This window comes from Taudactylus pleione, unplaced genomic scaffold, assembly GCF_031769625.1.
Source record: "Taudactylus pleione unplaced genomic scaffold, aTauple2 ptg000205l, whole genome shotgun sequence".
NCBI lineage: Eukaryota > Metazoa > Chordata > Amphibia > Anura > Myobatrachidae > Taudactylus > Taudactylus pleione.
The window spans coordinates 492,013-636,191 of NW_028284607.1; the positions used below are offsets into that span (position 1 = coordinate 492,013).

Genomic DNA, 144,179 nt, shown 5'->3' on the forward strand with positions numbered 1-144,179 from the left:
AGTGGACCTGGTAGGGGCATGTTGTGTCGGGCAGCTGACTGCGCTGCACCCGTTAAGCCTCCCCATACTGGGCATCTGCCAGGGTCCCGTCTGATGCGGCAACTGCTGCTAGGTCTGACTCAGGTTCCTCTTCCAAGAGGGTCCGGCCCAGGTTCCTCTTCCAGGAGGCTACAAACTGCTAGCACACATGTCCCTGTCCCGGTAGGCTTTAAACATATTTACATGATAGACTCTGTATTTTCCTGCCGTTCTCTGGCAATGACATAGTTCACATAATTTATGCTTTGGACTACGGTATACGGGCCTTCCCATGCAGCTTGCAGTTATTTAGCCTCATTGGAATCAGTACAAGCACCTTCTGCCCCACTTCAAATGTGCCCTCCTGATGCTGCGGTCATACCAGATCTTCTGTTTGGTTTGGGCAGCCTTGAGATTGCTCTGGGCCAGCCCCATCAAAGTCTGCATCCTTTCCCTAACCTACATAATGTAGTGTGCAACAGATGTCTCAGGGGTGGCTAGCTTCCCTTCCCAGTCCTCTCAGATTAAATCTAAGGGACCACGCACCTTACGCCCTTATAATAGTTCAAAGGGTGAGAAGCTGGTGGATTCCTGCAGTCCCTCACGGTACGCAAAGAGGTGTGGCAGGAATTGGTCCCAGTCTCTTCCCTGGGACTCCACTAAGGTCCTAAGCATTTGCTTCAGGGTGCCATTGAAACGTTCCACAAGCCCATTCCCAGACGGATGATAGGGCGAGGTGATCAGGTGATCAACTTGCATCCTTTTGCAGAGGCTGGACATGAGGCTGGACATGAACTGTGTGCCCTGGTCTGTCAACATTTATTTTGGGAAACCCACCCTGGAGAAAATGGTAATAAAGGCGTTAGCTACCTTGTCTGCTATAACTGAGGGGAGGACCACAGCCTCTGGGTAACGAGTGGCGTAGTCTACTACTGTCAAGATGTATTCCTTCCCTGAGCTACTGGGAATAGCGAGTGGCCTCACAATATCTACAGCCATCCACTCAAATGGCTCTGAAATTATGGAGAGAGGAATGAGGGGGCTCCTCCCCACATCCTCAGGCCTGACTGACAGTACTTGGTTACATCAGCCAGCATGCCTGGCCAGTGGAAATTTTGTGCCAGGTGCGCCTTGGTTTTTGTAATGCCTAGGTGTTCTCATATGCTACCCTTAGCAGACCCTCCCGATAAGTTTGGGGCACTATCAACTGCCACTCTGTAACCTACCTTGGTGTTTTATTGAGGACAGATCACTCCCTGTACAATCGATCATTCTCCAAGTACACCTTGTGTTTGTCAGTTGTACTAGGGAGCTGATCATCTGTTACCCTGAGGGCTTCCAGGGAGGGGGTCAGTCCTTTGTTCTGCCTGGAAAGCTAAGCTTTCCGCTAAAGACTCAGTGTGTGGGTGGAGTCCCTCCTGTGTGTGTGATCTGATCTCAGGAAGGGATATTGAGGCTGCAGCGTGACTGCTCACATCTCCTTCCTTAACCATCTGAGATCGTGTGGCCACTGACACTGCCTAATTCACAGGCACTACCCCTTTACCATGCATACTGGCAGCATCCCCAAAAGACATGTCATTATTTCATACAGGTCCCATCTGGTCACTTCCAAACATAGATACAGTGTTCCCAGTGGCAGAATTACTGGCTACATTGGCACAAGACAATTCATTATGAACAGTAACATAGTTATCCCCACCTGGTGTATCCTCCCGGATAACAGTAACATAGTTATCCCCACCTGGTGTATCCTCCCTGCAAACCAACATGAGCAATCTCAACAATCCATGGGATCACTTCCTTGTCCTTACACAGACACCTGCATTTTATCTGTATCACACGGTCCCTGGGGAGGAATGGGGTTAGCAGGAGAAGCTGGCACCATTGCATGATTAATTACATCAGGTTCTATTACATACATGGCCCGCATGCGGCACAAGTCAGTACCAAGTAACACATTGGTGGGCAAATGGGGCAACACACCCACCTCCCAGAAACCTCAGCCAAACCCCAGTCCAGGTATATCCGGGCATTGGCTACTTCAGAGTGGGTCCCCCCAACACCGCGTATGGCAATTGTCTTTCCGGGAATCAAGTTGTATGGGCCCACTAACGTGGGATGAGCTAAAGTCAAATCCGCCCCAGAATCAAGTAGCCCCACTGTTAACTGCTCTCCTACGACCACAGCTTGCAGATTTTCTCAGGCACCCTCCTGGGACCTTAATGCATACAAAACTGCGGGCACGGGTTTTGCTGGTGGGGCCCCTGCAAGAAGAGTGCCATCTTCTTCTTCACCGGGCAAGTAGCACTGAGGTGCCCGGGGTCATTAAACACAAAACACTGGTGGCCCGTGGCCCAAACCGGTTTTTCCCCCACCCTCCCGACTTGTGCTGAAACAGGGGTTGTAGCTGCAGGGGGGGGGGGGGGGAATTGTGATGGGACAACTCCTCCAAGCCGCTTCTCTCTCCAAGCTGGATTCCCCGGTGGTAGCCAACATTTCTTCATCGTGGGTGATTTGAGGTCAACAGTCTGAGTGTTTCATGAATGAGGATAATTGATAATATAATTGGTCTAAATAATTCCCTTTGTGACCCTAGGATAGAAAAAATATTATATTTTCGTCATACTCACAATTGTTCTTTTACCAGTGATATGATAAATCAGCAATTTGAGGACAGACACATTTTTTGGGAGAAAGCGCTGTGATTCACCATTGTCTTACACTAATTAAATATGCAATGTAATGTTAATTGCTGCATATTGTGAATATATTAATTAGTGAGATATGTTTTACTTACACTAATTATTTCTTAATTTTCGCCTTTTTAAGTAGAGATGAGCGGTTTGGATTCGGAGGAATCCGAACCACTCCGAACAGGTGGAATCCGAGTACACCAGAGTTCAAGCTCGGGTGTTCCCGTCTGACTCGAATTCCACCTCAAGGCTGAACGTCACCCAGCCGCCGTCGGATTCTCGCGAGACTTGGGTGATGTTCGGCCTCGATAAAAGGCTTGGCGCTCGGCGCCATTTCAAGCTTCACGCTGCGCAGAGCTGAGCTCTGCATGTTACTTAGTTAGGACTTCGGAGGGAGGGAGTTGGGACTGGCGGGGGCTGATCGGAGGCACACACAGCATGCTGATGTATGCTGCACTTACTCTGCTGTATTAGCCTGGCCCTGTACTGTCCAGAGGACTCAGTGGACATTTTTTTTTCGTGCTCTACTTTAATGTGCTTACAAGCACAGTGACTTCTTTGGTATAAGCACTGTGTTTATAGAAGCACCGTAACTAACTGGGCCTTAGCCCACTGTATACAAGCACTGTGACTTCTTGGGCAAAAGCCCTCTGTGTATACAAGCTCCGTGACTGCTTGGGCATTAGCAGATGTATGCAAATCAGCACTGACTTCTTGGGCATAAGCCCTCTGTGTATAAATTTAAAATAAAGTAAAAGCACTGTGACTTCTTGGGCAAAAACCCTCTGTGTATAATAGCACTGTGACTAATTGGGCCTTAGCCCACTGTATACAAGAATTGTGACTTCTTGGGCATAAGCCCTCTGTGTATATGTCAGACTAGTATTTGTTTGTGAACCCAGTGTGTGATATTCGTCTGTGTTGGTATCTGGAGGCGTGTACAGAAAGCTGGCAGGCCTAAGGAGACCTCCTGGCATGTAGTGAAGAACACTTCCCTGTCCGGGAATCTAACCCGGGTCTCGGCGGAGAGATGCCGGATAGTTCCCACTAGACCACCAGGGACGTCGGTGTTGAAGACAAGTTGTTATGTGCAATCAGAGGAGAGTGTGGCAGTAGATTGACCAGGCTGACACTGGATTAATACTGTACATATATAATAAAACACTCTTCTTACTGTAACTGGAATGCTGGAGTGGTAGATCTTGGCAACGTATTCACCAGGCTGAAACTGGGTTGTCGCTGTAGTCCAGGATCCAGGAGCACTCAGATGGTAGCAGGATCGGATGCAGACAAAACACCGGAATGGGTAGTAGGTGATGATACCAGGAACGGCATCAAATAGAGCAGGAACCAGGAACACTCACCATGTAGTGAGAATGGTATACACAGGCAAGTTGTAGGTTCGGATAACTAGAACAGGTAGGTATTCTCTGTGCAACTAGTGGAATAGCTGCTGCAGGCTTAGACAGAACCGGATGTTGACCGGACACCGGAAAGGATAGTGGATGCTGATACCAGGAGCGGCATCAATGGTGCAGGAACAGGAACACTCACCATGCAATGAGAATGGTATACAAAGGTGAGTTGCAGATTTGGAAACACTGAAGCCTGTGCATCTGGGATGTGATAAGAGGACGCTGGCAGAATCGGTAAGTGACCCGGCGACAGGGGAAACAGACCCGGGTTATGACAGTATAAAAGCACCGTGACTAATTGGGCCTTAGTCCACTGTATACAAGCACTGTGACTTCTTGGGCATAAACCCTTTGTGTATAAAAGCACCATGATTAATTGGGCCTTAGCCCACTGTATACAAGCACCGTGACTTCTTGGGCATAAGCCCTCTGTATATAAAAGCACCATGACTAATTGGGCCTTAGCCCACTGTATACAAGCACCGTTGACATCTTGGGCATAAGCCCTCTGTGTATAAAAGCACTGTGACTAATTGGGCCTTAGCCCACTGTATACAAGCACTGTGACTTTTTGGGCATAAGCCCTCTGTGTATACAAGCTCTGCGACTGCCTGGGCCTTAGCCCTCTGTATAGAAGCACCGTGACTTCTTTGGCATAAGCCCTCTGTGTATAAAAGCACCGTAACTAATTGGGCCTTATCCCACTGTATACAAGCACGGTGACTTCTTGGGCATAAGCCCTCTGTGTATAAAAGCACTGTGACTAATTGGGCCTTATCCCACTGTATACAAGCATTGTGACTTTTTGGGCATAAGCCGTATACAAGCTCGGCGACTGCTTGGGCCTTAGCCCTCTGTTTACAAGGTCCATGACTGCTTGGGCCTTAGCCCTCTGTATATAAGCTCCATGACTTCTTCGGCATAAGCCCTCTGTGTATAAAAACACTGTGACTAATTGGGCCTTAGCCCACTGAATTCAAGCACAGTGACTTCTTGGGCATAAGCCCTCTGTGTATACAAGCTCCGTGACTCCTTGTGCTTTAGCCCTCTGTATACAAGCACTGTGACTTCTTGGGCATAAGCCCTCTGTGTATACAAGCTCCGTGGCTGCTTGGGCCTTAGCCCTCTGTATACAAGCACTGTGACTTCTTGGGCATAAGCCCTCTGTGTATAAAAGCACCATGACTAATTGGGCCTTAGAGCACTGTGTACAAGCACTGTGACTTATTGGGCATAAACCCTCTGTGTATAAAAGCACCGTGGCTAATTGGGCAGTAGCCCTCTGTGTGTTTTCATCAATGTGGATCATGACAACCAACCGAGTGTAGGGCAGAAGCAGCAAAGAAAGTGCTAGCAGTGCAGCTTCTGGAACCAGTCACGATGACGATACTAGTCATTCACTATCATCTAAAGCTGATGCTCAAGGGCGTAGAGGCTTTAAAAAATTACAGTATTCGAAATCCAAATATTGAGATTCACACGGGTAAACACAAAAAAACCTCTAAAGGTTGCAGAAAAACAAAAGATTGCCAACAAACTGTTCACCACACGTAGTGGCAAGGAAAGGCTCAGGCCTTAGCCTTTATTTCTTAGTGGTGGTTCTGCACCTGTCAGTGAGGCTCTTCTGTCTCTCATGACAATGAAAGACCTTTTCACAGAAGTGTAAAAAAACTGAAAACCACTAAGGCAGTAGATCAAACTGTGCGTTCAGAGACACAAATGTCAGAAATCCCAGAGGAGAGTCTAAGTGTGTGCATGAGTGCTATGTATAAGCCTGACCTTTCAGAGGAGCCGCCTTCCACAGTTTCTGCTCCCTCTGTATTTGTGGGGATGAGCAGCATAAGTATTGCTGATGACATAGAAATTGAGGATGCAAATGTGGAATTGCAAGAGGATGAGGGGGATATTTCTGTAGCTGACGCTAGCACTAATGAGGATATTGATGAGGATGTTGTTTGTGTAAGTCAGGCACCGGTGGAAGCACCTCTTAGCCATGATAAGAAGGCCATTGTCATGCCTGGGCATAGAACCAACAAATCCACCTCTTATGTCTGGTATTATATTTACCCAAATCCTGACAACACTTGTCAAGCCATTTATAGCCATTGTGGAACCATAGTAAGTAGAGGTAGGAACGTTAAGCATCTAGGAACCTCCACACTATTACGTCATCTGCAGTAAGCTCATCCTGACAAGTATTTTATAACATCAGAATCAGAAACTGGTTCTAAAAATATAACAAGCAGTCCAGCATCAATTAGCTCACTTCTCTCTACTAGATCCAAGCATCTGCAATCTCCACCGCCAACACACTCATCCACAATATCCTCAGTAATGATCAGAGGTAGTCCAGCATCCAATTTGCTAAGCGACTCATCCCCTTTCCAGGACTCCTCAGAAGAATCCTTAAGTGCTAGGCCTGCTGTTGCTGCTGGATCTTCATCCCAGAAGTGGACCAAGAAGACTACTAGTAGTAGCTTAACAAAACAATTGACTGTTAAAGAATCTCTTGCAAGGGGAAGCAAGTATGACAGCTCTCACCAAGTCGCACAGCAGATCACTGACGCCATGACAGCTATGCTGGTATTAGATCTGCATCTAATATTCGCAAGAAATGCAGTTGGTTTTACAAAGTTAATTGAGGTCCTGTGTCCCCGGTACCAAATTCCATCTCGGTTTCATTTTACACGAAAAAACATTCCTCGGCTGTACCAGGACGTTAAAAAGAACCTAATTATTGCCCTACAAAATGCCATTGTAACAACTGTTCACTTAACCACAGAGATGTGGACAAGTGGTAGTGGGCAAACTAAAGATTACATGACTGTGATAGCCTACTGGGTGGGTGAATTGCCTTCAGCAGCAGAAGCAGTATCTAACAAACAACACCAGCTCATTCTGAGGCAGGCTACTCTGTTTATCACAGGATTCATTAAAAGGCATACCACTGACAACCTCTTAGCAAAACTAAGAGATGTAATAGATACATGGCTTACCCCACTTGGACTCTCCTCAGGATGTGTGATTTCTGATAACTCCTCAAATATTGTGAAAGCATTACAGCTGGGTGAATTTCAACACATCCCGTTTTGCTCACAAAATCAACTTAGTGGTGCAGTTTTTTTTTTTTAAAATGACAGGGACGTGCAGGAGATGCTGTCTGTGGCCCTAAAAATTTCGGGACATTTTCGGCATTCAGCAACAGCATGCAGGAGATTGCAGCACCTGCAAGAACAGTTTAATTTGCCCTGCCATCAACTGATGCAAGAGGTGGTAACAAGGTGGAACTCCACCCTTTATATGCTTCAGCGGATGGAGGAACAGCAAAAAGCAATCCATAGCTATACAACAAGCTATGATATTGGGAGAGGAGGGGGAATGTACCTTAGCCCAACACAGTGGAGAGTACTTTCTGTCTTCTGCAAGGTGCTCAAACCATTTGAAGTAGCCACATGTGAAGGGAGTGCTGACACTGCTAGCTTGAGTAAGGTGATTCCCCTAATTAGGCTTTGGAAAATCAGCTGGAGAAATTGAAGGAGATTAAACAAAACGAATCCGCAAAGTTTGCCGGACTTGTATATCAATTCCTTTATTCGCTTCGCCAGGATCCACGGATGGCCATGATCTTGAAATCTGATCACTACATTTTAGCAACCATGCTTGATCCTAGGTTTAAGTTGTATGCTGTGTCTTTCTTTGCAACTGACCCAGATCTTAAAAGATGAAAAGAGCTACTGGTAAGCAAGTTGGCAAGTGTCACAAACACTACGACATCTCCTCCTTCAATTTCTTCAGCAGCAGCCAGAAAAAAAATCGGCTTTCCCAAAAGACCCAGTGGTGATGCAGATAAGTCAACCCAACATTTTAACATCTGGTCGGGTCTAAAAGAATTGCCCAACATTAGTGACACCTCTACCGTAACTCCATCTGATACGATCACCTTCCAAAGAATGGTGGAGGATTATTTTCATGACACCATAAAAATAGACATGTCACAGAGTCCCTTCGAGTACCGGAAGGAAAGAAAAAAAAAAAGCAATTTGGAGGCCCTCGTATGAACTTGCTTTGCATTACTTAAGCTGCCCACCCTCCAGTGTGTACTCAGAAAGAGTTTTCAGCACAGCTGGGAACCTTGTGAGTGAACGGCGTAGGAGGCTACTTCCTCAAAATATTGAAAAGATGATGTTCATCTAAATGAACTGGAAATTCCCACAGGAAGACCTTTCCCAGCAATTACGTCACAGTGAATTAATATTGTGTGAGGATGGCAACGACAATGACATCCTGCCACTGTAGAGCTGTTGCCATAAGCCCAGTGGGCAGTGGGGCGTCTTTATTCCCTACCTCACACACATACACTGATTTTTTTTAGTCAGAATCCAATTAACCTACCAGTATGGTTTTGCATTGTGGGAGGAAACCGGAGTACCCAGGAGAAACCCACACAAAAATGGTGAGAAGATACAAACTCCAAAAATAAAGGCTTTGTGAGAATCAAACCCACTTCCTGAGTGCTGTGAGGCAGTATTGCTAACCATTACACCAACAATGATTCCCAATCAAGTTTCAACATTTCTAATGTAGTTTAGAAGATGAAAGCAAATCTATTTACTATGAGTTAGGGATGGCCATCGACCACCGATTGTTATTGGTCAATGATGGATGGTTCCTCAACAATGGGAGAGATCCTATGCTGCACATCGGCGGCTTAGGTCAAGTGGCAGAGGTGCTCGCATTTGCGGCTCAGGTGTTTGCACCTGTGAGCGCCTACCTTCAACGGTTCAGCCATCGATTACTTTCTGCCAAGGGTAAAACACCATCAGCTATTGATAGCGTGTGCCTAGATGGACAACCCTACTATGGGCTACTGTACACCACCTAGCACCTTTTCATTACAATTTTCTTTACAATGGTTCTCATAAATGTCTCCAAAAGGTTGTATTGTGATGCTTTCCTTCATTTTACATAACTTTCAGCTTTCCCGCTTTATTCTGATGAACAGTATAATCTTGCTGAACAGTCATTCATTTGCTCCAGAAAGCTTCATCTGCCCACTACATAATCACACTTTGGTGTAGATTTATTGAGTTGTGGGTTATCAAAGGAGCCAACAATTGGCGGCTATAAGTTAGTTTTAAAATGGCAATTTAAATAATTGCTAAACCACACTTGTTCAACATTTATTTCCATTGCTGTTTTAAAACTATTAACTAAATGGTTTTGATAACCCACTTATTTATAAAGCTACCCCTTATTGATTAGTCTGGCTATAGAGGGAAGAAAACATCCAGTCTTCAAATGGTTAAAAGAAAGTAAAAAAAATAAAATAAATTTTTTTAAGATTATGTTATTAAAAACTGGAGAATGTTAATATAATCAGAATAATTACTGAGCTTACTATCACTTTATTTAGTTTACACTTATGGGCTTTTCTGTACACACATTCTTTTTTTCCTGCAAGGAATGAATATTTAAGATTTTACTTCCCATAGGAAGGCACTGTATACATGTGATTGTGTGCTATTGTGGTTTTTACTGTTTCCAATGCCACATTAGAGCATGGAATATTATGGCTGCATCAGTTTCCCAGCTCCAACACTGACTTGAAAAAAAACTCTCACATACATGTGGTACCACATTTCGCTTGCATTTTCAAATGAGGCATGGTCTGTGAGATGCCAGGGCTTGGTATTTTCAAAGCACAAACAAAGCAACATCTATCTGTGCATAGTCTAAGGATTTAATAAACACAAGCGTAAGGTATCCGGCCAGAATGTTGATAACACAATGGCAGCAGGTTCTGAATGTGACATGGACTAAAGTTTGTCAAGAAAAATGTCAGCATGGTTAAAATGCCAACATGTTCATAATATTGACATAAGTCGACACCATAATCTCAACAGTACATTTTGTGTGTTATTTTTAGGGTTAGAGTTTGAACAAAATATTAAAAAAATAAACCCCCTGTACATATTGCTTGTCGTCCTAATGTCCATGACGACATCTCTGGTGATGATATTCTAAATGTCAAATTTCATACCTCACCTGCATAGAAAAACAAGGTCTGTTAAAAGCAAGATTTTTTTTCCTGTTTCTTACAGAGCATTTGATGTGTGTTCGCAAAGCCTCCCTGTAGCATCATGTACAGTGCACTTACCAAGTGCTCCAGTAGAACGCCATCATATTATACCACATTATCGTTTTTGTGAAAGCAAACCAAAGAAGAACACTTAACAGATAGTCCATTCAATTATAATGTTGACCACTACTCCCATCTCTGAATCAGACTCTCAGTCTCTTGCTCTGTCATGCTTAAATCTCCATGCTTCATAAAGGATCGTTTCTTTGATGTGTTTGGTTACAGCTTTAGGAGGTAGAATTATGCATCAAGGTATTTCAAGATTGATGTGTTTAGGATTATTCATTTTGAAGATTGATAACTGTACTGAAATGGCCTCCTTTTCTTCGTGGAAATGTTTAAAAAAAATTAAGGAACAGATATTTTCGCTCTGCATTGGGAACATATAAATTAGCTGGAGTAATAGGAGATGATCCCCATACACACGTGAGTATATCAATAATGGCAAAGGTTTAGACCAGTGATTCCCAAACTCGGTCCTCAAGGCACACTACCAGTCCTGGTTTTAGTGATATCCATGCTTAAGCACAGATGGTTAAATCAAAATAACTGAGGTACTAATTAAGTCACCTGTGCTGAACTATGGCTATCCTTAAAACTTGGACTGTTAGTGTGCCTTGGGGACCGTGGTTGGGAACCCCTGGTTTAGACTGTGCAGAAATTGGCTCAGTAAGTTATTAATGTAGGTTGCTGCTGAAAAATGATGTGGGAAACTCTGCCCCCTCAAGATATATTGTACAAACTAGATTTTTTTGAGTGCATCCCTAACACATAATATACTGTATAATCCAGTGATTTTCAACCTTTTCATCACGAGACGCACTACACAAGATTTTAAAATTGCCAAGGCACTCAATCCGGCGATACAGCATGCGTGACCAATGAAAAAACATACATATTGGCTCCCACATAAAAATATACACACACATTGGCCTCCAGAGGACTAAATCACCCTACAGTACAAGTGCGCTGAGCTGACCGCCGCGGCACAGTGGTTGAAAAACGCTGGTATAATCTGTATTTAATTATGTATGTTACTATTCTACAAAATATTTTTTATATGCATCACATACATATATGAGTAATCTGTATTTAAATATGTATATTATCCCTTATATATATATAATCTGTATTTAAATATGTATGTTCTTACATATATGTGTATGTAAACATGTATGTTGTTACATATATATGTAATCTGTATTTAAATATGTATGCTCACTGAGGAAGCCTGCCTCCCACACAAAATATGTAGATTAAGGAGGAATTGATAGTCACGCCGATTGTAAGGCGCCATCACAGTCAGCGCTGGATGTCTACCCTACATTCTACAAACTATCAAGTAAGGAGATATGCACTATAGTACCAATACTCACCCATCCATACAACTCACAAAAGAAGCCACTATATAAGAGGGGGTCCCTATCAGAGGAGTAAGTTTCAGTGAGCGAGTAGAAAAGTGACAACTAGGTGAGTACATTGATCCCCTTTTTCATTAATACCTCTGAAAGCTACTTGGAAATATTCAGTTGTATGCAATTTGAAACAGAGCAAGTGGGATACCTGAAGTTTTGGAAATTCTTCTGTGACTATAGATAAGGGTAAGAGCCATATTGCGAACTACTCTTGCCATATATGTTATTTGTTATATTGTATACCGGCATTAGGAAACACTTCCATGTTTTAGTTATATTAGACATTTTAATATGCTACTAATCTTACTAATATTTCTTTTTGGATTTTTTATATAAATAAAAAGTGTTTTACATTTTATATTAAGCGGTGAGACCATGTTTTTATGAATAGTAACATACATTTTTAAATACAGATTAAATATGTAAGTATATCTGCCTTTATTATCCAGTTATATATAAGGGGATTTTTTGGTCAAGATTACCACTGCTGTCTTTTTGGGTGTTATAACAGTAGAGGGGTATGTTATATTATGTCGACAGTCATAACATTGACATGGTCATAATGTTGACATTCATCATGTAGACATTGATGAAGTGTCGACATATCCTCCCTGGTGGTTGAGCGGTCACTTACCTGCTCCCAATGACTTCAGCGTCATCTGCCGCGTCCAGTTATGTGAGTGACTATTGATGGAGTCATCTGATGGAGTGGCGTTCCAGTGCATATACCCGCCCTATCCTAAACCCATATCTCTAGTGCCTAATCATAACCCTCCTGTCCCACAGCCTAACCCTAATATTGATGTAATGTTTTAAATCACTGTTTTTTTGCTGGATATTTAGGTCTTTAACATTGAAAGCGGTATTACATACTGTCATTATGTTTGGAATCAGGGGGAATCTAAATGAGTTTTGCGACTTTTATTTTGATGGAGATGTCTGAAATCTGATTCTACCAGTATATTTGATGTACATCTGATACAGAGGTTTAAGTGTGTGTGGGGTACATTTACTAAAGTGAGAGTTTTTAGAAGTGGAGATGTTGCCCTTAGCAACCAATCAGATTCTAGCTTTTATCTTCTAGATGGTGCTAGTTAAATGTTAAGTAGAATCTGATTGGTTGCTATGGGCAACATCTCCACTTCTAAAAACTCTTCAGTAAATTTACCCGAGATCTCAGAAAAAGTGTTATTTTGTGGTAACATTTGGGAATGGCACAATTCAGAAATGAATTGCTAGGGTACAGAAGTTTTTAATGAGCTCTCTATAGAGTTTGGCCCAGTTATATAACAGGAGTCAACACCTGCCTTAAGAAAGACACACAGTTGATAAGAGGGTGCTCCTACTGCATATAGTTATCTTTTTAAATATGTAAATTGGCGTTAAATTCTTTAGGTTACCCTATTGCAGGGTTCTCAACTAGTTAAATCTGATTCAACAAAGTAGTCATTAAATGGAATAATACCATAACAATCATACAACCATAATTACCATAACCGCAGGCTTTTCATAGAGTACTATAAAATAGTGTCTGCTCAGATCAACTTAATGGTCTTTTACAAGTGCATGAAAGGGAGGGGTTTAATCTAGACAAGAAAAAAAGGAAAAATGTTCCCTCAGCACACTTCAAAAGACCAGCAATAAGATTTGAATACTACATGATAACAGAAATCCAGAGCTCTTCGGTGCTTATGTTTGCAAAAATATGTTTAAGCCTTCCTGGTCACGTAAATTAGCCTCTGTACCGGTGGTCCCTCACGCTATATGATTATAGCACCCACTTTGGGTCATATAACATACTGTTATGCCACATATCTTTTATTTTTTTCTGCCAAGGGCCATTTTGATATAGGTAACATTATTCACGGGCCTGGTGCAGACCACGCCTCCTCCATGTAACATCACATGGCGCAGGGCCACAATGCCAGTGATTACAGCAATGTCCGGAGCATCCTGAGGATGCTCCGGGGAGCTGTAAGGGCAGCCGTGTGACCGTCTGACGCGTCCTTAGGATGCTCCAGGCGGCACTGCTGCAGGGTGCTATTCTAGGCAGCCTGCTAGCCAGATGATGCTAGAAGAAGAAAAAAGCTCAGAAGGCCAAACCAAATTATTCCGCGGGCCATATATGGTCCCTTGGCCTGAGGTTCCCCATCCCTGCTTTACATGCACCTGTGAAAGACCATTAAGTTGATCTGGGCAGCCACCATTTTATATTACTGTTCTGAGAGGCATGGGGATTTGACCAGCATTTGGAGGGTGTGCAGGTACCTGTAGTACCATTTGGAGGATTTTGGGGTACCTCCAGGTGAGTTGGCTCTCAACTTAGATATATTAATGTGTATGTGCTATTATCATTTAGCCTAACAGTATGCACTTATATGACCCAAAGTGGGTGCTATTATCATGTAGCGTTAGGGACCACCGGTACAGAGACGCCTTGACGCAGCCCGGATGGCTTAATTATATCTTTGCAAATATATGCAACAAAGATCTATTATGTAGTATTCAAATCTTATTGCTGGTCTTTTGCAGTATGCTGGGGGAACATTTTTTTCCTTTTCCGTGAGGACTCCTGATAACTTTGGCTACTCTTATCAGGAAAGATAATTGATTATTTTATGTGAGAGATTTGAGGCAGATCAAGGGCCATAGGATCATGAATAAGGACTTTGGAGCAAAACTAGGATAATTGTGATGATTTCCTGTTTCAGGTGGATTAGACGACCAAGGATATACTCGAAATCAGTATCCTGTCCCTTTTCTTATTCTTGCCAATTCTCTTTCTAGTTCTAGTTGTCTTTCTTGAGATCTAGCATAATCATTCAATATTGTCTGTCTCCATGTCCTGTAAGTGTTTGGGTGATGAACTGGTGACTGGCTGACCCAATCTTTATGAATAAAGTAGTGTGTGACCTCTACTCTACAACTACCTCTGTGTATTAGGCTGGTGAGTAATGCTTAATGAGTTATAATTTCCAGGCATGGATGTTGTTTACAATGCATATTGTACTCCATTCAGGGCCAGTATTATTTCCAATGACAAATGTCGGCCTTCAATTAACCCACAGCAATCACTAATCTACTTCTACCATTAAATCCAAACTTCTACATAATTTCCGACGTTATATACTAATATTTGATCATAAATAATCTGCTTTAAAAAGGTATAGCAGATTGAAGACTTCCTTTCATGACGCCTCTGCCATGTTGCACTCCATGTGCAGGATTAGTTCCTTTCCATGCTCTCCTAAAACTTGTTTTATTTCAGACGTCACAATTACATTTTAAATACCAGATTTGCACATGCAGAAAGATGTGGTGGAAGACAATTATTGGAGGAAACAGGTGATAAACTGCAAACAGCTTTATATTGTACAGGGTGTTTCACTCACTATTGGCCCCAAAGTTTTTCTTATAACTTTTACAGTAGTTGACATAATTTAGTGAAATGTGACAGAGACATAGCAAGTGTTAAAAGTGTTCACCATTAGCATCCAGGTCAGCAGTTCACACATGTGCTAAGTGAAGGGCAGCTGTTCACCAGGGTCAGCTGCGCAGTCTAAATTCAAGCGGTATACAATCGGGAAACCGGCTGCCTTAATACCAACAGCCGGCTTTCCGACTGTCATATCCCGGCGAGGGTGAAATGCCGGGACAGATGTAGACGCCTGACATTTCCCGATCGAAGGGATGCCGCGCGCCGCGAGCGGACAGCCAGGGGGGGGTGTTTAGGGCACCCGGGGGGGGACTTAGGGTTAGGCATCCCCCCGGGAGGGTTAGGCTAGGGGGAGGGAGGGTTAGGCACCTCCGGGGGGGACTTAGGGTTAGGCACCGGGGAAGGGGGGGGTTAGGCACTTAGAGGGGGATTAGGGTTAGTCACATGTGGCCGGCGGTATTTCATTCCGATTCCGTTCAAGATGGCTTGCATACTAATGGCGAACACTTTAAACACTTTCTATGACTTCCTCATGTTTCTCATAGACCAAGGTATGTCTGTGTGGCATTTCACTAAATTACGTCAAATACTTTAAAAGTTTTAAGACAAGCTTTGGAGCCAATAGCGAGTTTAACACCCTGGGGCAGATGTATTACCGTTGAAGCGGCTTCAGCCCACGTCATGTGCAATGATACCGCTTCTCCCCCATGCATGATTGGGGGGCTGGGCGGTAAATGACAGGGGCGCTATGCTGTCTACAAGATCACAGCGCCGATGAGCAGGGCAATGTATGAATGGTCAGTTAGCTGGACTGTTCCGCAAGCTGCAGCCATCGATATCTACAGCTGCAGCTTGGCGATGCCCTATCCCCACAGCAGGGACAGCGCTTTCCCTGCTGCGGTGGCTGCACACGGGATCTTGCAATACTTGCGAGATCCCGTGCATGCTCAGCGGAGCCGCTGGGAGTGAGACACAGTGCATCAGTACTAGGCTGATGTGCTGTGGGCTCTAGCAGGAATCGCCGGAGGGGGGAGTTTTCACTCCCCCGCTCGGGCCGATAACATGTTCATACATCATTAGTGCTTCTTGCTTTGCTTCGGTAAAGAGGCGAAGCAGGAAGCGTTATAGCGGCACAATAAGTGCCGCTATAATACATCTACCCCCCTGAACCATAAAGCTTTCAGCCAGTAGTCAGGGATGGAGCTTCACATTGAACTATTTAGTGCCTATACTCCTGTGACGGCCCCTCTACCCCATTTTCAAGCAGGTGAGGACCCACAGTTGATAGGAGGTTGTGGTGAAACTAGTTAACTAGCTAAATAAATTAATTAGCTTTGCGCAGTACAAAACAACAGCAAGCAAAAAAGTTCAGATATTATATCTTTAAAGGCTGAAATGGCCTACTAAGAGTTTATGAATAAAAAGTGGAACAACAACAAAGAGAAAATTACCACATACAATAGTATAGGGATGTGGTCAAATTGGCAAGGAGGGAAAGATAGAACACAGAAACGTGATAGATTGATATAAGAGAATTGATATTTTCCATTACTAAATACCTCTATTAAATCAGTTACTTGCAGAAGTGATATTGGTATAATTTATTACAATGTATAGTCAAACCATTCCCTGTAAAGGATAAATCCACATTCTACAAAGTGGATTTAAACATTAATATTCTACCACTTAACTGAATGGTGGGGTATATTTCCCTGGAACCACATTTCTCTGTACCAGTTGTTCCCAGATTGTATCTGGCCTCCATAAAGCAGAAACTGGTTTGCAAAGATTGACATAGGAGAAATGTATGCCATTCCCCCATGTTATTCTACTGCTTCAGTCCACTGATGTAATTATCCAATCCTACACTCTGCTGTGTAATATGACTGGGTCCCTTGTGGAGGATCAATTTCATCAGTGATACCTTTGTGGTACAAGGGAATGAGGTACCAGCAGAGCAAATATTGGTGTAAAGGGAAGATTGACGTCTAAAACCACTTTTTAGAAAAGGAAATATCCTTTAAAGGGTAAATCCACTTGAATATATACGTTTGCCTGATTCAAACACTGGTCTACTATTTTTGTCTAACACAAGCCTTTATAAACTCAGACACAATGGGGGCCTCAATTTGCACAAATGCACCTAGATTTCAGTCCAGTCATGATTTTGCAAACAAAATGGCTACTTTGCTGAAGGAGCAGCAGCCTGCCATGGATTTGGAGAAGGGGCACACTTCCTGCTTTATTTTTTTATTTTAAACAGGGCATTGCACATTGGAACTGTTATAAGTGTATTATACTACTGCTGGGAGTGCTCCTGTGCTTGCCAGCCACAAGTAGTCTCATTATACCCACATGACGAGGCTGGACCTGTAATGTAGTAGCACATTTCTAAGTGCATTCTGAGCAATGTTTAAAAAAACACAATTACACACACAAAAATTGCATATAATATAAACAGTCCCGGCAATGCCTCCAACCTAAAAAATGTATTGAAGTCATAAATAAAGCTAAACTGATAAGTATGCAAGGAGAAAACTCAAAGGGGTATATTTACTAAAGTGCGGGTTTTCAAAAATGGAGATGTTGCCCATACCAACCAATCATATTATAGCTATTAGAAGGTACTAGATAAATTTTAAGTAGAATCTGATTGGTTGCTATGGGCAACATCTCCATTTCTAAAAACCCGCACTTTAGTAAATATACCCCAAAATGTTTATTTCATTTAAGGTTGTGTTTTTGCCTGGTTGTACAACTTTTCTCAATGTATCCCCAAAAGACTGTCTTTGGAGAGGTGTGCATCTTGATGTACACTGGTTGGGCATACAATGGGACAAAGCCAAACTGTTTTGTAGTGTGCATTGGAGACACAAATTAATTCTGATGTTGCTGTCATCCGACAGGCAAACTGTGAAAAATATGACTTTTTTTTTACCAAACTAAATGTTAGTCTCATACAATAATACAAAATTAATTTTAAAGGTCTCCATGTGGAAGAATAACTATTTAATTCTATATTGTTCACAGAAGTACCAAGCACAATGAGTGGGTGCCTCGATTATCTCTGAAATAATGATCTATGAGACCAGCATACATGAATAATAACAGTATGTACCTTAAATAACTATGATGTGTTCACTCAAGGAAGGCACAAATTATAATTATTACAGTTATTATTAAACTGTAGATAAGTCAGAATTCTAAGGGCTCAATCCTATTAGGTGCGAATGGCGAGATGTGAGTGGCTATTTTCACTTCAAATTCATTTTGCAATCCAATTAGCAACTCGCACTGAATCAGTCAGACTGAATTCACATCTTTCCAGTCGCACCTCCCCGAGGGTGAGAGATGGAAAGGAAAATCATTATTTTAAGGTTAAAATGTGGGGACATCATGCTGAACCCCTTGGACACCCCCATAATGACTAATTAGGCACTTGGAAGTTTCCAATTAGCTTAATTAGTCCAATAATTACATGTCATTTCTTGGGGTAAAAAAAAAAAATTTCCTCAAATTACTCCAATATCAACTTTTTTGTTAGTTTAGGCACCACAAAGTTAATTACAATAATTTTTTAGTTGAAACATAATTGTTTTTATCATTTTTAAAAAAATGTTTTCAAGGTGCCCTGAAAGTACCCCAATATCACCCTTTTTCCTACTTTATTCTGCACTTTTCTTTTAATTCGCTTGAGATTAAATTAAAAAAGTTAGTTTTTTTTTTAATCATTTTCTTGCATTTAAAAAACCACAGAAATCAGCCATTTGACACCATTTAAAAACCTACAGTACCTTCCTAATGCCCACAAACAGCCTTCTATATGGTCCTGCTAACAAAATTATCCATTTTGGGGGGCCCAGGATGGTCTCCCCATGTTTTCATACATTTCTCGCAAATCTCATTTGGCAGTCAATTTCCACCCCGCCGCTGCGAGTAGTGCGAATAGGCATTTTTAATTGGATTGGAGAATTCTCAGGAGCGCGCTTCGCTGCGAAGTGTGTGAGTTTCAAGAAAAAAACTTGCTACTCGCAATTCGCACCTAATTGAATTGACCACTAAGAGTAGTTTACAATCGTGATATAATGAGCCACTAGCAGCAGACGGTAGAGTATTACCTAATGTTGCAGAGGCCCTTCCACACAGCTGTCAGGAAAGCTGTATTGCAGCATTTGCTGTTTTATTGAACGTACTAAAGATCATGTTACACAAAGTATGCTGCCAGAGCAGCCATTTTGTCCTTTGGCTTTTTAAGGTTACCTCGTCGACCTCTACCTCTCCCTCTTCCCTGTTTTCTTCCTTGTCCACCCCTGTGCATAGGGTGTCTCATAGTGGCATGTTTGAGCTCTACTAGGTCCTGGAAGATATTGTCGCAAAACACACAACCAGTGTGCTGTGTCTGATCTGCAGGCAGGGGACTCTTGGCCTTGTTAAAGTCTACATGCACAAGGGCGGCATCACACACCTCACAGGTATCTGCAGACACTCGCACCCTGTGAGCATTCTCAAAGAAGTGTACAATGACATTACACTTGTTACAGGACATCTTCCATTTAGGGCCAGAGGTTGAGTCCAGGACCATCACCCCATTCTCACATTCCACACACTGGGCAATCCCAAGCATACTCAGTGAATGTTGGCAGGTTGGGTGAGTGCACTCATTGCACCCCATCCCTGAAAAAAAGAGAGAGAGAAAAGACAGAACATTACTGGCTATAAAGGACAGGTCCGTCACACACATTAAAATATATTTATCACAGTACGGAAAAGTGAAATAAGAGGCCAATCATAAAATAGGAAGCGTGTCACCTCCAGAACCAAGTTAAGGGGTCCAAAATTCAGTAAACAATCTGGTTGCTCTTCATATGTCTAATGGACACCACAAGTCTTGAACAATCCCCTAGAGTCTGGTAGATCTGTTTACAACATAAGACATTTTAAGTTTTTTTTCCTCCTATTATAAGCAAGTGTTTAATTGTAATGCCTAATTACCTCTTGTCTAATCACTGAAAAACAAAACTGTATATATTAGGTGTCCAGGACATACTTGAATGTAAGAAATAACGCCCAATGTATTGCTACCTGGCAAAACCTTTTATTAAAAAGGGACAGACATATGATACAGTGTCAATGTTCCATGGTGAAAACAAAACAGAAGATGAAAGTAAATGAATAAGATGGCAGAAGAGATTGTAGCAAGCAAATGAATCATTCAACTGTAGCCATTACCTGCTTACAGTGAAAGTAGCCATTTTTGGTGGCTGAAGCAATATTCAGTGGTCACTGGGTTTTATTACAAAATGCTTCATGCCTTAATGATGCGACTAGTTACTAGCAAATTGATAGGCTGGATCTCATGAACATCGGCTTAGCTCACAGAATGACTGCACCCACTGTGTGTTGGTGATTGGTACACTTGGAAATCAAGAACAAGAAAAAAATACAACTGCACCCAAACCAGGGGTTCCCAAACACGGTCCTCAAGGCACACTAACAGTCCAGGTTTTAAGGATAGCCATGCTTGAGCACAGGTGACTTAATTAGTACTTCAGTTATTTTGATTTAACCACCTGTGCTCAAGCATGGATATCACTAAAATTAGGACTGTTAGTGTGCCTTGAGGACCAAGGTTGGGAATCACTGACCCAAAGGAAAAGCAATCAAGAAAAATAAGTTGCATATCATTAACCCTCGAAATAACAAAAAGAGTACCGGAAAATAAACTTACTTAAAGCTAGTGTCAGTAAACGGCACGTAGTAGGAACAGAGCGCATTTGATATAACATTGGAATCAGTTTGAGCTCAAATGGTGATCTTACCATTAGGAATGTAAAAGATTGTAGATTTTTATATCAGTATAGATGGGAAAAGCAGCTAAAAGCGGTATCCAATTAGCCCCTAACATTGTTCGGGCACTAATTGATCCCCGCGATCGCCGAAAAACGTGGATTTTTCGCTGATTTGACAATGTTTTTTTCACCCTATCCTATTCGAAATAATAGGATAGTTCTCCCGAAAACACATAGGTGCCACGATAAGCTCGCAGATCTGTGTTTTCGTCTTTTTTCAGGTGAAAAAACTGCAATTATCGTGCATTCTTTCTCAGGACACATCAAGTCCCGAAAAAAAACCCCTGATAAGTGCCGGCGTAAGGCCGACTTCGGGGCTAATTGGATAGCCCCAGACTAGGTAATTAGCAGCAGTAATTTAGCGCAGCTAATTGAATACCCCCTTAAGTAGCAAAACAGCAACTTCAATGTTTTTATAGAGCTTCTTCTTCAAAGTAAACCTGAGGGAAGCGCACATCAAGTCTATAAGTATACTATGTTGCAGGGAGGTATGGGCGAGCATGCTTTGAACAGTGGTGCACTCAAGTGCCAAAACCCAACATTTTTTTTCTAGCTGAAGACAGTTCGGTCTACATCTTTACCGGCCGTGGGCCATTTTAGCTGCTGCATCTGAATGGCAGCTCTTCAGACACACAAAGTAGGGTGTGACTGTATCACAATCATGGTTATAGCCTGCCCAGGAATTGTCCAGAGATGCTACCCGAATTGGCTGCGACATACTGTCAGCTTAAAGGGGGCTGTGCCAACACTGCAGAGCACCAACGTAGTGAGTGAGAGAGTAGCAAAGGTGTCAGGAGGACACAGCTGAGCCGATTGCTGCTTGTTACAAAGGTGTGGAGGTCTCAGGGCATGTAGGCAGGCGCGCACGGAGGGGGGTTTCTGAGTATAGTGCGGACCACAGTGAGTGCACTACACACTAACAAACACACCACTGCCAGCACCAGGTAGTACGCTCGTCCTACCCGGCGGCTGTGTATTTATTTAAGCGGCCAATGAGTAAGACAGACTCTCATTGGCTGCTGCGTCCACGGAGGGAGCCGGCTGGAGCTCACTCATGAGCTCCGCCTTCCGGCTCCCGCCACAGCGGGTGATTGGGCCGGGAGGAGCGGACAGCGGCAGTTGCAGCTGGAGCAGGGATTCAGGTAGGTTGTGTATTTTTTTTTTGTGTGTGTACATGTAAGGGGCACGGACACGGACATTGCAAAGGGGGGGCGCTACTGGAAACATTGTATAGAGGGGGGTGGCTGCTACTGGGAACACTGTATAAGGGGGTAGCCCGTTCTGTGGGCACTGAACAGGAGGACTACTACTTGGGACACTATATAATGGGCACTGCATAGCAGGGACTACTACTGGGGGAACTATATAAGGGGCACTACTGGGGGTTCTGCATAGGAGGGACTACTACTGGGGGCACTGCAAAGGGGGGGATACTACTACTGGGGGCACTACATAAGGGGTACTACTGGGAGTACTGCATAGGGAGACTACTACTGGGGGCACTATATAAGGCGTACTACTGGGGCCACTGCATAAGGGGAACTACTACTGGGGAACTGCAAAGGGGGGACCACTACTGGGGGAGGGGGGTCTTTAATAATTCATGCTGGCTGTATTTATTTGCCTGCTGCATTCATGTTTTTTAGTGATAGAGGTGTGTCTGTGTCAGTCAGTCAGTGTGTGTGTGTACCCCATCATAGGCTGAGTGAAATATTTTATTGTAGTGGTCCTATATCCTTTGGAAGTTGTTTCTGTCTGCCTGTCTATTTATTTGTGGCTAGATGTTTTTTCATTGGTTCGGTAACCAAGGATCTGGAACCCCCCCTTTCAAAATCCTGCGTTTGCCACTGTGTAGGGGAGTTTAATGATGGTCATATGAATGACAAGTTGGGAGGTTTGAAAACACGTGGGGATCAGTAGGGCATTAATAAGGACAAGCTAGAAGGTCTGAGGGCATGTGTAGGTCAGATGGGCATACCAATGGTATTTTGGGAAGTCTGAGGGCATGGGGTGGGGGCATTATAAGGGGCATGCAATGAGGTCTGAGGGCCTGTGTATGGTCTGATGGGTTTTAAAAATGGAATGTGGCTTATGGCAGATCTGATATATATATATTAGGGGTGTGCACCGGCCACTTTTCGTGTTTTGTGTTTTGGTTTTGGATCTGGATCTTTCTTCGTGTTTTGGATCTGGATTGGTTTTGCCAAAACCACCCTTCCGTGTTTTGGGTTCTGGGTTTTGTGTTTTGGATCTGTATTTTTTTGAAAAAAAGCATAAAAACAGCTAAAATCACAGAATTTGTAGGTTTTTCTGCTCCTATGCTATTATTAACCTCAATAACCTTAATTTCCACTCATTTCCAGTCTATTCTGAATACCTCACACCTCACAATAGTGTTTTTATGTCCAAAAGGTTGCACCGAGGTAGCTGGATGACTATGCTAAGCGACACGAGTGGGCGGCACAAACACGTGACCCATCTAGGCGTGAAACTGCAGTGGCAGACAGGATGGCATTGAAAAACTAGGCCCCAAACTGTACATAATGCAAAGAAAAAAAAGAGGTGCAAGATGGAATTGTCCTTGGGCCCTCCCACCCACCCTTATGTTGTATAAACAGGACATGCACACTTTAACAAACCAATCATTTCAGCGCCAGGGTCTGCCACACAACTGTGGCTGAAATGATTGGTTCGTTTGGGCCCCCACAAAACAAGCTGGCAATTAATCTGTCCCTGCACAAACTGGCTCTACGGAGGCAAGAAGTCGTCCTCATCCTCCTCATCCACAGATTCCTCACCCTCTTCAGTGTTATGTACATCCTCATCCTCACAGAGTATTAATTCGTCCCTGCTGGAACCACAGGTCCCTCTGTACGTTCTGGAGGCTGGTCTCCCTGGAAGAGTTGATCATTCATTTTATGAACATCATCTTCTCCACATTTTGTGGAAGCAACCTCCTACGCCTTTCGCTAACAAGGTTCCCGGCTGCACTAAACACTCTTTCGGAGTACACACTGGAGGGGGGGCAACTCAGGTAAAATAGAGCCAGTTTGTACAGGGACCTCCAAATTGCTTCTTTTTCCTGCCAGTACAGGTACGGACTGTCTGACATGCCTACTTGGATGCTGTCACCGATGTAATCCTTTAACAGACAGACGCACGCTTGTCGCTGCTGCTTTGAGGATTCAAGTGCGGCTACAGCCCACACAATTCACAAAGACAGAAAAAAAAAAAGAATATTTTTATTGTTTGTGGAGCACACTTTGAGGGTTACACCACCCTCTAACAGACAGACGCACGCTTGTCGCTGCTGCTTTGAGGATGCAAGTGCGGCTACAGCCCACACAATTCACAAAGACAGAAAAAAGAAGAAGAATATTTTTATTCTTTGTGTAGCACACTTTGAGGGTGTCACCACCCTTTAACAGACAGACGCACGCTTGTCGCTGCTGCTTTAAGGATGCAGGTGCGGCTACAGCCCACACATTTCACAAAGACCGAAAAAAAAAGAACAATATTTTAATTGTTTGTGTAGCACACTTTGAGGGTGTCACCACCCTTTAACAGACAGACGCACGCTTGTCGCTGCTGCTTTAAGGATGCAGGTGCGGCTACAGCCCACACAATTCACAAAGACAGAAAAAAGAAGAATATTTTTATTGTTTGTGTAGCACACTTTGAGGGTGTCACCACCCTTTAACAGACAGACGCACCCTTGTCGCTGCTGCTTTGAGGATGCAAGTGCGGCTACATCGCACACAAGTCACAAACACATAAAAAAAATATTTTTTTATTTTTTGGAGCACTTTGAGAGTTACACCACCCTTTAACAGACAGACGCACGCTTGTCGCTGCTGCTTTAAGGATGCAGGTGCGGCTACAGCCCACACATTTCACAAAGACCGAAAAAAAAAGAACAATATTTTAATTGTTTGTGTAGCACACTTTGAGGGTGTCACCACCCTTTAACAGACAGACGCACGCTTGTCGCAGCTGCTTTAAGGATGCAGGTGCGGCTACAGCCCACACAATTCACAAAGACAGAAAAAAGAACAATATTTTAATTGTTTGTGTAGCACACTTTGAGGGTGTCACCACCCTTTAACAGACAGACGCACGCTTGTTGCTGCTGCTTTAAGGATGCAGGTGCGGCTACAGCCCACACAATTCACAAAGACAGAAAAAAGAAGAATATTTTTATTGTTTGTGTAGCACACTTTGAGGGTGTCACCACCCTTTAACAGACAGACGCACGCTTGTCGCTGCTGCTTTGAGGATGCAAGTGCGGCTACATCGCACACAAGTCACAAACACATTAAAAAAATAGTTTTTTATTTTTTGGAGCACTTCGTGAGTTACACCACCCTTTAACAGACAGACGCACGCTTGTCGCTGCTGCTTTAAGGATGCAGGTGCGGCTACAGCCCACACAATTCACAAAGACAGAAAAAAGAAGAATATTTTTATTGTTTGTGTAGCACACTTTGAGGGTGTCACCACCCTTTAACAGACAGACGCACGCTTGTCGCTGCTGCTTTGAGGATGCAAGTGTGGCTACATCGCACACAAGTCACAAACACATTAAAAAAAATGTTTTGATTTTTTGGAGCACTTTGAGAGTTACAACACCCTTTAACAGACAGACGCACGCTTGTCGCTGCTGCTTTGAGGATGCAAGTGCGGCTACAGCCCACACAATTCACAAAGGCAGAAAAAAAAAGAACAATATTTTAATTGTTTGTGTAGCACACTTTGAGGGTGTCACCACCCTTTAACAGACAGACGCACGCTTGTCGCTGCTGCTTTAAGGATGCAGGTGCGGCTACAGCCCACACATTTCACAAAGACAGAAAAAAAAAGAACAATATTTTAATTGTTTGTGTAGCACACTTTGAGGGTGTCACCACCCTTTAACAGACAGACGCACGCTTGTCGCTGCTGCTTTGAGGATGCAGGTGGAATCTAGACGGGATTTGGAACCGAGGACACACTACCTCCATCAATTGTCTAAATCCCACTGCACTAATGTCGGATACCGGACGCACGTCTAACACCAACATAGCAGTCAAGGCCTCAGTTATACGTTTTGCTTCAGGATGACTGCTGTCGTACTTCATCCTCATCGCTAGGGACTGTTGGAGGGTCAATTGTTTAGTAAAAGTAGTGATGTTCCTACTTCCTCTCTGGGATGATGAACAACTCCCAGCAGCAGCAACAGCACTAGTAGGAAGTGGTTCTTGATCTTTCCCTATTTTATTTTTATCAGAGAAAGTTTGGTCCTCCATTTATGTTATATTGATATATATACGTGCGGCTAAAGCGCACACAAACACAGAAAATATATATTTTTTTGGTTTGGAGTGTACTTTGGGGGTTACAGAACCCTTTAACGGTCAAGCCAGCCGGCCCTTTACTTATGACACAGGCGCACACTTGGCACTACTTTGTTGATGCACGTGCGGCTACTGCGCACACAATTCACAAACACAGAAAATAATTTTTTTTCGGTTTGGACTGGAGTGTACTTTGGGGGTTACAGCACCCTTTAACGGTCAAGCCAGCCGGCCCTTTACTTATGACACAGGCGCACGCTTGGCACTACTTTGTTGATGCACGTGCGGCTACTGCGCACACAATTCACAAACACAGAAAATAATTTTTTTTTTGGTTTGGACTGGAGTGTACTTTCGGGGGTTACAGCACCCTTTAACGGTCAAGCCAGCCGGCCCTTTACTTATGACACAGGCGCACGCTTGGCACTACTTTGTTGATGCACGTGCGGCTACTGCGCACACAATTCACAAACACAGAAAATAAATTTTTTTTTGGTTTGGACTGGAGTGTACTTTCGGGGGTTACAGCACCCTTAACGGTCAAGCCAGCCGGCCCTTTACTTATGACACAGGCGCACGCTTGGCACTACTTTGTTGATGCACGTGCGGCTACTGCGCACACAATTCACAAACACAGAAAATAATTTTTTTTTTGGTTTGGACTGGAGTGTACTTTCGGGGGTTACAGCACCCTTAACGGTCAAGCCAGCCGGCCCTTTACTTATGACACAGGCGCACGCTTGGCACTACTTTGTTGATGCACGTGCGGCTACTGCGCACACAATTCACAAACACAGAAAATAATTTTTTTTTTGGTTTGGACTGGAGTGTACTTTCGGGGGTTACAGCACCCTTAACGGTCAAGCCAGCCGGCCCTTTACTTATGACACAGGCGCACGCTTGGCACTACTTTGTTGATGCACGTGCGGCTACTGCGCACACAATTCACAAACACAGAAAATATTTTTTTTTGGTTTGGACTGGAGTGTACTTTCGGGGGTTACAGCACCCTTTAACGGTCAAGCCAGCCGGCCCTTTACTTATGACACAGGCGCACGCTTGGCACTACTTTGTTGATGCACGTGCGGCTACTGCGCACACAATTCACAAACACAGAAAATATATTATATTTTTAGCACTTGGGGGGAGCACCCCTGATGGACAGAGCACCCCCTGGACAACACTACAGCACCTCTTTAGGACTGGGACACTGCACAGGACTTTGGAGTGGACACAGCCCCTATGGAGAACTGACTGCACAACACAGTCCAGCCAGCCCCTATGGACTTTGAAGTAGTGGACACAGCCCCTATTAACAACAGCAGCACAGCACAACACAGCCAGCCCCTATGGACTTTGAAGTAGTGGACAACAGCAGCACTACACTACACTACACTACACAGCCCTAACTCCCACCCTCCCTCTTCACTGTCCACAGCCGAGTGAGAAAATGGCGCCGACGTGGGTACCTTATATAGGATCCAAAACCCGCGAGACTCGGAAGGCGGGAAGATGACGTTTTGCCTCGATTTCAGAATCCGAGTCAGGCGGGAAAAGTCGAGCCTGACTCGGATCGGACTCGGATCGGGGGGGCTCGGATTTCAGAAATCCGAACCCGCTCACCCCTAATATATATATATATATATATTTATTTTTTTTTTTTCTCTTTCTGAAAATGAACCATTTGGAAACATCCATTTAAAAAATTTGAGTTTCCCTCTGTTTAATGCTCTGTTATAAGAAATGACAAACACAGTTATTTGTTTATGCTTTTAGCAGGTATTGGTTTTCAAAGCCTGTACTTTTCTCTCTAATGGTGCGTACACACTGGGCGATTAAAGTGGACGGCTGAACGATAACGATATCGTTATCGTTAAGTCGTCCACTTTATCGTCCATTTTTAACACAAAAACGATGAACGATAACGACGACGCGCGTTCCCACGTCAGGTTGCTGCATGTTGGGGAATGGGGGAAGAGAGCCCGGCGCTGAACGATATCGTTAATGATATCGTTCAGCGGGTGTGCTCAATGTCATGAACGACAAAGAGCACACCCTGCCGGGGACACACTAGACGAAATCGCTCAGGGAGTATATCGTCTAGTGTGTACGCACCTTAAGGGGTCTAGTTACTAAGCAGTGATAAGAGACAAAGTGAAAAGTGATAAGTCTGTGATAAGGTGCCAGCCAATCAGCTCCCAACTGTCATCTCACAGGCTGTGTTTGAAAAATGACAGTTGGGAGCTGATTGGCTGGCACATTATCACAGACTTATCACTTTTCACTCTGTCTCATAACACAGCTTAGTAACTAGACCCCTAATAGTGTGGCTGCTGTGTGGTCACAAGATAAATGTAGCAGAGTAAAAGATAGGGAAGAGCAGGATTAAGCTGCAATAAAGCTGAAGGTTACAATAGACATTTGAACAAACCTTTCTTCATGTCTCTGAAAGGAGTATGGTTGTAACAGTATGGGCACAATGGATAGCTTTTCCCTCTCGACCCTGAAGACCACAGCACAAGTTCAAAGTCATCCAGCGGACAGCGCAACTCTTTGTACAGCTTGATGGTCCCGTTTTGGGGAAGGCTATAGGTCTCATCACAGTGGGAGCAATGCATGCGGCTGGGCTTGGCCTGGAGGTAAAGAACATACACTGGATTGGACTGATGCAGTACTGTAAATACTATATGTGCACTGTGTAAAAAAACAAAACTAGGTTTATGGCCTGTGTGCAAGCTACTTATGTACTTGATGCTTAGAAACTAAATATATGGAGTGACAGTTTAATTTAAGGCAAATGTGGAACCATTGATTTAAAATCATGAATTTGTCGCATGAAACTGTTGCCAAGATTTTGAAGTCATTGGTGAAATCCTTCCTTCGATTATACAGGGGATACAAATGATAATATATGCTCCACTATATAAAATAAAATGTCAGACACTGAGTTAGAAGTTGAGAAAAGGGGGAACTAATCCTCCTACTCTACCCTTTAACTTTCCTGCTCATCTATTCCTCTTCAGTCTACCACTAGCCCATAACATATACAAAACCCACCAGAAACAGAGGCCCAGGATTCATGTATATATTAGACTTTGCCTCCCTGTAGCATGTAGCAGAGGAAAAAGGGTCTGGTTGATTGCGTCTTTACACCAGAATATGAGTTGGTCTGCGGAAATGCTGCTTAAAACCAGAGGGATATCATCTGAGAAGAGGTGATGTATATTCCCCTCTTGCAGGTCATAAAGAGCTAGCAGAACATTACACTAGTTATCTATTATACTTAGTGAGTGAAGCCTGGTAAGGACGATACCACCAACTCGTGATTAATACAAAGAACCTAGTGCTGGCGAAACACTGTCTAGGCTTCTGCTTCAGTTACTGCAAGCAATATAAAGAAGGTAAAACCGAAACAAGGGTTATATTTACTAAAATTCCGGGTTTTTAGAAGTGGCGATTTTGCCCATAGCACCCAATCAGATTTTAGCTATTATCTTCTAGATGCTAGATAAACATTAAGTAGAATCTGATTGGTTGCTATGGGCAACATCTCCACTTCTAAAAACCCGCATTTCAGTAAATTTACTAGTAGGTGCAAAAGTGAGGTGAAAACAAAAAAACTAAGAGGAGCGGTAGAGCTACTGGTTACAAAAGAAGTCAGCAGGTGGAGCATAACCCATTTATTGCAGAAGGAGAAAATAAAACTGCATGGAAACACCAGTGTTCAGAACAAAGAATGCTCGCTTTCAGTAAAGATACACTAACATGTAACAATTGCATTATAAACAAATGCTGGGAAATCATGGACTTCAAAATGGTAAACAAGCATCTGTGCATACAATTACACTGTCACTGCTGTCAAATAAAAATACACTATGGGTGAGGGTCTCCATTTATCTATAATTTCCCACGACAGTCATGATCTTATACTGTTTGATTTTTGGAACTTGGAATAATTATAACTCCAGAATTCAAGCTCTTGATGCGAGTTACTTAACAGAAATAGCAGGAATAGGCAGACAGCGAAGCGCGCTCCCGAGAATTCTCCAATCCAATTAAAAATGCCTATTTGCAGCGGAGGGGTGGAAATTGACCGCCAATGAGATTTGCGAGAAATGCATGAAAATGTGGGGAGACCATCCTGCACCCCCCAAAATGGATCATTTCGTTAGCAGGACCGTATAGACGGCTGTTTTTGGGCATTAGGAAGGTACTGTAGGTTTTTAAATGGTGTCGAATGGCAGATTTGTGTTTTTTTTTTTCTAAAAAGCACGAAAATGATAAAAAAATTTTACTTTTTTTGTTTAATCTCAAGCGAATTCAACGAAAAATGCAAAAAAAAAAGTAGGAAAGGGTGATTTTGGGGTACTTTCAGGACACCTTGAAAAATTACAAATTATAAAAACAATTATTTTTCAACTTAAAAATGATTGTAATTAACTTTGTTTTTTTCCCAAAAAAATTACAAGTAATTATTGGACTAATTAAGCTAATTGGAAGCTTCCAAATGCCTAATTAGTAATGAGGGGGGGTGTCCAAGGGGTTCAGCACAGTGTCCCAACATTTTAACCTTAAAATAAAGATTTTCCTTTCCATCTCTCACCCTCAGAGAGGAGCGAGTGGAAAGTTGCGAATTCAGTCTGACTGATTCAGTGCGAGTTGCTAATTGCTAAGTCTCCTTGTTTTGTGTGATAAACATATGGGAGCCATACAATAATCTTCTAGCGCAGTCAATACTATCCACCCAAATATTTTATCATAAATGCCAAGTTCATACCTGTATATACTTCATAAAGCGGTGACATTTACCACAGCGAGACAGGGGTTTGCCAGTGGCAGCCAAAGGTGAAAAGGATACTTCCATTAACTCGTCCATTCCTTAGGAGTAATGAAAACAAACTCAGGGTGCTTTTGTGACAATAGCCTATTTAATCCTTCTTATCACAGACCATTTTTAAATACTTGCCAGCCTGAAGCAGGTCTATTTTTCATGCGAGTTTTATCTAAGTAATATGTGCAAGTTAAAAACTTGCACTCTATTACATCGGCCGAGTTGTATCCTCACAATGGCAAAACATCTGGATGTGCGTTTTACCATTGCGAGTGTGTGAGAAACATGCGAGTTTGCATGTTCTCGCAACCGTATTAAATAGGGTGAGCTCTATAAATGTGCGGGTATCGCTCTATACTAGCACATTTTCAAAACTCGGATTCTATTACATTTTGTCCTAAAACTCAGACTGTTATGCAATGACAGGTCTCCATAAACAGAATAAATATTTACCTTTGTGACAATTTTAGGCTGTCTTGTGAGACACTGCCAGGAATTAAAGTCTCTACAAGTTAAGATTCTATTCTCATTCTATTTAGTATACCTGTTTTTTTTAAAGTTTAAGAACAGACACTTTAGGCCATTAGTCAGGTTACGCTTATGACTCTACCACAGTGATCTATGAAAACATTAGCTCCCTTCTGATGAGAAATCAGAGAGGACAATATCTAACCTGCAATGGAGTCCACAAAGTAATGAAACTTTCTTTTGAAAATATCCAGAGTGTAATCCAAGACTTGCTGGAAATTTGCTTTCCCCTGAGCGATGAGATTGAGTTGCTTCTCCACCGCACTGCGGATAGTTGGTAGAACCAGCTCTTGGTCTAGTAGACAGAACGGTAAGACAGAAGTCAGTGTTATACTTCCTGGGAAGGAATTTATTATACTGCACAACCAAATGCTTCTGGATCAATTTCATTCCACCCAGCTCCTTTTACATGCCGTCCGGCACTCTGATGGCACCAATAAAATAACTCCCACAGAGTGTGGAGTGTAATCAGCATTGCAGTTATGTGACCGATACAGAGCTTAGCCAATAGTGCCCCATTACTAGTCTAACAATGTGTTATACTCTGCCAATCGCTTGCTTTGGGGGAGCTATCAGATTGTGGTCTGCCTCTTAAAGACGTGGGAGGGATCTCTGATGCGATGGAAACTTGTGACTGTGCCTTTGATCAGTTGCTTATGTTACTGACACAGGTAGAGTCACAGATTTCCTTCCCATCAGAGACCCCTCCCGCAGGTCTCAGTTTAGATGGCGGGAACATTGCAGAGACGGTATACGGAGAGTGCACACTGTGTCTGTTAGCATGCAGCACTGTCTCTCAGCATGAATTGCCGGACACAATTATATCTGTGTGCAGCCAGCAAGTGGGCAATAACATGCAGGGTCTTTAAAAATGATTGAAGTGTCCGGCCTGCAAATGGGCAATAAACTGCTGTCTTTAATAATGTATCTGTATCCCTCCAGCAAGTGGGCAATAACCTTCAGACTCTTTGAGGTATTATTACACTGCCCCAACCGGCAACTTCCTAATGCCACCCAGCTGGCAGAATTTTCTAGGTAGAACACTGCTGTGGTTTGTTTAATCAATTATTCAGTACTGGAAATAATATTTTCTGATTGATGACCTATAAACCTTCTTGCAATGCCCCAGTGTTTGAAGCCTTTTTGTTAGATCTACACATTTTGTCAGCTCACATCTACCATCTGGATGGGTACTAAATAATGGGCAAACATTTTTGGCCAAACATGTACTAAGAACCTCCCTTATTTGTGTATATATTGTACACTTGAAGGCTGAGACTCCTGCTTTGTATTTGCACCCGTCCCATCTGCCCTGTGTGTTTTTAATCAGTACAGGTTCCTACATTGCGGTCTACATATTAGAATGGGCACTATTATAGGTAAGTCCTGGATAAATTGACATAATCTGTTAGCATTATGGATGTTAGGGATCCATCTTATGGGGTTCACCTTTATGCGGTGGATGGGCAAACATTTGCCCAAGCATGTACTAAGAACTTAAGGTGGGTACACACCTGACAGATATATCTACAGATGATGGTCATTCATACACACTGAACGACCATCATCTGCTGCTGCAGCGGGTCGAGCCGGACTTGGGGCGGGTAGGGGGCATGGCCTAATCGTGGGAGGGGTGGCCACGCCAACTTCGGGGGGAAATAACAAAACCATTTCCGATGGGGCACTGTGCGCTGGGGAGGGGGGCCCCTCAGCCCAGCGCACAGCCGAAGGGGGGCACGATCTGCATGATCGCTACCCTCCTTTGGCATAGAAGACTGCTCCGGCTGCTGCTTTAGCAGCCTCGGACAGTCTCCCAGTGCAGCCCAGCACACAGCAGCATGTGCTGGGCTGCTGTGGATGGGGAGCTGTGCTGGACCTGGGAAAGTAGTACCCACTCACGCCCCCCCCCCCTCTCTCGGCGCCCCTGTGTACGGGTGATCGGCCGATCGCCCGTACACACTTAACGATGGAAAGATATGTCTGCAGACATATCTGCTCATTGGCTGTGCAGCACAACCAATGCGATATGTCTGTGAACAACGTCGTTTGCAGACATATCGTCTGCACACACTGGTCGACGGGGGCACGATATATTGGCCAATCAATTGATCAGCAAATATATAGGCCAGTGTGTACCCAGCATTATACTCCATGTTAATTGTTGAGTTTATCAGGATTATTTTGACTATCATTGTTCTTAGAACTTACCTACATTCTTTGTCTCCTGCCTTGTACTACAAACCTTAGCATGGTAGCACCTCTTATTATGTTTAAAATTAGGGTGTGAGCTCCCTCCCCCTTGGTACTAAATCCCTCAGATGTCACAATGATTTGTTAAAACAGGTTAGAAAACAATTTCTTTTATTTTGGTCTTAAAATGTGCAGACTAGGACCCTCTAATTCTACCAGTGTAATAAACAGATTATATATATATATATATATATATATATATATGCACTGCTCAAAAAAAATATGAGATATGGTAAGAACTTACCTTTGTTATCTCTATTTCTACGAAGTCCATAGGGTTCCACAGGATACCTTGGGGTATAGGTGATGACGTCAGGCATCGGGCACCATAGAGTTAAGTTTCAACCTCCCAGGATGCACTAGGGTCCCCCTCCTATACCCCGCCCCCGAGCCAAGGCATCTCAGTTACGTACCAAGCCATAGGTCGGAGGAGGAGAATGAAGAGAGAGAAAAAAGATCTGGACACACACAAGAATCACATTCTCACCAGAGGGAGACGGAAAAAAACTGGTGACCAGAGTAAAGCCCATCTGCAGCACAGGTGCGACAGGGCGGGAGTCCTGTGGAACCCTATGGACTTCGTAGAAATAGAGATAACAAAGGTAAGTTCTTACCATATCTCATATTTTCTACATCAGGGTCCATAGGGTATCCACAGGATACCTTGGGGATGTCCCAAAGCAGTATCCTTCAAGGGTGGGGACGCTCCTGTGCTGAAAGGAGAATCCGCCGCCCTAAGGAAGCATCCTGAGAGGCAAAGGTGTCAAACGCATAATACCTCACAAAGGTATGGACAGAGGACCACGTGGCAGCCTTGCAGATCTGGACTGCCGAGGCACCACGTCGAGCTGCCCACGAAGGACCCACAGACCTAGTGGAATGAGCCCTCACAGAGGAAGGAACCGGAAGGCCTTCATGAAGATATGCTTCTGAAATGGCCATACGAATCCAGCCTGCCAAAGTCTGCTTTGAAGCAGGCCAACCCTTTTTACGGAAGCCATAGAGGACAAACAAGGCGTCCGACTTCCTAAACGAAGAAGTGCGTTCAACATAAATCCTTAAGGCCCGCACAACATCCAAAGTGGCCTCACCCACGGAAAGGTCAGGTGAGTTAAAAGCCGGCATAACTATTTCCTCGTTGATGTGGAAACTCGAAACAACTTTGGGAAGGAAACCAGGACGGGTGCGTAACTCCCGAGGTGCATAACCTCTCGGCCGACACCACTGGAAGAACGTATGCCACACACGATGGTATATTCTTGCAGAAGAAGGCTTCCGAGCTCTTAGCATAGTCCGTACTACAGAGCTGGAAAACCCCCTGGACCTTAACATGGCCGTCTCAACAGCCACGCCGTCAAAGACAGCCGAGTCAGGTCCGGGTGAAGACAAGGACCCTGTGACAGAAGGTCCGGTCGTAGCGGCAACCGTAGAGGACTGTCCACGGACAGACCCTGAAGGTCTGAGAACCAGTGCCGCCTGGGCCACGCGGGAGCTATTAACAGGAGCGTCCCTCCTTCCTGTTTGAATTTCCGGATTACCCGTGGAAGAAGGGAAAACGGAGGAAAGAGATAAGCAAACCGGAACATCCACTGGACGGACAGAGCATCCACCAGAGACACCTTTTCGTCTCTTGTGCGAGACCCGTACACCGGCAACTTGTTGTTGTGCCGTGACGCCATGAGGTCGATCTCTGGAAGACCCCACATGTCCACCAGAAGTTGAAAGACGTCCTGGTGCAAAGACCATTCCCCCGGATGAACGTCCTGGCGACTGAGAAAGTCCGCCTCCCAGTTGAGAACTCCCGGGATGAATACTGCTGATATGGCCGGGAGATTGCGCTCCACCCAGACCAGGAGGCGGGACATCTCTACGAGTGCCGCCCGACATCGGGTTCCTCCTTGCCGATTTATGTAGGCCACGGTGGTGGCGTTGTCCGACTGGACCTGCACGGGGTGACCTTGGAGAACCCGCTGTGCCTGCTGGAGAGCATTGAAAACGGCGCGGAGTTCCAAGATGTTTATCGGAAGCTCCTTTTCCGCCTGCGTCCATCTGCCCTGGAACAAATGCGGACGCGTGACAGCTCCCCAGCCCCGAAGGCTGGCGACCGTTGTCAACAGGACCCAATTCGCCACCCAGAACGGATGACCCCTGTTGAGATGGGTCGTCTGCAACCACCAGGCTAAGGACAGGCGAATCTCCGGAGTGAGCACCATCGTCTGGGTTTTAGACTCTGAGGCAGTCCATTCCATTTGGACAGGATCAATTGCTGCAGAGGTCTGGAGTGAAACTGGGCATATTCCACCATGTCGAAGACCGACACCATGGAGTCCAGTAACCTCATCGCCGAGTGCAGAGACACACGGCGATTCTGCAGACAACTGCGCGCCCTCAACTGCAAGGCAGAGATCTTTTCCCCCCATCACAAAGATCCTTTGCTGTCCGGAGTCCAATAAGGCTCCGAGGTGCGGAATCCTCTGAGACGGGATCAGGGTGGACTTCTGCCAGTTTATCAACCAGCCGTGCCATTGTAGTACCGCAATGGTCAGGTCCAAGTGGCGTAGAAGGAGCTCTGGAGATCCTGCCACCAACAGAAGGTCGTCCAAGTACGGCAACATGCGGACTCCCTGCAGCCGCAGGGAAACTGCCATGACCGCCATCACCTTGGTGAATACACGTGGTGCTGTCGCCAGCCCAAAAGGTAACGCCCAGAACTGAAACTGGTCGTTGCGGACTGCAAACCTGAGGAACTGTTGATGGCGCAAAAGAATAGGGACATGCAGGTAAGCGTCCTGTATGTCCAACGACACCATGTAATCCCCAGGTTCCAGCGCCAGAATGATGGACGGTAGGGTCTCCATCCGAAACCTCAGCACCCGCAAAGACTTATTGAGTGCTTTGAGGTTGAGGATCGGACGATACGACCCACTGGGTTTCTGCACCAAAAACAGATTGGAATAGAAACCCTGGCCCCTCTGGGAGAATGGAACAGGCACTATAACTCCAGCCTGGAGCATAGTGTGCAAAACCTTCCGCAGTTCCATGGCTTTGTTCCAGTCTGATGGAAGACCCATGGTGAAGAATCGAGATGGGGGCCTGTGCCGAAAGGAGAGGGCGTACCCGTGAGAAACCACCTCAAGAACCCAAGTGTCTGTCGTGGTAACCGACCAACACTGGGTGAACTGCAGCAGGCGGCCTCCCACTTTGGAATCCCCCAAAGGGAGGCCCGGACCGTCAGGCCTGTTTCCGGGGCTTGGCCAATTTTTTGGGGCCAGCCTGTCTGGGAAAAGCCTGCGTCTTAGGCCTACCCTGGGCCCTGTAAGGCCGAAAGGACGACGTACCTGAACCGGAAGGAACCACAGCAGACGGAAGACATGCCGATTTGGCTGCCGCCAGCGTGGCTATGATTTTGTCCAGATCCGGACCAAAGAGGACTTCTCCATTGAAAGGCAAAGCTTCCAAGCCCTTCTTGGAATCAGCGTCCGCCTTCCAAGATCGCAACCATAAGGTGCGACGAGCAGCTACAGCCGCCGAAGAAATCCGAGACGCCAGGGTACTGATATCCAAGGCTGCCTCATTCATATAAGTGGCCGAGTCCCGGAGATTGCCTATCAACTCGGTCTGTTCAGCCGAACAGTCGGAATCGAGAGACGCCTCCAAACTATCAGCCCAGCGCTCCATAGCCCTGGCTACCCAACAAATGGCCATAGCCGGCCTAGCTGCCCCCCCCCCGCAAGGGAATAAACGGACTTTAGGCAGATCTCTACCTTACGGTCCGTGGCATCCTTCAAGGAAGACATGGAGGGCATGGGCAATGTGGCACTTCGGACTAGGCGTGTCACTTGAGAATAAACCTGTGGAGGGGATTCCCACTTAGAAAAATAATTACTCGTAAACGTATAAGCCACCGAGGCTGATACCGTTTGCCCGATGTTTCCACGCCTCCTCTAAATGGTCCACTAACTGACCCGAAAGAGGAAACACTGTGGCGTCACCCTTAATATCCTTAAAAAAGGCATATTTAGATTTTGACACCGGAGGATTTTCATCCTCAATCACTAAAGCTGTGCGGACTGCCCAAATAAGTCCAGGAATATAAACCTTGGACCTAGCGTCCGACTCTTTAGTACGGAGAGGTTCCTGGTCCGAAAGATCAAGAATCTCCCCATCATCAGACGTCACGTCGTCATCCTCATAAGGAGCGGACAGAGACGCCACCGACCGCTTATGTGGCCGCAACACAGACTCCCCTTGTAACACATCCGAGAAGTGCTGTACAGAACTTGTCAGAGAATTAACCCACGCAGGCTCCTGAGAAACCTGGGGAGGGGAAATAGGGAGACTGTGTGGTACCATCAATTGTCTCGGGAAACCCTGCATGGGTGACGACACCACTGACTGCTGGGACAAACCCATCTGTGAGAACGCAGGCTGCGGAGCTAACTGGCCCATGAGGGTCGTAAGCACTTTGGCGAAACAAGCCCAGGGCGGCTCCTGTACCGGGGCCGTGACAGTAATTGGCCGCGCCAATAAATTACATAGTTGAATGTGCTGACACCAAAATCACACAAAAATTATGATTGGAAATCAAATTTATTATCTCATGGAGGTCTGGTTTTGGAGCCACACTCAAAATTAAAGTGGAAAAACACACTATAAGCTGCTCCAACTTTGATGTAATGTCCTTAAAACAAGTCAAACTGAGGCTCAGTAGTGTGTGTGGCCTCCACGTGCCTGTATGACCTCCCTACAACGCCTGGGCATGCTCCTGATGAGGTGGCGGATGGACTCCTGAGGGATCTCCTCCCAGACCTGGACTAAAGCATCTGCCAACTCCTGGACAGTGTGTGGTGCAACGTGGCGTTGGTGGATGGAGCGAGACATGACGTCCCAGATGTGCTCAATTGGATTCAGGTCTGGGGAACGGGCGGGCCAGTCCATAGCATCAATGCCTTCGTCTTGCAGGAACTGCTCACACACTCGAGCCACATGAGGTCTAGCATTGTCTTGCATTAGGAGGAACCCAGGGCCAACCGCACCAGCATATGGTCTCACAAGGGGTCTGAGGATCTCATCTCGGTACCTAATGGCATTCAGGCTACCTCTAGCGAGCACATGGAGGGCTGTGCGGCCCCCCAAAGAAATGCCACCCCACACCGTTACTGACCCACTGCTGGAGGATGTTGCAGGCAGCAGACGTTCTCCTTGACATCTCCAGACTCTCACGTCTGTCACATGTGCTCAGTGTGAACCTGCTTTCATCTGTGAAGAGCACAGGGCGCCAGTGGCGAATTTGCCAATCTTGGTGTTCTCTGGCAAATGCCAAACGTCCTGCACAGTGTTGGGCTGTAAGCACAACCCCCACCTGTGGACGTCGGGCCCTCATACCACCCTCATGGAGTCTGTTTCTGACTGTTTGAGCAGACATGCACATTTGTCTGGCCTGCTGGAGGTTATTTTGCAGGGCTCTGGCAGTGCTCCTCCTGTTCCTCCGTGCACAAAGACGGAGGTAGCGGTCCTGCTGCTGGGTTGTTGCCCTCCTACGGCCTCCTCCACGTCTCCTGATGTACTGGCCTGTCTCTTGTTAGCGCCTCCATGCTCTGGACACTATGCTGACAGACACAGCAAACCTTCTTGCCACAGCTCCCATTGATGTGCCATCCTGGATGAGTTGCACTACCTGAGCCACTTGTGTGGGTTGTAGACTCCGTCTCATGCTACCACTAGAGTGAAAGCACCGCCAGCATTCAAAAGTGACCAAAACATCAGCCAAAAAGCATAGGAACTGAGAAGTGGTCTGTGGTTACCACCTGCAGAACCACTCCTTTATTGGGGGTGTCTTGCTAATTGCCTATAATTTCCACCTGTTGTCTATTCCATTTGCACAACAGCATGTGAAATTGATTGTCAATCAATGTTGCCTCCTAAGTGGACAGTTTGATTTCACAGAAGTGTGAATGACTTGGAGTTACATTGTGTTGTTTAAGTGTTCCCTGTATTTTTTGAGCAGTATATATATATATATATATATATATATATATATATACACACACACAACTGGCACATAAATATTGAAGTAGCTCCTGCTGAATGAAATGGATGTCTTCCGTGAATTATCTCAGCCAGATACAACACAGACTGGATAACATGCTTGATTTCCTACACATTGTTGTATAGATTTACATTAACAGAGCTTTGCACACTAGCTTTCTGCAGTCATTCCAGCAGAGTTGTTTGTACTCACCTATCTTGTAATAGCCGTGCACTAGTACAATGCCCAAGCTGGTAGGCTTCAGTCTGCGCCCACTCTCCACTGTTACATAATTACGTTGACAGACATTGTTGATGTGCACAGGGATGCTGGCATCAGTACCTAATGGATACAAGGTGAACTGCATTGTGATTACCCATAGTACAAAGAGGAACAGATACCTCTTGGACTGTGAACCAGAAAGTATATGTTACCATACTGTAGAACTGTACCAAGAATCACAACCATCTTACATACAAAACAACATGATGGTGTTGCAATGCTGTTAGGCCCAGGCTGACATCCCAATAAACTATTGGGGATGCATAGAGGCTGCACATGCATCACTTTGTGTAAGCTCTGGTAAAAGAGACCATTGTCTTTGAAAGAAAACTGAAAGAGGTTATCAGAATGCATGGGAGTGGACCTTTTATCTGTCTTACCTCTCTGCAGCCCTCTACGGTAACCCCTGGCAGTCTGAATCCAAGCCTGGGAAAAAATTTTTTTGAGTTGGAACAGAGTAGGACCTCCCCAGAGTATGGAAGGGACTATGGGCCTGATTCAGCTTTGGGAATAGAGAAAGAAAGAGCAAGTAACTGTGCATCTTGGTAAAACCATACTTGCAGGTGGGGAAGATGTAAAATGTGCAGAGGGATTTAGATTTGGGAGGGGGTGTCAAAACTGAAATCTAAATTGCAGTGTAAAAATAAAGCTGTGCAGCATTTGTGGACTACATGCAAAAGCAGCCAGTATTTACCCCACATGCAAAAAAATGAATGTATTTGCACCCTGTGCATTGCTACATGGTTTGTCCAGGTACAGAATTACTTGCTGTCTTACTCTAGTCCAAAATCTGAATCAGGCCCTATGTGTCCACCTCCCAAGTACGAGTCCACTGTGTGAAATCTAGACCCAAAGACAACTTCCCCACCATACTCAGAGGCCTCACAAATATTTTCCATCAGAAATTGCACAATTTTTCTGACCACCTCCCCATTGCCTTATTGAACCAATCCAAGGCAGGCAGCAGGACATGATACCTGATTTCCCAGGCACCAGACACACTGTGAAGTATCCTGTACAGGGACTGAAATGTGATTTAATCCCTGGCTCCTCTCTTCAGAACGGAGCAAGAAGCCACTTACCTTACTACCAAGCCTCTGATAGGTGGTCCAATGCCAGCCCTGGCCCAGTGACGTTTGGCAGCAAGAAGATCTTAGTCACTACCTGCAACGGCAGTGACCGAGTTCTTCCCAGGGGCCATTGCATGGCTGATGGCAGAAGTAGCCCTGTCCAGGCTCAGGTGTAGCTGAAGTACACCATCAATAAGTGAAGAAAGGCAAATGAAAGTAATATAAAATAAAGCTAAATCAGTGGATGCCAAAGGCAGCTGGAGAAGAAGTGCCCAGTTCCAGCGGACACATAACACAACAGAGTTCTCAGGCAGCCAATTATTATTATTCTTGTGGTATAGAGGGGATGGAGCCTGTCAGTAAATGCCCAACTTTCTGATAGCACAGTCAATGGCCCATAGTACCCAGTGGCCCCCCAAAGGGTTTTATTATCACTGTATTGCTATTTTAAGCAAATCTTTATAACATTTAGGGCCGTATTCAATTAGCGGCGAAAAGTCGTTTTCAGTGATAAAGTATCGTGAGTGACGTCACTTCACCATGCGAAAAGTTTCCTCCATATTCAATTTCGGAAACTTTTCGCCGGTGCAAAAACTCAATGCAATGGAACTGGTGAAAAAGTTTTGCCTATGAATAGGTGTCGAAAAAAGTGCAGAATTGGGGTTTTGGGGTGCAAACTTTGGAAAACCCCCCTGCACCCTTGAGACAGTCCCCCAAAGGTAAACTGTGTCAAATAAAGTTTAAAAAATACTTTAGATCAACCCAAAATAAGTACTTTCATTTTGGGGGTGATAAAGTCCAAAATTGGGGGACAAATTTTAAAACTAGTGAAATAGACTCCAGGTGGGTCCCCAAGGATGCCCCAGGTGTTAAGTTTGCAGGTGCTTGCTGCAGGTGGATTTTTTACGTTTTTTAAAACTTCACTTTAGCAACTTTAAAATATGCTAGCACCCATTTTCATGTACCCCAAATTTGCTGGGACTAGTTATTTTCTGTTAAAAAAAAACAACTGCTAAATGCTATTCTTCACCACTTGTGCAAAGACGCTAATTAGCAACTATTGAGAGCATTTAAGTACCCCAAATAGCTTCAGCAGGCCTATTCAGGGGTATCTATAGTGATCCCCAATGTCAGTGCATCTTTTGGGGGGTGTCAGGCTGATTTCCTGAAAACGGACAGCACCTTTAGCCTGTTTGCGTTTTGCCAGGTACCGTTTTCGCCGATTTCTAATTGAATACGGGGATAAGCTGGGACGAACGCAATACTTTTTTGCATGCAAAACCAGCGATGTCGATGAAAAGTCCGGCATGCGAAAAGTACGGGACTTTTCGCGTCTAATTGAATATGCCCCTTAATGTGAATAACAAGAGATATGGTAAGAACTTACCTTTGTTATCTCTGTTTCTACGAAGTCCATAGGGTCCACAGGGTTGACCTCGGGGTATAGCTCGATCTGGATCCACAAGCACCATGCAGTTAAAGCTTTTGCTGCTCCCAGGATGCACTGTGTCCATCCTCCTCTATACCTCGAGCCACAGGCACCTCAGTTGGTAAGTAGCCAAGGCCGGAGGGCCAGGTGCGTCAGGGTGGGTGCCCTCCTGTGCAGAAAGGAGAATCCTGCGCCCAAAGGATGCATCCTGAGAAGCATAGGTGTCAAACACATAAAACCTCAAAAACGTCTGAATTGAAGACCAAGTGGCTGCCTTGCACAGCTGAACAGCGGAGGCACCACGTCTAGCAGCCCAAGAAGGACCCACAGACCGAGTGGAATGACCTTAACAGAGGCTGGGACATGTAAACCCTCCTGTATATAAGCCTCACGAATAACAGATCAAAGCCAACGGGCAACAGTTTGTTTGTTGGCAAGCCAACCCCTCCTGTGAAAACCAAAGAGGACAAACAAAGAATAGGACCTTCTAACAGAAGCAGTCCGGTCCACATAAATTCTGAGAGCACGGACAACGTCCAACGAAGCCTCACCAGCTGTAAGATCAGGTTGACTGAAAAGCTGGCACCACAAGTTCCTGATTGATGTGGAACTTAAGAGACTACTTTAGGCAAAAACTCAGGACGAGTGCGAAGCACCGCTCTGTCCTGGTGAAAAATTAAGAAGAGGGGACTACAGGAAAGCGCCCCCAACTCAGAAACCCTCCTGGCTGAAGCAATTGCCAGGAGAAAAACAGTCTTAAGTGTTAACCACTTGAGGTCAACTGACTCAAGAGGCTCAAATGGAGGTTCCTGCAGGACCCGAAGAACTACCGCCAAGTCCCAAGGAGCCACAGGAGGCACGAAGGGAGGCTGGATTCTGAGAACACCCTGGAAAAAAGTGTGAACATCAGGCAGTGTAGCGATCCTACGTTGGAACAACACAGACAGAGCCGACACATGAACCTTCAGGGAAGCCAGACATAAGCCCAGGTCAAGACCTGATTGAAGAAATGCCAAAATCCTAGAAACCCTGAACACCTGAGGATCAAAGTTTCTGGACTCACACCACTGAAAGTGTGCCACACCCTGTGGTAAATCCGTGCGGAGGAAGGTTTATGCGCCCTCAGCATGGTACTGATGACAGATCTTGAAAATCCCCGGGACCTTAAGACGGCTGTCTCAAGAGCCACGCTGTCAAAGACAGTCGACCCAGATCCGAGTAAAGGCAGGGCCCCTGAGACAGCAGGTCCCGACGCTGAGGCAGAAGGTACGGAACGTCGATGAACAAGCTCCTGAGATCGGAGTACCAAGGACGTCTGGGCCACGCTGGAGCCACCAGCAGAAACGTGCCTCCGTCCTGTTTGATTCTTCGTAGTGCCCGAGGCAGCAGGGAGATCGAAGGAAACAGGTACGCTAGGTGAAATGTCCATTTCAACGACAGCGCGTCCACCAGACTTGCGCCTACGTCCTTTGTCCTTGAGCCGTAAACGGGCAACTTGTAGTTGTGACGGGAGGCCATCAGGTCCAACTCCGGCAGTCCCCATTTGTCCACGAGAAGTTGAAACACCTTCGGGTGAAGCGACCATTCCCCTGGGTGCACGTCGTGACGGTTGAGGAAGTCCACCTCAAAGTTGAGGACTCCCGGGATGAAGACTGCCGAGATTGCCGGAAGGTAGCACTCCACCCAAGCCAGGATGCGAAACACCTCCAACATCGCCGCTCGATTGCGAGTTCCTCCCTGGTGATTTATGTACGCCACCGTGGTGGCGTTGTCGGATTGCACCTGTACCGCCCTTCTAGTGAAGAGCGGTGCCTGACGACAGCAAAGCCCTGTACACGGCCCGCAGTTCCAGAACGTTTATGGGAAGAACTGCTTCCTCCGCAGACCAACGGCCCTGAAGAGACAACAAGCCGGTCACTGCCCCCCAACCCCGGAGACTGGCATCTGTTGTGAGCAGAACCCAGTTCGGGATCCAAAAGGGGCGACCCTCGATGAGATGAGCTGTCTGAAGCCACCAAGCTAGAGACTGGCGCACTTCCGGGGACAAGACCAGCATCTGGGATCGGATCCGGTGAGGTAACCCGTTCCATTCGGACAGAATCTGCCCCTGCAGGGGCCTGAAATGGAACTGGACAAATTCTACCATGTCGAATGCCGACACCATGGACCCCAGGACTCTAATGGACGAGTGGACCGACACCCTGCAACTGCTCAGGCAACTGTGTATCCTCAGTTGTAGGGAGAACACCTTTTCTGGAGTCAGGAAAATCCTTTGTTGACGAGAATCCAGAAGGGCTCCCAAATGGACCATACGTTGTGATGGGATCAGAGATGACTTATTCCAATTTATCAACCACCCGTGTGCTTGAAGACAAGCAATGGTCAGGTGGAGATGTCGAAGAAGTACCTCCGGGAGCTCGCCAGCAGAAGAAGATCGTCCAGATACGGCAGCAGCCGTATACCCTGGCCCCGAAGGTGGGCGGCCATAATAGCCATCACCTTGGTGAACACCCTCGGAGCCGTGGAAAGGCCAAAAGGCAACGCCCGAAACTGGTAGTGATGTTGTAGGATAGCAAACCTCAGATACCGCTGGTGTGCAGGTGCTATGGGCACGTGAAGATATGTGTCCTGGATATCCAGGGAAACCATGTAATTCCCTGGTTCCATCGCCAGAATGATGGAACGTAACATTTCCATCCTGAACTTGGGAACCCTGAGGTATTTGTTCAGAGACTTCAAATTCAGGATAGGGCGATGAGAACCATTGGGCTTCTGTACCAGAAACAGAGTAGAATAGTACCCCGTCCCGCGCTGAGACTGCGGAACGGGAACAATGACCCCTGCTTGTAGTAAGGACTCTATAGCTACCTGAATCTGGGAAGCTTTGGTCTTGAAGGACTCGTGCAAAAAAACTGGTGGGGCGGCCTGAGCCGAAAAGACAGGACGTACCCCTGGGAAACTACTTCTCGAACCCAGGCATCCGTGGTGGTATCGTGACAGCACTGGGCGAATTGGAGAAGTCGGCCCCCCACTCTGAGGTCCCCCAGAGGAAGGCCCGTCCCATCAGGCAGCAGGTTTATCCTCTTGCTTGGAAGAAGGCCACCGAGCACTCCATGCCTGCTTCTTGAGCTTGGGTGCGGCCTTGGTCGCCGAATGTCTCGGGAAGGACTGACCCTTGGCCTTACCTTGAACCCGAAAAGCAGAGCTCCTCACTTAAGCCGGTGCAGAGGCCGAAGGAAGGTAAGCCGACTTGGATTTAGCCAAGGTATCTGCTATTTTGTCCAAATCTGGACCAAATAGCAACTCACCATTAAAGGGCAAGGCCTCCAGACCCTTTTTAGAATCCGCATCTGCTCGCCAAGACCTCAGCCACAAAGACCGACGAGCAGACACAGCAGCCGCCGATACCCTAGAGGTCAGCAGACTAGCATCCAACAACACTTCCCCGATATAGGAAGCAGCATCCCTCATTTGTCCAATTAATGCTCTCTGGATATCCAGAGCATCCTCAGGGAAAGTATCCTCCAGAGCGTTAGCCACCCACGAGATGGCCATGGACGGGCGAGCCACCGCCCCCGAGAGGGAGTAAATGGACTTTAAACAGATCTCTACCTTCCTATCCGTGGGGTCTTTTAAAGAGGAGATTGACGGCAATGGTAGCGTAGCGTTCTTAATCAATCGGGTGACATGGGAGTCCACCGCTGAAGGGGTTTCCCACTTCCTGCAATGAGCCTCAGGAAAAGGATAATCAGACGCCAGCCTCTTTTGTGGCTGGAATCTTTTACTGGGCAACTGCCAGGCCCCCGCCATATGATCCGTCAACTGGTCAGACAAGGGAAAGACACTCGAGGTTACCTTAGCCTTTTTAAAATTAGGGTACTTAGACTTAGGGACTGGTTCATCCTCCTCGATATGAAGGATAGCCCGCACCGTCCTAACCAATGCCGGCACATTTATGGAGGACTTAGTCTCCATCTCCTGGACCATGGCATCAGAGTTAGTGTCCTCATGGACTTCTCCGTCATCTGAAGACACTTCAGAGCCCGACAGCTGTGCCATCAGAGAGCTCACCACATGACGCTTGGACGCCTTATGGGGCAAGTCACTAAGCAACATCGACTGAAAAGCCGAAGATGAGGCGGCCAGACTCTGCACAGAGCTGGACAGTACATCCACCCAGGGTGGAGGAGCCGCCTGAGGAAACCCCGGAAAAAGCATCACAGACTGTTGCGCCACAAGAGGAGAATGGACATACATAGGCAACACTGCATAAGGCCCCACAGTCTGAGACCCCGAGGGAGACTGCAATAACTGCGGAATACCCAGAGAATAGGGGATGTTCTGCTGGGGCAACGCCCTAGAAGGGACCGATGTCAGAACTGCTAAACGGTCCGCAATTGACGCCAGCACTTGGGAAAACATCGCCCATGGAGGATCCTGCGACATAGGGGGTTTAGAGGTGCCAGGTACAAGCTGGCACTGCCCGCACAGACCATCCTGAGATAAGTTCTCCCTATCCACTCCCACAGAACAGCGTCTGCAGGAAAACAGCACAGGAGCCACGGAGCGCTCAATCGCCTCATCAGACATGATACAGCAAACCTCAAGGAATACGTATCACCAGAGGAATTATGGTGTCAATACCTGCGCTCTCACCAGTATGCAACACAAACAGCCCACAATATGGTACTGTGTAGCATACAACTGTATGTGACTGGCCTCATAAATAGTTAATTTATATAAGTGAGGTCCACAGAAAAAGCCCTTCCCCCACACACCTGCCGGGCCGTAGGAGAAGGAAAGGAATAGGTATAAGCTGACAGTAACTTACAAATAAGTCACAGACAGCAGCACTAGCAATAGTCACATACAATGCAATTAGATCATTTACTCACTGCACCATCCGCTACAATCAACCTCCCAAATTCAGTGTCTAGGAGGGCTATATCACTGCGTACACTGTCCGTTTGCAGAGGAGAGGTACACAGGGGGACCGGTCCACGCACCGCCTGGGAGTCTGCGTTGTTAGCCAGCAAAAGATGGCCGCCGGAGAGCTCTGATGAGGAGTGGCCGCAGGAGGAACAGCTCAGCGACGCCAGCACACGTGAGAGAAGGTGCGCTGAGCTGAGGGGAGGAGCCGCTAAACCAGGGAAGGCTGCCTATCCCTGGCTAGCAATTAACCCCAGGGACGCTGGTTCCCCGCCAGCAATTATTCCCTGGTGGTCCAGCGGACGCGCGGGGTATTCCTGAAGAGGGGGAGCCCGCCGCCGCTACTAGCGCCGCCGGTCTGTCTCCAGAGACTGGCGGCTGAAGACTGCATTTATCCCCGCGAGCAGTGCTGATAGCGCTGCTCGCGGCTTACCATGATCCTCGTGAGCCCGACAGCAGTCTGTGGGAGGTCCCGGAGCCACACTAGTACTGACTCCGGGGTCCCGCTGCGATCCCCAGATCAGTACTGGCGTCGCAGCGCCAGCGGGGGTGTTGGAGCGGCAGCGTAGACGTCCAGATGGACAGTCTGATGCTGCCACTCAGAAGATAGTAAAAATAAATAAATAAAATCTTCTTTAAAAATTTTTTAAAATAAGCTTAGGGGCTGCTAATGCACCCCCAATGCGCCAGGGTGACGGACTCCGGCCGGGCACCAACTAAAACTGAGGTGCCTGTGGCTCGGGGGCGGGGTATAGAGGAGGACGGGCCCAAGTGCATCCTGGGAGCAGCTAAAGCTTTAACTATAGCTTTAACTTTAGCTATACCCCAAGGTCAACCCTGTGGATCCCCTATGGACCCTGAAGTAGAAATAGCTTTACGTGGAATGATATGCAGTGCAGAGCATCATTTGTAAAAACAAGGTGTCATTGCATTCTTTTTATCTTGTGATAGAATTAAAAAAGTACTAATAGAAGTAAACAGCAATGTGTAACATGTATAATTTAACATATTTAATTCTATTTTCATTTCATTCACTTTATTTATTAACCCTGGAAGCTAATTTTTGCAGAACATAATGATTCTGGTTAAAGAGAACAGTTGTTACAGACACATATTTTGTATCACCCACCAATGCCATGCTTTTCCATAAGGGTGATAAGTTCTGCCTCAGTCAGGTAATCCGGAGGGCAAGTCTGTTTCTCTAGCAGCTTCACCTCATCCACGCTAAACTTGTCCCCACTCTCACAAGGCTGAAAACTCTCTTCTATCGGAATACCCTGCCAAGGCATGATTTCAGTGAACCCTGAAATCCAAGAAAACAGTCAGCATCACAGACCTTTACCTGAATGGAACATTTATGATATACTATAATGGAGTGTAAACAACATTAGATGCTGCAATATTGCAGAGAAAGGCTGAGCATATGCAGTATGTTACCACGTTCTGTGTGTGAGAGGTTATCATGGCAGCTAAAAATGGATAATATTTTTTATTGTGCTTAATACATATGTTCTTAATACACATTAGGGGTTTCTATTTTTAATACTGGCCACTCCCATCTTCTTTGGAATACATTGTACTGCTCTTTACTCAGTCTAGATGGAAGGTTCATTTATTTACAGTATGTGACCTTCATCAGCCAAGATAAAAGGCTACTGCACACCAAAATGAGAAACGAGGTTTAAGGGAGCAAGTTCTTAACAACCAACTTTTCCTTGGTGGCACATTTGTAAGAAGCGTAGATGAAACATTTTCTCCAGTTAGAGCAAAAGGCATTATATAAAGATTGCGTAAGATCATACATTAGACAGCAAACAAATTTTAAGAATGGCCTACATACTATGTAATCCTATATATATATATATATACAGCCTCAGGGGCAGAACTATGGGAGACAACGGAGGCGCCTGCCGCCGGGCTCCAGCTCTGAAGGGGCACACCTCCTCCATTGTCCACAACATATTCACCCCACTGTAACTATGTACCCGGATTGTACCGTCACGGCCGCCCAATACATGCACCACTTCCCGGCACCTGAGAAGCCACTATATACTAGTGGAGAGCTCCATGTCAGACCATCAGCTGCTGCCTTCCTATATCTATAACCTGTCTGCATGCAAATTGCTACATTACAGTGTCAGCGGCTGTGATGGGGGGCACCAAATTATAACTTACCTCCGGGCGTCTGGGATGAATTTACGCCACTGTACAGCCTATATCCATGTATACTTTTCTACTGTAGTGTGACCTGTAGAAAGTAACGATTTTGGGCCGTATTAAATTAGAGACGAAAAGCCTTTTTTGCCTGTTTTTTGGCGAAAATATCGCCTAATAACTTTTCGCCTAATTCAATCCCATGATGATTTCGCCAAAGCGGAAACTCAATGCACTGAATTCTCCAAAAAAGTTTCTCCAATGAGTATCAAGTGAAAAGAAGTGCAAAATCTTTATTTTGGGGTGCAAACGTGGTGAGACGACTCAGAACCCTTGGGACAGCCCCCCAAAGGACAAATCTGCAAAAAAAAACTTAAACAAAAACCTAAGAACACCCCAAAAAATATATGTAATTTTTTGAGTGAAAATGTAAAAAGTGTGCGGACAAGCATACAAACTAACCAAATAGGCTCCTTGGGGGACTGTAAGTATGGGTCAGGTGTTTTTGGGATTGCAGGTGCATGCAGCAGGTGGATTTTTCACGTTTTTAAAAACTTCACTTTAGAGACATAAAAACATGCTAGCACCCATTTTCATGTACAAATTTGACAGGACTACTTATTTGCACCAAAAAATACAGCTTTATGCCATTCTTCACCACTTATACAAAGACGCTAATAGCAAGCAATTTACACAACTAAAGTACCCAAAATAGCTTTATTAGGGCTGTTAGTCAACATCTATATTGATTTCCTATGTTAGTACATCTCTTTCTGGGGTACAGAGTGATTTCCCCAATTCTTTCAGTACTTTTCGCCTGTTCCGCATTCGCCTATTTCCGTTTTCACCTGTTTTGCAATTGAATTAGGCGAAAAGTGGGGACGCGCACGGAATGAATTCGCCTATGAAACAGGCGAATGAGGCGAAAAACAGGCCAGGCGAAAACTTCCGACTTTTCACCTGTAATTGAATATGGCTCATAGTTGCCTAGTTCCAATATTAGGGCTACTCACAACAGAACACACATATTCATGCAGCTAACTCACCAGCAGATATCACCTCCTTGCAGGTGGTTGTGAACCGTTCACGGCCCACACTGAAAGCAATACTTGTTTGAAGATATTTGCAGTCATGACTTATTGTAGCAATGAAATGTCGAGTTATATATTCATACAGCCGCCATGCATCACCACCTTGGGAGAAAATAAACAGTATTAGATAAATAGACCGAAAAAGTGACTCGGAGAAGACGACAAAGGCTAATCTTTGAATTTCTCTACATTGTATGCTAAATGAAATATACATATATGTGTAATACAATTTCTAGGCAGGGTGACCATATTTCTGAGAGTACAAGATTGAAGAGCAGCTACAAAGCATGGGAATGTGACATTATGCAAAATAAGAAATGGAAGCATACAAAAATGTAAAAAATGCAGCGCTAGTTTGACTCAGGATGGGTGTAAAATCAGGAAAATATGGGACATACCCAGCAAATACAAGATATAAATGGTCACCCTGCTTATAGGCTCCTAAACAGTAGAGTTCAAGGAAGTCAAAACTGTAATTTATGGGGGCTTTTAACTGTTCATTTAAAGTTTCCCAAAACTACAATTTAAGGGGATCTATTCATGTAGAAACTGAAATGGCTACCGGTAATTGCAACTATGTATTGCATTAGATCGATGCAATATATAGTAGTGTTATGTAGCTATTCACTAAAACGTACCTGTCCTCTGGAAAATGGCCCCTCTACGATCATGGGAAGCACTGCGAAGAAAGACATTTTGGGAGACTGGTGCCGTTGGCAGTCTGTTGTGACCTGAGTCCCATTTATATAGTGCAGTGGTGTCAAACTCGTGGCCATCCAGCTGCAGTGGAACCACACATCCCAGCATGCACTGCCACAGATTTGCTATTAGGGCATGCTAAAACTGTGGCAGGGCATGCTGGGATATGTAGTCCTACAGCAGTTCGAGGGCCATGAGTTTGACACCCTAGGGGAAGAAGGAAGATAGACATCACTGCTTCTCTGTGCGGAGTAGCCCAGGCACCTCTGATTGGCCAGTGTCCCAGAAGGGAGCGGAGAGAACAGGGGAAAAGGCACGAAGACAGCAGTCTTTACTTCCATCAGGAGGCTCGTTACGCCATCCTCTTTTGGAAAAATTTTTATTGAGAAGAGAAATGGAAAGCATTCTGTGCTTCTCTGAATCACTCTCCCCATATTACTGTATAGGGAAGAAATGTGTACACTAATCAGGGGCACAGCTGGGGAATTCTGAGATTTCTCCACACTAAGGGGTCTATTTACTAAGAAGTGTTAGGAGGCAGAGTGAAAAGTGATAAGTCTGTGATAAGGTGCCAGCCAATCAGCTCCCAACTGTCATCTCACAGGCTGTGTTTGAAAAATGACAGTTAGGAGCTGATTGGCTGGCACCTTATCACTTTTCACTCTGTCTCCTAACACTGCTTAGTAAATAGACCCCTAACCCCTTCTCTGAATAGGGTGAAGCAGTGAAAAGTCCTGTTGTCACTGAAAAAGGGATTTTCACTGCGACATGAATAGACCCCCAAGGGATGAAAAACTTAAAAAAAAAAATAGAAAAGTACGAGGAAGAAACAAAAGAAATAGTAAAAACAGGTATAATTTATGATGTAGCGTTGCCAGTAAAAACATTCATCAACAAAAAGCAATTCAATCTCTACATTGCAATCATATCTAAAAGGGATACAAGTTAAAAGTAAAATAAAAAATTAGGCCAGACAATTTTACCGAGTCTACTTAGCAGCTTGGTGTCAGTTACCATACAGTTAAAAGTTTGTAGGACAGCAGTGCGTATTAAGACATGCCTTTGGGGTTTCGAAAAAAAATGTATTCACATTCCAGAGAAAGGAGCTAGAATGTCACTCCTGACAGGTGTGAGGACACCAATAATATAGCACTTCTTCCCCTGGGCAACAACTCACAAAGACTTTACATTTTATTTTTTTGTGAACAAGGGAGGATCAATGAGGATGTAAGGAAGTGCTTTGTATGGAAATATAAAATATTCAAGGTCAGGAGTTTATCTAATAAACTTAAAAGCTCAATAGAAGGTAAGTTAATGTCTAGGCATAGCTAAGCATACTCTATAAATCTTTGGATTTTATTAAATATTCTACTGATTTATGCTAGAGAAAAGCGTCCACTGTTAGCTGAAAGATCTGGGTCCGATATGAAGGGTGACAACTTGAGAATAACCTAGGTCCATCACCCAGGTGTGAAAGGGGGTAAGTACTGAAATCCTGGGCTTCAACCCATGTTCAGTTTCCAGGTTTCCAAGCCGGGTTAAAGCTGGGGTTCTTGTGTGAAAGGGGTAATGCTTGGTCTTAGTGGAAGTAGCTAAGTGAATACTATCAACAGGTTTACAAAGTCAGTATGTCATGCCCCTTGAACAATTAGAAGAGCTCTAACCCCTCTTTGTCAAACCTTTCTGAGCACTCTTGGATGAAGTGGAAATTGAGGGAGAAGATACACCAACAAACTACAAATTCCAAATACATGTAAGTGCATCTGTCAGATACCCTGGATTACAGGTCCTGGAGTAAAACAGGGGAAATTTGTGATTCAGCATCAAAGCCTAAGACCCACTTCAGGAGTTCCACAGACTTGTAAATGTTATTGACAAACTTCCAAGTTAAAAGTAGACTCGCCCATACACTGTCTCCTTCTAAATTCCCCACCATTGGCATAAAAACATCTGACAGACCTGGGACACTTCTCTCTGTCTATTTCATGATTACAATGATCTCTTCCATGGCATGTTGACTGCTGGCTCACACTTTGAGCACTTACATATGCCACAGACTTGACAGTGAGAATGACATAGATGAGGAAAACATACTGCTCTCTATCCCAATCCTCTAACACAACCTGCCACTTTACCATCAAACAGGGCTTTATGGTTGTCATGCAAGTCATCTTCAGCCACCCATGTGGCAAAAGAATCGTCCATGGGGACAGAGAGTGAAGGCCTTCTACCACCATTTTTATACATTGTATTGTTGAATTAAAGTGGGAGGATGCAGTTATGGAGAATACCAGCATTCTCTTCTATCAGAAACACCTGTTGTATCGAGCTTTTTGCACAAGCAATGAGAGAGCAACAGTAAAGCTTTCTCCAACTTATCCCAGAACTATGCAGCAAGAGTTGCTAAGTTTCACCCTTCACTATTCACCTGGTGCTAAAACAATCAGGAATACCTGAGTGCTCAAGTGGCTCGAAGGCTAGAATATCTCAATATTGTGCCATGAAGCCACGCGCCCTTGTCACAATACCAACCCCCCTTTTTCTGGCACGCGTAAGGCAGTCTATTGACGACATTTGGGTGCCACCGACCCCAGTGACGCCACGCACTGGAGGGTGTAGTACGCCATTTCCGACTACAGTAGACACTATTTTGTCAATGTGACAACTTACCAAGCTCTGCCTCCGTTGCTGAATGCATGGGGGTAATCGGTGGGTGATCTCCAGAATCTGTTCCTTTTCTGGGACGGTTAATACCTTCAGCAAGTAAAGCTTTAACCTGAAATAAATGCAAATAATGCAGTATTCAAGATCTGTGAATACAGGATCATTCAGGTGACATGAAATAGGGGAGTCTTGTGCATTAGATGTTTCTGCAAATCATTCTGACATCAGCTTCATTTGTAACTCCCAAAAAAAACCTTTACACATAACATCCCAATATTATCCCACTCGTATACATACATAAATCAAACATATTGTATGGGACTATATAATTGGCTTCATACAAATTCCATCCTATACAAAACTGATATACTGTAATATCATCTGCTTTATAACGCAATGCACCTACAGTATATTGGGATTCAGTATGATTGACCGCCGGATGCATGGTCGGCGGTTCAAATCCTGTCAGCGGCATCCCGGCAGCAGTGAAAATCCCTATCGTCCCAAGGTAAGTATTTCCTACCTTATTCTGCCCCCTAACCCTCCCGTGGGGGTGCCTAACCCTAAACTCCCCCCCCAAGTGCCTAACCCTAAGTCCCCCGAGGGGTGCCTAACCCTAACCTCCCCCCGGGGGTGTCTAACCCTAATCCCCCCTTCCCCGCCGCCGAAACCTAAGTCCCCCAAGGGGTGCCTAAACCCCCCTTCCCCTAGCCTAAACCTAGTCTCCCGGGGGGGGTGCCTAACCCTCCTTTCCCCTAGCCTAACCCTACACCCCCGGGGAGGTACCTAACACTAAGGGGTTTATTTATCAAGCAGTGAAAAACTTAGTGAAGTAGACCCGTGGAGAAGTTGCCCATGGCAACCAATCAGCTCCTACCAATTATTTTATAGACTGTACTTAATAAATGTTACTTCAAAGCTGATTGGTTGCCATGGGTAACTTCTCCACTGGTCCGCTTCACTAAGTTTTTCACTGCTTGATAAATAAACCCCTAAGTCCCCACAGGGAACCCTAAAGCTAACCCCCCCCCCCCCCCCGTGGCTGTCCGCGCCCGGCTTACCTTTGATCGGTAAGCCGGGTGTCAGGCTCTTGGCGTAGGTAAACTGACAGGCGTCGGGATTTCAACGCCTGTCATTTAACCCCTTGCCGGGATTAGACAGTCGGGAAGCCGACGGTCGGGATTCCGTTCGTCGGCTTCCCATATGGTGATGACAACAACAGCCTTAAATATTGTATAGTGCTCTGCTACAATATTACAGTAAGGTGTCAAATAGAAACAAGCAATGCTGCTCCAATATCCATGTGAAGCAACAACTAGAGCTCCTTCACTCACTGTCTCAGCCCAGAATGGATTGTTGGCCTGCTGCCTCAGGGTCCCCTTCAGGTCAAAATTCTCAGGGTAGTGAGTGGTCTCTGTGCGGGGATAACTGATGTAACCCTGGGTGTATAGTCGTTCTGCAATCTGCATAGTATGCTGAGGGCCCATTCCTGAAATAAAATGATAGTGTGATAAGCAGAGGCTCCACATTCTACAATCCTTTCCCAAATGTACTAAGCAATGTGAGACAGACTACTATAGACCATTAAAAAAACAAAAGGATATGGAGGGGCAGTACAGACGGTGTCATGGTTAGCATTACTGCCTCACAGCGCTATGGTCGTGGGTTCGATTCTAGCTACGGCCCTAGCTGTGTGTGGAGTTTGTATATTTTGCGTGGGTTTCCTACGGGTACTCCGGTTTCCTCCCACACTCCAAAAATATACTGGTAGGTTAATTGGTTCCCAACAAAATTACCCCTAGTGTGTATGTATGTAGGGAATATAGAATGTAAGCTCCACTGGGGCAGGGACAGATGTGAATGGCCAAATATTCTCTGTAAAGCGCTGCGGAATATGTGTGCGCTATATAAATAACTGATAATAAAAGATAATAAATATGGTAAGGTTTGTTATGGTTTGGGATATTTATGGGATTCAATACTACTACATAATTTTACAATTGCACCAACTATTGTTTAGGTGTTATGACCTGGTACTTGACCTCCCTAATCCACTTCTTCACTAATAAGCAGAAATGTGGTTCCAAGCATCTGACATATGTAACCACATCTTCCAATGCGTGAACTCTTATTTTGTACTAGAACACACAAAATAAGCTTTGTCATTGCTGCTATGACACACATTTATAGAACATACCCAAAGCCGAACTGGCTACACGCAACATTTCCACTGTATTTAATGCCTGGGGTCTCTGCTTGGCCTTCTCCTTCTTGCTGACAGATTCCACCTGTAGGCAAGATACTCATTATGAAGCATAAGTGCGCAATACCTACACAAGATAAAAACATGTTTTTGAGAAGTACAGGTTTAGCAGTGTGCAGATGTTGGAGCAGGTTATAAATGGTTTCACTGCACAGAGCAAAATACAAACTACATAGTAGCCCATTAAGTAGTAAACTAATCTGTAAACTAATAGATATTTATTTTTTAATTTTGTTTGAGCTTATATAATGACAGAGTAAGTAGCACAAAAGTGAACAACCCAAGAAATGAAAACAGAAACAAGATTAAACAGCCACACGGCGTTAGACGAACCTAATAAAAATAATAAAATGAGTCTGAACGGCAAGGCCACACATGCTTTTTTCTTTCTAAAAGTGACCAAGAAGTAGTAGCTACACCCATTGAGTATGTACCAAATGATATAATAGATATTTAAGTCTGCAATTCCTATGCATTTGGGTATATGATCTAACCACCGTAGGAAAGTTAACTCAAATGGAAATCAGATCTGTGTTTGAATACAAAGTGGACATTTTACTTTGCACGTTGTCTTTATAACATATTTGTTTACCTATGTCCATTGAAAATAAAATGTAAAACCAGGGTCAAAAGGTCAACACACTAAACGTCGACAGGTACAAATGGTCGACGGGATCAAAAGGTCAACATGAAAATAGTCGACACAAAATTGGTCGACATGATTTTTTCAAGTTTTTTAGGTTTAGGGTTAGGCACTTACCCCGACGGTTATGGTTAGGCACCAGAAGGGAGGGTTAGGCACTAGAAGGGACAGTTGGGGTCTTGCTCCTACCACAACGGTTATGGTTAGGCAGCAGGAGCAAGGGTTAGGGTGAAGATTAGGGCTAAAAAATAATATTAATAAAAATCATGTATCGAACCAATTTTGTGTTGACCATTTTCATATCGACCAGTTGTACCTGTCGACCTTTAGTGTGTCGACATTTTGTCCCTGTCGATCTATTGACTGTCTAACATCTGGGGCCAAATGTAATAGGGTGAGAGTTTAGAAAATATGAAGGTTTAGGAGTAAAACTCTCAAATACATTGATCGAGTTTTATTTCCAATACAGGAAACATCTGGATGAGAGTTTAAATCTTGAGAGTTTTTGAGTCTGAAAAACAAGCAAGTGTGCATGTTCTGTGACTTTATTACATTGGCTGAGTTTAAAAATGTGAGAGTTTTCTCTCACATTTTCTAACCTCTCACCCTATTACATTTGGCCACTGGTGTCTACCTAGACACTGTCAACCTTTTTACTGGCTATCTGTTAATCCACACCCCACCTGGGCAATGGAAACAAGTTGTAATTGAAATATAAATGCAGAACTACATAGTTTAACAAATGACTTCACAAAAAAATCTGGCTAATAACTGAACAATTGATATTGTTGTAGTTTGTAAATAAAGTTTAAGAACAGGCACATTTCACTGTTAACACCGGCTCCAAGGAGGTATGTGCAGAAGAGGAGCAAAAGATATAGGCAAAGCTGCCGTTTGATTTTCTGGCAGGGCTGTGCGGGAGTCACTCGCTCCACTGTAGCGTAGAGCCGTGGATGAAACCACAGGGAAGCACGTCAGGTGATTGCTGTAGAGGCTGTGGCAATCACCTGACATGCTTCCCTGTGGCTCCACTCATGGCGTAGATGCCACAGGGGAGCACAAGGTCACTTCCTCCTAGTTGACTCTGCAGTACTGCAGCTAGGTGAGCTACCAAAATTAAGACCGCAAGCTACCGGTAAGCTCGCGAGCTACAGGTTGGAGACCACTGATCTACAGTATAACAAGATCCTTCCACAGCATATTGTGACTTTCTCCAAAAACGTTAATGATAAGAAGCCATGAAAATGGCGGCAAAAGGGGGTGAAAGTTGTTCTATTTTGTAAAAAAGCATGGAATACACTCAATCATATGCATGAAAAACAAATGTATGTAATACACATTGTATGAATTTAAATTAAAGTTTCCCTTATCCAGGCCAATTTGTAAGCAAGCCTGTGTGGAATGCATAAATGGGTAAAAAGCATAGGGTAGATTACACATTGCAATCTGTCATATTTATGTTTTATGGAAAATAGTTGGGAATTGGTAATGTTACCTTAGCCTCCCTGCTTGTCTTTGTGATGTTTAGGAACATCTGAGCTATTTCTCTGTCAAATACCCGCACACGATCCCAATCCAGATTAAGAGGATGCTCTTGGTTGCGACTCACCTAAACAAGAGAAAATATATAACTTGGAGAATTGTAAATATAAAACACAGAAACTAATCCCAGCAAGAAGCAGGAAATTACATTTATAACTTAGGAACATTCATCAGAGAGACTAGCACTAATCATAATATTGCAATGATACCATAATTCATACAAAAAATAAATGATCTAGCTGATATAATTCACTGACATTTGTTAATTACAGACCTTGACTTGAAGGACCCAGTAGGTTTCAGGCTTGAAGGACTGGATCTTATCATGCCTCTCCACACAGAATCCCAATGTGGGTGTCTGGCAGGGGCCAAATGATATTAGTGAACTGTCCAGGTTGCCATATTTGCCTTGAAAATACTTTGTCTGAAACCTATGTAAAATAAACAAACATCAGGATGAAGATATTTTCAAATTATAGTGGTGATTCAGGTTAGCAGCTGCCATAGCACTAATATGGTGATGCAGCAGCTGTCCTGCCTTCTGCATGCATTACTGATCTGAGCTGCATCCGTGGACGCAGCATCGGATCATCTATGTGATCCTCTGCCGGCTGAGTGACCATGGGGTCACTCAAGCCGGCAATCACAGTTGCTCAAAAGAAGTCAGGAAATTTCAGTCAACCGACAGAGATCCTGGCCTCTAAACCCTCCCCAACGGTGGTAATACGCCTCCGTTTTGGGAAACGGAGGCCATCGCCGTCCCCTCCCTGCCCAGAAACAGCAGCAAACTGTCAGTCACTGGCAGAGCAGCTACAATGGGAGATATGCACTAACCATTGGCATACATCTCTGAATCAGCCCCTATGTACAATACATATTAAGATTATTTTGCTGTTACACAGAGGAGGAAGATTATTTAATGCAACCATTTTGGAGAAGTACATTCGAGAGGCTCCCTTAAAGTAGAAGTAGCCATAAATCATTATTATTATTACCTGGTGAAGGCACAGCCAATCCTGAGGTCCAGCTCCTGTCTGGCATCCACAGACAGTGCTTCATTCTTGTTGGGCTCCCCCAGCCTGTTCATAGCATTCATAATATCTGTATCTGTGATGGAGCTGAACTTGGTGCGGAAAATAGTACGATCGCCTCCATGTGTTCTATTCATCACTGGCAGTACTGCATCCAGTACCTAAAGTATAACACAGGACAGGAAATTATAGGAAAGAGCTTTGGTTTCATCTAATAACATTTGTTTGAGCATAATAAAAGTTACTGGCTTTTTTTACCTTCTTATTAAGACATGATATACATCTTTCCTCTACTCATCCTAAAACATTCCTTTGTCCAACAGCAAGGGCTAAGCACATGGCTAGTACTAACCTCAAAACAGATATTTTCTCCTTCCTTGTCACAGTCCAGCCACAAGACGACATAGTCACATCCACGCCCTTCCACCTGGTAAAGCAGGAGAAACAAATAATAAACAGTTCTACCTCTACTGATAATACAAACCAAGAGGTTGAAGTATCAAGCAGTGAAAAGAGTGGGGAAGAGGACCAGTGGAGGAGTTGCCCAGAGCAACCAATCAACTTCTACCTATCATTGTATGGAATGTACTTTATAAATGCTTTCTCAAAGCCTATTGGTTGCTAAAGGTAACTTCTCCACTGGTCCATTTTACCACTCTTTTCACTGCTTGATACATCAACATCTTAGCACTCAATAGTTTTATAACACTTTGTCTACAGGATTTTATAGGAGAAATTCAATTGTATAAGTATTTAATCATGAATGTCCTTAGAATGGACTATCATGTCTATTAGGGAGCCATTCGGCTTTGTATTCTTTTACACAGTCGGCCAGCAGATTGGTGGCATTATAATCTGTACATTTAAAAACATAAATACAAAAATTAAGTGATAAACCGTTCACCCTACAGAATATATTATTAAAAAAGACCCCCAATGAAACAGCATTATTTGGGACATATTTCACTTAAAACTTTCTTACTGTGATGAGTACACTGCATATGATGGGTCTCACTGTATGATGATGACCACAAATAAAAGAAAATTAAGACCACAATTATCGGGTAACCGTAAATTAAATATCAAAGAGAAGTAGCCTGTATCTTTTGCACAAAAGACAGTAGAGGGATGTGCTAAATACCAGTCATGTAAGCAGAAGCTGTAAGCTCCTGTGTAACAGCGACACACTACATACAACACACTTCAACTGCTGTTACAGAAGTGCTTAATGATAAACCATTTTTAAATCAGACTGTGACTAGACTTACTAGCACATAATCCTGTGTCTCTGACCGGATAAAAGCAGTATGTGGCTATCGCACATGGGCATCAGAGTCACCCACCTGTAAGAACTTCACCATGCTGAGTTTAGGGTTGGCCTCTTTCTTCTCTGTAGGAGCTTTGCTGAACAATTCTGCTGGGTCCACTTTATCCCAGTTGTTATATTTTCCTGAAACGGGCATTGGTGAGATGTAACAATAGGGGAGTATGATAATACTTCAAGCCTTAAACCAGTTAACATGATAGTACAGGAAATGAAAGTTGGGCAGTGCTGTCTCTTGACCTGCTGAAAAATATAACCATGCACAACACAGTGCTATCTAGTCAGGCAGCATAAAAATGTCCAAGCAGAAATCAAAAGTGGACCTTTTCATTCCCAGGCAAAATAAAACACTGCTATTCTTAAAACCTCAATAAATATCTGATTTGTTTGTCACAGGCTAACCAAATCTAAATTATTCTAACAATTGTCTCTTCATGACTCTTATAAAATCCATTTTAAACTAAAAGAATGCCTGTTAAATGTATCCATACCTCTGCATTGCAGAATGTGGACTGACTGAGAGCATTCATTCCCATGGGCCTACGAATAGGATCAAACAGGATGAATGAGTGATGAAACTTAAACAAAACATGAAAACAAAGGAAAGAACGGTCAGCACGGAGTCCAACCTAGCAAAAACAATAACTTGGAGAAACATGACCTTCCAGGTAAGAAAACACAGTGGAAGAAAATGAAGGATCTCAAGGTAATAGTCTGCACAATAGGGAGAGAGAGACAAATATGGCTCCTGCTTCATAACACCTGCAAGCCAACGACAGATACAAAACACCTTTAGTGGAAAAAGTGACTCTAGGTCAGATAGGATTTCCAAACTGTATGAGAGACATGGGTAAGAGAGGCTATTTCACTTAGGAATCATCACAATTGTAAAGCACAACAGTATATACTGGTGCTATGTTAATAATCATGTTATTTCTGTTAAGCCCTGTCGAAAGAAGGCACATTCACACAGAAGATGCCAAACTTGATTGATCTAAAAGGTAGAATATAAAGGGACCATCTGAGCTAATTGGGGACAATGAACTATTCAGGTATCCTTTAAATGGTTACAGGTATAGCCATAACACTACAATGTGCTTGTGGTTGATCATGGGTCCTATGGATAGAGTTGTAAGTAGGCGTACCGGTTTCCAGTGGGGGTGTTAACCACTAGAAAAAGAGAACCCAGCTCTCCTTAACCCTCTGTCTCAACACCACCTCACAGCTCATGCATCTTCTAGTGACCTTCCAAGGAATAAGAGGAGTTGTAGAGAAAAACACGTTGAGACACAATTTTTTGATCCACAGAAGGTGGAAGGAGGTCACAAAGTTGTTTTGTAAACTTGTGATGTATTCCATAGAAGATACAAAGTGGATACAAGCTCGGAGGGCTGTCAGTGAGGGTGTTGTTTGAGACTTCCAATTATTGACTATTAGTGATTTTGCTGCATTTCAGATATGTATCAATAGTTTACCCTGATGCTTTCCAACTGACTGGATGGGGGCATTTAGGAGAATCTCGTGGTGTATTCGAACCGATCACCATGGAGATTAGGTCCTACACATGGTCCCAATATGGGCCAGTGATAGGGCAGGACTACCATGTGTAATAAACCATACCCTGATGGGAATATAGCGTGAAGCTTGGATGGTACCAAGTATCATTTGGTATAGACTTTTTTTCATCAGTTGGTATAGACTTCGTAACATGTTTCCCATATGGCAACACTAATGGAAACCTTGGCACTTCGTAATCTAATGGTGGACCATCCCTCGTCATCAATCTGAGAGGACAAATCAGCTTCCCAAGCCACCTCATAGGGTTCCCGATCAGGTGGATCTGGGTCTAAAATGGAGTGGTACAGCACCAAGATGTTTCCCTTGCATCCAACTGAGTAGACACACAAGTGTTCAGATGGGGACAACAATCTTGGGGTTCAAGTTTATGTCCTTTTTGAAGGACAAATGCTTTCAAGATAATAGGGGCAAGCGGCATCAGCTCTGATTGGGAATGCCATTTTGTTACGCCTCCACGAGCTGTTCCACCGATATAACAAACCCTTCTGCCATGCAAACAGCGTCAAGGGTTTGACTAATTGCTGACTAACCTCTTCTCCAAGTGGTCATTAAAGGACGCCATGTCCAGAAAAGGGATTAAGGTCTGGGGAGCAACCCTGAAGCATCCTGAGATCATTTAAGTGTGGTGTTGCTTCTCAGCCAAGGGAGTGGGCTCACTCACAATTTTGCCTAAGAACACAGCCATGAATAAAGAATGGTACCAAAACATCCTCCAAGAGCAACTTCTCCCAACCATCTAAGAACAGTTTGGTGACGACCAATGCCTTTTCCAGCATGATGGATCACCTAGCCATAAGGCAAAAGTGATAACTATGTGGCTCGGGTAACAAAACATTGAAATTTTTGGTCCATGGCCAGGAAACTCCCCAGACCTTAATCCCATTGAGAACTTGTGGTTAATCCTCAAGAGGCGAGTGGACAAACAAAAACCCACAAATTCTGACAAACTCCAAGCATTGATTAGGCACGAATGGGCAGCCATCAGTCAGTATGTGGCCCAGAATTTGATTGACCGCTTGCCAGGGCGAATTGCAGAGGTCTTGAAAAAGAAGGGTCAACCCTGCAAATATTGATTCTCTGCATAAACTTAATGTAATTGTCAATAAAAACCTTTGACACTTATGAATGCTTGTAATTTTACTTCAGTATACCATAGTAACATCTGACAAAAAGGTCTAAAAACACTGAAGCAGCAAACTTTGTAAATACCAATACATGTGTCATTCTCAAAACTATTGGCAATGGTTGTAAATTACCAATGTTGGGGGACAAACAACCCCTTGTTATGGACATAGATTTCTGAAAAGAGGACAACCCAAGCACACCAAGGGAATGAAAATCTAGACTTTTACTACCCTTCTGCGCTCTAAAGTGAAGATGAGCCTTACATGACAAGATCTAGTCTGACCAGAAAAGAAAAGAAAAACCAAAAACACTATCTAGAAAAAGGGGGTTCAAAGGGGTGAAGAAGATGTTTCCTCCCAGCTGATACCAGTGTGTGACCTGGGAAGGCTGGACGAAATGGTCACTGTATAAGCTCCTTTGGCAGTCAATATCAAGTCTGGAGACTGGTAGCACTATGGAGGAAGGCAATAGCAGGTATAGAAGCACTGAAGATATGCTGACCACACAGGATACGATTTTATCTCAGTGTTCCTAATTGCCAGTGCATGGGCTCTATTCATTATCACTTAATTTCTACAAAAGCAGGTGGTGTCCTGTCTCTTAGGGGTTAACCATAACCCATCAGGAGTTTCCCGCTGCTAATGGAGAAATATCAATGACCAATAACAGGTAATATGCCTTCGTCTTTCCATTATTTATGCATGACCTTGTGTTTTTCAGAAAACTAAAGAATGGTGCACAATTATGCGGTAGTGCAACAGAAGTAATCAGAAGATTTTAAAATAAAATAGTAATTAAATCAATACTTGTTTTAAATGCACAATTACATGGAAATAATTTCTGCATACAGGTCATTAAACAAAGTTTTTCATTATCCAATTATCTGAAGCAACAGCAAAAACCAGAAAATATTAATATACTATACATAGTGGCTAACGGTCAGTAGTTTCCAGAGACAGTTGCAGCTTTAAAAAGATTTGGTCTGTTTTGCAATATTGAACAACTATAATTCCCAACCACACTCTGTTGTTATAATCTGGGACTTATTTGTTAATTTGTATTGAAGAGAATTGTTACAGAATATAAAGAAGTACATTCTAACACCAAGTTCAGTTAATATATAATAGGGGCTGTACTACAGAAGGGTGTGGTATGACTTGTTGACATTCAGAATATCGATATGGACAATAAGTTGACAACCAAATATGTTGACATACAATTAGGTCAACATGGTTAAAATGTCAACACGCTCAGAATGTAGACATTTAACATGTTGCCATGTTGGGGTTTTTTTTGCTTATTTTAGCCTTACCCTAACTCAGAGGTTCCCAAACACTGTCCTCAAGGCTCCCCAACAGTTCAGGTTTCAGAGATATCCATGGTTGAGCACAGGTGACTTAATTAGTACCTCAGTCAATTTGATTTAACCAGCTGTACTCAGCCATGGATATCTGTAACACCTGAACTATTGGGGAGCCTTGAGGACCGTGTTTGGGAACCTCTGCCCTAACTCATAACCCTAAACAACGACAAAAAAAACATTCTGAACATGACAACATTTTAACCATGTCAAACTAATTGTATATCAACATATTGGTTGTCGACCTATTGTCCATGTCAACATTAAGAACCTGTCGACCTTCTGAATGTCGACTACCTGATCAGATACCCTACAGAAAGGTCCAGCTATACACTATTACAACAGATGTGCATAGATTCAACTGCTCAGCATACACTTGTCCCTGGAAATGAAATAAGTACATTGGCAACTATGAATGTAAATATAAAAAATATATCCGAGCAATACATAAAGACACATTTATGAAACAAATATTATGCAAACAACCAAATTCTTAAAAGCACTAATTAAAAAAAAGCTCAGTTTGGAAACAAAACACTTTGCATTATTCCATTATTCCACCAAAGTGATGATGTAGAAGTATGAACTAGCGTCTAGCTAACCTAGAGGTGCCAGCAGAGGGCACTCCCATCCATTAGATCTTTGCCCTGCACTAATTCTTACTTGCTGCCTCCTTTTCTCTGCAGACACGCAACACGTGGCTGAAAAAATCTGCCCCTTCCTTTTTTATTAAGACCTTATGTAGGGCCCTGCTACATGCTGAGCGACCTCATTAAACCTCTTCCTGTGCTTCCTGCACTTAGAGTACCGAGAGGTGTATGGGAAGCAAGGCAGTGAAGACATTACCTTGGAACCGTGCTTTAATTCTAACATACTGCTAAATTAGACAAATAATAGCTATCTGTGGTTACTCTGTCATCTATACAGGGAAAGTGCTGAGCTCAATAAGTTATATAAAGAGTTGCATATGCACAAACTAACGAAATTAATGAACGTTGTGTTTGATATAATTTCTTTCAGCTAGGACAAGGAAAGGGAAACATCATTTACTAATGACTCTGACTGTGATCAGATTTTATATCACAGTGTGAAAAATATGACATGTAAGTCAACCAGTGTCAAATATTGTAATTAGAAGTCAAACTGTGAGCTCTCACTGACTGCTGTCCCTCGTAAAACCTGGCATTGTGTATGCAGTGAGGAACCAGGACATTCAAATAGGCCCTTGTTTTTAATGAATCATTTACTTTTAATGAAGAAAAAACTGTATTTATAAACATGGCTCACTTCTACACATAAAAACCTACTGATTAAATGGGACTCGTGCATCACATCTTAAACTCCCTTCCTTCTCTCCCTGGTACTGACATGAGAGACATTTAAGTGGATTTCCCTGTGTAATGCCAGTGATTCTATCATATGAGAGAAAAGCCGATGCAGCAGTTATTATAGGGCCGGATTCAATTAGCCGCAGTATTTAACCACGGGCTAATGGAGGAGCCGGTGTTATTCAATTACACCATGCAGGATGCACTTAACGCGGATTTCTGTTCGAGCCTGACAGAGGATCGAATAGAAATCTGCGGTAAGTGCCCTTACCGCAGGTACCGCAAACACGTTAACCCACAGCTCTGGGTACTTATCCTGGACCTAAATGTTTGCATTAGCTGCAATTTTGCTGCACAAGGAAAAGGAGTTGTAATTGGATGGCCTCAAGCACAAAAGCCAGAGGCTACCACCCTTTTCCTCACGCTGCAAATTACCACGGCTAATTGAATCCGGCCCATAGTAATCTAGAGTGGCAGCTAGTGTACACCTGAAGGGGTAATAAGTAACAGCAGATTTTCCTGTTTTTAACATACTGACAAATTCTGATTAAAGGCATCAACATGATTGTAGGCGAGTATGACAAGCTGATCACTATCAATGGAGCCAAAGGTGTGTGCAGCAGTGTGTAAAGGAGAATGATTAGAAAATGAAATATATTTTTAGTGTTGCTAAACAGTAACTTAGACATTTTTTTGACAGGTTTGTCTCCATTTTCGGAGCCTATAGTTCACGAATGTCGCTATTAATGTTGATTGATGATTGGTAAGTGCATTTTAAGTGATCTTATTGTATTTCAGAATTCTGCATTCCAGGTAAACATGAGTCAGCAATACCTATGAAGTCCAAGCTCATTACATGGCCACAGACGGATGTCATCTTGTATCGCACACCCTGTCCCATGAAGGATCCGGTATATTCATGTACAGAACAAGCACCATTTAAACCTTTTCGAGAGGTAGCAGAACCTAGAAGAGAAAACTACAATGAAAGATGAACACACATAATTGCTGAAATACACCCAAGCATTAATAATATATCAAATTTTCTGTTTCCCTAGGTTGCTATAGCAAGGCACTGCACTTGTACAGGCAAAGAGAATATATCTTGACTCCTTCCAGAGCGCCATGCTGACGGTATCATTTATTTGATGGAGGGATTGGAGCAGGTTTGTGCTGGCCACCTCCTGTACTGTTAAGATCCCCAGCATATAACTCCCTGACGTGGCACAGAGGGAGAGAGCTTGAAGCCAGGTCTAGGTTGCACAGTCCGAGTGGTGTGCTTTTTGAGTCTCCTCCGGCAGTCTGGTAATGTGGTTTGGTGGATCTAGGAAACAGGTATGTGTGCAAACACATTTCCGGCTCTTTGGGTTTGTTCCACAAGATAGCAGAAACAACAGATACAGCGCCTGGAGGTACACACACATCATAAATGTCCTGTGACATTAGGACACTTCTATAGGGTATATTAGGAACTGTTGGCGCTAATATGTGGAGAACAATAATTACATTTAACTAGTATTTATGAATGTAAATGATGCTTATAACATTAACATACAAGTCCTTTTGGTTGTGCCTGTAGTTTTGACCAGAATGTACTGTAACTAAATGTAGTTCTTACAAAAAAAAAAAATAATCAAACTATTTTCTAGAGTAGCCTAAATCTTATGTTGCCTAGCTAGGGAAAACTGCTTCCAATACAAACATATTCTTTATTGACGTGTCATAGCATTTTATGTGAAAAACACAATCATACAGTGATAAGTAAATACACAAAGAAAAAGTTAAATGGAAGAGTTTAAATATTAAATATGATAACTGAGCAGTATGCAGTCAGGATGCCAACGGTCCGAATGCCGACCATAGGCATCCTGACTGTCTAATCCCGGCAAGGGTCTAATGACAGGCGTCGAAATCCTGATGCCTGTCATTTTACCTACGACGGGTGCCCGACATCCCAATGGAAGGTAAGCCGGGTGACAGGCGTGAACAGCTGCGGTTGGGGGGTTGGGTTAGGGGCTCCCGGGGGGGGGGAGGACTTAGGCTCAGGCAGCCCGTAGGAGGGTTAGGCTAGGGGATGGGGGGTTAGGCATCCCCGAGGGGAGGTTAGGGTTAGGCATCCCCCAGGGAGACTTAGGGTTAGGCTGCGGGGAAGGGGGGGTTAGATTTAGGCACTTAGAGGGGAGGTTAGGGTTAGGGGGAGGAAGGTTAGCGATACTTACCCTGATTAACGATCAGGATTTTCACCATTGCCGGGCTGCCGCTGTCGGGATTTGAACCGCTGGCCAACTGAGCTATATCTAGTGCCAGGCAAAATATACTGAGCCATATCTGGTGCCGATGTAGGAAGGTGAGCAATAAGCGATGCACAGAATACTATGATCATTTATGGTGCCCACTACAGAAATTGATCCATATCTGAAGGTAATTTGATCTAATGTGACCATGTAATTCGATGAGTGCCAGTTCTGATGGTGAGAACGCCTTGTTAATGAGAGGTCAGAGGAGAAAATCCAGACACTGGAGGCCCGCATGGTGCAGAATCCCTCCCTTGCTGGTGCCTAACCTCCCCAGGGGTGCCTAACCCTAGCCTCCCCCCCGGTGGTGCCTAACCCTAACCCCCCCTTCCCGCACCCTAAACCTAACCCTCCCGGTGGGAGGGGGTGCCTAACCCTAACCTCCCCCCAGTGGTGCCTAACCCTAACCACCCCTTCCCTAGCCTAACCCTAGCCCTCCCCGGGGGTGTGCCTATCCCTAATCGCCCCCTGGGGGTGGCTAAAGCTAACCCCCCTTCCCCGGGGACAGAGCAGTTACTTACCCATCCGGACGATCAGGATTCCAGCGGCTCCAGATACCGACGTTAGTATCCTGTTCTTCTTCGGGATATCGGCGTCGACATATTGCCGAGTGGCGGGATTCGTGCAGCGGTACATTGACGCCTGGCATCCCGTCCGCCGGCAATATGACTGCATCCCATTACAACACTGGTATGCAGAAGAGCTTCTCTGAATAAACAGCACAAAACTTTAAGTGGATGGGCCTATGGCAGCAAAAGATCACATTGGATTCTACTCATGTCAGTTAACTGAGGTTACAGTGGGCACAGGGCAGTGAAGACTGGAAAAACTTTGCTTGGCCTAACAAATTTCATTTCTGCTGCAGCAAAGATATTAGAGCTTGAATTTGGCATCAACGGTTTGGGCTGTAGGTGGTTGTGGCATAATGGTAGTGAATGCATTGTTGGTTCCCAAATTGTGCGCCGCGGCACCCTGGGGTGCCTCGGGACACTTGCAGGAGTGCCTCAAGTTGGTGGTCCAGCACCAAATCAAATTATTTATGGTCAATGTAATGTAAATATGTGGACAAACAGAAGCGCAAACCTGTCACCCACTACATAAATGAACCTAAGGATGACAGGTAAACACAATTTACTTCACTTTACTACTTCAGTACATTGTTCAATAACAAACTTGTGTCTTAGTGGTGCCGTGAAAACAATTCTGATGCACTAGGCCGCCACGATTCAAAAAATGTGCAGGCATATTTATAGTTGGGAGGGGGGGTGTTCTAAATTTGACTGCACATTTGCATGGACTGTTGACAACAGGCAGTTCTGATTTCCTTAGGAGCGTGATCAAGGTTGCTTAAATACAGGTTGAGTCTCCCATATCCAAATGATCCGAAATACGGAATATTTTTAGCATGACTGAGAAAGTGAAACCTTTGCTTTCTGATAGTTCAATGTACACAAACTTTGTTTAAAGTAGGGATGTGCAGGCTCGGATAGGTTCGAGTTTGCACGCCGAGTTCGGATTTTTCCCTCCAAAAAACGGGACTCAGAAAGAGGCAAAACGTCATCTTGCATGGACAATCATCATCATTCCTGGACAAAAGTTCAGGAATGATGATGTTTGTCCATGCAAGATGACGTTTTGCCTCTTTCCGAGTCCCGTTTTTTGGAGTGAAAAATCCGAACTCGGCGTGCAAACTCGAACCTATCCGAGCCTGCACATCCCTAGTTTAAAGCACAAATTATTAAAAATATAGTATAAAATAACCTTCAGGCTGTGTGTATAAGGTGTATATGAAACAAATGAAATTCATGTATGTACACAAACTTTTTTTGATGCACAATATTATAAAAAATATAGTATAAAATGACCTTCAGGCTATGTGTATAAGGTGTATATAAAACAAATGCATTCTGTGTGTATATTTGGGTCCCATTCCCAAGATATTTCATCATTTTATGTAAATATTCCGATATCCAAAATACCTCTGGTCCCAAGCATTTTGGATATGGGAGACTCAACCTGTATAACAGACTGCAGCTACAGTGCCTATAGAAAATCGTCATACCCTGTCAAAATCCTTGCCTTTGTCACTTTACAAATTGGAAAAAAATAAATCAAACTCTTCCTTGCTTTATTAACACATTATAACCCTCACATGAAAGTGAAAATACATTTCTGCGATTAATTACTAAAATATCTGGTTTGGATAATTGATGATAATACCCTTAAGCTGCATACACACGTAAAGATTTTCTGTCCAACCATCCAACTAGTTGATTGGTTGGAATGAAAATCTGGTAACGTATGGGAGTAAATGATGATCAGCAATTTGCTCTTAAATGCCAGAAAACAGATGAAAATAGATGTTCAGACAAGTTTGTTAAATGTTTGATCTAAACAATTTGTTCAAACAACAGTTTTTGTCCATTTTCCGGCGTTTGGGAGCAAATTGCTGATTGTCATTTGCTTTCATACCTTACCAGATTTTCTTTCCTCCAATCAACTAGATAGATGGTTGGACAGAAAATCTTTACGTGTGTATGCAGCTCTAGAGTACCCATTAGAAACTTTCTCAGGTACAACCAATAACCTTCCAGATCACAAAACCAGCCCACCAGCTGACATCAATTGTAGGATTCAGTATGATTGACCGCCGACAGCGGCATCCCGGCAGCAGTGAAAATCCCAATCGTCCCAAGGTAAGTATTTCCTACCCTATTCTACCCCCTAACCCTCCCTTAGGGGTGCCCAACCACCCCCAGAAGTGCCTAACCCTAATCCCCCCCCTCTTATAGGGGAATTCAATATGGAGCGATAAGTCCGTTTTTTGCGTTAATATCGCACCTATGACATCATTATCGCAGGTTTTAGTTTTACACTGTATTCAATTTCAAAGACTTTTCGCAGGTTCGAAAAGTCTTTGAAAAAAAACGGGGATAACTTTTCACCACTGAATAGGTGGCGAAAAAATGTGCAGAATTGGGGTTTAGAGGTGCAGGCTTAAAAAAAATAGCCTGCACTCCTGGGAATGACATTTTAAGAAAGTGTGTCAAAAAAATATAAAATAAAATAGGGACACCCCAAAAAATTAATTTAAAAATTGGGGTGAAAAAAAAAAAATGGGAAAAAATTGTTTAACAATATGGAAATAGGTTCAGGGCTATTCTGCAAATATGCGGCAGGTGTATTCTAGAATAGATTAATAGCGGCAGGTGCACAGTTGCAGAATTTTTTAAAAATTACATTAGGGACAAATATGCTAGTTCCCATTTTCATGTACCCCAAATTTGATGGGACCACTTAAAAAAATGAAAAAAATAACCTAAGTGCTCTTCTGCAACACTTCTTCAATGTCGTAAAAAAAACACCTGCTGCGGCTATTTAAATCCCCGACTTTCATTTGCAGGCTAAAAACAGGGGTACCCATAGTGATCCCCCATGTTTTTACAGTTTTAGGGGGTCCTACAATTTTTTTAAGGAAAAGTTCGTAATTTAACGCAAATCCCACTTCGCAGGCTCCCATTTTCGTAGGTTTCATATTGAATACGGGGATAAGCGGGCGCGCGCCCGATACTTTATCCCAAGTAAAAGCTCCACGAAGTAAACAGCGAACTTTACATTTCATATTGAATACCCCTCTAAGTACCTAAGTCTAACCTCCCCTTCCCCACTGCCTAAACCTAAGTCCCCCGGGGGGGGTGCCTAACCCAAACCTTTCCCCTGGGGTGCCTAACCCTCCCTTCCCCTAGCCTAACCCTAAACTCCCGGGGAGGGGTGCCTAACCCTATGTCCCCCCCCGGGAACCCTAAACCTAAAGGTGCTTTCAAAAGGCCTCTGGGATAAAGTTGTGGAAAAGCACAAGTTATGAGAAAGATACAAAAAGATTTCAATGGCTTTTGCTCTCCCTCTGAGTCAAAGCATTATTAAGAAGTCGAAGTGTATTGGCACCACCAACACCTTGTCTAGATCAGGCCGTCCCTACAAACTGCATGCTAGAACAAGGAGGATATTGAGCAGGGAAGCTACCAAGTGGCCAATGGCAACTTTAAATGAATTACAAATCTTTATGGCTGAGATTGGGCGTCTCTGCATGTGATAACCATCTCACAACTTTACAAAAAGGTGGCCTGTATGGCAGGGTGGCAAGAAAAAAGCCTCTTCTTGAAGTGGCAAACAAAAACACTTGGAAGATTCTGATGCCATGTGGCAAAAGGTAGTATGATCACCTGAGACCAAGATAAAACTTTTTGGACTGAACTTCAAGCGCTATGTATGGTGAAAATCAAACACCATGCCTACTGTGAAGCATGGTGTGACATTAGCATTCCCGCTAGGCTGTTTTAGCGGGGAGCCGCGCCCTGCCAGATTTCCTTTTGAAGGCGCCCCGCTAAAACAGTCTGTGGGTGCCATCCCGCAGGTGGGGAAAATTGCGGTGTAGCGATCACCGCCGGTGAATAGATGCCATGCGCATCTATTCACAGATAAGGGAGAGCTTGAGCACGCCCCCAAGAGTGATGAAAAGGAGGCTTGTCTTAAAGACTTGCCCCCTTTTTGGGCGAGGTTTGTTCTTGAATAATTCCCCAATCTAGGTGCTCAAAGCTTGTAGACACAATCCAAACAGACTGATGGCTATAATTGCAGCAAAGGACGGCTCTATAAAGTATTACATCAGGGGACTGATCACTTTTCCAACCCTGTTATTCCAGTTTTAATTATTTTATTATATATCAGAACTGTTGCCTTTTTTTAATTCGTTGAATTTTGCAAGGTGAAATGTGTAAATAAAGCTGGACAAATTTATTTTCCAGGGTGTCTGTGACAAAAGGTAAGGATTTTGACAGGGTATGATTATTTTCTATAGGCACTGTTTATGGGAAACAGCCATAAAGTTCTAAGTGTTTAATAGTCTAAACACAAATAAAACTATGTCTACTGAAAACCTTCCCTGTACTACTGTAGGTACAATTTGTCACAAGCTTAGTTTCAGCTTAGATGCCTTTATGTATTAACTACGGCTCCATTTTTTCTTCCAAAGACTGCAATAGTTATATAGCTGCTGTGTAATAAATACTGTTGTAAAAAGTTTGATATTCCTTACCTTTAGAAAGGATTTTGGCAATAGACTGAGCCAATGAAGGCTTCTCTGCTACCATAAACACGGTCTTCATATTCGGAGACAGACAGTGTCCACTTATCACAAAACACGTCGGTCCAATCTAAGGTGCTAATGAAAAACACACAATTATAAGAGGATACTGATTATTATTATTATCCTTTATTTATATGGCGCCACAAGGGTTCCGCAGAACCTTACATAGTACATAGACATAGTACATAAACAGTTGAGCAGAACAAGAAAACAGTGTCATACAGTTTAAGACAATGCAATACAAGTACATGGTATATAAACACTGCTGCAACAGAAGCAGGATGGCAAAAGTCACGGGTTAGGTGCTTTTAAGTATAGAGCAGATAATATAAGTAAAGAAAGGATAAGCACAAGAGAAAAGAGGGCCCTGCTCGTGAGAGCTTACATTCTAGAGGGGATGGGCAAACAGACAGGAGTGACACGGATGGGGTAGAAGTGAGCATGGGACAGAGGGTGATTCCTATTTTACAGTATGTGTGGAAGTCATTTGAATTAAGATTTACGCCACTGACATTCTACTTTAAAAGGCAGTTTTTGTAGGTGTCTGTGGAAAGCCATGGCTGTTATGTCAGTTTACGTGAAGTCTGACGGGTAGCTGAAGCCACATCATGAAGGGCTATTTAGAGAGTTTGGTTAACGTATAAACCAGCAGTCTCAGGTAAATGTAGAAATTGGTGAAAGTAGTTATTGTAAAGAGATGTTCAGATGTAAAATAATAAGTTGTGATCAAGTGTGAATTCTATAAGGCAAATTTATTGATTTGGAGGGTGATGGGAGACATGTGAGGTTTGCAGAATTTTTTTTATTCCATAGTAAAACCGCTGTGTGTGTGTGTGGGGACTGGATTTGGTGATATGTCACCAGATAATAAAAGCAGAAGGATGGAGAAGTAGATATAGTTGTAGGTGTGTAAAAGTTTTTTATAGTGACACAATGAGGCTGTAATAGTCAATTTTTGATGAAAAGAACGCTCATTAGTTTTTAGAGGAGGTGAGTGACTCAATAGGGCGGCAGTGTGCCCAGAGAGGGGAGATGCAGGGAGAGTTAGGGATGTTATATCCTTAGAGAAAATACAAAGGAGGGAGTTGATAAAAAGAAATGTGTAGTACATGGTGAGTTTTAGCTTTGTTATTTTTAGACAAATTTTAAAGCAATTAGTGAACACAATACATTCAAAACCAAATTAAATGAAAAATGCTGTCTCCACTACTTTAACCTCCTGTATTAATACTTCCATAGCTTCCAAATTCTCTTTGATTCCCAGGTTTATTTATTTATTTATTATATAGCAGATAAAAAAAAATTCCAAATAAGCTACTGGGTCTTTTAAGACCATGAGCGGTATCCAATTAGCCACGAACATTGTTCAGGCACTAATTGATCCCCGCGATCGGTGAAAAACGGGGATTTTTGGCATTGTTTTTTTTCACCCTATCCTATTATTTTGGTCGAAATAATAGCATAGTTCTCCCGAAAACACATAGGAGCCGCTATAAGCTCGCAGACCTATGTGTTTTCGCCTTTTTTGGGTGAAAAAAACTGCACTTATCGTGGATTATTTTTCGGGACACATCAGGTCCCTAAAAAATACCCACGATAAGTGCCGGCGTAGGGCCAAATTTCGGGCTAATTCGATAGCCCCGGGCGAGGTAATTAGCATGTACTGATATATATATATTCCTGTTTTATCCTCCTCCCATTAGAAATCTGACTTCCACGGTCTGTGAAATCATTAGAGCGTGAACCATTTATTGAAGTGGTTCCAAGTCATAGTTTTCAGTTACACTCTGACTCTGCGTCATTAACTTATGTCTTTTAACCAGGGCTGTGCAGTCAATAACCCCCAACTCGGACTTCTCCATTTTACTAACAGAGGCTTTCCAACTCCACAGTCCTGCTTTTAATACAACAGAAAGCAGGATGAACTCACACAGTAATACCCCTTACACACTGCCATCAACTAACCCGGGTTACTGCACATGAAAGCGCAGCAACCCAGGTTACTGCGCAGTGTGAAAGGGCCCAGTTGAAATAATCCGGGTCGAGCGACCCGGCATTTCAACCTGGGTAACGAGCAGGGTTGAACACAAGTTCAACTAGGCTCGCAGTGCGGTGTGAACGGGTGACCCAGGTCCCGTTCACTGCCTAGGGAGAACCGATGCTTGGAGATGATCTCATCTCAGCGCGTCATCTCAGCAACGATGTCCAAAAGGGGTCTCAAGCAGGGGGCACACGGGATCAACGAGTGTACAAATCCAGGGTGCGACCTGCCAATAGCGATGTGAAAGGGGTATAACTCGCCTTCACTTACTGTACATCAAGGGGAAGGGCTCAACCAATCACAATCAAACTAGTCTTCCCAGGTTTGGTACAATATAAAGTAAGCTCATGAAGGAGAGATCATCACTGTAACTGTTGTAGTACCTTTGATGCAGGGAAAGGAGAGGTACTGTATGAGCAGGCCAAACTCTATGACTGGGAAAAGCAGAATAAGTAGTACCTTTGATGCAGGGAAAGGAGAGGTACTGTATGAGCAGGCCAAACTCTATGACTGGGAAAAGCAGAATAAGACCATGACTGACAGCTCTGACACATACTTATGGAGTGTCAGCATGCTAGTGAGGAAGAGACTGAAAGAGGAAGTCAGCAGGGATTCCTATAAATGGACGCTCTTCAATATTTTTTAGTAGAACAGTTCTTCCTGCCTAGTTTTGGGTGACGTTCACACTATTCGTTTTTATGCTGCAAGTTAATACTGTATTTACAAACCATAAATAGACATATATATAATTTTCTTTTACTAGAACAAAATTGCTATAGTGGCCCATATGTCTGCCTTAAGTGTAATATAATGGCATTATCATTATATCCTATTAAACCTGTGGATTATGTTATGTTGGGTAGGAGTAGTGCCCTCTGTCTATAGTGAGTATAAAAAAAGTGTATTATGATCATGTCACATTGGATAATTCTAGTATATGTAGAGAGCGTAATAGAATTGTGTTATGATTATATCTGTAGTCATGTCATGTTGGGAAGTTGTACTATCCTATGACTATATGCAGAGTGAAACTGAACTATATTATGATACGTTTGGGACTTGGGTTTTTGTAGTGTTCTATGGGGTCAATCTAATTAGCTGCGATGAACTCATGGGTGTAAGTCACCGTGGTAACAGACGCACTTTAAGGCAGCCAAAACGCGCACAACAGTGCACGCTGCCCCATAGGGCTGCAAGCAAAATTGTACAAATTCGGGCTTAGAGTGTACCACGGGGGGTGCGAGATGAGGTGCCTGCGTTTTAATGCCGTGGCAATGACAACTTGCACCCTTTGCAGCTAATTGGATTGACCCCTATGTCTGTAGAAAATGTATTAAAATGACATGATCTGTGTTTCAGCAGAGCATATTTTGTTTTATTGTTTATTAACCTTTATTCATAGAGCACCAACATATAATGCAGCACTTTACATATAAATCATTAATTTCGATCCCTGCCCCAGTGGAGCTTACAAACTAACTTTTGTACCACACAAATATACATTGTAGAGTCAATTTTGTCAGAGGCCAATTAACCTGCCAGTATATTTTCATACTATCAAAGGACACCCTGGCATGTTATCTTGTTGGGATTTTGACCATAGCCCAACAATGCTGACCACTGTGCACCAGTGGTGCTATTGTATAGTGATAATTTCCCCTGGTCTGGTCATGTTAGGTAAGTGCAGTGACCTAGGACCATATAGAGTGTAATAGAACTGTATTATGATCATGTTTGGTAATAAATTCATGTTGTGTAATGTCCTATGTTTATACAGAGGTAAAATAACAGTATGAAAATGCCAATGGCTCAGGTCACTTTGGACAGATGCAGTGTCCTATACATGTATATAGAATACATAGAACTATATTATCACATTAGAACTGGGTAGGCAATCTGTGGCACTCCAGGTGCTGTGGTACTACACAGAGCCGGCCCTAGGCATAGGCATAATAAGCTTATGCCTAAGGGCGACTTGAATGCCTAGGGGCATTCAAGGCTCTGCCGCTGCCGCGATCGGAGCTCCGCTCCGACCTGGCAGCGTACCTGTCAGCCGGTCAGAATGAGCTTCTGCACAGAAGCTCATTCCGACCCGGTCCCCATTATTTAAATAGTTGAAGTCGGAGCGGACCCGCTTCGGCTCCACCAACATAACAGCCACCCCCCGCCACGGCCCCTTGTTATGACACGGCACGCGTGACGTCATGTGCGCCGTGTCATAACAAGGGGCCGGGCTGCTGGAAGGAGAGGATCCGCGGAAAAGAAGCAGCCAAGGTAAGTGGCGGCTCTGGGGTTGAGACGCACTGGGGCTGGGGGGGGAGGCTGAGACATGCACTGGGGCTGGGGGGGGGTGGGAGGCTGAGACATGCACTGGGGCTGGGGGGTGGAAAGCTGAGACGCACTGGAGCTGGGGGGGGGGGGAAGGCTGAGACACGCAGTGGGGATGGGCTGAGACACGCACTGGGACTGGGGGAAGAAGGCTGAGACACACACTGGGGATGGGGAGGCAGGCTGAGACATGCACTGGGGCTGGGGGGGGTGAGGCTGAGACATGCACTGGGGCTGGGAGGCTGAGACATGCCCTGGGGCTTGAGGCTGAGACATGCACTGGGGCTGGGGGAGGGGAAAGCTGAGACATGCACTGGGCCTGGGAGGCTGAGACACGCACTGGGACTGGGGGGAGAAGGCTGAGACACACACTGGGGATGGGGAGGCAGGCTGAGACATGCACTGGGGCTGGTGGGGGTGAGGCTGAGACATGCACTGGGGCTGGGGGAGGGGAAAGCTGAGACATGCACTGGAGCTGGGGGGGAAAGGCTGAGACACGCACTGGGACTGGGGGGAGAAGGCTGTGACACACACTGGGGATGGGGAGGCAGGCTGAGACATGCACTGGGGCTGGGTGGGGTGAGGCTGAGACATGCCCTGGGGCTGGGGGGAAGGCTGAGACATGCACTGGGGCTGGGGGGGGGGAGGCTGAGACATGCACTGGGGCTGGAAGGCTGAGACATGCCCTGGGGCTGGGGGGAAGGCTGAGACATGCACTGGGGCTGGGGGAGGGGAAAGCTGAGACATGCACTGGAGCTGGGGGGGAAGGCTGAGACATGCATTGGGGCTGGGGGGGAAGGCTGAGACATGCACTGGGGCTGGAGGGGGAGGCTGAGACACGCACTGGGGCTGGGGGGGGGAGGCTGAGACATGCACTGGGGCTGGGGGGGGGGAGGCTGAGACACGCACTGGGGATGGGGGGGGGAGGCTGAGACACGCACTGGGGATGGGGGGGAAGGCTGAGACACGCACTGGGGATGGGGGGGGAAGGCTGAGACACGCACTGGGGATGGGGGGGAAGGCTGAGACACGCACTGGGGATGGGGGGGGAAGGCTGAGACACGCACTGGGGATGGGGGGGAAGGCTGAGACACGCACTGGGGATGGGGGGGAAGGCTGAGACACGCACTGGGGATGGGGGGGGAGGCTGAGACACGCACTGGGGCTGGGGGGGGGAGGCTGAGACACGCACTGGGGCTGGGGGGGGGGAGGCTGAGACACGCACTGGGGCTGGGGGGGGAGGCTGAGACACGCACTGGGGCTGGGGGGGGAGGCTGAGACACGCACTGGGGCTGGGGAGGCTGAGACACGCACTGGGGATGGGGGGGGAAGCTGAGACACGCACTGGGGATGGGGGGGGAGGCTGAGACACGCACTGGGGATGGGGGGGGGAGGCTGAGACACGCACTGGGGATGGGGGGGGAGGCTGAGACACGCACTGGGGATGGGGGGGGAAGGCTGAGACACGCACTGGGGATGGGGGGGAAGGCTGAGACACACTGGGGATGGGGGGGAAGGCTGAGACATGCACTGGGGCTGGGGGGGGGGCTGAGACACGCACTGGGGCTGGGGGGGGGGGAGACTGAGATACACTGGGGCTGGAGGGGGAAGGCAAGGCTGAGACACACCCTGGGGCTTGGGGGGAGAAAGAGGCAGACACGCTGGGGGTGGGGGGAAAGAGGCTGACACACTGGGGCTGGGAAACATGCTGGAGGGTAGAATGATGCTGACACACCCTGGGGCTGAGGGGAGAATGAGGCTGACACAGTGGGGAAATGGCGCCGAGAGACACACTGGGTCTAAGGGAATGGGGCCGAGACACACACTAGGTCTGGGGGAATGGGGCTGGTGGAACTGCAAGGTGGGGTACCGGCCTTTTATTACGTGTGTGTGTGTGTGTGTGTGTGTGTGTGTGTGTGTGTGTGTGTGTGTGTGTATATATATGCTAGGGGGCATCAGCTAAAATTTTGCCTAGGGCACCGAATTGGCTAGGGCGGGCTCTGGTACTACACATCCCAGCATATTCTGCAACAGTTTTAGCATGGGTTGGGTATGGGATGGCAGCAGTCAGAATCCCGACAGGGATAGCTGGGATTTAAACTATATCCCTTTAACATGACCCACCAGTTAAACAGTGCAGGGAATGCTGGGATGTGTAGTTCCGCAGAAGCTGGAGTGCCACCACAAGATGCCTGCCTCCGCATTAGAAAATGTAGTGTTCCGCACATCTAGACTTGTGATTCATCTTCTTAGGAAAGATCTTCTGGATATTAACTATTATTATTATTGTAAGGGCAGCAGCCATCCCATTATCCCCTTAGACACGCTGGTCACGGTTTCAACTCCCTCTGCACACTCTTCTTGACCATCATCCCTGTATTTCCGCTGACATGTAATACTCTCTATCTTACTCATGTGCTAGCTTCACTGCTGCGTCCTCTTCGCCATCATACGCCGCTTCCCACAACTACCGCGGCCGTACTTTCACGCCGCACATCGCTACTTGTCCAGTGGCCCGGGCGCCGCCATGTTTTGGTGACGTCATTTCCTGAGCCATCCACATGATCTGAGTAGGAGTGGCTTCAGCTCGGCTTACTACACGCGCGCACACAGGTGTCTTACTGACGGTCACATACAGTATATATTACTACTAGTCTAGTACAGTAGTATTGTGTGTCAGCAGCACAGGCCGGCGCCGGCAGTAGGGAAACACACTGCTGTTCCTGGCACACAGCGCTGATGTCCATGCCTCTGCAGCTCCCCCATTCCAGCGCTAAGCAATCGCGTACTCTCAGGGACACAACACAATGTAGGGTTGTTAAAGTCGGTACAGGTCCTTATTGGAAGCTTGTAAGGTATAAAACACAGGATTCTCATGACACTACTTTGAGTCAGTGGGGCGTTTACCTTGCATTATAGATATGGTTAGTCTCAGTGACATGTCCACCTGAAGTGGTTTATTAGGTTGAGATTCACTCTAGATATGTGAAGGTGGCTTGGTTAAGGTTTTGATTTATGATTTGATGTAGCTGAAAAACAAACAAACAAAAAAACCCATCCATTATTCAAAGTAATGGAGCGTACACACGGTCAGATTTGTCAGACTTGTCAGATTTGTCAGATGAACGACTGAACGATTAAACGATTTGGACGATTTGACCAAAGTTTTGAACGATTGAATGATTTTTGACTGCATTAAAATGAATGGAATCGTCCAAGTCTGACTGCAAACCCATCAGATGTCAGATATCGTTATCTGACAAACGGGAACGCGCATCGTTGATCGTCCATCGTTCAGGCATGTCAGATATGAACGCTTTTCCTTCAGATATGAACGACTGAACGATTTTTAAATCGTTATCGTCCATATCTGAAGAAAAAATCTGATCGTGTGTATGCACCATAATGGAGCGTACACACGGTCAGATTTGTCAGACTTGTCAGATTTGTCAGATGAACGATTTGAACGATTTTACCAAAGTTTTGAACGATTTTTGACTGCATTAAAATGAATGGAATCGTCCAAGTCTGACTGCAAACACATCAGATATCAGAAATCGTTATCTGACCATCGGGAACGCGCATCGTTGATCGTCCATCGTTCAGGCATGTCAGATATGAACGATTTTCCTTCAGATATGAACGACTGAACGATTTTTAAATCGTTATCGTTCATATCTGAAGGAAAAATCTGATCGTGTGTATGCACCATAACCATTGATGCATCCAGCCCATATATAAATGTAAAACTTTGAGAACCTCGCAACCGGGTCGATGGTGGCCCAGAGCGCATGTGTACGATGGAGCTGGCTCCGTCGTGCGCATGCGCGAGACCCGGATAGCGACGGGCGCTCCGGGTCTCACACCAAAGGGGGCGAGCTGTCGATGTTGAGTGACAGCTCGCCCCCTTTGGTGGGCGGGCCGGGGGCGTGGCTGCCCAAACGGAGGCGTTCCCATGAGAACGCCTGTTGTTTGGGGGCGGCCCTGTCAGTGGAGATATTCCGGCTCTGTTAGAGCCAAGATCTCTCCGGGGCTTTTGGCCACGAGACCCTACCACAAGTGTCTCGTCGCAAGCCCGATGGTCTTGACCATCATCATGGCCGCTCCCTGTAGCTGTGGGTGGTCACTGTAGCTGTGCTGTGGGTGGTCACCCACAGCTATGCAAGCGGCCAGGAGGCCGTTCTAAAAAAAAAAAAAACCCGGCCCTGATTCAGAGCAAGCGCTCTGTCAGAGCGTCCAGCTCTGAATCAGGGCCTCAGTGCACATCTGTCAGAATACCAACAGCGGCATCCCGACACCTGTAGGTAAGTACCATAACCCACATTCCCGCAGCCTTACCCTCACCCATAGTGCTTAACCCCAAGCCTATTACCATCAGGATGTCAGCGGTTGGGATTCTGGAGCCAGGATTCTGACTGCTGACGTGATTCTGATCGCCAGCATTCCGACCACCGGGATTCCAACTACATCCCGTGCACACATCCTATGTATGAATGACCTGATCTGTAAACAAAAAAAGAAAGAAATGCAGGTGCACACTCTAAGCACTTATTCTGGGTACACATTAAACAACCCGGTATTCATGCAGATAGTCGGGGTGATTACCCTTTGCTCGGACCATGCAAGAATGCCAGTACACACTAAAAGGTTTAATGAATGACAGAATTATTACTCGTTCCATCCTTCGTTAATATGCACTGTACCGCATGCGATATCATGTGATTGACCGTGCAGTACATCCAATCACACAACGTCGCTGGCGACATGTGGGACCATGCAATAGTGCGTACACACTAGACGATGTGGACGATTTGTCGTTCCAATTAATATAAAATCGTCCACTTTATTGTTTAGTGTGTACCCACCTTAAGAGTACTGATAATCGAAACAATTATAATAAACTCTAAGGGGTATATTTACTAGAGTGAGAGTTTTTAGAAGTGGAGATGTTGCCCATAGCAACCAATCAGATTCCTGCTATTTTCTTCTAGAAGTTGCTAAATGTTAAGTAGAATCTGATTGATTGCTATGGGCAACATCTACACTTCTAAAAACTCTCACTTTAGTAAATATACCCCTAACAACATAAAGTATAAATAAGGTTCTTAGCACATGTTTAGCCAAAATGTATTCCCACTGACCACGTCGAGGTAAACCTCAGGTGGGTCCCTAACATCCTTAATACTGACACAGTATATAAATTTATGCAGGACTATAATACCTCTTTTCCACCAAAAACCCTGGTCCGACCTGGGTTTTCAGACATGGTTCCAACACAGGTCAGATCCAGGTCAGACACCGTTTACACAGCACCATCGATCTGGGTTATTCTCAGGTCAGCCCCATTCACAACTTTTGAGGTCATAAAAACTGGGAGGTGACTGCTCCACAACCACCAATCAGCTAATTTTAGGCATGACCCAGGTCGGATAACATGGGGGGCGCCGTTTACACTGCACCATTACCCAGGTCCATCCTGGTTTCGACCCTAGTAGCTACCAGGGTTGGATTGTCAGGTCAATTGACCCGGGTTATTTTTCAGGGACCCTTTTACACTGAGCTGCGACCTGGGTAGACCTAGCAAAAACCCAGGTTTTTGCTCTGGTGTAAAAGGGGTGTTGTAGTGCCCATGTAGACCATAATGCAGGATCTATACTAATTAAAAACCATACTTACCGACATCTGAGATTCCCTTCCCGGGAGAAGCCCAGGGAGGAGAAGCAGGTGGGTGGTGTTGGGGTGGGGCCGGAGGGGTTGCGTCCTTAAGCCACGCCCCTTGTGGGAATTTGTCGCAAATGCAGCATATTTAATTAGGGGGCATGGCTAAATGACGCGATTCTCATAGAATCGCGTCATAAGAACCCACCGCGTATGCACGAACCCGCCGATCCCCGGGAATATTCTGCCCACTTCATTAGGAAATTGACGGAATGCGGGAGAAGTGCAAACACTTCCGGGGGTGCGGTGAGTTTCCCGAAAAATCGGGAGCCTAACGCAGGTCACAGGAGGGTAGGAAATTATGTTAAAAACCCCTAAGGTCAGATGGGATGGGTGCTAGTCCAAGTAGAAAGAGTCTCACCTTAAATTGTACATTATATATTGTTATTATTAAATGCATATATTTATATGTATTTATTTAACTTTAATGCAGATTCTATATTATCACTTTATTAGGGGTTTTAGCATGATATAAATGTTGTTTCTATGAGCTCATAGGGTATGTGAAGTGCCACGTATTATGTAGTTATGCATATTAAGTTATTGATGGATTATATATGTCAGTTAAACAAAGTGGTGCTTATGTAATAGCCACCGAGATTCTGGCTAGTCTGCCCATATTTTTAAGGTGGCAGTCATTTAACAGACAAAACCAGGTTGGTTTTACCTTTTAAAGGTTTTCATTTTTAAAATTATGTGCAGACCCTCCTGCATCTTGCAGGCTATTACATAAGCCCCACTGTTTCTAGCCTGACCGTAATTCATGGCAGCCTAGTAAGTTAGTCTTCATATGACTTTATAACATGAATATACAGTTTGATTTTCTCAAGCACTCACAATATCATTTACAGCTGTATTCACCTTCATCCTGTTTTTATCGATCATGCTAAATGCAATGTTCCCTCTAAGGTGGGCTACCATTTTGACCCTATCTGGTGACACGCAGATAACAGGTGCACTTGCCATAATTGAAGTCAGAGATCAGCAACCCCTAGCACGTGTGCCAGGCATGGAACAATTTTAAGAGGTTTACTGAGGATTCTGAAGATTTACCAGCTAGGACGCCAAAGGTTTGGATGATTTACCAGCTAGGACCAATATGTAAGTTCCAAACTTAAATTTAGGCCTCATTATTGTATAATAAAGATTAAGCCTACCAATAAGCCTAAACCCACCAATTTACCTATAAACTTGGTTGGTGTATTGGTCTTGCCGGCTGTTACCAACACATTGATCCTACCACTCTCACTACTTCCTCCACTCTTGCTTGTTCTAATCTCAGCACCGTAGCAGTCAAGGGGGTATATTTACTAAAGTGCGGGATTTTAGAAGTGGAGTTGTTGACCGTAGCAACCAGTCAGATTCTACTTATCATTTATCTAGCACCTTCTAGAAGGTAATAGAAATAATCTGATTGGTTGTTATGGGCAACAACTCCACTTCTAAAAACCCGCACTTTAGTAAATAAACCCCAAAGTGTCCAACACTGCTAAGTGACATTGGAAAGGAGTGATCAGCTCCACTTCAGGTTTATAGGTCTGATGTCAATGTCTGCTGCCGCGATGAGAATAAGGGGTATATTTACTAAAGTGCAGGTTTTTAGAAGTGGAGATGTTGCCCAGTGCAACCAATCAGCTTCTATGTAACATTTATCTTGCACCTTCTAGAAGATAATAGCGAGAATCTGATTGGTTGTTAAGGGTAACATCTCCACTCCTAAAAACCTGCAGTTTAGTAAATATACCCCTAAGAGAGGAGTCAAGAAGCACTCAAAAGTGGAACTGTAGCAGGAGGGAATTATTCTCTTGGCCGCAAGTGGACCTTTACTACACCCACTTTTGAATTTTTTTTCCCACAAAAAGAATAATGCTCATACATATTATTATTACACCAAATGTAGTTTATTACTTTTTTTTTATTTTTTTTGCAATTTTTGTCAATAAAACAATTAGAGTGTCATACTACGAGGGCTGATTGAAAAGTAATGAGACTGCCTCTGTTTTTCAGTCCCATAGGTAGACGTGGCAACGCTATGCTGGTTATTGGGAAGCTCATACATTGATGTGTCTGAACCTGCGGTTGCACTGCCGTAGTCTTTTTTGTTTGGTCACAGCGAGTGGAAGATCTTTGTACGTTTCGTCATGGCAGATGAGGAAGTCGTGTCTGTGAGATTACATCAGAGATGTGTGATTGAATTTTGTGTTAAATGAAGACTACGGCAGTCCAACCGCAGGTTCAGACACTTCGATGTATGAGCTTCAAAATAACCAGCATATCGTTGCCACACCTACCTATGGGACAGAAAAACATAGGTAGTCTCATTACTTTTCAATCAGCCCTCGTAGTTGTAGAACATTTCTGGGGAGCTGAGTCACACATAAACCTAAAAAATGACTGCTGGAGCCAACATTTTGAAATTCAGACATTCTATAATATTCATAAGAAATAGTACTTCATTAATGTGTCAGGCTTCATGAATATTAGATAGGCAGTGTCTTAGTGATGTCATTGGTTCCTAGAAAATTAATAGTGATCATATGGATTCAGCCCATAAACTGTAGAGATGGGCTACAGGCTATTCTCCAAGCCCTGACGTGCGGCCCCCTGGGGTGCTGAGAAAGGGGGGGAGCAGGTACTAATTGCCTGGGATTGTTGGAGTTGCCCGGGACAGCACAAGGGGGACAAACAGAGGAGGCACCTAGGAAAACCTTTTTTTTTTCCTTTTGAGGGGGGATCCCCTATAATTTGGCCACTTATTAGTGAGGTTAAGGGTAATGTTTGAACCTTTTGAAGTTACAGGGATGTCCATGTGGCCCCTGAAGTGTATCAGGTTACCAATCACTGCTTTACATTGTGCAGGTGTTAGTTACACTTCAAAATATCCTATTAACATAGATTACATGATTTTGTCCACCCCGGTATACTGCGCTGATCATGAAAGTGGGGGACATTAAAAAAAAAAAAAAAATTCAATTTCTCTGTACCAGATGTGGATTTAGATTTCCACCTTGATCTCTGAATAATTTGCTGCGTATTACAGTGTACATATGTGTTATGGTTTTGGGAGAGCTGTCTAGTTCAACCACTTCATGATCAGAGAGTTTTCCCTCCTCTGTAACCACATCGATTTTCAGTTATTGGGATGCATTTCTGTCTTTTTGTTTCTCTAAGAGACAGTAGGCTAATATATTTTCTATGATTTTTGCGCTGATTGCTTTAATGTAATTAACATTGCCCCTTAAATGGGTGCCGATAGTTTGAATTCAGCAGGGCCGTCCAAACTATGGCCATGGGGCCAAAAGCTGCCCTCCATCTGTAGATGCGACCCACTGACCATGCTGCAGTTTGGACACTAGAGTGGCCTGTCCTGCTTAGTGCACAACTGAGAAATGCGCTGTGGTGACCGGATTATGGTTGCTATAACAACAAGAGCACAAGCTAGTGACTGGCATATCTGGGAGCAACTAAAAACTAGGCTGTGAAATGGGTGGCAGTGGTGACAGACAGGGGCTGCCCTCAGCAATGTCCTCTGCACATAGAGGAGAGCAAGAAAACAGCAGCAGAGCGTAATGGGCTGGACCGGTGCAAGAGTCAGGCAGAGGAGGAAGGAGATGACCATGAGGAAGAGAAGGATGGAGAGGAGGCAGGACAACCTCCAAGACCTGGACATTCAGGTATGTCATCATCGGTGTAGGTGGGCTGCATATGCCATGGATCATCATATTATTCCCCGTACATGCTGTATTACATCAGGAAGCCTGCTCAGTGAGTGACATTACCTAATTACATCTACAGATGGATGTTCATAAACTGTACCTGGTAGATTGTCCAGCATGGAGTCTAGTGTTCAAAATAATTCCATGTGTATAGAATTGAAACATGTTTTGGCCCTCAATTTTAAATATTTTCTTTAATGTGGTACTTCAAGAAAAAAGTTAGGACGCCCCTGTAATACAGCAATACCAAATATGTGAGCTTTAGTCAAGGCATGTAGGTCCAAGAACTAAAGCACATGTTTTAGCATTGAACTGATTTTTTATTTACATTTTTTTAATAGTTGTGTTGCACATTTGTCCATGTTGTTCAGCCTTTAGTAACCGGACAGTTATGTAAGAGGGTTGCTTTCCATAGCAACTGCTAATAATCACACAATATCTCAAATCATTGCTAAACCAAATTAGCATTAGATATGTAGATTGCTGCTGAATTCTGGGCCTGATTCAGACGCGCTCGCAAACAGGTCGATGGTGCTCTAGTGCGCATGCGCACGACGGAAGGATCTCCGTCGTGCGCATGCGCGAGACCAGAATAGCGACGGCTAAGCCGTCGCTATGGGTCTCGCACCAAAGGGTGCGTGCTGTCGATGGTGTGTGCCCCTTTGGTGGCCGTGCCGGGGGTGTTGCTGCCCAGATGGAGGCGTTCCCATGGGAACACCTACCGTCTGGGGCCGGCCCCACTGACATCACTAGTGATGTCAGTGGGAGTGCTTTTGGCTCTGATAGAGCCAAAAGCACTCCTGGGCTTGCGGCAGCGAAACCCTACCGCAGGGTCTCGTCGCAAGCCCGATGGTCTTGACCATCGCGACCATCTTTTTTGTCGCTCGCATAAGCTGTGGGTTGTCACCCACAGCTATGCGAGCGGCCAGGAGGCCACTCCAATTTTAGATAGGAGGGCCCTGATTCAGAGCGAGCGCTGTTGTCAGAGCGTCCGGCTCTGAATCAGGCCCTCTGTACATTGCTGGTAATTAAACTACTGTATACCAGCAGTGAGCAGAGATGAGTAACTATAATGGGTTCTTCCATCTATTAGTAAGATATGGGGCTTATGTAGACTGACACAGATGCTTTTTCTGCCTTTTTTTTTATTAGCCATGTTGACTGAGATGTAATTTTCACTTATTACGCCTTGTGCCAAGGGGACCAAGAGAGGGGTGGGAGGAGGCGTGGAGGTGCAGCCAAAGTATACTGGGGGCATGTACATGCAAATTGTATCTCGCGCTGACCACAAAACAGACACATATGTGCCTGTATGGATGCTTATCATTTGCAGTTGTCCAAACGGCAAACAGTAACGATTATGGTGACGATCATCAGCTGCTTCTAATAGTCATGAATGCATATAAATTCTTAAAAATGGTCCTAATAGTACAGTAATGTTAGTGCAGCAATCTGTTCGCAAAATTTATATTGAAATTACCATCCGGTCTTCTGTCACTCCCAGGTACCTGTCCAGAGGGCCGCGACCTGCTCACTTGGTGCAGCGAAACCCAAATCCCGTTTGGAGGGGTCACTGGAGAAAACCACCAAGTGAGTTAGACTCCGCGCCTCTGGACAGGTCTAGCCAAACCTGGGTTTGGCCGCAATTTGAAGACTTTGTCATTGTCTTCCATCATTTGCCTCATACGATATCCTAACCCCCCCCCAGTTCTCGACCTCAACAGAGGTCTTCCTAGTGCCCGTGTGTGACATACAGAATATGCTGGCCCTATACGTTAATATTAATAATACATGGTAATTCTGCTTCTGTAAGTCCTAGTTTCAGCATGCACGGTGTAAATCATGGCCTTTGTGTTATACACAGCTAAAAACTTAGAGATACTCTTCTGTATATTTATGAGAGCCTGTCACAGAACTGGTACTGGCAGCACATTCGTTTTTACTGCTACAGTTCTTCCAATCCAGAAATTTTTTTTTCCAGCTCAACAGATTTGTCATTATTAACAAAGCTTTCTGAAATTTTTATAATACTTTTGTGGTTGTACCCACAAACCCTCTCTACCTTTGTGTAGTAAAATAAAGTTTGCCAGTTGTAGCCAAACAGACACATGGGAGGTCCTGTTCCAAACAGCTCAGCACCAGTCTTACAGTCCAGCAGGTGGAGGAGCCATAGCAAAGGTGCAGGGGGACGAGTCGAACTGGAAGGTCTCCGATGAGCTGGAGCTTCCAGAAACCATCCTGTGGATCATGACAGTGTGAGTGACTGAGGGGCCCATTTAACAATAATCATATACCTCAATGATATCTGGGAGTGATATTAGCCCCCATGATCTCATTGCAGTATGCGATAATAACACCCGAATGTATGAAATAGCACATGCATGGATGAGGGCTCTGAAAGGAGCCGGTCCTTGCGATGTGCTTAGAGTGAAGTGACCACAGCAGTGGTTTCTTAGCTTCTCTATCTGGACTGCTGCACATGCACTGTCTACAGACCACACGTGCAACAGCAATTGCTAGGGAGGGTTCCTACAGCAGCATAACGCCATAGCTGCGGGGGCCAAACTCACTTCACATTCCAAAGCTTGGTAAATTTGACAGCATTGCACCCCCCCAATAGAAACCTTTGGGGGCTGCTATCGGAAATGGAGGGGGACTGCAGCAGACATTGGAGATATCTGCTGCAATCCCTCCATAGTACATCTGATGGATACTTAATATTTATGGATATTTAATTATAAATAGGCCCCTGAGTGTGGCTACAACACATTCTACTATTACTTAGCCCATTAGTAATATAAAATTCAGGGTAATGAATATAAGAACAGAAGTTCAATAGATGTAGGCATTTGTAAGTATATCCTTGCAATATGTAACACTTGTATCTATATGAGCAGCTTATAGTGCCTTTAAAAAAGCAAAAATAATGGAAGGAATGGACAGCTACCGCTTGTAAAATTAAAATGCTTTAATCCTCTTATAGTATAAATTGAACCTGTGGATGTTTTGTATCATAAAATTAACTTGTAGAAAAATAGAAGTCCAGGCAATCTGTCACCAAAAATATATAATGCCTAATAATTCCTGATAGTAAAGTCCAAGGGGCCTATTCATCATCGAAGGCCGTGTGGCCTCCGATGATGAAGTTTTGAACTCGTTGCGAGGGATACTTTAGTATCCAATTAGTAGCGGGGGAAGTCTGACACAGGAGCAATTTATCATTGCTCCCGTGAGGGGACAACTGCTCCGAAAAGCAGTTGTCCCCGTGGAAAGTATCGCAGCTACTTCTGTAGCTTTGTTACTTACCTGCTCCCTGTCGTGCTGGCAACGCATGCGTGACCTCGGGTCACGCATGCGCAAAGTCGCCGGGTGGGAGTGAGGAGGCGTCTTCCCATCCCCGGAACTCCTTCCCATAGGAAGGAGCGGAGATCCGAGAACAAGTGCTGTCTGAAGATGGCGCTTGTTCTCGGCAGCAAACTCTGAAAACTTTCAGTTTTCGGAGTTTGCTGAATACCGGGGGGGTCCTTTCAGACCCCTAATGATGAATGACCCGGTAACTTAAAAATGCGGAAACTAGCATGGTTACTGGGCCATTTATCGGTCGATGAATATGCCCCCAAATAACTGGAGCTGAAAGATAAAGTGTGAGTAGGAAGTATAAAATTCTCATCACCAAGGTGACAAACCATGATGGGGTAACAACATGACAACCTCTCAAATTGGCAGGGGTATAGTTATTCAAATCCCAACAGAAGTGCCTAGATGCAAATTCTCCAGATGGGAAAAAAGACAAACTCTAAATTTGCGAGTTTCCTGGGGCAGATCACCTACAGTATAAACATTTGACAGTCTAAAGGTACCTATCCATTAACAGACTTAGAAACTACAGCACGATTACGACATTGTAATAGTGCTGTCGTTTCTATGTCTGTGATGTGCCTGCACTGAACATTCATTCGTTCTTTCAGTGTAGGTACATCCATCATCCCTGTACATGCTGAACCTGACGTGATAGTCAGGTTGACCAGCATGTACGGGCGATGATAGATGTCGGAAACAACCAGCAGGTGCATCGCTGGTCGTTTCCGATCTAAATGTGCGCGATTTAATTATCATGCAATCGCCTGCAAATATTGCTAAATGGATACCTCCCCTTAAGGCAGAGTTCCCCAAACTGCGCCATTACAGTCCAGGTTTTAAGTTTGTTCTTGAGTTGGATGGTTAAAACATAACTGACTAAAGTAATAATTAAGTTACCTGTGCTCAAGCATTGATATCCTTAAAACTTGGACTGTAATGGCAGAGTTTGGAAAACTCTGGTCTAATGTATGGAGCTAAGCCACTGCCTTCCATCCAGCTCAGGACTTTGCCTGTGCACCACCAGGGTAGATTTCTTTTTATTGATTAATATATGTATAGCGTTACTATTATCATTGTATATAAATGCTTAATTTGCACTTATTCCTAGAAACCAATCCGAAACCTGCTGTAATCAGTCGTTGTGGCTCAAAGTTTGGACATAAGCACAATGTTAGTAAATAAACCCTAGTTACTAGGATGTGGGGTAAATGTGCAATGTGCTTTCGCAGGAATGTTATAAAAATATAGAGAATGTAAACCATTTGATAAATGGCAGTCACATCGCACTCACATACCTTGTCGTAGGATATATTCTGTCACGGCCAGGGTATTTCAGCATGGCGCTAGGTGAGTGTTACCTGTGAGGTCATTGTGGCGCAGGCTGTCTGGTGGCGGAGCTGGTGTCTGGCGGGGGGCTTTGGCTGCACGCGTTGTTGTGTGGGCCTGTTGTCACTCTGCGCTGGTAAGGCCTGGCGGCGTCTCCATTCCGTTTGGCATGGGCGCTGCCATCTTGCCTTCTGGCCATGTGATGCGGCTGGCCAATCCTGGTGAGTCACATGTTCCCTCCGGCCAGTAACAGCACGGCATGGGGTATTTAGGAAGGGTCAGTGCCTTCCTTCTTTGCCAGTGCAACGTGTATCTCAGCCTAGCTGAGAGGGAGTTCTCTGTGCTTTCCTGTTCCTGTGAATCCGCTGTCTGCCAGTCTGCCTGTCAGCTCCTAGTTCCCACTGGACTACCCCGCTACCTCCATCACCCTTGCCCATACCTGAGTGCCTGAGCCTGCTGACATCCTGCACTTCAGTTCACTATCTGCAAACCTGGCTTGTTTATTTTCAGTTTCACTACCTGCACACCTGGACTGCTCTAATTGTTTGTACCTGGACATTAACCCTTTTGCTCCCACCACAGAACTCTTGTGCACATTTATATTTTCCTGGACTTTTATTTACTGCCACATTATATGTCCACTCGAGCACTTATTAAAAATCCTAGTTTTATTTACAAATCTGCTTCTGTGATCGCTCCTGCTACCACCCCGGGTCCACAAATAACCCAGAACGTAACAGTTTGCACTGGCCCCATGGAGCCGGCCACGGATCAGGAGTCAGGAGTGGATTTGTTCAGGTGCATTTCTGGTCGATTAGAAAATCTGGAAAACATGCAGCATCAGATGGCTAAATTTCTGCAAGAGATGTCCAAGCGACAGGATAGTTTGCAAACTTCCTTTTCTACCCCTGAAATACCAGCAACTACATCCGCATCAGCGTCTGGGAATACAGGAGGCAGATCATCTCCCCGCTTACGTCTTCCTTTACCAAATAAATTTGACGGCAATCCTAAACTCTGCCGAGGATTCCTAAATCAGTGTGACATACATTTTACCCTGCAGCCTGACAACTTTCCAACTGCAAGAACTAAAGTGGCTTATATAGTCTCTCTGTTATCCGGCCAGGCCTTGGAATGGGCTTCCCCACTCTGGGAGCGCTCAGATCCACTGCTGGATAATTACGCAGGCTTTGTGTCATCCTTCAGGAGGATTTTCGATGAACCTGGGCGTACTGTATCAGCATCATCAAACATCATGACACTGAGGCAAGGGGTCCGTCCTGTCAGTCAATATGCCGTGCAATTTAAAATTTTAGCATCAGAGCTCAAATTGAATGAGGAAGCCCTCACCTCGGCCTTCTGGCATGGGTTGTCAGACCGACTAAAGGATGATCTAGTCACTCGAGAGCTTCCTACTAATCTGAACGACATGATTTCATTGTGTATCAAAGTTGACCTACGCTTCAGGGAACGTCAGGCTGAAAAAAACAGAACTGACCAGCAAAGGTCATTTCCCCCTTCATTTCTACCCGTCCCATTCCTTCTCCCACTGAAGAGGAGCCTATGCAGGTGAATCATACACACCTCTCCAAAGAAGAACGACAGAGAAGAATGCAAAAGAACCTCTGTCTGTACTGCGGAGAGTCTGGTCACCTGCTGATCTCCTGTCCCCGTAAACCGGGAAATGCCAAATCCTAACTGACCCTGGAGACATCAAGTTAGGAGTTATGAACCCGTCTCCAAAAATTAAAGATTTCACGATTACCCTAGCCTTGGATCTTAAACCCAAACCTGTCTTTGCTACTGCTCTAATCGACTCAGGAGCAGCCGGAAATTTCATAACGTCTAGTTTCATTGATAAATTTCAGATACCTTGTTTGACTCTCAACCATGCTATCTCCCTGACCTCGATAGACGGACGCCCTCTGACTAACGGGATAGTCACCAAAGAGACTCAACCTGTATTGGTCCGAATTGGGGCACTTCATTCTGAGTCCTTAAAATTCCTGGTGATATCAGAGGCCTCTCAAGAAATTGTTCTTGGTCTACCCTGGTTACGTAAACATAATCCCAGGATTGATTGGAGTTCTATGCAGATTCTGTCATGGGGTATGGACTGTCAGAAATCCTGTCTTCCAAAAATTCGACCTGTGAGAAAGACAGTTTCATTAGTTTCTTCTGCCATTCCCAAGGAATATCAGATGTTTGCCGACGTTTTTTCTGAACAAGCAAATATCTTACCCCCTCATAGGGAGTGGGACTGTCCAATTGAAGTGATACCTGATAAGATGCCACCTCGTGGTCGTACCTATCCGCTGTCCTTGCCTGAGACTCAAGCCATGACCGAGTACATCCCGGACAACCTGGCAAAGGGGTTCATCCGCCCCTCTACTTCACCTGCCGGAGCTGGGTTTTTCTTCGTTGGCAAGAAGGACGGTGGTCTAAGACCATGTATCGATTATCGAGGCCTTAATGACATTACTGTAAAAAATCGATACCCTCTTCCCCTGATTACTGAGTTGTTTGATAAGGTCAAGGGCTCTGTCATTTTTTCTAAATTAGATCTAAGAGGGGCTTACAACCTCATTCGTATCCGAGCTGGCGATCAATGGAAGACCGCTTTTAATACCAGAGATGGACATTTTGAGTATTTAGTAATGCCTTTTGGATTATGTAACGCCCCTGCTGTCTTTCAAAGTTTCGTTAATGAGATTTTCCGGGATCTGTTATATGTTTCGGTTGTTGTCTATCTGGATGACATACTGATTTTTTTCACCCTCTGTGGCTAAACATCAAGAACATGTTAAGGAGTTCCTGACCCGTTTGAGAGAAAACCACCTTTACTGCAAACTGGAGAAGTGCATCTTCGGAGTGCCCAGTGTACCTTTTCTCGGCTATGTAATATCTGGCTCCAGTTTAGAAATGGACCCCAAGAAGGTACAAGCAATTCTGGATTGGACCCGACCTCAGACACTGAAGGCCATCCAGAGATTGTTGGGCTTCGCCAATTATTATAGACGCTTCATTAAGGGATTTTCTACACTGCTGGCTCCCATTACAGCCTTGACCCGCAAAGGTGCTAATCCTGCCCAGTGGTCACCTGAGGCAGAGTCTGCCTTTCATCTTCTAAAACAGGCCTTCATCTCAGCACCAGTCCTTCGACAACCAGATCTGGACAGGCCTTTTTTGTTGGAAGTAGATGCATCATCTGAAGCTGTGGGAGCAGTCTTGTCTCAACGTTATGAGGACAACCGAGTCCATCCATGTGGGTTCTTTTCTAAAAAATTCTCTCCTGCCGAAAGGAACTACGCCATAGGTGAGCAAGAACTACTAGCTGTAAAGTTGGCGTTGAAAGAATGGAGATATTTGCTAGAAGGCGCCAAGTTTCCATTTACTGTATTTACGGACCATAGAAATCTCCTATTTCTCAAAAACCTCCAATGTGTGAGTCCTCGTTTGGCCCGCTGGGCAATATTCTTTGCCAGGTTTCAGTTCACCCTGACCTTTCGGTCTGGAGCACTTAATCAGAAGGCTGATGCCCTATCGAGATCTCTCCTCTGTGATGATCAATCTGAAAATCAAAGCAATACCCCTGTCTTGGAATCAAGAGTTTTCGCCGCATTACAACTTCAGCCTCCTACGGGAAAATCATTTGTGGCCCCGGAATTAAGGAAGCAGCTTCTCACTTGGGCACATTCCTCTCGCTTTGCAGGGCACTCAGGCACTCGGAAGACCTTGGAGTTCCTGAAAAGACACTATTGGTGGCCTTCTATGAAGGCAGACATAATGGAGTTTATCTCTTCCTGCTCCTCCTGTGCCCAGCATAAATCATCACGACAAGCTCCAGCTGGGGAATTGCTTCCATTACCTACTCCATCACGTCCATGGACGCATCTCTCCATGGATTTCGTCACAGACCTGCCAGTGTCTCAAGGTTTCAACACTATCTGGGTTGTAATAGACCGATATTCTAAGATGGTCCACTATATACCGTTGAAGAAGTTACCTTCTGCCCCTGACCTGGCACAGTTGTTTGTCCAACACATATTTCGTCTACACGGCCTTCCTGCTGAAATTGTCTCTGACCGTGGTGTGCAGTTTACTGCAAAATTCTGGAGGGCTTTGTGTTCTGTTCTTCAAGTGAAGTTAAACTTTTCCACGGCCTACCATCCGCAAAGCAACGGCTCCACCGAGAGAGTTAATCAAGATCTAGAGACTTTCTTAAGAATTTTTATGTCATCTTCCCAGGACAATTGGGCTGTCTTGCTGCCGTGGGCTGAGTTTGCACATAATGCTTCCTACCACTCGTCAACTAACCAAACGCCATTTCAGGTTGTATATGGCCTTCATCCTCGTGTTCCCGAATTCCGAAGCCTGCCTGTTTTCGATGTTCCGGCCGTGGAGGACACGGTGCGGAATTTTGCTGCCATCTGGACTCAAGTACGGTCTGATTTGTTGAAGGCATCCTCTCGTTATAAGACCCAGGCCGATAAGAAGCGTAGAATAGTTCCACGCATGCAAGTTGGAAGCCAGGTCTGGTTATCCACCCAGAATCTTCGTCTGAGGGTTCCTTCTATGAAATTTGCACCACGCTTCATCGGTCCCTTCTCCATAACAGAAGTCATTAATCCAGTGGCCTATCGTCTACAGTTACCCCCATACCTAAAAATCCCTAATTCCTTCCATATTTCCTTATTGAAGCCCCTGGTCCTGAATAAATTCCATAGTGCTCTACCTGCTTCTCCTCGAGTCCAGACGGAGAGAGGAGTTGAGTTTGAGGTCGCCCAGATCTTGGACTCTCGTCTACGCAGAGGTCATCTACAGTATTTGCTGGACTGGAAAGGTTACGGTCCAGAGGAACGTTGCTGGACCGATGCTCGTGATGTCCACGCTCCCACGCTCATCAGGAGATTCCATTCTGCCCATCCGGAGAAGCCTGGTGAGTGTCCTGAGGCCACCCCAAAAGGGGGGGGTACTGTCACGGCCAGGGTATTTCAGCATGGCGCTAGGCGAGTGTTACCTGTGAGGTCATTGTGGCGCGGGCTGTCTGGTGGCGGAGCTGGTGTCTGGCGGGGGGCTTTGGCTGCACGCGTTGTTGTGCGGGCCTGTTGTCACTCTGCGCTGGTAAGGCCTGGCGGCGTCTCCATTCCGTTTGGCATGGGCGCTGCCATCTTGCCTTCTGGCCATGTGATGCGGCTGGCCAATCCTGGTGAGTCACATGTTCCCTCCGGCCAGTAACAGCACGGCATGGGGTATTTAGGAAGGGTCAGTGCCTTCCTTCTTTGCCAGTGCAACGTGTATCTCAGCCTAGCTGAGAGGGAGTTCTCTGTGCTTTCCTGTTCCTGTGAATCCGCTGTCTGCCAGTCTGCCTGTCAGCTCCTAGTTCCCACTGGACTACCCCGCTACCTCCATCACCCTTGCCCATACCTGAGTGCCTGAGCCTGCTGACATCCTGCACTTCAGTTCACTATCTGCAAACCTGGCTTGTTTATTTTCAGTTTCACTACCTGCACACCTGGACTGCTCTAATTGTTTGTACCTGGACATTAACCCTTTTGCTCCCACCACAGAACTCTTGTGCACATTTATATTTTCCTGGACTTTTATTTACTGCCACATTATATGTCCACTCGAGCACTTATTAAAAATCCTAGTTTTATTTACAAATCTGCTTCTGTGATCGCTCCTGCTACCACCCCGGGTCCACAAATAACCCAGAACGTAACAATATTCTATAAACACACCTAAAAGAAAAAGATTTGCTCTTATATAACTTTTTGTCCTGTAAAATGTAATGTGGGTCTCCATTGTATGGTACTCCAGATGTGCTATCAGTTGTTCTGTTCTATGTATGATGCCACTAACTAGTGTCTAGCACAGTTCACTGTTGAACTCCCAACAGTGGACTAACTTCCTTCTTGTTTTACGGTGTATTTATCTACTGCTTCCTCTGGGGATATAGAGGTTAAAATAGTGTGTAGTGGCATGCATGATGGTTTATTCATTGTTTAAATTCAGTGACTGTGAATACATTTCCTTCTCCACCACAACATATCAAAATAAGTTTCTCTATTTTAAATCCATAGTAATTGTGAGTACAACATTACCCTGGTTTTATTTTAGTCTTTTCTATGATAAATTAGATGTACAGATCCACCATATTACATAGCATTGTCCAAAGAAAATATAACAATTCATATAATTTCCTGTTTCCTGTGAATGACGGATCAGACATACACACAATATATCATTCTGATCCGCGTCTGGGGGATATATTGTACGATATATTGTATGGTGTGTACCCAGCTTTAGTCTACATTCTGTACCACACACAAACACACTAACATTTTTAGGATTGTACACCAGGGGAACGGAATTATCATAAAGTCATAGGCACAACAATCACAAAAGTGGTCGCAGCAGAGTCCACCGTAGAATCAGGCCCCTTGTCCCTTCTGGAATTTTTTACCCAAAAACCTGAAAAGCTATATAGTCTATTATTTGTTCCCCAACATAATAGCCAGACTGCTGATTGCACAGCAATTTGCCACTCTTCAAATATCACTACTGGGAGAATATCTTTCAGAATTCTGCAGCACCTCAAGGCTATGAGCATAGAAACCGTGGTGCTACTATTTCTTACTGGATGGGTATGAAATTCCGACCCTGGAAGCTTGACTCTTCAGAATCGACTCTGGCTGGTAAGTAGGCTAATCCCTAACCCTAGCCCTCCCTTTGTGGTGCCTAACTCTAAAATTCCCAGAGTTCCCACACCCTAAACCTAACCCTCCCGCGGGAGTGCCTAACCTTAACCTCCACCTGGTGGTGCCTAACCCCAAGTCCCCCTCGGGGGTGCCTAAATCTAACTCCCGCACTACGGAGCTAACACCTGGCTCCGGTGTCTTACGATCGGGATGCCGGCTGCCGTGATCCTGATCGTAAGGGGGATAGCGGCGTTTGCATTTTGCCCGGCGGCGGTATAACGACGGCTGGCGTCTCATCCGCCCGGATATACACTACATCCCATTTCTTACATTTCTGTGACCTTACTACCTGACTATTCTGCTGCCAGAGTTTTGTGCCTCCAACTGTTATGTCAAGTGGGCATGTGATAGGGGTATTCGGTAGTGGCGGCACATGCAGTAGTCCTATGTTAGTGTGAATTTGGCTTATCATTATTCCATGCTGAGACTGCAGTCACCATCACACATTCAAAGAACAGGAAAGTGCCTGCAGGAGCCTATTTTTAGAATCAGTAAGAATCCCCAAAGAATTTCCATTATTAAAAACCTTTAATTCAATATTAGCTAAAAGGACAAATTACAAGATGTTATTGTTTCAAATTGGGTTACTTAGAGCATAATGAATAACTTTATACATGCTTGGAGAAAGCACATTGCATTAGCAACTGTACTGGGTACAAGAAGGTTAAATACATTTTAAGAAAAAATAAAAAGGTATGATATGATGGCATGACATTAAAACATTAGAAGGTACTTGTTAATGTGATGCACTGGTGCTATTCAAACCACTGTGTTTCGCTGTTTCAAATCAGTGAACCTCAAAGCTGTTTTCAAATCTCCTGCTGCCTGGCTGACGTGTCATTTATTTTACTATTTGTACACAGCTGACTGGTGAGCTCGTAAAACTCCCTGGTTTCTCCAATAAATGGTATCATGCTGGGTTGTACTTTACATTAAAATTTGCATGCGTAAAAAGTGCCCAGGAAAAATAAGGCACCCAGCTTGGCAAGGGTAGCATATGCACTGGCTTTACTCCTGGCGACACCAGTAGTATATACATCTGCTTTACACCAGGAAATATGCTGCAGCTTCACAGTGGTAATAGTACATTCTAAACAGGGCTGCCATCAGAAATTGAAGGGTCCAGTACAAATGGCGCAGACAGGCCCTTTCCCCCAGCCTCCGACCCATTGGATGCAGATGCCCAACAAGTCCTGGTGCCCAAAGCAAATTTGTGCTATAAATGTGTGCCTGTGTGTAATAGATATACCACGTTGCTGTGCGGTCACGTTGTGATATACACATGCCTTGGTGCAATTTGTGATGCACATATTCGTGCGTATATCAGAGCGAGACCGCATAGCCAAGAGTGGTATCTTATAAATTGGTCCCTGTTGTGACAAAATAGTTTTTCGTGGAGATGACAAGGTGAAACAGATACAGAATAGGTGTATAGTTCAGAATAGGTAATTATCTTTAACAAATAAACATTTAACTAGATAACAGTAATACCCCTTTTCCACTGGCCAAATATCTGGGTTTTTGCCGTGTCAACCCAGGTAGCAGCTCAGTGGAAAGGGTCCTAGGAATAAATCCCGGGTCAATTGAAAAAAAAACCCCTGACCCGTTTCCAGCACAGTAATTGCGTGTCATTCAGAAGCTGTCTGTGACAGCTGTCGCTGGGGAGGAAGAGATTACAGCCTCCCCGTATGGTCTGGATTGTTCTGAGTTTTACCCCATCCCGGCTTCATACGGGGAGGCTGTAACCTCTCCCTTCCCGGTGACAGCTGTCGCAGACAACCTCCAAAATGCCCTTGGGAAGGACCCCCTCCCCAGGTCTGGTCCAGTCTCGCGTTCACTGGGAGAGATGGAGTTTCTAGCGCTTGGTGATGACAGCATTGCCAAATGCCGGCACTGCACCCAGGTGCAGTGTGAACGGCGTTGACCTGGGATATTCCTGGGTCAACGCCGCAGTGGAAATTGGGTAAATCCCAGGTCTGACCCGGCTTGGAACTATAGGCCTGATTCAGCTTTGGGAATAGAGTAAGATATAGCATGTAACTGATTATCTTGGTAAAACCATGCTGCACTGCAGGTGGGGCAGATTTAAAATGCGCAGAGAGATTTAGATTTGGGAGGAGGGCGTCCAAAACTGACATCTAATTTGCAGTGTTAAAATAAAGCTGTGCAGTATTTGTGGGCTACATGCAAAGCAGCCAGTATTTACCCTACATGCAAAATAAAATGTATGTATTTGTACCCCTTGCATTGCAACATGGTTGTCCTCCTGCTTCACAGTTACTTGCTATATCTTACTCTATTCCCGAAGCTGAATCAGGCCCTGTGTTCCTAATCCCTGTTCAGACCTGGGATTTTTGGTGGAAAAGGGGTATAAAAGTGAATAAAACAGTTGATCATTAATTACTACTGTCACTGTAAATTTGGTTCATTTTGGAAAGAAAACGTGTTGTACAGTGAACTGTACTGGCAGGAAGTGATTAATGCTTCTTTAGGGTCAACGCTGGCATGTCTGCTCACTGTTTGCTGTGCTGGATTCTAAAGTGTCTGCTCAGGTAAGTCCTGTTCAAGTTTTTTGGTGATAACTAATATCAGGTCCATTGAGTTATGAAGTAATTTGGATTTTTTTTTTTTTTCTGTCAGAAATGTGTATGTCAGTGAGGCAGTGATAGGCTGAATTACTGTGAGCAGTGTCTCTGAGAGATATTTATTGTTTACACTTGTGGCTTTGTGATGAGGTTCAGATTACAGTAGGAAGTAGACCAGGCCTGAGGTGTGCATTCGTTGGGAAATAATGCATAGTCATGTGATCTCCTGTGTCCAATCATGTTGGTGGGATCTGTCTAAATATATCACACCATTTTTTTTTTTTTTTCAAGTATTCTAGCTGATGTACCTGGTTTTACCTAGGTAGACCTTAGATATTTACTGTTTCCATTTCCATCTCACCACTCCAGTAACACACTAATCCTTCACCTCTATAGTAATGCATCACTGCTATAGTAAGACATTACCCTCCCTCACCTGTGTACTAACATACCACTCCCTCACCTCTGTAGTAATATATTATCCTCACTCACCTCTGTAGTAACACATTCCCCTCCCTCACCTGTTTAGAAACACAATCCCTCCCTCACACCTGTAGTAACACATTACCTTCACTTACACCTGTAGTAACACATTCCCCTCTCTCCACCATGTTGTAATACATACCCTTCCTTCACCCCATAGTAAACACATTTGACATTCCCCTTCCTCCTGTGTAGTAACACATTCCCCAGAAGGGAAATCAGGTACTAATGCAACAGTAAAAAAGGAGGTATATGCCAACCTCACTAGAAACAGCAAAAACACAATAGAACTGCGCTTAAATACCCTTGCTGGGACATAGATTAAACCAATGTGAAATAAAAAAGGATTTTAATCACAACATTTCATCAGTAAACAATCAAGGCACAGTGATATTGCAAATTGTACCAAATATTTCATATGAAGAAATACAAATTCTTCAAAAATATATAGAAAAAATATATATTATCACATCTCATATACATAAACAGATCTTTGGAAAAAGATACATACAATTTACTTCTTAGAACAAATGATAATACACATCATAAAAGGAATTGATCAGACTCCAAAAAATTGTTTAAAAATTAGAGCAAAAATCGGATATCCAGCTAGAATTTCTCAAATGAGCCAGGAAAGGGCACAACAGTTGTTGTTAAGTATCCTAATTGGCAAGCTTGGATTTAGTATGTTGAAAATGCCTAGTATTTGTTCAGTTCACTTGGGGTTTCCATTATAATATATCCACATAGTGTAGTGTATTCAGTTGGATCAGCTGTAAGTACTGCATGTAAATAAATGTATAGTTCAAAATAAAGGCCCGTCAAATCGCTTATTATGCCTCAGCGGCAGAGTGACTTCGTAAATTCACCTTATTCTCCTTTCGCGTGTGCACACAGTGATGGCTCAACTTCTAGCAGCGGCCGACGCCCGCAAGCTCCGAGTGATGTCAGTCGGACTGTCCAGGTGCAGCATGATATCGTGACGGATGCAGTCTCTGGTTTCTGCGGTTATTTAGCGGTGGAGGCCTTTAGCAATACAGCACAGATCTCTGCGTGTAGTACGTAGCGGGCAGCTGACCAAGCGGAACCCCAGTGAAGAGCGCAGCAACGCATTTCAGCTACCACTGTAGCCTTTTTCAAGCTGAGTACACATTCCCCACCCATACCTGTGTAGTAACACATTCCCTTCTCTCGCTATTCAAATATGGGAGCCACACAATTGCCAGTGATGTTTGGCAGTACTTGGGGTGACAGTTGGTGTTTGACTCATCGTGGCTGCAGCACAGTTTAGTATTCAGTCAGTTAGGATGTTGCACAGGGGGAGGAAAGATTTTAGCCTTTTTGACAGGAGTTGAATTTTGAAACATCCCTGCTTAGTGGGCACCTACGTCATGGAAGGCATATATTTCTCGATTTTAATGTTTCTAGGTCCAGCGGTTTGGGCGTTGATGATTAGTGAGTCAATCAAGACATTTGATTTTATATGTAGATATATTTATAGAACAATCCAAATACCGGCACTCTTCAGTAGGCAATGAATCCTTTGAGGGGTGCCTGCCAAGTTACCGGAACCATCACCGGAATATGCAATGTAAATACAAGCGACACTCCACTCCAGATAAATAGACTACTACAATAATATTATATATATATATATATATATATATATATATATATATATATATATACACACACACACTTTTTTATTTATTTATTTGCAAGATCAGGTTAGGATTGCCATATCCTAGTGTAAACGGCCGCATCTTGCACGCAGCACCCACTTAGTAGCACACCAGTCCAGGGCCTTGGTACAAAACAAAATTAAATCCTAGCCTGTTCGCCTCTAACTGACATACAATTTCCTTTCTCAGGGTGGAAGTACCTAGGGTCTCATTCAAACCCACTCGCAAGCGGGTCGATGGTTGTGCATTGCGCCCGCGCGGCGCGCGCAAGCCCCGTAGTGATTGAAAAATTCACTTGCTCCGGGTCTCGCTACAAACGGGGCGGCTGTCGATTTTAATCGACATCTCGCCCCGTTTTGTAGGCGGGGTGGGGGGTGGCTGGACAAACGGAGGCGTTTCTGAAGGAACGCCTGCCGTTTGTGGGCGGCCCTACTGACATCACCAGTGAATGTCAGTAGTGAGCTTCTATTAGAGCTGAAAGCTCACTGGGGCTTGCGGCAGACGAGACCCTACCACAAGGGTCTCGTCGCAAGCCCGATGGTCGCGACCATCGCAACCATCACCTGGCCGCTCGCAAAAGCTGTGGGTGGTCACCCACAGATTAGCGAGCGGTCAGGAAGCCGGCTTTTTAAAAAAAAATGCGGCCGCCCTCATTCAGAGCAGGCGTTACATACATCTACACACACAGACATTTATAGCATATGCAGTGGCCCGGGGGACAGGGTGGCAGGGTGCCATGTGCCCCCTGGGCCGGGGGGCAGGGTGCCATGTGCCCCCTGGGCCACAGCGTCATGCCGGCCGCAGGCAGTCTGTGTCACTGTGACACAGACTGCACCGCGTGTGTAGCGCTAACCGTACGGAGTTCGGTCAGCGCTACACAGCACAAACACACAGCCGCCGGAGCCGGCAGCTGTGTGTTTGCTTTAGCAGCTGATGAGAGTCAGACAGACTCTCATCGGCTGCTGCTCCCACTGCCAGAGCCGGACATCTTCCGGCTCCCGCAGTGGGTAATGGGAGTGATGCGTCACTCCCATGAAGGGTCACTCCCATAATGCAAAGCGGTGGACGGAGGAGCTGATCTCGGCGGCGGGACCAGGAGCAGGAGCGGGTGTCAGGCAAGTGTTTTTTTTTTTTTATATTATGTGTGTCTACTGCGGGGGGTCTGGCACTATAAGGAGGAGACCACTACTACTGGGGCGCTACAAGGGGGGGGACTACTACAACTGGGGGCACTACAAGGGGGGGACTACTACTACTGGGGGCACTACAAGGGGGGGACTACTACTGGGGGGGACTACTACTAGGGGCACTACAAGGGGACTACTACTAGGGGCATTGCATAGGGGGAGGGGACTACCACTGGGGGCACTGCATCGAGGGACCACTGCTTGGGGCTCTATATAAAGGGCAATAGTGGGGGTACTGCATAGGGGGAAGACTACAACTGGGGCCACTATTTAAGGGGCACTGCATAAGGGTTACCACTCCTGGGGGCACAAGGGGCACTGCATAGGGGGATCACTACTGGGGCACTACTCAAGGCCTGCATAAGGGTGTCCTCTCCTGAGGGGGGGGGGGGCGCCGTAGCACGCACGTTCTTTCGGGCACCCTGGCTACACGCTACTCCTCTGCCAGGGCCGCCTGCATGCATTTGCCCCCCAGGCTAAAAGTTGCCAGCCAGCCCCGAGCATATGTACACTGACTTTCAGAACACTAAGAAAAGGGATTTGAACACCAATCCTATACCATATTCATGCACTTGAGAGCACCTTGTCATTTAGTGACATTCTCTTTTATTTTAAGTCTCACTTTTCTCAGCAGTCATACCCGGAATTCACATTGCAGTCAGACACCTTACACAGCACCATCTAGGTCGGAATGCAACAATGTAGTGCTACATTAATAATACAAGCAAAACATAATGGCAATATCAAATTGATGTCCACACCTAATAGAAAGGCAATGCGTATTACAAACTAGGTGCATCACTGTATCCAACATGTATGTAATAAAAATGGTAGTAAAGTAGCAAAGTAGTAGAGGATTAGAACCTCCAGTAGTGTCTTTGGGGGGGAGCTGCTGTACACTATGTGCTAATAAGTAGTGAATAATGTGTTAGAGTACCCTTCCTTCCACCTAGAGATCTAAGTATCTGCTGTTGAACCTCTAGTAGTATAGATCCCGATTAAACCAGTGCAGGATTACATAAAAGATGTCGGGGTAAATTTTCTAAGTGTCAGATTTGCCGTTGATTTGAAACTAATGGGCATCGACGATGGATTGTAGTTTGTAAAGAACTAGTATATCTTCGGGGTCCATAGGGATAATGTGGTTGGAGAGATCCAGACACCAAACAGTTAAAGCTTTCAGCTCCCAGGATGGCTCGGGTCCTCCTCCATATATAACCCGCCCCTAGCCACAGGCCTTCAGTTGTTCATTTGGTGCGGCAGGATTAAGACGCACCTTTGTAACAGGGGACTGCTCAGGCAGTCCTAAGCTTTTATTTTTATTTCTATATAATGGAAATGTGCTGCGCTTATGCTAACTCAGTGGTTCCCAAACTTTTTTGAACCAAGGCACCCTAGTGTATCATCATTGTTGTCACGGCACCCCTAAGCCAAAAGTTTATGATTGAGAAATTCAGAAAACAATGTATGAAGTAGTACAGTGAAGTAAATTGTGCTTCCTGTCATCCTTAGGGTCAGTTATGTGGTGGTGGACAGGTTTGTGCTTCTGTTTGTTCACATATTTACATTACATTGATCATAAATAATGTGACTTGGTGCTGGACCACCAAGAGGCACCCCTGCAAGTGTCCTGAGGCACTCCAGGGTGCCACGGCACACAGTTTGGGAACCACTGGGCTAACTTATTGGGGCGATGGACCGGGACCTGCTAAATTTAGGAGATTATCACCTCCATTTTCAAAAATAAAGTCATATAGCGCTCACCTTATTGTGTATACCGTAATATGTTGGAACTATATCTGATAGACAGACTCAATTATATGGATATGATAATAAAACCAGCTCACACTCACCTTATGAAGTTGGTGTGTTTAAATGATAATTGTAAGCTTAATCAAATATTGACAATTATACTTTAGTAGAGGTTTAAACAAATTTTATTCTAGCTCATATGAATATATTGGGACAGACAGACCAACATAAGGAGGGGTGGCGAAGGAGGGGAAGGGTTAAGTGTAAAAAGTTAATATAAAATAGTTACAAATAAGAAATATGAGGAAGAAAGAAAATATAATCCATGAGGATGTGCAAATACCAGTCCAATGTAGATAAAAACAGATTTAAATAAAAAAATAAATTATTAAGAATCAACTTGTCATATAATAGCCAGGGAAATAGATGATATAGGAACAATGTATCAGATGAGGTTAATGTATTCAAACAGTTGAAAGATACTATCCATGAGCAGGGCTGCCATCAGAAATGATGGGGCCCGGGACTGCCCAGTTAGGCAGGGCCCATCCCCCCTCACAATCCCAGACACTTACCTTAGTTACCACACTATTCTTATTTCGTTCTAACTGCTCTCCAGTCCTCACACGCCGAGTCTCCTCTCTTATTCAGTGACGCGGCGTGACGTTATGACAGCCCTCCCTGAGCAGACGGTGTCTTCAGTCGGTATTCACTATTCATGTAGGAAATCCCATTGAACGGAAGATACCTGTTTGTGTAGGAATATAATTAATGTCATTATCATACAACACAGGTTCAACCAGACACACCACCTGTGTCCCTCCTACCCATGTGTCACTCCTGCCTCCTGCTCAATGTCCCATCTATCCCCTTGTAATTCCAGCTACATACCCCATGTCATCTGCAGCTTCCTGCTCCCTATGTCACCTCCAGATCCCTGTAACATTCCAACTTCCTGCCCCATCTCCACTCCAGTACCCTGCGTCATTCCACCCTCCTGCCCTGTGTCACCTCCACATCCCTGCACCATTCCAACTTCCAGCCCCATGTTTCCTGCAGCCTCCTACTCCCTATGTCACCTCCAGCAACATTCCAGCTTCTTGCCCTGTATCTCTTCCAGCCTCCTGCTCCCTATGTCACCTCGTGTCTCCTGCCCCATGTCCCTTTTAGTCTCCTGTATTCCTGCCCTCTGCCCTGTGTCACCTTCAGTTCTATTTCACCTCCAGCTTGCTGTGTCATTCACTCCATATCATCCTAGTCTCCTGATCCCTGTGTCACCTCCTGTCCCATGTCACCTGAGCTTCCTACCTTATGGCACTCCAGCCTTCTGCCCCCCTTGTCCTTCCAGCCTTTAACCTCTTGTCTTTCCAGCCTTTTGCCCCTTGTCTTTCCAGCCCCTTGTCTTTCCAGCCTCCTGCCCCATTTCAGTCCCCTTGTCTTTCAAGCAACGGGAGTTATGGCGAGTCGGCCTTTTTCAAGGACGTGCTGTTAACTTGGTGGTGTCCTTGGGATATAGGCCCTGATTCAGACCCGCTCGCAGGGTCTGTGGGCGTTTTTTTTTTTGTCTCCAGGCCGCTCGCAAAGCTGTGGGTGTCTACCCACAGCTTGTGCGAGTGGGCTGGAGACCATCATGATTATCGCAACCATCAGGCTTGCGACGAGACCCTGGGGTACGGTCTTGGCTGCCACAAGCCTGAGTGGACTCCCTGCTCTAATAGTTCATGAAGTCCACTACTGACATCAGTAGTGATGTCAGTAGGTCCTCCCACAAAGTCCAGGCGTTCCTAAGGAATCACCTGCGTTTGTGAAGCCACCCCCCTACAAAACGGATCGAGCTGTCACTCACCATCGACAGCCACCCTGTCTTGTAGTGAGCCCCATACTACTGAAGTTCAGTCGCTCGGCGGGGCTCGCGCATGCGCATGCTGGACACGGTGCATGCGCAGTGGCCAAACATTGAGCTGCTTGCAAGCGGCACTGAATCAGGCCCATAGTGAGCAAAGCCAGGGCCCTCAATTCCTATAGGCTGGGATTCCTTTGGTTGTGATTGGGACCAATGTCAGACAGAGGGATGTCAATCAACATTAATGATCAGAACATGAAGGAGTGTAAGGAAAGTTACTAAGGGGAAATAAAACATAAAATACATGTGAATTGCGAAGATGATTACATTATGAGCATGGTTTTATGCTCATAAAGTAATCATCTCTGCAATTCACATGTATTTTCCAAATCACAGGCATCCTCCCCAGAAGTTTTTCTTGCACAGATCTTCTATCAGATGCTGTCAAGGCCTTGTCCCTTCAGGAAGCCATTCACTCCCTGCTGCTGTGGGGGTAATCCGGTTCCTGTGTCTCAACAAGGAAGGGGTTATTATTCAATCTATTCTTGTTTCAGAAACCGAATGGGGCTCATCGCCCTATTCTAAATCTAAAAACTCTCCGGTCAATTATTTTGGCAATGGAGCCTGGGGATTATATGGTTTTCCTGGACATTCAGGATGCTTATATGCATGATCCTATTATGCCATCCCCCCAACAATTTTTACGGTTTGCTGTCTTTCAGCAACATGACCAATTTCAGGCACTACCTATTGACCTATCTACGGTCCCCTGGGTATTTACCAAAATAATGGCGGTCATGACGGCTTCTCAGGCGTCAGAATACTACCATATCTGGATGACCTTCTGATATTGGCATAGACTCCAGTTGTTTTACAAAACCATCTTCAACTGACCATAGACTGCCTACAAAAACACAGCTGGATCATCAATTAGATGGAATCATCGCTTTCCCCAAAACACAGCAGGTGGTACATCTGGGAGCTCTTCTAGTTTCACAGGCACAAAGGGTGTTTCTGCCAGAGAACAAGATTGCAGCCCTATCATTGCAAATACGCAACCTGCTACACAAGCAAAGGGTATCCATTCTGTTACTGATGCAAGTCCTGAAATCAATGGTATATACCTTCGACATGGTGGGGTATGCTCAGTTCCATACCAGGCCTCTGCAAAAATTAATTCTCTCCAGGTGGAATGGACAGTATCATCTAATAAAGTCTGAGGATCCTTCTCACTCCAGAGGTTTATCACTCCCTCCTGTGGTGGCTGAAAAAGGATCATCTGAACAAAGGGCACCCATTCTGGATTCCAAATTGGGTGCTTCTCACCATGGATGCCAGTCTTCCCGGTTGGGGGGCAGTGACAGGTCATCACACCTTTCAGGGAAGATGGACAAATAAAGAAAGTCATCTGCCCATAAACATTCTGGAACTGCGAGCAGTATACAAAGCACTTGTCAGGGCACAGGACCTGCTCGGGGGCAGACAAGTCCAGATCCAGTCCTACAACGTCACTACAGTGGCCAACCTGTTATGAATTCCAGTGATCACCCCAAGTAAGCCAACTAGAATTCAGGCTACGAGGTTTTCCGCCACTAACAACCCACCGATATTAACTTAAGCTGGGTACACGTAAAGATTTTCTGTTCAACCATCAACTAGTTGATTGGTTGGAATGAAAATCTGGTAACATATGGGAGTAACTGATGATCAGAAATTTTCTCCTAAATGCCAGAAAACAGATGAAAATGGTTGTTCAAACAAGTTTTTAAAAAATGTTTGATGTAAACAATTTGTTCAAACAGTTTTTGTCCATTTTCTGGCGTTTGGGAGCAAATTGCCAATTGTAATTTGCTTTCATACCTTACCAGATTTTCATTCCAACCAATCAACTAGTTGGATGATTGGACAGAAAATCTTTATGTGTGTACCCAGCCTTAGAGATAAATTGCTCACCGGTACTTAGGTGGTCGCCTGGACTTACTACACGGAGTAGTAGCAGCAGCTTACAGGGGTTTCAGCTGGAATCCTGTGATGAGGGAAAGAGTTTTGAACAGAAGGAATTAGTGGTGTAGTTAAGAGATTGTATGCTGATGGTGCGGCTAATGTGCCGATGTTGCTGCAAATGAGCCGATGATACAGTTAAGATGCTGTGGCTTTGGGAGCTGATGGTGCGGCAAATGTGCCGATGGTAGTAGATGCTGTGGCTTTGAAAGCCGATGGCAGCACCGTTGTATTGATGCGGCTAAGAAGCCGTAGAAGTAGCTGGAGAGCCGGGAACAGCATAGAAGCTGCTGGCGGCTAAAGTGTGAAAGGTGCGGCAAAAGCCGATGGTAGCGAGTTGATAGTTGGTGCTGCGGCTTGGAGAGCTGATGGCAGCACGGTGGTAGTGGTGCAGCTAGGAAGCTGGAGAGCCGGGGACAGCACGGAAGCCACCACGAGAAAGACAGAATCTTCTCCACAAGGAGGAACAGAACGCTGACCATGCAGCCGAGCTGAGGGAATCCACAGATATGCTATAGTCGGCGAGGCGGAAAAAGTCCAGTATGTACAAATGGGAGGAACCAGCAATCACACTATAGTGTGGATGACACATCACTTCCTAGGGTATGCCGATCGCCGAGCAACAGGAGAAACTGGAGTAACCCCATCCTGACTGGGTAAACTGCTCGAGGGAGACAAGTAGTGACCACGACTTGTAACACTAGCTCAATCATCAGGAAGGCACAGGAAGTTATGCAGCCCTGAAAGTAGTGACAAAGATTCTCATTTGGGCAGAACGTCATCTTCCAGCCATCTCGGATCTAGATGCAGACGCCCGCCTTTCCCCGGCGCCGGGAGACCGGCGCCCGGCATCCCGATCGTAGTGATGCCGGGCACCGCGAGCGGACAGCCGCGGGGGGGGGAGGGTTAGGTTTAGGGCTCCCGGGGGGGACTTAGGGTTAGGCACCCCCCCCGGGAGGGCTGGGTTAGGCTAGGGGGAGGGAGGGTTAGGATTAGGCACCCCCGGGGGGGACTTAGGGTTAGGCACCCCCCCGGGGGACTTAGGTTTAGGCAGCGGGGAAGGAGGTGGTTAGGGTTAGGCACTTAGAGGGGGGATTAGGGTTAGGCACTTGGGGGGGAAGTTAGGGTTAGGCACCCCTAAGAAGGGTTAGGGGGGTTAGGTTAGTAGATACTTACCTATCCACGATCGGAATTTCCAGCGCTGTCGGGCTTCCGCTGCTTCTAACTCTGGGCCTGATTCAGACCCGGACGCAAGTGAAGTGGCCGAACGTACGTTCGGCGTACGTGCCGAAATATGTAAATTTAAGCGCTCGCGCGTAATTTTCGAACGCACCTAAAATTCCACCCCAAAGTCTACTGACCCCTCCTCTAGCTAACGAGCGAGCCAAATAGCGAGCGTACATCCCCAATGTGGCTTGCAGGGAACGCACGCACAAGTACAAACCGGAAGTGGGCCTGTCAGATTCCGATTACCTGCTCGTTTATTCTGCCTACCTCCTTCAATCGTATCATGCCAATCAATATATCAATTAGCTTAATTGCTCTTCACATGTGGTTTTTTTTTTTTTTTGAATTGCAATAAACTTTACTCTTGTCCGTGTTTGTGTTTACCCGCAGAATACGTACGGTTTAAACACTAGCTTTCTTTTGCCAAAATACATGTTTGAGCCAATTATCCATTTGTTTTCCGTGTTTTTACCCACGCATATTTTACTGGGTTCATTTCTTTATTTAAATTAGCTTACGCATGTCACTGCATCAAGCCTATCATAACTCTCAATAGATTTTTGGCCCTGTCGAACACATGACTCATACACTAACCAATAGAATGTTTCCTGTTAATTTCCCAACTACATTAGCCAATCAAAATTATTTTCTGGTCTTTATTAAAATTGTTTTTTTCAAAATACACCATTGCCATCATGAGAGCCTCTGCATTCACCAAGCGAGAGCTCCTGGTTTTAACTGAGGTGATGGACAGGCGGATCACCAGCCAGCCTCCCCCCATCACCAATCGTGAAAAGCGTGCCGCCTATGCGGAGGTTCGCGGACGCCTGCGTTCCTTCGGCTCACGCCGCCAGATCGGCCAGCTGGAGCGCAGGTGGTCCGACCTTCAACGGCGGACGCCCCGCTTGCTGGCATGCTTTCGCATGCGGATAGCGGAGAGTAAGTTTCTTTATCTTTGGTTTTCATGTTTATCTTTGTGGCCCTATCTGCGTGTGCATGTTTTCTTGTATGGCCTGTTTATTCTTTGCACTCATATCTGCGTGTGCATGTTTTCTGGTTTGGCCTGTTTATTCTTTGCACTCATATCTGCGTGTGCATGTTTTCTGGTTTGGCCTGTTTATTCTTTGCACTCATATCTGCGTGTGCATGTTTTCTGGTTTGGCCTGTTTATTCTTTGCACTCATATCTGCGTGTGCATGTTTTCTGGTTTGGCCTGTTTATTCTTTGTACTCATATCTGCATGTGCATGTTTTCAATTTTTTGGGTTAAACAATTAGTGTTTAACAAGGTGATGTTATAAACTAACCTCAATTTGTTTTCCATCATTTAGGGGCCGAGCGAAGACTATGGCGTCATTGCCGGCAAAGACGGCGCTCTCGTCCCCTCTCCCCAACCCCCAGCCAAACCTCCTCTCCCCAAAATACCCAAAATTCCCCCTCCTCCCCAGCCTGCCCAGACCCTGTCGCCCATCCCTCTTTGCTAGTTCCCCATCCCCTCAACCCACCCCTCTCTTGACCACCCCATCTCCGGAATCGGTGATCACCCCTCCCACCTCCTTGGGAAATTTGACCACCTCCGAGGAGGACGAGGGAGTTGTTTCGGGGCCAGCCGTCATTCATAACGGTATGTTTCCCTTTTATCCTTTTTTGCTTTTGAAAATGTGTTGAGCTAATCCTTTGTCTGTCCCTTTTCCTTTTTTTGGTTTTCCAAAAGTTTTGTTATATATCTGTTTGTATTTACATTTCACAGCTGATTTCCCCATACACATATCCCACATGGCAAAACAGTCAAACTTGTATGTCTGGCTTACGGTTGCTATTTTTTAATGGTTTTTTGTTGGTCCATTTTTTTGGGCATCTGGGTTTTTGTTAAAATGTGTTTTTTGCAACACTATTGTCACTTTTTGATAACCCTCTTTTGCTTGTTTTTTTTTGTTGATTCATAAATTATGGATTCATTGTAGTAAGCACCACAATTTTCTAACCCACAGAGGACCAGAGGCATTTGGCGGACCTAGCCGGGTGCGTCCAAGTTATGCGGGGGCACGTGATCGGCCTGCTGGTGGTCCTGGATCGTATGGCAGGGATCCTGCGACCCTAATTTTTTTTGTTTTAAGCCTCAAATTATTTCTCAAAAATAAAAAGTTAAATTTTGAGTTCAGTCTCATTCCTTGTCTCAAAATCTTAGATTGTTTAAACTTACATAAGTAGACTCTTGCAGCAAGTATTTGCAACTAATGTCACTAAGATTGTATTATGTTGTTTTTTTAAAGCAGGCACATGAAACAGCTAACACTAGGTTTTGCTAGTTTACAGTTTTATTTTTTTTTACTTTAAAAAATTTACATGTTACAATTTTGTGGGAAACCTGCTTAGGCCGAGATTCCAAAGCATACTGATTCTACATAATACCTTTTGGTGTTGGTTTGGACCCACAAAGCATAGTTAAATAATGTGCAAATTGCCACATTACAGGATTAACCCTTAAGCAAATTTAACGTGGGTGAACCTGCTTACACTTGCTTGTAATGTACAATAAAATTTTTGGGATTACAAAATCAAAAAATGTATTCACCACATAAAATAAATAACAAAGTGTTGGTTCACAAACAATACACACAGTGATAACAAAATGTAAAAACCAGCAAACACCATAAGAAAAATGTCAAAAAAATTCAAGAACTGGTTGACGAATGAGCATGCCAACATGATTCAACAAATGTTGAGTTTCAAAATTGGGTCCAGAATATATATCCAATGTGTCCCCATGAAGTCATTTTTTGGGAGCAGGAAGTAGTCATCGTTTCAGTCCAAAGATTATGAAATAAAACACAAGATGGGAAATCAAAAACCAATTAATTTTATGGTCTAAAAAATTCCTTACAACTTTGTGTCAAATAACTTCTTTTGTGCCAATAATTACCTAAAATATCTGGCCACCACATCATCGCGTATGGCCCCCCCACATACTGACCTCCAACCAACCTCGGGGGGGCCATCCTCAGACAAGGCATCCTCTGGCTGCATTGGGACACCACTCCTTATGGCGATGTTGTGAAATATCCCACACAGGACCACAATTTTTGAAACCATATCCGGCAAATACATGAGTTCGCCACCAGAGCGGTGGAGGCATCTGAATCGCCCTTTTAAAAGGCCGATACAGTGCTCCACCACTTGCCTGGTGGCTGTAAGTGTGGAATTAAAATTACTTTGTGGCCCTGGTGTGGGAGCCAAATAAGGAGTGAGCAGCCAGGGCGTGCAAGGGTAGCCACTGTCTCCTGTGAAAAAGTAGTGACAACATCAGGAACACTGTGTATCAAGCTTAGCATTGGTATGTACTAAAGGTCTCCACTTACCCAGAAGCCACGCATCACCAGCTTGTAGGTTGTCTAATTTTTGCCATATCCCTGATTGCCGGATGACGAATGAGTCGTGCACTCCCGGGTAATTTTGCATTCAGGGACAGGATCTGGAGGGAGGCATCACATACCACCATTACATTCAGTGAGTGATAGTGTTTGCGGTTCCTAAAAATGGCCTCCAGCCGTGCTGGAGGCTGAAGTGGTATGTGAGTACCATCCACAAACCCTATGATGTGTGGGAAGCCAGCTATTTGGTAAAAATTGGCCTTGGCCACACTAAGGGCACCCATATCCAAAGGCATTTGAATAAAATGATGGAGGTGCTTGAAAAGGGCCTCCATCACTGCCCTCAGGATCCTGGAAAAGGAGGATTGGGATATTCCCGCAACTATTCCCACCGTGGTTTGAAAGGATCCAGAGGCACAGAAATGTAACATCGCCATAAATTGCGTAAGTGGTGGTATTGCTGTAGGACTGTCAATTTGCCGCTCAAGATCACTCTCTATTAATGAGAGAGTGTCTATGATGATTTGGGGCGGAAGACGGTAGCGTCTTAACACCTCATCATCGGGCATTCCAAAAAGGGTGACACGTGTTCCACGTGTTCTATATATCTGGGGCCTTGCACGCTTACGATGCCTACGCCTGGGACAAGATTGGTCGGCTTCCGGGAGCATGGCCACAACAATCCGACCAAGATCAACCTGAAATGGCAAGAATTGAATTTAAGGTTTGTTTGCCCCAAAAAATAACGAAAAAAAACTTATCTTTACGATACAATCCAATGATGCTTACATGCCGGGGTATTGTCATGATTTACAAAGCCTAAAAAACAAAATACCAGAACAAGGAAAACATTTTTGGTGGCCATTTAGGATTCTTAATTTGGAAAAAGACAAAACATAAAAGGGGATAAACACACATTTCTCCAAAGAGCAAACCGACAGTGCGCAGACTTCCACAATTTGGGGCCCAAACAACAACCAAGATTGGGAACGGTAAATATCACCCAATTTAACTACCGAAAATAAGCAGACAAAAATGCGCTAATTAGTTCGCAATTTAACTACCGAAAATAAGCAGACAAAAATGCGCTAATTAGTTCGCAATTTAACTTCAGAAAATAAGCAGACAAAAATGCGCTAATTAGTTCAGACATTTAGGAAACAAAAAAACAAAGGTAAAAACTGTAAGGTGCACAAAAGATGCGTAAAAAAAGACATGAACATTTAACAAACAAGCGAAAATCCCAACTTACCAATACAGGATATAGAAGTCACCGAACAAAAAGGTCGTTGGGGCAGAGCCAAAAGAGACCTACAAAAGGAGATTTTTGAAAAATTTAGGGAGCAAAAACTAAATAAAAGGATAGCCAAATTGAACAAAAGGAAGACGGGCAAAAAACTTACCAAAAAAATACACCACAAGTAAAAGAACCACACCAAAAAAAGTGAACGGAAAGATAAACTAAAAAAAAACGCACTGAAAAAAATCGCCAAACACCGCCAAATACAATTCCCGCCAACAATCCACTCCGACCAACGTAACCTCCAACAACCAACACCCGCCACCTAGACTCGAGACGGCCAAAGCCATAAATAGTGTTTATTTTCCCGCTCAAATTAAGGAGGGATCATAGGAACGCACAATCAGTGATGCGGACGAATAATAAGGACGCATGTATAAATACGTCACGACCAAAAAAGAACGGTCTGGTGTATTTCTTGTTTTGGTATGAGAAATGGCTACAGACCAGCCAAACAATGGCCAAGAGGCGGCCGGTAAGTTTTTCTGGCATTTCCAAACAAGGATTATTTTGAGGCAGAATATAGTGAAATTTGCCCAGCTAAAATTGCACAATTTTATTGAAAATAGGTGTGGAGGATGACATGGAAGAGGCTGCTGGGCCCAGTATTCCGGGCAAAGCAGGGAAAAAGAAAAGGCAGCCACAACTCACAAGAAAGGAGATGGAGGTTTTGGTTCAGAAGTGTGTGGACATCCTGCCACAGGCAGACAGGAATATGGGTGCAAGCCAGAAGTGGAGAATGTGGGAGGAGATAGCCAGTGCTGTCAATAGGGTGGGTGATTATGTCCGTCTAGCCCGGGATGTCAAACGGCGGTAAGTAAAAACTTGACCACACAAAAAAAAACAGGGTGAAATAATGCAGGAATAATGGCTACTTTTTCACCCACAGATGGCAAGACTTCAAATATCGCCTGAAACAAAAAATGGCTGACAGGGCTAGGCATGCAAGGGGGACAGGTGGGGGTCCCACCCCTGTGTCATTGGAGTTTAATGATTTGGAAGAGCTGGCACAGGGGTGTGTGCAGGATGTGGTGGTGTTTGGTGTGTCCAACATGGATACGGACATGCCAGACTTTGCAGCTCCTCATGTTGTCCCAGGTAAATGTTGTGATGTAACCAACTCTGAAATGTTAATGTGACAATATGTAGATTGTAATGTTCCTCTTTTCTCTTTTTTCTCACAGAGACACAGGCGGATGAGTCTGCTCCAGAGGGGAGCCTTGGCCGCAGAATTTCTGCTGGCTCTGCAGGGGAGGAACCAGTACATCCGGCTGAGGACTCTGCAGAAGCCAGTCCTGGGCAATCCCCCTTGCAGGCAGTGGCACTCCTCACAGAACTCAATTTTAAATCGGATTCCCATACGGAGATTCTGCAGAGGATGGACGCCAGTCTGCTACGGGTGGCTGAGGCCCTGGAGCAAAACGTGGCGGCCAACGTGACCATTGGTCAGGCCCTGGCTGAAAATACCAGGGCCAACATCCAAATCGCCAATGCCCTGGAGCAGCTCGTTCGCCAGCACATGGTGGAGCCGACCTCCCTGCCGGAACATCAGGATCCTCCACCTCTGGCACAACAACAGCCATTCTTCCAAATGTGCCTAGCCCTGTGCCTAGTCCAGAGGCCACAACATCTGCCTCTGGACAGGCCAGCCAGAGGACATCCCGGAGCCGGTCTGGTGCCCACCCTACCCCAGCCAAACGGGGAAAGAAACGATGACAGCACTGGCTACTTTGCCCACACTCCTTCTGTGCTTGCCCCATATTCCTTTCTGGCCAAAACTTCCCTCTCCTTTCTTGTGAATTGTTTTTTTTAATTTTGTCGTTTTTGTGCCAAAAATATAATTTTATCAAAAAAAATGTGCCAAATATTAGTGGTTAACAATGACCCCAAAAATGTACGTGACAATGCACATGATTTGTTTTAAAATGTGTTTTGCAAATAAAACCTACAAATTGTTCTCAACTGTATTGTGACATTAATTGAAAATTGGTTTATAGTTAATTCTGTCCCACAAGGGAAAAAACGAAATATGAGTTTGGGACTTTCCCAGAATCAAGGGTTAAAAGAAAATGTTACTTTAAGGAACACTTTGGAATAAAAACAAAAAAAAAAAACCAGCCCAATGCAAAAGGTTACAATACACACAAACATGATTACAATATTGTTACAAAATGCAAAAATACTAACCAAATTGTAAAATACATTCCAACAAAAAAACGCTAATTGATTGTGTAATCCTGAAATTAGCAGCCGAGATTTTCAGCTGCGTACGGTTTTGTGCTATTACAAAGGGAAAAAAAAACAAAAACATTACAAGCTGGTTTTCAATCCAAAGTTGATTGTTTATCTGACAAGCCGTGATAAATCGATGAAACATCGAGGAGGCCCGGGCAAAAGGACAAGGCCATCGCCATTGTGGTCGAGTAATCCAGACCCTAAACTGTGCGAGCAGTTTGAACGGAAAGAGGGTCAGCCAGTGACGTATGAGTTGGTACGAACACATTGGACGTTCGCATGAGCTAATTTATGTACGCCCCAAAAACGCCTCGCCTTTTCCATCTCCACCCCCGTCAACGCCCAAAAACAGCCTGTTTTGTCAATCACATTTGACATGTCACTTCCTGTTCGCAATTTGCCGAACGAGTGAAAAAAAGCTCGCAATCTGCCGTACGCACATACGCAGTGTTACACCGACACATGCGCGGTTTCTCAACATCGGAACACAACGAGCGTACTGCTGTTAACGAGCGGCTCTGAATGAGGGCCTCTGCTCTTGTCGGTCTGCCGCTGACGGGAATCGAACCCCGATACCCCAATTTCATACCCATTCCATCCATAGACAGTCTCTATCCTCTTCATCTGTGGCAGGATCTACTAACGCAGGGTCCCTGCTGGCATCCAGATTTACCTAGTCTGGTTTTGATGGTGTGGCTCTTGAATCTTCCATCTAAAGATCAAAAGGTTTTTCCAGTTCTGTAATTCTGACGATGCTTAGGGCATGAAAGCCTGCCTCTGCCCACATCTATTACAGGGTTTGGCATTCTTTCGGCCTGTGGTGTTCCCACAGAAAGTATGATACCAAAGTGTTTAGGATTTCCAGGGCACTGGCTTTTCTCCAGGCAGGTTTAGACCGTGGTCTCCGCCTGGCCACTTTGAAAGTGTATGTTTCTGCACTGTTAGTCTGGTTCCAGAGGAAGATTGCCTTATTACCAGATATTTGAACTCTCAGAACTCCCTGGAAAAAAAATTGTCTCCTTTTGTTCCACCGGTAGCACTGTGGGATTTGTCTTTGGTACTTAAGGGGCTACAAGCTCCCCCATTTGAACTCTGGATTTGAAATTGTTGATAGTGAGGAGAAAAAGCATCTTCGCTATCTCTAATTTGGCAGCACTCTTGTTGCTCCCTATTTTTGATTTTTCACCAGGATAAAGCTGTTCTTCATACAAGGGAAGGTTACCTTCCAAAGGTAGTGTTCAGTTTTCATGTGAATTAAGAAATTGTTCCAGATCTTTCTGTAGGTGAAGCTTCCCTGGATGTAGTTCGTGCTCTCCGTATTTATGTGGAGCGTACAAACTCTGAAAATCATAAATACAAAAAGAGCATCTGACTTTCTAACAAATGAGGATGGCCAGCTAACAAACAGACTCTGGCGAGATGGTTACGCATGACTCTCTCTGGTGTACACACAGGCTGATCTCCCTGTCCCAAGCACAGTGACAGCACATTCTACTCAGTCTGTAGGGCCATCGTGGGCGTTTAGTCATGGTGCCTCTGCTGAACAGTTGTGTAAAGCAGCCACCTGGTCTTCTGTCCACAGTTTTCTTAGGTTCTATGCCTTTGATAATTTTGCCTCTCAGGACGCTTCCTTTGGGTGATGAGATCTCCTATCTTCTCAGGAGCATCCCCCACCCTAGGGGAACTGCTTTAGGACATCCCCACGGTATCCCTGTGGATCCCTATGTACACTGAAGAAGCTAGAGTTATGGTAGACTTATCTTGATAATTCCTTTTCCTCGAGATCCACAGGGCACCCACCCTGACAGACCTGGCTGCATTGGGTAATTGTTTTCTTTCAGTCACAGATTCCCTCATCTTGTGTAAGTGTTTCTGGTGTATGATTGCTCTTCCTTCTCCTGCCTTGAGGCTTGTTAACAATACTGAAGGCCTATGGCTAGGGGCGGGGTATATATGGAGGAGTACCTGAAGCATCCTGGGAGCTGAAAGCTTTAACTGTTTGGTGCTTGGATATCTGCAACCACATTATCCCCATGGTATCTCTGTGGACCCTATGGACTTGAAGAAAAGGAGTTATCAAAGTAAGTCTACCATAACTCTAATTTTACTATGCATCGGATTTGGACTGTCAATTTTCATCCTCCAACAATACCAGTCAGATTTCAAGCCTCTATTCAGGTGCAAATCCAACAAGATTGCAGGAATTGCCACAAACTGACCAATCAGCGCGGCCCCCTTCATCCCTATGGAAAGTGTCCTCTAGTAACCTCTCATTTGCGTCGGAGCTCTCGGAGGAGCCTCAACTGCATTTTTTTGGGATCAGGATGCTACAGGGACCAAAGAGGATGTAAACCCCTTCATTTTGTGAGTACTTAATGGGTAAACAAGGGTTGGGTTGCAGTGTGTTTATTGTGAGTCCTGTCTTTTGTTTAATGTTTTTTTGCAGGTGGAGTACAGGTGCCAGCTGGCCATTGTTTTATGTGGTCGATAAGTGCCATCATGCTCGGGATGGCTTGCTGGGATTTGTAGTTCTCCTGTGAGGAACAATATATTTTCACCTTTATTATGACTATTATCTCAAAGCTCCAGGTTGTCCTTGGGGAGGGAGGGCCCCATTTTAGGGGGGCCCACACTTGCCTAGGAATTCTAAGCCTGGACTAACCAGATGAGGGTTGGTTGCCATTATGGCATAGTGACCCCACGCTGTGTGTCCCCCTGCTTTATTATCAGCTGCACTGGCTAGTTCAAACTTCATGCTGGTTATTGGAAGATATGGCAACCCAACACCATTTTCCCCCCCAATTCCAGCTTAGCCTCAGAGGCCATGAACTTATCATTTTCGGGGAGATGGACCATACACCATTTTTTTTTCAATTTTACTTTTTTAAACAGTTTTTACACAAAGCCTGCACAGATCATAGTGATCTGTGCAGTGCTTCAGATCAACTTGCCTGCCAAAGACAGGTCTATTTGGGTGGGTTTCCAGTCGGATTTTGTTCGGTTTCTAAAGCTGATGCTTAGTAAATCCGGGGTTTGTATTATATGTATATATATATATATATATATATATAAAAAAAAAAAAACATTGATGTTCTATTGTGTTCTAAAGTCAGTGTTCCTGGTGGATTTGCCTTTAGTAAATCTGTGGATTGCTATCCTGCCAGGAATCCACCCAAAACCCCCAACCAGCACTTAGTAATTTATTTTAATGCATGAAATGCATATGCCAGAGGTCAGTCATTCATAATTAGCATAGTTAGCCAATGAGTGGGTGTCCCAGCCAGCCAATAGGGTGTCTAATCTTGTCATTATGGAAAAAATCTTAATATGAAGAATGCACCAATCAGAATCGTCTGTGAGTGATTGATAGCCAATGAAGAGGGCCCTAGTAGTAATCAGTGGATGTTCCAGACCGCGAATGGACTGTCTTCCAGTGTTTCCCTTTCCTGGTTTGTACTGGTTTGCAGCAGTTTCCACTTATGGGATCTTTTTCCAGGTGTTCCTGACCTTATATAATTACTTTTTCAGTTTAGAATTTTTGTTTTCTGTAGATAGTTTAGCTAGCTATCCTTACCACAGAATTATAAGTACAACATTTGACAGTGAATTTGACCAGGGGAAAAAAAAGAGAGACCAGGAAATATGACCGTTTGAAAGGTGCAACCACTGGTCTATTTCCATTAGTATGGAAGTGCTAGATATATCAGCCGAAGATATATCAGCAGAAGGCCAAATAACAAGGCTGCCAGTACAATAGGGCCACATAAGCAGATACCTGGCTGGACAAAGGGGTATCTGCTCCTGTGGCTATGGATATCTGTTTTATAGATGGTAAATGGACTTGTAAGATGGGCAAATGCATCTGTCAATCACAGATGCTAAATATTAGTACTTATCAAAAATGGCTAAATATAGTAACATAGAAGGACAGCATGTCCTATGGGAAGAGGCATGTCAGGTGATTGATATGGGAGCTGACTGATCGCTGATGCAAGAGAGATAAACAACACGCAAAACTAGGGTTTATATATTTTGAGTTGCATATATATTATAGCACATAAAAAGTGACATCAGATAATGAAGGTGTAAAATAGTGAGGATGTGCAAATGGTGGGGGAAGTAATGCAAGGAAGACTAAATGAAGAATGGTGCTAGAGACTGGTGGGGGGTAAAATATTGAAAATGAAGCAGAATGCGTGCTGAAGGTAGATCCAAGAAGGTTAGCAAAGTGTGAAAGTTTATCAAAGTGAGATCCCCAGCTTGTGCTGACTAGCTTAGTGTGTTAATGCTGTGGCCGGGGAGACCCGGTGAAAGGGTCCCCTGGCTGTGGCATTACACCCCGGCTAGATTTTAGTCCGGTGCTGGTTTTGAAAATAGGGGAAACCCAACATTTTTTCCCCTATTTTTAAAACCAGGATTGGCTCTGGGAGCCCAGTGCTGCTTCATAAAATACGGGGAACTATACACTTTTTTTCCTGAACTGGCTCAAGAGCCTGGGGCTGGTTATGCTTTTGGTGGGGAACCCTACATGTTTTTTTTTTTTTTTTTAACATTAACCTTTTAGACAGTAATTACAGGCAGAAACATACATAGATCACACTGATCTGTGTATGTTTCTGCCAAACTTGTAGCTCAGGGAGTAGTCTGAGCAAATGCTGTCCTAAATAAAAGTTTTAAATAAAGTACACCTGTGATTATAATCATGATTCTTGGTAAATTCCAGAGTTGTATATTTTCTATGGAAAGTACTGTACTTGCGAGTTTGGCCAACGGTGTATTGAATCGAGATTGCATTCTCACCCGAGATTTTCTTTCTAAATAGAGAAATCTCTCCCAAGTTTGCCTTTAGTAAATTTCCGAGTTGGTGAAAATTGTTAAACTCACCCGAGATTGCAATCTCGACCAAACACGATTCTTAGTAACTTTACCCCTAAGACTGATGATCTGTGTCCTCTGCACAATACAGGAGGTCACACAGCAAAACCAGAGGTGGTGAAGGGTGTGCATTCTGCACGCAAGCAGCTTTGCAATTCTGCTCTTGCAATTATGTTAATGCAGCTGGAAGCATCATGCCTCCTGCATGCATTACTTATCTGAGCTGCATCCAATAATCTGCGATCACATTGGCCGGCTGAGTGACCGTGCGGAGATCCTGGTCTGTTCCCTCCCCCCATCGGCATTGACATGTCTCCGCCCTCACCGCCCACTCCTACCCACAAACAGCAACAGACTATCAATAACTGACAGTCTGCTGCCCGACTGCATGCGAACACGCAGGACTCGTACTGCACATTCGCAGTACAGGTCCGGCGCCTGCAAAGATTCCCAACCATCAAGAATCTGCATTCAGCAGTGCAGTAGCGTGCACTGCTGAATAAGGCCCAGTGAGTGGTGGGAGCAGCAGGGAGATAAAGGAGGAGGAACAAATGGGATGGGATGGCCAAAGGAAAGTATACACACAATGGGGAGGAAAGAGTACTGCATTGGGCGACAGAGAGACATAGTACACCTACAGCTTGAAGACAGATGCAGGTTGAATACAAAGTTGGTGACAGACACAGGGCCTGATTCAGAGATGGATTGTCAGGATGCGGCCTGGGATCATCCGCTACTCACCTACGCGACGGTATCCTTGGGCTTAGGTGTTCAGTCGCCGGGAGTGGAGGCTGAGTATTTTCCCCAGGGTCTGCTAGGGCTTTCGTGTGTGCGTTCTGGTTCCCGTGTTGGCGGGCATGGGCGCAGCCATGTTGGTCCATATCACCTGACTAGTGATGGTAGTCCTGCGGTCACTCAGCTGATCTTCTGATCCAATGACCAACTACCTAAGGGTATTTAGTCTGACTCCAGGAACAGGAAGCTGCTGTTCAACTTCGCTTTTCCAGTGACTCAGAGGCCAGTATTTGTTCCAGGCCTCTAGGTTACTTTCATAGTGTAACCCACAGCTAAGTCCACGTCTAGCTCTTTAGTACTATTGGAGCCAGCTCGCGTTTCCATCACATGTGCTATTCCAAGCATATCCGCGTCTTGATTCCTAGTGACTTACTTTTGTTTAACTTCAAGTTTTGCTTCAGTTATTCCTCTCATGTTTACCCAGCTCTGGTTCATTTACCAGTTTCCTGTGTCTCATCCTGTACCATTCCCAAGCACTAGTTTCAGTAGCTTTCCCTGCATCTGGATTCACAAAGCACTTTCCGTTATCCCCACGACTGGATCTACAGTGTATCAAATTCACTAACCCGCGTCTGAGTTCCCTGCACAGTTAATTGTATTCCGTGACTGGATCTACAGAGTGTCTTTACACTACCCTGTGTCTGGGTTCTCTGCACAGTTACTTTTTATTCCATGACTGGATCTACAGAGTGTCTTTACACTACCCTGCGTCTGAGTTACCTGCACAGTTATCTCCATTCCGCGACTGGATCTACAGAGTGTTTACACTACTCCGTGTGTGGGTTCATTGTACACCCAGAGTCTCTCGGTGTCTGGATTACTGAGCTTCCTTTACACTACCCTGCGTCCACATCTTCTGAGTTACCCAAAGCATCCAGGATCTGACCTTCCGTTATTCCTAGTCACTTCCAACTAGTCTGTGCCTGGATCTCCTGTGTCACTTCCTGGTGTATCCTGCCTCTGAGTCCTGCAATGTTTCATAGTGCATACCAGTGCATCATTCCACTCATTGTATTAGTGTAATTCCCTAGTCTCCTAGTCATTCCCAGGTACCTAACCAGAGGGCCGCGACCTGCTCACTCGGTGCGGCAAATCCCAATAGGAGGGGTCACTGGTGAAGAGCACCGAGTGGGTTAGACTCCGCACCTCTGGTCATGTCTAGCCAACACCTGAGTTTAACCTTTGAGGACACTAGTACTGTCACTCCTCTAGCTGTCTCCTAGCCATCCTAACCCCCCGACTCCCTGTCCTCAACAGAGAAATTCCTTGTACCGGATTGTGACATTGATGCAGGGTTAATGCCACATGCAGCTTGCCGATATGTCTTCACATGTGTCCCAGTGGCACTGTGCATGCGTCCCCATGGTTACCGCGCATTATGCAGAACCACTCAAAATCACAGACGGTGTAATGGTTAGCGCTACTGCCTCACAGCACTGAGGTCATGGGTTCGATTCCCACTACGGTCCTAACTGTGCGGTTTGTATATTCTCCCTGTGCTTGCGTGGGTTTCCTCCGGGTACTCTGGTTTCCTCCCACACTCCAAAAATATACTGGTAGGTTAATTGGCTCCCCACAAAATTGACCATAATGTGTATGTTTTTGAGCATGTGGTAGGGAATAGAGATTGTAAGCTCCACTGGGGCAGGGAAAGATGTGACTGGTAAGATTCTCTGTAAAGCGCTGCGGAATATGTGTGCGCTATATTATTAACTGGTAATAAATAGATAATAAATAAAAGGATACCATATTCCTGACAGAAACAGTGAGCAGAGAGGAACACGGAGAATGGGAGAACAATTAGGGTGATGGAGGAATGGAATAAGGAGTAGGCAGGAAAGGAGAGGGGACCCTACTTGTATTGAGGTCTGCCTACTTCCGGGCCTCTGTGTGTATTGGAAGTCATACAGAAGGAGAAGGAGAATGGAGCAGAATATGGGGATGCACAAGCATACAGTAAGATATTTAGCCTGTGTAAATGGCCATACACTCCCTCTCTACTACTTCAGGCAGTGTGCGGTCCAACCTACAAAGATTTTGGCGATTTGGGACCAGACCTGTGGCATCCCTGCAAGTGCCCTGCACACAGTTTGTGAACCACTGTCCCAGGGTCATTTGCTAAATAATTTTTTTTTTTGTGCAAACTGCATTGCAAATCTAAAGTGCCATCTGCACAACCAATTGTAATTTGCACACCCACTACACATGCTTTATGGTAATTTGCAAGGCACACACTAAACTGTAATTTACAGCACTGAGTATTTTTGTAATAATTATCAAAATGCAGTTCTATTTGCACAGACCCCACTGTATGACAATATGAAAAGAAAAAGGAGAGTTTTTTTGTCAGCATTTATATCAGACAGTATCCGGAATATACAAACCATTCATTAAATCAATATGCAAATATAAGGAAGAGAAAATGCCTGCAGTAATCAATATTAACGATTGCTATAAAATAGATGCCTTAGTTAGAGTGGAATTTTCCTTTTGTCCACACCCTCATACATATACAGCAATGTGCATTCCTGCTGCCAGCCAAACAGGGTCAGGGCAGGGCTAAGTGCTATCTGCAAAACCAAAACATTATTATTGCGTCTCTGCCAACGATGGTGGAGAACCATTGGGCCCCTGTTATCTATGGCAAAAACATTGACCATTGGTGGTAAATGATAGCCATCCCTACTTTACTCTGACACTAATGTCTTTAGTTTAGATAGGAATGCTGCATGGATCAGGGAGCTGGATCCTGAGAATCACAGTTCAGGCTTTTGTTGCTCTCTGCCTGGAAACCATGAAGGTGCTGCCCTGTAACACCATTTGTATAACTGGGAGGTTTTTTCTGGGATGAATGCCGGGTGACTATGGCACTCTCTTGGCTGCTGCACCAACCTAGTTACAGCCCTGGTAGACTCCTGGCATATCATGCCATCTAATGATGGCTCAAGCCAGTGTCTTTTTAAGAGATAACACTAGTGGCGGAACTAGAAAGTGGTGGGCCCTGGTGCAAGAATATGCTTTGGGCCCCCCTATGCAGTGCCCCATATACAGTGCTCCCAGTAGTGGTCCCCCCCTATGCAATGCCCCCAGTAGTAGTCCCCCTATGCATTGCCCCCAGTAGTAGTCCCCCTATTCAGTGCCCCAGTAGCAGCCACCCCCTCTATACAGTGCTCCCAGTAGCGGCCACCCCCATACAGTGCCCCTAGTAGCGGCCACCCCCATACAGTGTCCCCAGTAGCGCCCCCCTATGCAGTTTCAGTGCCCCTTACACACAAAAGAAAACCCAACTTAACTGAATCCCCGCTCCTGCCATGACTGCTCCTCCTTACCCACTCTGCCCTGCGGGGGGAGCCGGAGGTGGAGCTCATGAGTGAGCTCCAGGTAGCTCCCTCCGTGGACTCAGCAGCCAATGAGAGTCTGTCTGACTCATTGACTGCTATAACACACAGCCGCTACTGGTGGCAGCGTATTTGTAAGTGTGTAGTGCGGACCGCTCTCACTGTGGTCTCTGCACTACACCTCAATACTGTGGGGTCTGGGGGACACTGGCGGCAGGTGCAGCGACTATGGGCCCCTGAACCACAGCGGGCCACCAGCTGCACCCCCGCTAGTTCCGCCACTGGATAACACTGGTTTGTGATAATACAGAATATCCACCTGCACAAAGCCTACTTCATTGATGTTGGGACTTTGCATAAGATTTTTAGGACAATGTCTGAAGCTCCAATTAGATGGCTTCACTGAAGCAACGGGAAGCTTGTAGGGGAGAGCTTTAACCAATGTTTACATTCAGAAAACATCTGTCTGGGTTGTGTTGTAACAAAATCAATACTGTATGACCAAACAAATAAGATAGGAAAAGGTAAAAGGGATGAAATCATAACAGCAGTTTAAGTGGTTTTTACCTTTTCAGAACACCTTCAGGTTATCATTGTGCATCATAGGGCATAGTATATACTTTCAGTGGGAACCCTTTTGAACCTTCTAGACACATTTTACATGTGGAAAGTAATTTTATATTAATTTGTACCAATGTTAGGAAAACATTGAGATGTACATGGAATGAAGACTGCACCAATCCCCGTTACCTCACTCTCATGATGAATTTAAGACATAAGGCCAGTCTTGATACATTTCTCATTTAGAGAATGAAACCCAACAATGAGGAGAGCAGATTTTATTATACCTACTATAGGATCATTGAGCAGGCAGAATTAATCTACTCAGTAGTGCTGGTAGGAATGTTGTTTGGGGTGTGTTTCCCAGACTGGGACATTCTGATCAAAGTACCTTCACTTAAACAGAGTCTGTGATCATGAGTACACTTGCACTTGTATGTGATCTTGGATTGCACATTATTCAGAAATGGACGCTGGACCGCTTCTGTCACATCTATACGATTTTTGTTCAACTGTGCTAGAGCCGAAGTGCACATGTACCGTGATACTGCTGCGGCTCCGGAAACAGTGTGGGAGAAGCCGCTGCCTGATTGACAGGCTGCAGCCATTTGGGAGAGATGGGGACCGTTGCACAAAATGGAGGCATTGTCTCCGTTTTGTGGGAGTGCCGAGGCCAGTGACTGTCTTCCAACAGATCCGCTGGCCTCGGCAGCGGAGATGTGTTGGCCATTCTGAGTAACTTTAGGGCTACTCAGGTGGGCGATGCCTGCCCAATGGTTGCAATGGTGATCCGATGCTGCATGTTCGGATGCAGCTGCAGACCATGGAAGCCTGCAGTGGGCATCTTTTTACACAAGACTCCTCCTGTGGCTTTTGCATATTTTCGCACAGCCGCTGCATGCAAAGACACAGCAGCACTGCCAATAGCGTCCATCTCTGAATCGGACCCATTGCCAGTTATTTGGGGATTATCCTAAGCAATAATTTCCTTTTTGACTTCCAGTTGACCGGTGGATATATTGGGCACGAATCTGCTTTATCAATTTACGCCGCATAATGCAGCATACAAGCCTGCCTATTACATAATCTTTGCTGTTATTAGTAATAGTATATAGTTACTTATTTTACATGTAACATTTGTGCGCAATACTGATGGTTTCCGAAGTGTAGCGATTTTTTGCCACTGTGCATGCGTCTAAGTCACACTTGCATGTGTCAAGGTACATTACCGTGCGTTTGGGGGGAGGCAATGGGGCTGCTAAAACAAAGGCGTGTCTTGAACATTTCGGAGGAGTCACATCATGTGTCTGCGATCCCGTATTCAGTTATCATGGCTCCAACTTCTCAGTTATGGCTGCCATTCTGTCAGACTTGTATTAGTTTGTGAACCTGGTGTCTGAAGAAAGTCTGTATGGGTGTCTTGAGGTGTGTATAGGAAGCTGGCAGATCTAAGGAGACCTCCTGACATGAGATAGAGAATACCTACCTCCCTGACCGGGAATCGAAACCGGGTCTCGGCAGAGAGATGACGGATCGTACCTACTAGACCACCAGGGACTTCAGTGTTGGAGACAGGTTGGTATGTGTTGCAGGGAAGAGTGGAACAGTACTTTAACCAGGCTGGTACTGGATTATTACTGAAGATATTATATAATGACACTCTTCTTACTTGAGACTGTAACCGGAGATGCTGGAGTGGTAGATCCTAGCAACAGATTAACCAGGCTGGAACTGGGTTGTCGCTGTAGTCCAGGATCCGGGATCACTCAGACGATAGCAGGACCGGAAGCAGACAAACACCGGAATGGGTAGTGGAAACTGGTACCAGGAACAGAACAGATGGAGAGGAATCAGCAGGCTCACTGGCAGCAGGCAGGTTCCTGGTTGGGGTAACTGGAACCGGCAGAGATTACCTGTGCTGTGCAGCCAGTGGGATAGCTGACACAGGTGTAGAACATTCACAGAGATCCGTGCAGCAATCTGGAACAAAACTGCACAAACAGGAATGCAATAGGCACACAATATAGCTTACTCAGCAAGGACTGAGGATAGACATTGTACTGGCAATTAGGTAGAGTCAGCTGCTGGGATTTATACCCCTGGGTTCCCCAGGATAGGCTGAACCGAGTCAGGTGGTACAGGGAGGTTCAGGCTGTCACTCAATTGGACGGTGCAGTCAGCTGATCGGGACTTGTCATCACAGCACTTTAGCACAGGCTTTGATGTTGTCTGAGGCCTAGCAGGCCGGGAAATACTGCAGCCTGGATGACCAGGATGTGACAGAAAGCGCTGGCAAAATATTTATTATTTATTTATTTATTAACAGTTTCTTATATAGCGCAGCATATTCCGTTGCGCTTTACAATTGGAAACATTGATAGAACAAAACAGGGTAATAACAGACAGACATAGAGGTAAGAGGGCCCTGCTTGCAAGCTTACAATCTATAGGGAAACAGGCATTGATACACAAGGATAGGTGCTATATATATTGCAATTTGGTCTGGCCAGAATGCAGAGTTTCTTGGTGGGCTGCATGATCCAGTCACACAGGAATGTCGGCAAAATGTCAGGAGTATGTGAAAGAAAGACAATATGTGAGGTTATGTGTGGACTGTGAGAGGGGATGTGATAAGACATGGAAGCTATGAAGGTTATGTGGTCGGTTCTGGAATCTGATAAGCTTGTCTGAAGAGGTGAGTTTTCAGGGAACGCTTGAAGGATTGAAGAGTAGAGGTAAGTCTTATTGTGTGTGGTAAGGCATTCCATAGAGTGGGTGCAGCCCGAAGAAAGTCCTGTAACCGTAAATGGGAGCAAGTAATGCGTGGGGATGAGAGACACAGTTCTTGTGCTGAGCGGAGAGGTCGGGTTGGGAGATATTTTGAGATGAGTGAAGAGATGTATGTTGGTGTAATTCGGTTAATGGCCTTATGTGTAAGTAACAGTATTTTGTATTGAATACGGTAGAAAACCGGCAACCAATGGAGGGACTGACAGAGCGGGGCAGCAGACGATGAACGTTTGGCAAGGAAGATAAGCCTCGCAGCTGCATTCATAATGGATTGTAATGGCGATAGCCTGTTTTTGGGAAGACCAGTAAGGAGACTATTGCAATAGTCAATGCGGGAAATAATGAGTGCATGGATTAGAGTTTTTGCAGTGTCTTGTGTGAGATATGGTCGAATTTTGTATATGTTTTTTAGATGTATGTAACATGATTTTGAGACAGATTGAATGTGGGGAACAAAGGACAATTCAGAATCAAGGATGACACCAAGGCAGCGAGCTTGTGGGGTGGGGTGGATTGTTGAGTTATCGACAGTGATAAAGAGATCAGATTGGTAACTGTTATTGGCCGGTGGAAATATAATTAATTCTGTTTTAGAAATATTAAGTTTCAGGTAGCGAGATGACATCCAAGATGAAATGGCAGAAATACATTCAGTGACATGGACCAATACAGATGGTGATAAATCTGGAGAGGATAGGTAGATTTGAGTATCATCCGCATACAGATGGTACTGAAATCCAAAAGAGCGGATTAGTTTGCCAAGAGAGGTGGTATAGATTGAGAATAGCAAAGGATCTAAGACAGAGCCTTGCGGTACTCCAACTGATAGAGGTAGCGAAGAGGAGGCAGAATCAGAAAAACGAACAGAAAAAGAGCGATCAGATAGGTAGGAAGAGAACCAAGAAAGGGCTGTGTCCTTAAGACCTAGGGATTGTAATGTTTGTACGAGAAGAGAGTGGTCAACAGTGTCAAAAGCAGCAGAGAGATCTAGAAGAATTAGAAGTGAGTAATGGCCTTTAGCCTTGGCAGTGACCAAATCATTTACTACCTTAGTCAGTGCTGTCTCTGTGGAGTGCTGGGAACGGAAGCCAGACTGAAGTGGGTCCAATAAGTTGTGGGTGTTAAGAAAGTGTGTGAGGCGGGTGTAGACAAGTCTCTCCAGTAGCTTGGAGGGGCATGGGAGCTGGGAGATAGGACGGTAATTAGAGAGAGTGTTAGGGTCAGAATTTTGTTTTTTCAGAATGGGAGTAATCACTGCATGCTTGAACAGTGATGGAAAGATGCCAGTAGAAAGAGAGAGATTACAGATTTTAGTTAGGGTTGGGATGAGCACAGGAGACAGAGCTTTACTATGTCTAAAATATGTAAGTGACTCGATGGCAATCAAAACAGACCTGGGTTGTGACACATTCTGAGTGACCATAGACTCAAGCAGTCGATGTTTGCCAGATCTGCGTCTGATACATATGTGTGCGGTGTTGCTGACAGCTGAAAAGGCTCAAGGGAAAATCCCGGCCACTGTTGCATTAGCATATTTTCGCACAGTCACAGCTGTGGCAGCATTACCGTACAACTCTGACTCAGGCCCATAATTAGGTTGTTGATTTTATACATGTTACAATGTTAAGTGAATAGATATATTTTTATTGAGACCAGTACATATTAATTCAAATGAAACAGCAGATGGGAATTAAACCAGCATAGTAGATTATAATTTTGGTTATTATATTTGTATATTCTTTAGGACGTTAGCAAGCGCTCATTTATCTGTTAGCAACAGGTTTAATATTCCTACGGGATATGCTACCCATTTAAGTCAGGCAATAGCCTGGTTTGCATCTTCCCAGCCCCCCGGTGGCTGGAAGTTGAAACTAATGCGTGCAATGCCTCCTTCATGTCTACTATTGTAGGCTTGGTTACACCTGATAGGCCTCAATCTGCTCGCTCACACCTGGTTATCTCCTTTACATGCTCTATATGGGATTACTGTAAATCTCATTTTAACATTACCTCCTATCCATCCCCCATTACTCCAATATGGTCGAATCCAGCATTTACCCCAGGCTTCAACCTTGCTCGCTTTTCTTCATGGATTAAGGGTAGGGTTAGAGTGGTATCTGATGTTTTTGAGTCAGGTGAATGTGCCTCTCTGGATTCCTTACAGAATAAATATGATGTATCTTCTGTCAACACTTTTGCTTATATTCAAATACGACACTTCATTAACTCTCTTCCCATTAATTCAATTGATAGATCTCTAACACCTATGAGTTTTTGTATCTCCGCAACCCTCTCATGAAAGGTATTATATCTGTCATTTATAATCTTTTACTGTATGTTAATTTACCAGATACACCTGGCCATGAACTTCAGTGGGAAAAGGATCTGGGGAGTCCACCTGATGAGGGCACATGGTCTGTGGTGCGGGAGAGGGTATCCAAATCTTCTATTTCCACCTTAATAAAGGAAAATGCCTACAAGGTATATCATAGATGGTGCCTGGTACCTGCCCATCTGCACAGAATGTATCATCTAGCCTCTGACCGATGTTGGAGAGGTTGTGGCGAGATTGGCACCTACATACACATATGGTGGTCATGCCCTAAAATAGCCAATTAATGGGATGAGGTTACCATCCTCCTTTAGGAAATTCTTAAAGTACCACTGACTAAATCTCCCTGGTCTTTCCTCCTTGGCTGTCTACTCGAAGGCCTTAACCCGCATGCTGATAAGCTTTCTTCACATATTTTAAATGCAGCTCGATGCCTAATTGCAGGGCACTGGAAAGATATTGACCCTCCTCCTCGCCAACAACTCACAATTTGGCACGTGGCGGCCATGGAGAAAATATCAGCTTATCTCCACCACACCTCCCATAAGTTTCTCATAGTTTGGGATGACTGGTTCCTATATAATAACACCACACCACATGTAACCCTGCCCTCAGGCTTTTCGAACCTACTACTTTAATGGTCATAATTTACTTATTATTTATTCAATTTTTATTCTTACTCTGCAGTGGCGATTTTTTAAACAGGCTCTCCCAATCTACAATATAAATCTGAACTCGGTCTCCTCCTTACTTCGCCTGTCCCCCCCAACATATTCTTCCCCTTCTTTCTCCTCTTTCCTTTTCTCTCTTTTTCGCTCCATCTCCTAAGTGGTTCTGTTTTCCACTTATATTTTCTCAATGTTTTATATTCTGTATTATTCTATACGATTTATTCTACTTAGATTAGTTTGTTGATATATGTGTCAATATGATACCATGCTATTCTGTTTAACTGTATATTCCAAAAACCTCTTTACTTGTTTATGCATGTATAGTTGTATTATTTTACTTTTGTAAAATCTAAAATTAAACTTGATAATATTCCTACGGGAATTAACATATTACATCCACTCATTTGAGCATCGGGATAAAAAATCGATTTGTTTTTTCCATAAATAAGGTTCGACTGACCAGTATTAGGAAGAAAAATCTGATACATTTTAAATGAATAGATCATAAAGGGATTTTGTTCTATTATGTGCAATTCCAACTTACTGCTTGTCTTATAATTTGCAGGGCACAATTTCCTGTTGTATATTTTGAAACTCATACTGCACTTGTGCGCATTTGTGTCCAAGGCCCTGATTCAGAGATGTACGCAATGCCGATTTATAAGCAGATCGAGCGATTGTTTGCCATTGCGCATGCGTGTAAGCCACACTGTGTGCACACGCAGCAATTGTTTTGCGATTACACCCGCACAGAGCATCCATTCACAAAGTTAGTGGAAGGTAGTCAGCATTTGCAGGAGGTAACAGGAGATGGCTAGGAAAACGTAGGCGTGTCTTACCATTTAAACGCTGTTTAATGGGCGTGCATAAATTACCCATTGCAATCTCCTTTGCTGGTCAGACTGGCTGCAAATGCTGCATGGCTGCCAGGTCTGCATCAATGTTACCGATGTTTACATTGTTGCACATCGTTGGACGGATCTGAGAAGTCAGCAGTGGGCATCCCTATGCTCGATTGTGCTTTGGAAACATTAGCATATTTTAGCAACTGCGATCCGTGAGAGAATGCAGTTGCGATTGCATTAACGTAAATCTCTGAATCATACCCCAAATTCGGAGATACAAAAAAACTGCAATCGTGTGCATATGCAAATTGCAAAAATGGCAGCCAAGAGGTGTTCTTTAGTCTTTATGCCATTTTGCTCCACTGTTACCTTAAACTTGGACCAATGAGAGATTCTTTGTGTCACACCTTCATATGAAATCTAGTTGTCCTTGTGAAAATCAGATTGTTCATTTTTGACTGCAAGTAAAAATGTATCTTTATGCCAAATCGACAAAAAAAAGCTGTTCTACAAAGAATAAGCAATAATGAAATGAAGAGCACAATATGTCTGAACAGTGTATTTATGTGGACTGTAAAGTGACATAATGAAACCTCGTGCAGCCACCTCTGAGGAGGATTACTGGCAGCACATTTCTGGCATTCTGCGAAGCAGTCTCCTGGGGACTAAGCTCCCCTGCCTGCCGCCCTCATGGTATTCCCTGTAACAGATTGCAGTGTGTGGTTTGACATCTGATCCCAGCTTTGTGAATAAAAAAGGATGACTGTATCCTGCAGGCTTCCTGCTCCCATCCTTTACAGCTTTCTGTGAGACCAGCTCAATAAAATCCACACCAATGCTTCCTTTTCCTCCACGGCCTGGAAATAAGATATTGCTTCATGTGTACGAGATGCTAATTGGTTTGTGTTCAACCAACAGTGCTCAGAGCAGGAGTGAGCTTCTCCTTTGCAACTATTTTATGTGCAACTTGTTACACACACAGCATTTAAAGCATGGAATTTACAGCAAATGTGAATATATGGTCTGGTTTATTCCTTCTTATCCAGACTATTAGATCTATTATGCTTCTTTTTGGTGTAGGCAAAATTTCAGTCCTCAAGTATATTTATTATTTTCCACCTCTGCTGAAAAGAGTTTCAAAGAATAAACTACTGTTAGTAAATCAAGATTTTGGGCCTGATCCAGAGGTGCACGCAACCGTCGCCGCCGCAGCTGCATGATTATGTGGAGCCGCGGCTGCGTTAATATGCAAATGCTAAGTTCAGCCTCCCCCATGTGTCCTAGAGTGTGCTGGAATGTACAAGCCCAGAGACGCTTATTTTCAGTGGCAACACTGCCGGTGGCTCTGAACAATCCACCATCCCGTGCACCATGGACACTTGCACTAGCTCTAAGGCAGGTGCAGTGTCTCCGTCTGATCATGGCCTCTGTGGCTACAGCTGTGCGTATGAGAACACAGCATCTTTCACTGAAAGGTCCACAGCACTCTCCCACGCGACTCATGCGATTTCTTTTTGCATTCACTTCAGGCCTCTTCCCAGTCACCACCCAGGAACGGCCATGGTTTTCCCTCGCTATTTCTGATGCCAGCATATCAGCAACAGCGCATATGTGTTGTGCACTCAGGGAAACGCATGCACCATACGGGCTTTCAGAATATTTTGCACATGCACAATAGCAAATAATCTTTCAACTACATGAACATCGCCAGTACGTACACCTTTGAATCCAGGCCCTTTATCTGCACGTATTGTGACATATGGTTTATTTACTAATAGGCGTGCATTGCATTTTAAAAAAAATCTTATGGAAAAAGAGCAGAAAATTGTCAGTTTTATAAGCCTGGGATTAGTAAATATACCCCATAGCCTTATTTTTTGTTACTACCAAAGTGCAGTTATATTAGATCACCAGGTGCTTAAAGCACAATGTTAACTGTCCTTACAAAAATCTGTTTTTATGTGTGCATGTGTAAGTGATTCACATCACAACTTATTTTGATTTATGAAAACTCTATGTACAATTTGTTTTCATATATTTTTTGTCAAAGTGTTTTTTTTTTAGTTCTTATACTTCCTGAACTGAAACAATAACATCTACCAATGTTGAATCTGTGTACTTACTTGTGGTAGGTGACAAGGCAGTGACAAACTATTAACTTCTTTTCAGCTAAAGAGTAAATTATATTTATTTTAATACACGTGTAAACTGACAGATTAGGATATGTAAGATATTAATGATGGCTTTTTTTCCCTTGTATTTTAGTACTTTTAAAGCAGCTAAATGTACTTGACTTTGCAAGATTAAAAACCTGTTATCCTGTCAGTGTTATTTCAATAAATCATGCCGCAAGTTGTAACTTTTTTGTTTATCCCTGTTAATGTGCAGTCTGCTCAATGCATCACAAAGATGAAGGTCACCTAGGGCACACACGGAAATGGTATGTATTCTTATTTCCTAAAGAAAATGTTTAAAATAAATACAATTTAAATAGCCCTTCACCTCTAAGAGATATTTCCCTGCCCCAGGCTAGGAGCCCAGAAATAGGTAGGTCAAATCTATAGGACATGTCCCTCCTTGCTTTTCAATGGGATCATAGGTCATGCCGGCCAGTAGGCCCCATTTTGTTACCATAGCAACTGGGACTTAATCAAACAAGCCTGAGATTGCAAGTTTGTGGGAACGTAATTAATCCATCAGGGAGCTGATATCCCTGGGTATCCCTCCAGAGCTATCGTTCTAGCCTTAAACACACACCCAGAAACAAAGACTTCTTTCACTCTGCAGATATCTTACTGCATATTCCTCTTGGGCCTCAAATTCTCTTACATCTTTCTTCTCCATGCACTGAAGAAATAACTATAACAGGCAGAGCACTTAGCTTAAACTGCACCGTAAACCCTTAGCAGCTCCTCTCTTACATAGTACATTTATATATCATATGAAGCAGTACTTCTTAACCTACGGTACAGCACCAGTTCTAATGGTATTTGCTGTCGATTCAGGCAGTGCAGCGTTTGGCTGTTTTGTTTTTCTTTTTGGGAGGAATTCAATTAAATGCAAATCAGTGCCTGTAGCTATTCAATTGGCTGCAAAGTAAACCTGCGACTAGAGGATTTCTGCTCACACCCTCCTGAGGTGCGAGCAGAAATCTGACTAGACTAGTGCCGCAATACTAGTTGCGGGCTTACCACGCATGCTAACAGCATCACGCCCAGCACTTAAGTCAGAGCAACCCCTGGCATTAGGAGTAGTAATCTGCATCTCCCGACTTAAGTGCCAGGCTCGATGTGTACAATTGAATAGCTCCGGGCACTCATTCCCGGCACTATTCAACATCGCATTTAATTGAATTCCCCACATTGAAAGAAAAGTGATAAGGTTGTTACAATTAATGTAATTGATTAGCACATGGAAAGAAAGCAGCAAAATGTGTCTGGAATGAAGACTTAAGGCCCCCATACATCAGCAACCGATTGGGGCAATTCTGTGTTTTGCTAATGATTGTGTAAAAAAATCGGCAATGTATGGGGTTCACAGATTGCAGATTTTGACCAAAAAGTGTTTGGAATTGGTGAATCAGGTTGTCCAACATGTTGGATTTCACATACCAATCTGGGCTGTAGATTGCCAGTGTATTGTAACGATCAGCTGATTTGACGACCGTTACTAATAACATGATTGTCAGCTCTGTCTGCTCTGAAAATGATCTGCATATCACTGAATAATATCTGTAATGTTTGGGTGCAGATTGGTGAATAGGGAAATCTTTAGATTGAGGGGAAAAAAATCACAGAATTTGTGAATCTTTTTTTTTGCATGTAATCAATATGAATCTGTATCTTGTAACAAGTTTACATATGAGTTATTTTTATAACTACTATAAACATAATAAACCAGAGCACAATTCCCTATGACAATTCATGATGAAGCGAGTTGAGTACAAGAACTACAAATTAGGAAAAGAACAACATGACCATGTTTATATCGTGTAAATCAAGTGAATGCATTCAAATGACTTAATTCCTTAAAAATGAAGTGTAACAATAGATACCCTGTATGACATTGGAAGTTCAGCATGCTCATTTGTACTCGTATATAGATTTCTTCAGAATTACAAGCAAATGTCACACAGGAAAGTTCTGTTTACACTAATTATAAGTGTCAGTCTTTGGCTATTAACTTTCTGTTAATAGTTGTTATAGAGGTAAAACAGCAGTGCTTTAACTAAGTCAACAAAGTAAAAATATTTTTAACAAAGTATTAACTTTTGAAGTAATGTGAATAAAACTTGTGTTGGTTACAGAGCCTATTTTGCTGCAATTCTCATACATATGTTTTACCTTTCAGGTGAAAGGATGTTTCTGAACAGACTCTTTTTATCCCTGCTGTGGCTCGGCTGCACACGCTGAGATATTGCAGCTCATAATGCACCAATGTGGCTAATAGCAATGCGGGGTCATTCCATGTCAAGTGAAACAGGGGTCTCCACCTGAGCATCTCCAATTTTGATAAAAATGTACATGAAGGTTGGCATATATGTCAGACTAACTTTGGGAAAATTTTAGTTGACAATACACAATAGTAGCAAAACTATGGCCCTCAAATTGCGGGTGGGTGCAACCGTCACCGACTCCACAGTGCACAATCAGCATGTGGGGATGATCTTCAAAATTGTGCGGATTAGTGATCATCGATGATAAGCGATCCGTCGGTGGATATGGGAAATTTAACATGTAAAAAAACCTAACTTGCCGATTCGAGACATTTTCTGTTTGGGATCGAGGAATCAAGATTTTTCAACATGTTGAATATTCCAAATTCCCTGACCCAGCCGTCGGCAAAACGGGGAATTGCCATGATAGTGGTTACATGTATGGGTCCCTTTAGTCAAACTAGGAAATTATCTTTTACTACGTTGCCTAGAAAATGTTACCAATGCCAAATTCAGGGCCGTACCTAGGAGTGTACGAGCGGTGCTGCTGCACAGAGCTCACCGCCGATCACCCATGGCCCCTGCATCTGGCTAGCGGGATACCTGGAATGGCACCCTGCAGTCAGAATCAAGGCTACAGTGACGCCGGAGCACCCTGCAGCTCTTACAAATCCCCCCTTCCTTCCCCAGGAGCACTGACTGGAGAATGCTCCAGTCAGAACTGTTATTAGTAGGGCTGCTGGTCCCGCCCCCTCCATGTGACCTCATACTTTCAGGGCGGCGTGGCTGTCACATTGTTATGACCCTACTATATGCAAGGATGGATACTATCATCTTGTTACCAGAGATGGTCTGTAAACAAAATCTGCTGAACGAAGATCTTCAACAAATGTATATATATATATATATATATATATATGCAATCAGGAAACCGGCTGCCGTGATCCCGACAGCCAGCTTCCCGATTGCTTTATCCCGGCGTGGGTTAAATGACAGGCGTCTATATCTAGACGCCTGTCATTTTCCCGGCGCCGGGAGACAGGTGCCCGGCATCCCAATCGAAGGGATGCCGAGCGCCGTGAGCAGACAGCCGCAAGGGGGGGAGGATTAGGTTTAGGGCTCCCCGGGGGGGACTTAGGGTTAGGCACCCCCCCGGGAAAGGGTTAGGGTTAGGCTAGGGGGAGGGAGGGTTAGGGTTAGGCACCCCCGGGGGAGTCTCAGGGTTAGGCACCCCCCGGGGGACTTAGGTTTGGGCGGGGAAGGCGGGGGTTAGGGTTAGGCACTTACAGGTTGGATTAGGGTTAGGCACTTGAGGGGGAGTTTAGGGTTAGGCACCCCTAAGGAGGGTTAGGGGGGTTAGGTTAGGTTAGTATATACTTACCTGAGGATGATCAGGACTTCCAGCGCTGCTGGGCTGCCGCTGCCGGGATCTGTCCATCTGTCGGGCTGCCGGGAATCGAACCGCCGGCCATGCGGCCGGCTGTATTTCATACCGATTCCATATATATATATATATATATATATATGTATATATATATATATATATATATATAGCTTCGCACATGAGCAATTTTGAATTTACGTTAGTCTTATAAGATTCACAGAAAATAATGTATCCCGCACTAAGACATATAATGATGTAAATATTTGTGTATAGCAAGTAGAAAGCCCTTACCACACACATTCACACATGTATGAATCGAAAAATGTGTGATATTAAATTGCAATTCAGTGTTGGTGCTACCAACTGACTAGAGGTACATACTCAAAAAAGAGAGAGAAAAAAGTCAGTTACTGTGGTGTACAGTAACTGATTTCTTTCTCTGTCCCATGTTTTTTAGTCTTATAAGATTGCCTTGTAGACAACATTTAGTCGTGTTTCCTTCTGATGTCAACATTAAAATAAATGTAGTTTTGATGTGACACGCAAAAGGGCCACAAAAAGTTGTCTCCATTTAGGTCAACTCCAGCCATGTTAAGTGTCTGTCCCTGTGCTTTATTTATTGTCATGCCAAAGCAGACTCTTACCAGGAATTGGACTGTTTTGAATTTAAAAATAATTTTTAACATAAATGAAATAGGAACTGTAAAAAAAGGGATAAACTGAAATTTTGTATCATTGTATGATTTTTCTGGAGAAGCCAGATAATACGTATCACTCTCTACATGGTATAAAATAAAGTCCATTGTTGTAATATATCTTTAACGGTTTAGGCAGCATAAGCCAAAAAGCGCTCGGAAGTACATTTTGTCATTGACTTGCTTCACTAAAACAATCACTGCTCAGCCCCCTTTTGTCATACATTAATGTTTCATACACCTAAACCTTCCTCAATAAATGCTGTACTGAATTTCGAAAACTGCATCCAAATTCATTCAGTGTATCTCGAGATGAATCCAACAAACAGACAGACACCTACCAAGGACTTTATTTTATACTGGGTGTGTATATATATATATATATATATATATATATATATATATATATATATATATAAAGATTTACAGTGTTCACTTATTTTGTTTAATGTTGCAATGCATACAATTCCTAGACATTCTCAAAAGTGCGAATGATCAACTTTGCCTGTAACATATATTCTATGAATTATACATATAAGGAGTTAAACAACAAACATTAGGAAGCTTCTTATACATGACAGTTTTTTCTGTTCTCTAATTATTTTTCACGCTGTGTACCTACATAATTCCATAGAATCATAAACACTATATGACATATTTACAGAGATTCCAAGATTGATCCTATTAAAGTGATATAGTAAGATACCTGTCAGATGGGTCAATATCTGTGAAATTTTTTGAATCAGCATGTAGGAACCACCCTATTTGACCGACCCCTAAAGTACTTAATGTTTGTTGGTGAAGATATTACAATTCATGCAACTGAGTGGGAAAAGACAACATTATTAAAAAAAAAATTGATTAAAGCTGGTGTGGGAACTTCGCAATTACATCAAACATACAAGGTTAATAGTATACACTAGCTACACATTCTCCTTTAAAATGGCCAAAGATTGGAAACAGAATTTAGAGGAATGTTTCTCCAGCTTCAAGCCAGGCTGACAATTATAGTGATTGAAAGCCAAACTAATTTGGGGAGCCTTTGATCAGGCAGGGCTCAGTTTGAAAGGAGTATGCAACTCCAACATTCTGTTTAACCTCTGACCTCAGTTGACCAGCAGTGGCTGCAAGACTTGACAGCACATTCCTCTGCAATCCATGACCTGAAGCATGAAGAAGTTAAGGGTGCTATGCCACTCAGCTACTGGGAAGGGAGAAGGGAGTACAGCTATCTCAGTATTAATCACTCAAACCTTTAGGGCTATCTAGCCAATTTTGTATCAACAACAATGTTTAACAACCTGAATCAACCTTTCTAAATCCTCTATGAAGCAAATCTTCTGGGAATATATATATATATATATATATATATATATATATATATATATATATATATTGCTTTAAAAAAGAAAAATGTAACAGGTGCCTATAAAAATAACTTAGTAATATACACTTAGTAATGGTTTGTTGTGGTACATTTATTGTTTATCTCTCTAAGAGGCATATTTACTAAGCCCTCGATTTAGAATGCCCTTAATTTTTTACAGATTTAAAAGGACAATAATACTTTATGCAAAACTATCCTGATTTTTCTATACTATTGTTGCCCTTTTTAAATATGGCAGGAAATATCTGTAGAAATCGATGGTTTTGAAAATCCACTGCTTAGTAAATATAATCACCTTCCCAAGCATGTCATTCTTGTTCTAGAGAAATGCTGGGCCCACTGGCGATTGATTGTGCAGTCAGAGGGCTGATCTGCATATGCTTGCTGCAATTTGGCTGTAAGAATCACTTGCGTGGCTCATACTATTTTCTAGTTTGATCACCAATTCTGGGTTTGAGAATCTCTGTGCATAGTTACATAGTTAAACATCCACAGGTAGGTAAGAGCCATCATTTACTTTGTAACAATGTCATAATTAGTAGCAAAAACGGCATAGAAAATCATGAAGTCATTTTCCCAGTATACCTATACAAGGCATGTATACTGAACAAATGGGCACAAGCTGTCCACACACTGTGTACACTGCTTATTTATTTTGTTAAAAGCAGTTTGTGATTATTTCAGTCTTGCGTCGTGAACTACATTACCTGAATGGTAGTATTTGTTCCCTTTTGCAATAGAGAATTTCTTGTCATATGTTTATTTAACATGCTTACAAAATTATTTTGAATTCTTAAATTGCCGATTTGTGATCCCAGAGCTTGCAATTCACATTTTAAACCCATGAAGTAGATGTGCTAATGTTTTCAATTTATTAGAATATTACAATTGATATTATCACTTATTATTAAAAAATGATGGTCACTCATTTTTGCCAGCAAACTAGTTTTACTTTGCTAGTAAAGTCTGGTATTTTTCTCAAACCACAGATTGTAGATGGTAGAGGATAGAATAATACTTTTCACTGTTCTGCATCTCATCTATTCAGCTTATTCAATTTCCAGGAAGCCAGAGGTGAGTCTGTGCAGTGGGTCCTGTAGTGGAGTCTGGGATGGGCACATACATGTTAGACAGGAATGTAGAACATGTGTGGGGAGCAGAACATCCGAGTGTGGGGGGTGGAGAAGGTGTACATGTTAGATCCATCCATACACTGGCGCCTCTCTGCCTGGGAATTCGGAGCTTTTCTGTCCTTACTTATGA

At 44.5% G+C, this 144,179-nt stretch overlaps 1 protein-coding gene across 1 annotated transcript; it reads right to left on the reverse strand.

Annotated features, from left to right (window-relative positions):
* Nucleotides 1-16,307: 16,307 nt before the first annotated feature.
* On the reverse strand, nucleotides 16,308-80,813 carry TOP3B (DNA topoisomerase III beta). The gene is made up of 18 exons (XM_088477829.1): nucleotides 80,671-80,813; nucleotides 73,840-73,965; nucleotides 67,285-67,416; nucleotides 61,079-61,185; nucleotides 60,088-60,162; nucleotides 59,700-59,896; nucleotides 58,979-59,135; nucleotides 58,658-58,771; nucleotides 56,454-56,544; nucleotides 55,591-55,745; nucleotides 54,263-54,368; nucleotides 50,849-50,995; nucleotides 48,778-48,951; nucleotides 40,152-40,280; nucleotides 31,806-31,955; nucleotides 31,079-31,179; nucleotides 28,733-28,934; nucleotides 16,308-19,793 (listed from the first exon to the last, which is right to left on the reverse strand). The coding sequence occupies exons 2-18, from the start codon at nucleotides 73,907-73,909 to the stop codon at nucleotides 19,324-19,326; spliced, it is 2,577 nt and encodes an 858-aa protein (XP_088333955.1). The 5' UTR covers nucleotides 73,910-73,965; nucleotides 80,671-80,813; the 3' UTR covers nucleotides 16,308-19,323.
* Between the last annotated feature and the right edge of the window lie 63,366 nt (nucleotides 80,814-144,179).

Excerpts from the sequence above, each read along its gene's own strand:
- TOP3B (XM_088477829.1), bottom strand. The coding sequence starts at position 73,909 with ATGAAGACCGTGTTTATGGTAGCAGAGAAGCCTTCATTGGCTCAGTCT. Across the intron at positions 55,746-56,453 it reads TGTAGCCAGTTCGGCTTTGG|GAATGGGCCCTCAGCATACT; the intron begins GTATGTTCTATA and ends ATTTTATTTCAG. Across the intron at positions 31,956-40,151 it reads GCACGGCTATTACAAGATAG|ACCAAGAGCTGGTTCTACCA; the intron begins GTGAGTACAAAC and ends TCTGTCTACTAG.